The sequence below is a fragment of the Nothobranchius furzeri genome, chromosome 14 (genome assembly GCF_043380555.1).
Source record: "Nothobranchius furzeri strain GRZ-AD chromosome 14, NfurGRZ-RIMD1, whole genome shotgun sequence".
NCBI lineage: Eukaryota > Metazoa > Chordata > Actinopteri > Cyprinodontiformes > Nothobranchiidae > Nothobranchius > Nothobranchius furzeri.
The window spans coordinates 10,877,400-11,013,618 of record NC_091754.1 but is presented as its reverse complement, the minus strand read 5'-3'; the positions used below and the strand labels follow the sequence as shown (position 1 = coordinate 11,013,618).

The 136,219-nt window shown below is 43.5% G+C and overlaps 2 protein-coding genes across 2 annotated transcripts; one reads left to right on the top strand and one right to left on the bottom strand.

Annotated features, from left to right (window-relative positions):
- Positions 1-16,149: 16,149 nt before the first annotated feature.
- Positions 16,150-96,027, top strand: LOC107390235 (general transcription factor IIF subunit 2). Its single transcript, XM_015966835.3, has 8 exons — positions 16,150-16,266; positions 16,442-16,515; positions 16,765-16,783; positions 16,866-17,013; positions 91,324-91,405; positions 93,637-93,733; positions 94,425-94,568; positions 95,705-96,027. The coding sequence occupies exons 1-8, from the start codon at positions 16,201-16,203 to the stop codon at positions 95,837-95,839; spliced, it is 765 nt and encodes a 254-aa protein (XP_015822321.1). The 5' UTR covers positions 16,150-16,200; the 3' UTR covers positions 95,840-96,027.
- Positions 42,179-43,881, bottom strand: kctd4 (potassium channel tetramerization domain containing 4). Its single transcript, XM_015966834.3, has one exon. The coding sequence runs from the start codon at positions 43,527-43,529 to the stop codon at positions 42,753-42,755; it is 777 nt and encodes a 258-aa protein (XP_015822320.1). The 5' UTR covers positions 43,530-43,881; the 3' UTR covers positions 42,179-42,752.
- Positions 96,028-136,219: the final 40,192 nt, after the last annotated feature.

Here is a 136,219-nt window from a genome sequence, read left to right as displayed (position 1 = left end):
AGACAACCCACTCTACCTCCTGAGCTAGGCTGTCCTAGAAGGGGCAATTTAGGATCAGATGTTCAGGGGGCTGAGCACCCAGAGAGCTGCCCAGTGAGATGAATTTCACAGTTTTGTACATTTTAACACGATTTCATTCCCACATTTGTGAATGAAAAGCAAAATACTTTTTTTCACAAATCAAATAAAAGTTTCACTACTCACAGTCTATGTTAAACAGATGCTGCTATTGGTGTAGAATAATCTAGTCCAGGTTTGAAGATTCTAGGTGTTGTAATAATAAGAGCAGATAAAAGATTCCTGAGGAGCGAAAACATTGGTTGGAATAGGAATTTTAGGGGGGTTGGGATTGACCAAAAACCAAACTGGGCTAGAAAATTCTAAGGAGGAATACGTTTGCATCAGTGTTTCAGGCTAGCCTGAGTGTAACAAAGACCTGACTCATAACACCTGCTACATAGCTAAATGTGATCAGCTGTGGTCAGCCATCTTTAATACGGTCGGTTCCAAAAGTTGGCCTCTTGTAGACGTCCATCTGACAAAGACTCTGAATGTTTTATTAAAATCTGTCTATGAGATGGTTTGCAATCTCTCTCTCTCTCTCTCTCTCTCTCTCTCTCTCTCTCTCTCTCTCTCTCTCTCTCTCTCTCTGTCTCTGTCTCTCTCTCTCTCTCTCTCTCTCTCTCTCTCTCTCTCTGTCTCTGTCTCTCTCTCTCTCTCTCTCTCTCTCTCTCTGTCTCTCTCTGTCTCTCTCTCTCTCTCTCTCTCTCTCTCTCTCTCTCTCTCTCTCTGTCTCTGTCTCTCTCTCTCTCTCTCTCTCTCTCTCTCTCTCTCTCTCTCTCTCTCTCTCTCTCTCTCTCTCTCTCTAACATCCTCCCATTCATTTAATTTTGTTTTTATTGTTTATTCACAAGTCCATGCATGTTTTTGGGTCACTCCTCAGTTGCTGATGCTAAAACAACAACAACAACAACACCCTTAAATGTGGAAAGCCAAAGTTATGGAAGCTGTAAACATGCGGTGAACGGAGCAAAACATCATCACAACAGTGTTTGTGGAACAAAGGCAGACAGAGCGCTGCTGGATCCCTCTGCAGACACAGATGTTGCACACGCTGAAGCTTTTTTCCACACACAGGTGGTGTTTGGGGCCTCTGTGTGCCACAGAGACAGCTGTGAGACAAACACACACATTTGTTGGATGCTTGTGTCGTCACTGCAGGTCAGTGAACCCCGGTGTTCAACTGGTCAAGCATTTTGTCTGCTTTCTAGTGTTTTCTGGATATATAGGGTCCTCTAGTCACTTCAGGTCACGTTTACTCATTCATAAGTTCTTCCTAGTTAGCAAATCTAAGACACTGGTTAAAAGGTAAAAGATCTTAGTTCACAAATGGATCAACATTAATGAGCTGTATGCTTTTTCTTTGCAGCACATAAAACCAAAGCCAAAAATATTCAAACGACTTGTTTGGAGTTCAGATTGTTGTGATGTGGAAGTGTCCGTTTAAACTCAAGCTGGTGTCTGAGGATGTGACTGTGCCACAACACACACGTGGAGTAGTCGTTCATTGGTTGTGTGTTTCAGGTTAATCTCTATTAGGCAGGTGGATGTATGCAGTTTGAACATAAACAGCTCGTTGGATAATGAGACGTGACAAAAAAGCGGATTAAAGGCTTTCATGATGAAAAGCCACGTCATTAGAGAAACGGTACCGACAGAAAAGCACACAGTCAGCATGATGAATTAAACAACGAGTAACCTTAGATGTGTGCTCCAGATGAGTGAAAGGGAAACCCGAGAGCAGCAAGTGGAAATACTGTATTTAATAATGAAAGAGAGAATCTAAGATGGAACAAACTCACTGTCTATTTTAAAGGAACAATGTTTGAAATAAACAACTTCAATGCACGCGTTCCTGTCAGAGGGAAACACGTGCAAAGGATTTACTGTAGCGACTGGAAAATCACATTTTATTCAATAAAAAAGAACACGTTTATTTATTTATTTCAACATCAACACGACTGATTTCTGAGTTTTGGTGCAGCTGCAGCGATGCAGAAACATCCATTTTCTTAACCCGCTTTCCCACGCAGGGTCGGGGGGGGGGGGGGGGGGGGGGGGGGGGGGGGGGCTGGTGCCTATCTCCGGCAGCCTTTGGGCAAACAGGCGGGGTAGTCCCTGGACAGTTGCCAGTTCATTGCAGGGCAACACAAAAGACACACACACACACACACACACACACACACACACACACACACACACACACACACACACACACACACACACACACACACACACACACACACACACACACACACACACACACACACACAGGGACAATCTAGAGAGCCCAAACAACCTGACAGTCATACTTTTGGACTGTGGGAGGAAACCGGGGTACCTGGAGGGAATCCATGCGTGCGGTGCACACGGAGAACACGGATCTGAACCCAGGACCTCCTTGCTGCATGGTAACAGCGCTGCTCACTGTGCAGCCCAAGCAGAAACATAACAAGCTATTTTTTTCCGTTTCAATTAAAACTCAACAAATATTATTTTAAATTACACATGTCCACAAGGCTAATCTTACTGCAGCTTCACACTGATATAAATCATCCTTCTGATATAACACATTTGATTATAGCACCCCCACCAGGACAGTCGATGTAAGTCGATGTAATGTCGATGAATGTAAAAACCATCAAACCTCAGAAATCATGCCTCGCCCGCGCTGTTCGTCAATGGACCATGACGTCTGTACCGTATATTTATGTCGATGGTCCGTACGCAGCGGCCATCTTAGGCCAGTTGCCCCCCTCTAACTTTCTCAATTTTCAACCGATTTTCATACGGTTTGATTTTTTCTTAGAAACATTAGAGACGTGGCTATGAAATATATCAGTTTTGGCAGGAAACTCCCCTTGTTCACTCCACTTTCCAGTCCGTTTCCCCTATCCTGTCAATTAGACTTACGTTGTAATGTCAACAAGATGTGCTTCTGATGAACTCGCTGTAGTTTGTAAACTGAGCTCAACATATAAATATAAGTTTTAAAATACCTTATAACTTACCATATCAACTTATAAAGAAAAACTCCAATACCTGATTTAATTTACAGAAAATCGTAACACTAAACAGAAAAAACAAACGAACAAACAAACAAAAAAAAAACCCGCAGAAGCAGCAAACAAAATTTTAAGTAAAAACACCAAGTCCAAAAAACAAAAAAGCAAAACAACTCTAGAACCTCAATGACTGAGAAAATATTTTTTAAAAAGACAAATGAAGATATCCAGAATATATTTTATTTACTTTGACTTTAATGTTTGGAAGTAAAATGCACCTAATATATACTTGCTTTGGCAAGTTATTATAATAATTTATATTTATTTCCACTTTCAGCCTGCAACCCATTTAAAATGAAAGTTTGAGAAGAGAAAACTGGGTGTCACGATTTGGGGATGTTTGGACCCAAAATGCAGTACCCAGGATGACACGAGGCAGGAGATGAAGTTAAGTAAACAATAATTTATTTGCAGGATGAAAACAAAAGTAAATCCAAAGGCAGGGAGCCAAAAATCCAGAATAAGAAGAACAAAAGCTCACTAAGAGCACACAAACTGGGCCGAGACACGAAGCTCACACAGAGCACCAGAAAACGCAGACACACAAACAGAGACAAGACAGAGCTTAAATACACAGGGAGAACAATTAAGGAAACAGGAAACAGGTGTGTGGAGTGAGGGCTGGAGGGAAGGCAGGTGACACCAATTATCCAAATGGGGGAAACAGAACCAATGGAGGGCAGATAACCTCAAACCCAAAACTAAACCTAAAACTGAGGGAAGGACTCACATAAACACATACACACAAACACTGAGCATGGGAATGGTACAGGACCTGGGAGGAATTGACTTTACAACATGATACCTAACTGAAATGCAGACAAAGGACACATGAGGGCGCTAAGAGACACAAAAGGGAATCTAGAGGGATGGAGGACACCAGGAGGCACACGAAGAAAGGGGCAGACGCAGACCATGACACTGGGATAATTGTGAGTTAAAGTAAAGGGCTAAATAAACACTTCAAAAAATGAATGACAGACAGTTATGAAAAACTTGTTTATTACAGATTATACATTTTTTATAGCTAGACAGATGCTAAGGCACATTGTGGTTCACTGACCTTTGAAAAGGACAGCTTTGTGAGCTTCTGTCTCACGCTGTCAGACTGAAAGCTAAGAGTTGCTAATCTTGCAATGTGGTGTATCCTCAGCTTAAAGAACAGGGAGACTGTCATGTTTTGTGTCCCTTTGTTCCCCAACCCTCCAGTTCCCACGCCAGGTTCTCCTTTTGTGTTTCATGGCGCCCTCATGTGTCCTTTGTCTGCGTCTTTCCCCATGTGTCTCCTAATGTTTCTCCATCCCTCTCTGGATTCCCTTTTGTGTTCTCTTAGCGCCCTCATGTGTCCTTTGTCTGCATCTCTGTTGTGTGTCTTAAGTTATAGCCACAGCCTCTTGTTCCCCAGTTCATAGTTTGTGTGTCTCAGTATGTGTATGTGTTTGTGTGAGTTCTTCCCTTAGTCTTTAGGTTTAGTTTTGTGTTTTACATAGTGTTAGGTTTATCTGCCCTCCACTGGTTCTCTTCCCCATCCAGATAATTGTTGTCACCTGCCTTCCCTCCAGCCTCACTCCACACACCTGCTTCCTGTTTCCCTAATTGCTCCTCCCTGTCTATATAAGCTCTCCTTGTCTCATTGTTCTTGTCGGTCCATTGTTGTTTGTCAGCGTTATTTGTTCTGTCAGTCTGCTCGTCCCTCTTGTGCCTTTTGACTCCCTGGATTTTTGGATTTTGGCTCCCTGCCATTTGGATTTATTTTTGTTCTTCCTCCAAATAAAGGATTTTTACTTACATATCCACTCCTGCCTCTTGTCATCCTGGGTTCTGCATCTTGGGTCCTAACCTCCTGCTCCTAAACGTGACAGAATGGACCGACCACACCAGGACCCAGCAGAACTTTCAGCTTCACCCACATCTCAGTGGATGTATAATTTTTATGGTGACCCGGACACCTGTCGGACTTTCATCTTGGACTTTGCAAGATCTTATGGCCCGGACGATTTGGACAGGGACTTGGTTATTAATATGGTGCTCCGCCTAAGGGGAAGAGCCCTGCAATGGGCTAGCAGTTACCTCGAGCGACATCCTATAGAGGAGCTGGACTTTTGGGATTTCGCAGGCGATCTGCGAGATGCTTGTTGCAGCCCACATGCTCCCTCTTCAGCTCCTACACTCCTGTCCCGTCCTGAGTCGTCTCAGACTATCCGAACCGGTTTCATCTCCTTCTCCCCTGTTCCTGCCAACGTCATCCTCGCACCTCCGAGGAGACGCACTCACCACAGACGTCACCGCCATCATCAGCAGTCTCCCGAGGCCGCATCGCCTCCTGCTCAGCGGTGGTCCCGAAAGTCGCATCGCCTCCTGCTCCAGCGGTGGTCCCGAGGGTCGCATCGCCTCCTGCTCCAGCGGTGGTCCCGAGGGTCGCATCGCCTCCTGCTCCAGCGGTGGTCCCGAGGGTCGCATCGCCTCTGGCTCCAGCGGTGGTCCCGAGGGTCGCATCGCCTCCTGCTCCAGCGGTGGTCCCGAGGGTCGCATCGCCTTCTGCTCCAGCGGTGGTCCCGAGGGTCGCATCGCCTCCTGCTCCAGCGGTGGTCCCGAGGGTTGCATCGCCTCCTGTCCCGGCGGTGGTCCCGAGGTTCGCATCGCCTCCTGTCCCGGCGGTGGTCCCGAGGGTCGCATCGCCTCCTGTCCCGGCGGTGGTCCCGGAGGATGCATCGCATCCTGTCCCGGCGGTGGTCCCGGAGGATGCATCGCATCCTGTCCCGGCGGTGGTCCCGGAGGATGCATCGCATCCTGTCCCGGCGGTGGTCCCGGAGGATGCATCGCATCCTGTCCCGGCGGTGGTCCCGGAGGACGCATCGCATCTGGTCCAGCCCTTCCAAGAGGCTCCGGTCCAGCCCGTCCAAGAGGCTCCGGTCCAGCCCGTCCAAGAGGCTCCGCCCGTTCCGGCGCCCCCAGGCCGAGGGTTGACGCCCCTGTCTAAAGTCTCCACGTCCCCGTCTCAAGTCTCCCAAGTCTCAAGTGTTCTAGTTCCCCAAGTCACATGTGTCCCCACAGGTGTTCCAGTTCCCTCGAGTTTCCTGGTTCCCTCAAGTGTCTCCACAAGTGTTCCAGTTCCCCAAGTCACAAGTGTCCCCACAAGTGTTCCAGTTCCCTCGAGTTTCCCAGTTCCCTCAAGTGTCCCCACAAGTGTTCCAGTTCCCTCAAGTGTTCCAGTTCCCTCAAGTGTCCCACTCCCCCAAGTCTCAAGTGTCCCACTCCCCCAAGTCTCAAGTGTCCCACTTCCCCAAGTCTCAAGTGTCCCACTCCCCCAAGTCTCAAGTGTCCCACTCCCCCAAGTCTCAAGTGTCCCACTCTCCCCAAGTCTCAAGTGTCCCACTCTCCCCAAGTCTCAAGTGTCCCACTCTCCCCAAGTCTCAAGTGTCCCACTCTCCCCAAGTCTCAAGTGTCCCTGTCATAAGTCCCCCAGTCTCAAGTCTCCCTGTCACAAGTCCCCCAGTCTCAAGTCTCCCTGTCACAAGTCTACCAGTCACAAGTCTCCCAGTCACCCAAGCCTCAAGTCTCCCCACACGTCTTCCAGTCTCCCATGTCTCAAGTCTCCCCACACATCTTCCAGTCTCCCATGTCTCAAGTCTCCCCACACATCTTCCAGTCTCCCATGTCTCAGGTCTCCCCAATAGTCTTCCAGTCTCCAGAGTCTCAGGTCTCCTAGTCATGAGAGTTCCAGTCTCCCAGACGCAAGTGTTCCGGTCTCCCAAGTCTCAAGTATTCCAGTCACAATTCCCGTCTCCAGAGACCCTTCCTCGGCCCCCTAGACTTCTCTGGTCCCGCCTCCTGATCCCCCGTCACCATCCCCCTAGACTTCTCAGGTCCCGCCTCCTGGTTCCCCGTCGCCGTCCCCCTAGACTTCTCAGGTCCTGCCTCCTGGTTCCCCGTCACCGTCCCCCTAGACTTCTCAGGTCCTGACTCCTGGTTCCCCGTCGCCGGCCCCCAAGACTTGCCCGGTCCCGCCTCCTGGTTCCCCGTCGCCGGCCCCCGAGACTTCCCTGGTCCCGCCTCCTGGTCCTCCGTCGCCAGCCCCCGAGACTTCCCTGGTCCCGCCTCCTGGTTCCCCGTCACTGGCCCCCCGGAGTCCCCTGGTCCCTCCTCGCTCACCCTTGTGGGTTGTTTTTTGTCCGGGCCCTCCTCTCCCGCCCTGTGGTCTCTCGTGTCCTGTTTTGTCTTTGTCTTTTGTTTATGTTTTTGTCGTGTTCTGGTTTTGTGCGTCTGGTATCCGCCCTTGAGGGGGGGGTACTGTCATGTTTTGTGTCCCTTTGTTCCCCAACCCTCCAGTTCCCACGCCAGGTTCTCCTTTTGTGTTTCATGGCGCCCTCATGTGTCCTTTGTCTGCGTCTTTCCCCATGTGTCTCCTAATGTTTCTCCATCCCTCTCTGGATTCCCTTTTGTGTTCTCTTAGCGCCCTCATGTGTCCTTTGTCTGCATCTCTGTTGTGTGTCTTAAGTTATAGCCACAGCCTCTTGTTCCCCAGTTCATAGTTTGTGTGTCTCAGTATGTGTATGTGTTTGTGTGAGTTCTTCCCTTAGTCTTTAGGTTTAGTTTTGTGTTTTACATAGTGTTAGGTTTATCTGCCCTCCACTGGTTCTCTTCCCCATCCAGATAATTGTTGTCACCTGCCTTCCCTCCAGCCTCACTCCACACACCTGCTTCCTGTTTCCCTAATTGCTCCTCCCTGTCTATATAAGCTCTCCTTGTCTCATTGTTCTTGTCGGTCCATTGTTGTTTGTCAGCGTTATTTGTTCTGTCAGTCTGCTCGTCCCTCTTGTGCCTTTTGACTCCCTGGATTTTTGGATTTTGGCTCCCTGCCGTTTGGATTTATTTTTGTTCTTCCCCCAAATAAAGGATTTTTACTTACATATCCACTCCTGCCTCTTGTCATCCTGGGTTCTGCATCTTGGGTCCTAACCTCCTGCTCCTAAACGTGACAGAGACAATAGATGTCAACGTGGACGGGAGTGAGACTTAATTCCGTACTGTGTCTCACTGATGTGCTCCCCAAGCAAAAAGACATCCTCCAACCCGATCCTCTGGCGCACAATGTAGATGACCTCCAGTGGTTTGATGGGCTGTGATCGTCTGCCCACTGATGCCTGGCGATTGCCCACTCTGCTGCTCTGATGACCCTCACAGTACCTTCAGATGGGACCACAAGACCCCCTGTTGTTCTTCAGAGTCAGCAAATGGTCATCACAGGCAGATGCAGCATCCATCACCAGGCTGGCACGGCAGACACCACAGGACAGCTTGGTCATGGCTCGCCGCACAACAAATCCTGAGATTACAATTACCAATGTAACTGGACAGTGTGGTTGCCTTTATACTGTACATAGGCCTATAGAGCATGGTGTCAGGTGTCAGACGAGAACTATAGTTTAACTACCTAAAGGCAAACAAGTAATCATGATTAGTAAGTGTGGAATTTATTCATTGTATTTATCAGGGGGATTTGATGAGCCAGCAGTTTATCAAAAGACTCCAAAATCTTTTGTGTATTATGTGTTTTTCTTCTGACTGCATTTTCAGGTCCTTTTTGAAACACAGGGAAGGTATTTTTTTTTACCTTGCTGAAGGTTTTGATCATGTCTGCGATCTTCCTCAGAGCTGACGCCACTGAGCATTTTTTTACACTATCTGAATAATTGTTCAAAAGCAAAGCAGATGACAGAGACTTATCAGCCTAACACAGTTGAATGTTTGTTATAGTTAAATCTTACAAATGAAAGGTGGTCCCACGTTGTCGTGATTGAAGACATCGTCTATTAGAGCAGCACAAGTCAGGCATGCTTGTTGTGTTTCAAGTGTATTTCTGTAAAAACAAAGCCAGCAATTTCCGCTATTTTAATTTACTTCAGTCTAAGTTTTTATTAAGCCGCCTGGAAAACAAAGGCAATTTTACCCTCCGCTTCCACTGAGGTAAAACACTGTGGGTCAGCAGCTCAGCCACGGAAGCCTCGTCTTCTCTAAGCCAAGTTAGACAGCTAATAAACACTAAAACATCCACCAAGACAGCTGTCAGACTCGAAGACTGGGTTCGGGAGTAAGAGCTTTTATTACAGACTGCTGACTGAAAGCGGTGCTGGAAAGGCTGAAGGTTGGATGAGGTCTGAGTAGGAAAGGTGGAGGTTAAGCTGTATTAGCTTCCGAATACTCTGATCATGGATCACGGTGGAACGATGACTGAGTGAAGAGCCGGTGTGGCGTCTTCCATATATAGACATGGATTGACGCAGGTGCAACGTGGAGGGAATCCCCGCGAGGGGCATGCTGGGTAATGTGGTCCAAGACGGAAGCCGGTCAGCTGGGAGAGCCCGGCCTGGGGGCTTGGACTGTGACAACAGCCATTTAGACAACATTAGGTTTACGTACACTTCTTAGTTTCATTGAACCATACAACCCTATAACAATGTTGATTGTGGTCTCTCCCCCAACCTAACGCGCAAAATAGCTTAGCCGGGACACATTGTTCACAATTATGTCGTGTTTCAAAAGTAATGGCGGTAATTTCAACATGTGTAAGTATCCCATGTCAAGTCTATGTATCACACAGTTTGTAATAAGGCAAACCATTTGTAAATCTGTTAATATTTCATCGAGTTACAAGTATTTTTATTTGAGCTGTGCACTCACCCTCAGCTAGAGAACGGTTAGCTGTCCGGAGTAAGATGGCCGCCGTGTAAGGACGCTGTGGACTCCCAGTTAGGGGATCTAGTAAATATATATATCTATGCTTACAACAGTTCAGTGATTTTTATTATTTTCAAATCTACCACATATATTCGTGTTAAAGCAGAACGTGAGCATAAATAAGATCAGCTGTCATGATCTCAAACCTATGAAAGAACTGCTGATTATACATATTACATCAAAAAGGTTCATTAGTGACCGAGTCTTTTTCTGTCAGTATTCTAGAGGCTGAATGTCATCATTTCATTGATAATGTTATAAAATAGTCCAAATAAACTTATTTAATTTTTTTTACTAAGTAGCTTTTTTCTTTTCTGATTTGCTTCCAGTCTTTAAAGTGCACTGGCCCAGTCTAGGCTGCCATGTCAACGGCTCTTCATTTAACTGGGAGTACAAACAGCAACAGGAACGCTTCGTGTTGCATTTGTGACAAATATAATTAGTTTCCGTTGAAGTTATCAATAAAGAAAGAATCAGGGAATGAAATTAGGACCAGAATATCATCCCGAAATGTTTTCCATCAGGTAAGCCTTCGTTTGTGATCAGTCGTTCCAACATGAGGATGACCTTGACGGGAAAGCAAAACCACGAGCCGATTAGTGCCAAGTTCATTTCATTCCTGACGAAAAGAGATTCCTGAATCCTTCAAGCGGTAGATGTTTCACACAGATGTGATCACAGGAAGTCAGACTTAAGATTCATTGTCTGAAGAAGGGAATCCAGTGATGCGGAACGGAAAACTCTGATTTTGATCCCTGGGGTTTATGCGAATGTGCTGACAGCTGAAGCCTGAGAGGCTCTTTGTGTGGCTGAGGTGTTCCAGGTCACTCTGGTGGGGGGTGCGTACGGGCACAGGAAGTCACAAGTCCAGGCCAGAATTCACACTTTACCCTCGCGAGAGCTTTTGTTTTCATTTAATTTGCTTCCGTGAAGCCTTTATTGTGGCAAAGAGTTGACACTCCAGAACACATGAGTGAAATCATAAAGTAGATGCAATAAATAAGATGTCTGGTAATAAATGTGTTTCAGTCATTCATTCATTTAGTTACAGCAATTTATTATTTGTCCACAAGATGGCAACATGTACAAAAGAGCTGCTTTTTCCTGTCCATCTGCTCTTCAGCTGGCTGTAGCAGATTCTCTTTTCTTCTTTTTATCTTTAAAAATGCATTTTTAAAGTAATGAACTCTCACACGAACCTTTGTTTACTGTTGTGTAGAGTTATGGTTTAAAATGCTCGATAAGGTCTTCACTAGAGGCCGGCCTCTTGTTTAATGTGTAGCTTAATTATAAAGATGATTTTTTTGGTCAGAACGAACGACAGGAGTTTAGATTATCTATACATTTTTCGAACAAAAACCTAAAATCGCTGGAAAAATGACGGCTCATTTCCTTTATTTCTGATACAGGAGGAGAGTTTAAGAGCGCTGAACTGTAAATGGTTAGCAAACGATGTTATTTGTGAAATTCTTTTACCAATGTTCCTATTTTCGTTAGACACTCTAAAATATCGGAGGGTTAAACCACCACATGGGTCCCGACTCCCGAGCGCGGCCGTGTCTGCAGCTCACCGCTCCCCCAGGGGATGGGTCAAATGTGGAGAACAAAATTGCACACACATCAGTGTGTGTGACAACTAATGGGACTTTAACTTTAAAACTCCAGTCATCATTTCACCGAGGTGAATATGGTTGAGCAAAAACGCACAAAGTTGTAACTGTAAACTTTGTTGCTGCTTGGCCAGGACTCCCTTAAAAATGACGTTTTTAATCTCAATGGGACCTTCCTGGTTAAATAAAGAATAAATTAAAATAAAATAAAACAAAGCAGGTAACTTTATGTCTGGCCAGCCAGCCCCATGCTTCCTCATGGGAAGCATTGCTCTCTGTGTAGAATTAGAGGATGAGTGTGGCAGGCCACTGAGGCCAGCCCATGTGTGTTTATATACATATACATGGGCCAGGCCATATATAATTGTATAAACAGTGTTTATATAAATACATATAGCTTGGCCCATGTATATGTTTATAAACAGTGTTTATACCATAGACTGTACATACGTTTATACGCATATCTATAGGCCAGGCTAGGTAACTCTGTGATTTTTGGTTCTTGCGTCGGCTAACTAATGTTGCCCTCTGGTGGTCATTTTACGCCTTTACAACTACAGTTGGCAAAAGATTGATGAATCTTTGAAGATGAAGATGAATGAATGAATGAATGAATGAATGAAATAAGAAACAGTAATTGTAAATGATGAGCAGTGTAAAAAGTAATGAAACTACAATAAAGTCTTGTTATAAAGACGAAAAATAAAAATTTCGTTAATAATAATAGTAATAATAATAATACAATAATAGTAATAATAATAATAATAATAATAATAATTTTCATGATTTAATTAAATAGAAGTGTGTTATGCATTATTAAATGGTACTATTATATGCCAGAATTTTTTTTTTTATAAATTTGAATTGCTCTTTCTGGAATGTGTTTAGTTAATGTCTACTTAAAACCAATATATATATATATATATATATATATATATATATATATATATATATATATATATATATATTTAAGTTTGCTAAATATAAATAAAGAGAACATTTTTGATTTGCAAAATCAAAGGTTCAGCTCATTCATTTTACGTGACCATAAGGAAAAATATTTGATGTGGCAAAAACTCATCTTATCAATGTTGGTGGAAAAAGGCGTAAGTTGTAATTTCACAAATGATCAGTGGAGTTGGGACGGTGTTACTTTAGAAATTTTGTTAATCATTTCACCAAAGTAAAGTTTACGCCTACAAGTCACAACAAGATGGTTGGTGAAAAGTCAATAATGAGAACAAACAACAACAACAGGTTATTTTGACTTCTTGATCTTTGACTTTTGGGTTGGCTTCAACAATTATTAACGTCTGGTGGTCATTTTTCCACATGGCAACAAACACAGTTAGCAAAAGATACTACAAGCTGCTTCTGCTAATTATTGTTTGACCTTTCTAATAGATGAAAACAACAAAAAAACAACAAAATTAATAGAACATTGGGATTTGTTTACAAAAATGACATGAGTATTTTTCATAAGGGTCGGCAGTTAAAAAATTGTTGCAATGTCTCAAAATCACCATGGGGGGTCACTAAAGAGCAGACAAGACATTTAACGTCAGTGCTATTGACTTTTCAAAAAACGTCATATTTTAACCCTTTGATGCATAATGGTCACTACAGTGGACAGGTACTCAAAATTGTTATTTATTTATTTTTGCTATTAAACACAGCTGTTGAAGACTTTATTGCATTTGAGCCCCTCCATTCGTACTTCAGTAAGTAAAGCCAACATATTTCATGCTCAGAATGCACGCTGTCCACTGAGGTGGACATGAAATAAACTATTTGTAAATTAAATGTTACAAAAAATATGTAAACATGAAATTTGTTTCATTCACACCTAAAGATGAATGAAAAAAAAATGTTAAAAAAAATCATGGTTGAAGATTTCATAATTCATGCATCAAAGGGTTAAAGTACTTTTTGTGTGATAAGAATTAATTTTTTATTTTTATTGTTTTCATTCATCATATATCACACTCAACCATTAAAAAAACAGTTTAGCTAACATACCGTAAATCCTCTAATACAGGCCCGGGCCTGTATTTGACTCAAGCTCATCAAGCTCCAGGCCTTTATTTGAAGGAGGGCCAGAATTAGAGGCAGGCCTCTATTTCTATTTGAGCAAAATGAACTAATGGTTCACTGGAGTTTTTGACAATTAAAATTGCGCCCACATTTTCAAAGTTAAACACATTTCTTTTAACAACGGTAGTTTCTGCTGCAGCCCCCCCCCCCCCCCCCCCGCGCAGCGGCCGCAAACTCACTGATGCGCCTGCAGCCTCTCTGAGTTCCTGCTGCTCTAAACATTAAAATAATTATTTCATTTTCTGTTCCTCACTTCTGATTACCTTCAATGGTGTCTGTTTGTTGCAACCACCAGGTACAAAAACTAACTTGTTTTTATTTGACTATTTTTCTGTCCTGCCTGTTTATTATCTTCCTGCATCTCCTCTCAATCCTAAAGAAAAACTGCTGCCTGGGTTCATATATATTCACCTTATGAGTTACCTTTGAACTGCAGTTCTAAAAGATCTACCGACCGCAAAAACAGCGGAGTGCTCGCTGCTTGGCGGCCGCATCAGTGATCGGTGCGTCACCGGAGGACAAGGTGATGCGCCCCGCTCCACAGCAGCGAAACGCATCAGGTGCAAATAAAAGACAGAAAACATTAAAGGAAATGAATCGACATGAACGATCGCGTGTCAGTACCGACGCTCTGGCACAACGCGCAAAAATCAATACACTTGCATTTTTTGCACCTCAGATTTCTGATAAGAAACTTCAACTGCCAAAACCAAACTTTAACGGCTTTAATCCTTCTTTTGCTGTTACTGTTGAGATGTTTTAGTTAGCAACAGCAACATTTAAACAATTAAACTGCTTTAAAAACATCCACAAACCCAGCACTTTTTATTTCCTTTTTCTTGATCTTCTCTACTGTAAATCTTGATTTTTGTCATGAACAAACTGTGCACGGCTGATTTTTATGGTTGCTATAATTCATCCTTTACATGAAAGCCCACTCTGAGATTCCTGGAGGTTGTTCAGACCAGGTAATGTTCCAGCTGCACCTGGGTCACACTCAGAGCAACACCTAGACATTTCAGTGATCCCAGTTATGCAACACACTTGATATGAGATCAATACAAGATCCTTAATTTGCATGACTTCATTGTAAGGGCACTTCCATCCATCCATCCGTCCGTCCATCCGTCCATCTGTCCATCCATCCATCCGTCCATCCGTCCATCCGTCCATCCATCCATCCATCCGTCCATCCGTCCATCCATCCATCCATCCATCCATCCATCCATCCATCCATCCATCCATCCATCCATCCGTCCATCCGTCCATCTGTCCATCCATCCATCCATCCATCCGTCCATCCGTCCATCCGTCCATCCATCCATCCATCCGTCCATCCATCCGTCCATCCGTCCATCTGTCCATCCATCCATCCATCCATCCGTCCATCCGTCCATCCGTCCATCCATCCATCCATCCGTCCATCCGTCCATCCATCCATCCATCCATCCATCCATCCATCCATCCATCTGTCCATCCATCCATCCATCCATCCATCCATCCATCCAGCCGTCCGTCCATCCATCCGTCCGTTGTCTGAACCCGCTTTGTCCACGTAGGGTTGTAAGGGCACTTGTGTTGCATAAATATATAAAAAATAAACTTTATTGAATTACATCAGATATCCTCCATTGTAATCGAGGTACTTTTTAAACATTATTGCAATAAAAAAGCAGAAAATGGTAAAAAAAATCATAACAGAATAGTCAGAATAGTCATTCTCTCAAACAATTGAAGGCAGACAGCATCTTCGCTCAAACAGGTGGTTTAAATGTTAGCGATTACAGAAACTCGTGGGCTTCAAAAAGCCTCCCACAGAACAGACCGGTTATGAAATCTCCACTCGACCCTGGGCTTCAGCTGCTTGATCATCAGACTCGATCAATCATCTTCTGGCTTTGAATAAAAATCTCAGAGGGAGTTTATGATTCAGACGTCTGGTTTTAGAGGTGACAGATTACACTGAGCTCTTATCAAATCAATTAGGTTTCGAATCTTATGATAATGGTGTTTTGAACCAGCTTAATTAACTTGATCATTAGCACCACATTAATGTGATCAAAGGCTGTGAGATTAAAGGAGCAGAATCAAGCTTTTAATCTTTTGTTCATCCTCCTTTCTAGTTAACTAAAATAATAAAAATGCTGTGTGAAAGTTGGAAATCACTGTTGTTTATTAAATTTTGCATCCAGGGAGGAAAAACCTCCTCGTAGCCCATTAAAATGGTTAGAATCAACAGTTTACCAGTGCTTTAAGTTTGTGTTTAAATATTAATAGATTCTTATGCGTTCTCTGTCCAGGTATTCTACCTGAACTAGATCTCCTTAGAAGATGAAAGAAACCCTTCAGAAAGCCTGAAGATATTTTAGACACGAGCATTTTAAGAAAGCAAATTAGTAATAAATAAGAGTGGGTCCAGATTTGGAGTCGTGATGCGACAGCTGCATTTAAAATTTATTTGCACTTTAAATTGGTGTGAATCATATTTAGTAAACAAACGTCACCTACACTGCAGTAAAATTAGTATAAAGATGCATTTATTTGTGTGTTTTTGTCTCTTATTTTGAAAAACCGGAAGTGCATCAGTATTTCCCAGGTGAGCCACGCAGGTGTTAAGCGTCAGGTGAGAAGCCATGTGTGACAAGGTGGAGGTGAATTTAACCGGAGTGAGACAGAGCCAAGGCGTGTGGCTGGTTAAGGTTTGTACACCAACAAATAACCGGATTATCACGATTAACGCGCCGCGTCAAACACGTAGTTTACCGTGCAAAGTCTGCCGTTACCGAAGCGATTTTTTTCTGTGTTTAACAAACAAATTCTGATTTTTCTCTTTAAAACGTTTTTAAAAGATGAATGTGTGAAACTATCTGACAGGTTCCCAAGTATTTATCTCAGCAATGGGACAAAGCTACTGAAAAGGGGGACGTTGGGAAGATCACCATCAGGAAGTATGTTTGCTTTTTAATTTAGTCTTATTCTTCCAGCAATTGATTATTAATTAGATGACTTGCTTTTGTCCTGAACTATGAGTGATGCAATTTGCTGGGTTCCTTATATAGGACGCATTATTTCTGATTGGCTTAATGAACTGTGAATTGGAATGTTTACTGTGTGAAGTGCCGTGAGACGACTCTTGTCGTGATTTGGCGCTATATAAATAAAATTGAATTGAATTGATGAACCTTTATTCCCAACAGGAAACAAGGTAAAACAGAGGTGAGACCTCCTCACATGGACATCAAGCAGAGAGACCAGACCGGTGACCCCGGCAGCTCAGTGACAGACTTTTGTTTCTCAGGTGAGCTTCAGCCTGAAAGAGGAGCTTGCTGCTGTGGGAGCTGTGGGGGAGAAGGATGCAGGATCGCTGCAGGTCCCAAAGGAGTATCCCTTCACGATGCACACAGTGGGTGGACAGACCCTGGGTGTCTTCAGCCAGAGCGAAGCAGGTCAGACTCCCAGCTCTCACCTCCCTGCCTTCACTGTGCAGGAGAACGTTTGCAGCTCTTTGGTTCCGTCGGAGGCCCGGGGTGGAAACTGAAATAGATGAGCAGCGTTTCTGTTGCTCAACAAAAGATGCATCATGAAATATAAAATGTGAACGGTGTAAAGGAAGCTGTGAGACGTTACACAACATTCTCAGTTTTATTTCAGATATTAAACCATTGCAAAGAAGGCAACAATAGAAGGAAACATAATCAAGTGTTTCTCTGACAAACCTGCTGATATATTCTTCTTTGACTCCACTGTAAAATTCATGAGAATACTGTCCAGCTCTCTAGCCGCTGAGGACGTTCGCCGCCAGGCGTGATGTGTCACACCGCGTTCTGAGCCAGAGGGATTTGCATCAGATCAGGAGCTCTAAAATAGATGCAACTGTGTCGTTGGGTGTTACCGTGCCCGGACCATTACAAAAGCCTGAGGGGGAACTTTTCAGTGTTAAAGCACTCTTTGAAACAGAAATGCGTTTTAAGATTTTAGGACACAGAATGGAAACGTGAAATGAAATAACAGGAGGAGGAGGGTTGAGTGGGTAGCTTCATGCCAGGGCACTGGCGCTAAAAAGGAGCGGCTGTTTTTCAAACCACTTTCCTAAAGCGTGGTTTCATTTCATTCATTTATTTATTAGATCCCCATTAGCTGCTGCTTCGTACAGCAAATATTCTTCCTGGGGTCCTGTGGTTGTTGGCTTGAAAACAAAAAGCATATTTTGGGTGTTCCCCCAGGCGGGACCAAGTTAGATTCAAGCACACGTTCTGTCTGCAGGCCAACACTTAGAAAGGTACATGTGTGAAAATGGAGCAGGTTTCATCCACGGTTCGGTGAGAAAAAGAGATGAAACTGTGATTACACGCCACATCTTCTCCCAAAGCAGGGAGGCTGTCTGAAGTGCCTCTGAGCACGTGGAGGATGGGCAGAAACATGATCATACATTTCCTTCAAATGCCTACTTAACCTGCGTATTAAGTGACAGACTCACCAGGCATTCATTAACACTAGAGACCACAGCAATGTGTTGAAAACACGAGTGAACTTGGTCTTTAGGGCTCTCAGACCCACCGGGGATGGCTTGGTGGATAGGACGACGAGCTGGAAAGCTGCAGAAGATCAGACCGTTTGAGATGGACTGTGAAGGCAGGAGCACCTCTAGAGAGAGGTAGAGAAGAAAGATGAAGAGCTTTGAAAGTGAGGAAGAGGATTTCAAATTACAATTCTGAACAGGAAGCCAGTGAAGCTCCTTAGAGCACTGACGGTTAGAAACGTCCACCATGACTGAAGGATGGACCTGTGGCATTCAGATAACATTTAGAGGTTCATCCCTTCAGAGTGAAGGTATTCTCCATGTGACCCAGCCATATAAAACAGTAAAGGATGCTTCAAAGATCTGAAACATAAAAAATAAACATTCACAGTGGGGTCAACTTTACCTGTCAGTTGTCAAAAAACGTAACATTTTCCTTTAATCGAGGTTTATTCTGTCGCCGCCCTCAAACGCTTGAGCTGCGCCCACATTTGTGAGTGCGTTAATACCTCCTACATGTGATAATGGATTTGTCTCAAGGCTCTTTTCTATGAGTTCAGCCTGTTATTAGATGCTCTCCAACGTGTTTCATCCAAATGAGCTTTAAAGAACACTTTAGGGAAAAACTTAAAGCAGCTTAAAAGTGTCACCACTGATCTTTAGGTAATAATCTTGTGCTTTTGGATGTGGAACCGTGGTTCTCAGAAGGCATAAAGACCTTCAAAGGTGTCGCTGCTGCAGATGGCTGACTGGATTGTGAAAGCGTTTGTGGAAACAGGAAGTGGGATAAAGTCCTCTGAGATGCGGTGGTGTGTAATCTGTGTTTACCTGACCGATGCTCTGCTTCTCCCGCACTCGCCTACAGGAAGGTGTGCTGTATGACACCGGGCTCCCACTCACTCAGTCTTACCCTCAAACACGCACTCATGAACGCTGCTGTTTTCCTACCTACCCTTACCTGCACGCACACACACACACACACACACACACACACACACACACACACACACACACACACACACACACTTGCACTGGTTTAATCTGCAGAACAAGCAGGAAAAAAGCAAACTTTTTTACTTCTAACTAATTTTTATGAGCAATCTTTAAAGTGCATTTATTTATGTGCGGAGCTGCATGAGCTAATGCAGCAAAAGTTTAAGAAGCAAGTAACCCCAAAATCTACCTTTTTTCTGATAAACTATAGAAATGTGTCTAATCATGCAGTAGACATGTGTAGTCAATAATTTGGCACGTTAATACGTCTTAGTTAAACTTGAAATATTCTGCCTGAAACTGTCAATGTTGCGCCCTCTTCAGGTAAAAACTCTGCACTGCGATTTACCGGTAATTCAAATCTGCCATTGCTATTGGCTAAGAGGTCCCCTATGATGTTGCGTTTCCTTATGTAACGGGTCATCTGAGCTCAGCCCAGTGTTTACTTATGCTTTCGAGTGTGTTGTTTGTGCAGCTCACTGGGTTGGGGGTGGGGGGGTTTAATCGTCAATGACATTTGTGGGATATGTGGGGTCTTTTTAACTCATTCACTGCCATTGACGACTAAAGTCGTCATTTGCATTTTTTTTACTATTTGAGCATTGGAACGAGCCCCCGCGCTGAGAGAACAAACATCTCAGCCCTGAAGCCGATCTTCATCTGCATACGTCACAGATCACATGATCAGGAAGCAACACATCCATGTGTTTGGAGATCGTTTTGGGCCGTTCCTGTAAAAAAAGTGACGCGCGAACCGGAAAAGCGTCTGCCGATCTCAATTCGACAACGGATTATGAAAGAACGGATAATGCTCAAAACACGCGGCTTCTTCCTGATGTAAGAGGTGAGTCTCCTTTGTTTTGGTTGTTTTGGCATTGACATCATGCTAGCGTGCAACGTTCTGTGACTCTTAAAAAAAACAGTAAAAACGGTGAGAAACGCTGGCAGCGAAGGCCGTTAGTGATCAGGAAACAGCTGGCAGGGAGTGAGATAATCTGTAAAGCAGTTACATTTTTATATGAAAAACGTTTTATAAATAAAGTTTGATGTGATGTACCTTGATGTGACAATGCTGTTGTCAGCCTGTGTGTATTTGTTAGTGGCTCCGCCCTCTCGGTCTGCCAGGCGACAGCATTTGTTGCATTTTTCAGAGAGGAAGTGGGAGTGGAGTGGAGCGGTGACTTGCTCTTTAAACTAGGGCTGGACGATTTGGAAAAAAATTCCCGATATTAATTTACTTATCAGCTGATATTGATGCGCATCACAACATTAAACAAATTACTATTTCTGTCAATCTTTAATGCTTTCTGTATTCTTGTAAGTGAGATTTGAAGATGTCAGGATTTTTGTTTAAAAATGTATTTTCAAAAGCTGAACATGTCTTCAAATATTATATTGCAGGTTTGGATTAATAAGAATTTATTTTTTTCAAACAAATCTTTAGCATTAGCGTAGAACAGAACTCAGTAAAATTCTATTGTTAAATGGCGCCAAATTACGACGAGTCATCTCAAGGTGCTTAAACATTTCAGTACAGTTCTGGGGCCTCGTTTATAAAGCTTGCTTACGCACAAAATGGGGTCGGAAAACTGCGTAAGCAACTTTCCACGCAAACTTTGGGATTTATGAAAGAAAACGAGCCGGCTTATGTATATGCATGAGATCCACAAGGAACTTTACATTGACCATTTTTGGCAGAAAGGGGGCGTGTTGAGGGCGGGATGTGATCCAAAAACACCTGAGCACATTCCGAGGAAGTTTCTGATTTATAAAGCGGAGATTGCGCGAAGCTGTGTGTACTCCATGCTTTATAGGTCACTAACCTACTTGGCGTAAGTACATGTTTTTGCTGAGCTTACGTACAGTTTTAGTAAGGATTCTACGTCATGTTTTATAAATGAGACCCCAGTTCATTAAGCCAATCAGTAAAAAGATTCCTATATAAGAAACCCAGCAAATTGCTTCTGCATTGCAAGGAAACGGGCATAGAAAATTCTCACAATTTTTCTGATTTATGTTGAAATATAGTTTCTTTAGGAATAAGCATTAAAAAAGAAACATAAAGACACAAATTTATTATAATTTTTAACTAGGTCGATATATGGTATGGCATGATAATTAAAATGTTGACTCCAGTTGGGTTTGGAGCGTGAGAAAAACACCCACTTTAGTGGCGACGCTGCTACGCTAACCAGCACCCAATGGCATGTCTACATATTCATGTCTATGATTGGTGCAGTCTGCTCTGGTGCTGCAGAATGAGAAACTTGACATTTTGCTGTCCGAATTTCTCTGTTTATTAACGTATCTTTCACTGTTGGCTGGCTCCGTGTTCCTGTTAGAGATGAAGATGTGAACTGGGACTTAATGAAGACTGATAATTCGCCGTGGTGACGCCAGAAGAAAAATAAGCCGAAGGAGACCCGAAAGACAAATTATTTGTTTTGAAGGCAGCTTATCATGCAGCCATCTTTTCCAGCATGTTAAATGCCCATTATGCACACATTACAAGTGGCTGATACACTGCCATCGCTGTCCCGTTTAAAATACCACCAAGTACAGTTTAGCTCTTCTGTGAGGACCAATAGCTCTGCCTTAGCCTACTAACAGCTTCATGTTTTGGTGTCTGAATCCTCGTCTGCCATAAATTGAGGTAAAAGTGTTTTCTTCCAAGAAATAAAGAATACTGATATAGAACATGCTGAGATTAAAACTAAATAATTGTTATTCTGTTTGAAAATCTCAGGATAAATGTAGTCATATTTGTTGCTTTATAAATTTAAATCTGATCTTCACCGATTCCAATTTTTTATAAATCATGTGATCGGATCGGAACCTCCCTAGTTGTAATTGAATTCATGAGTTTATTTCAAAATGCAGGCTCTGACCTTGTTTGTCTCAATATGGTAACAAGTAAACTCAGGCCTGTTTATGAGCTGCATGTAGAACAAAAACATTCGATCAGGTTTCTAAAGTTTTATTTATGTTTGAATATACCTACTTATTATCAAATAAACCTTATGCAATTAAGAAACCACTGGAAGCTTGGAAAAATTAACTTTAATTAAATTTAACAAAAACAAGAGTTGGATTGAAAGTTTAGTTATAATATAAAACAAATAAAAGCTCATTTAAAAGGCATTCATGGTTCAGGACCATGGACAGTTCATAAGACAATCATTAATCTTTTTTTAATCAACTTTTCATCAACAATGTTTCTTAATTTTTAATAAAATCTTGTTTTGCATTGCCTTATCCAAATAATCAGCTAAATGTAGGATGCTGTCTTCCTTACAATGGCACATTTGAAACTTTCTTGTAATTTTTCTAGAAGTAAAAGTTCCCAGTAGTAAACTTTTAAAACCAAGTTCTCCTCAGAAACTCAAGACTTTCCAATAAAAGTTTTTTTTAATCTAACATATAAAACTCAATATAGTTTAAAAAGTATTACAACAACAAGGACTTTGTGGTCCATCAAGAAGCAGTTCTTCTAAATTTGTCCAGGAGTTGGAAAAGATTCAGCCAAAGACGCAGCGTCTTAACCACTGTATTTCAAACAGTTCACGGTCTGTATATTTCATTTCTTCCTCTCTGTTATGCAAGTTTTCAATCAGCCAACAACATCAAGCAGTTGCCAACGGAGAACGTCGGTGACTGATACGTACACGAATAATGTCTGGCATGTTCTTTGTACCGTGATGCTGCTAGATAAATATTCCTCCATTATTTCTTCTCTCGTGGCTCCGCATTGTTCCGGATGAGGACCGGGTATTGATTAAGGGGTTGCTATGCAACAGGCTTTTCTGCCACAGAAGCCTGCAGCGGAGAACAGTAAGCCAGATGTAATTTACTGCCCTGTTATAGTACGACGGCAGCTGCCAGAGGCTTCTCTATGAAACTTTAAAATCCTTGAGAGCTTTGAAAGGACTGAAAACGGAACATGTCACCAGATTATGAACTTGTGCAAGATTTGCTTTGAGAAGGGTTCGTGGTGGTTTTGTTTGAAAGAAGTGACGCTACAGATTTACTCTTGTACTTTTTTGATTTCTAAAACCATGTGATGATCTCCTGCATCAGCTTCTGATAGAAAGTAGATGGTGAAACTCTAGGATTTGAAAAAGCTGACAGATCTACGTAGGTCACATTGTCATTTAAAGTATCTTTCTAGAGTATTTCTCTTGTCCGACGCCACCATCTAGTGGCTGACAAACATATCACACAAATAGTCAAACTATTTAAGATGGTGACTTCTTGTTTCTGAGTGTGCTTCTGTAGCCAACAAACAGAGCTAAACATATTGTTTTACAAGTATTTTTCTCATGTCAGATTGTGTTTTCATTGGGGCTGGGACTTGATTAAAAATTTTAATCTAATTAATTACAGGCGTTGTAATTAATTAATCTAAATTAATGGCATTTTAATCATTAAGGAAAATGTGCTCTCAAAGCAAAACTCTGTCTAGATGAATGACTGAAATAAATTTGACTTTGCACCAGATTCTAATTTTTCCAGTTTCACTTGTTTGTATAATTGGGAGTTTTTATGAGCATTTCTACTCATAATGTAGTAAAAACACATAAATAATAATCCTTCAACATGACAGTAGAACAGGCACAAATATGATCTAGGACTTAAATGTACTAACTTTTAAAACCAGAGCAGGCATGGAATATTCTGAGAATGATCAGGAACACTAACTGGTTCCAGTTGGATGACTGGAGGTTGATGGGAAGATTAAAGATCATGGCGAGGAAATAATGATCTGACGAACAGGTGAGCGGACCTTCCTTACATGGGAAGTCCAGATGTCATGTTAAGAAGGGGATGCTGCAGACCCGCAGATTCACGCCTGCAGTAGCGAATCTGGTGTTATCTCCAGCCTGATCACAACTTCCTCGTTCCTCGCTGCCCCTGATGCACTTGAGCATCCGTCCCTTAGCTGATGACAGCTTCAATACACCTCGCTGTTTAATGATAGTAATGCATGTGATGTTTAGACAGAGACTCGTCTCAGAAACACATAATTCCCCGACAGAATTGTTTAGAAAATCATCAGAAAAGTTTGAGTGTTTCTGTTTTAACTTAAACTTCTGTTTTCAACTTTAAGACACGTTGTTTGTGATTGTTTACAGAGTAGTGAGAACACGGAGCGTTCTCCCAGCGACAGCCAGGTGCCTCTCGTTTGTCTGACTACTTTCATAAACTACTGTTAGGGCACAGAATTATTCTGTCTGGTGCTTTCAGCGCTGCACAGATGTTACGTAGATGTTAAAAATATAGCTTACCGCAACTTTTGTAAAGTTTCCGGTGCCACTGGGCAGCCGCAGCAGAGACGATCTCTGAAAAATGTCCGTGACACGGACTCCGTTGTTGTCTGGAAATTGTTTTTTCCAAGTTAAGAAAAGAGACTAACGCTTTTCCTAAATCCTGCATCAGTCCAAGCAAGGCTACTTCTTTCTGTTTTTATTCCGTTTTAGTAGCCATTAGCACTGTGTATTGTTGTGTGCGTCAGTGATATTCAGTCTACGAGGAAGTCGTGCAATGATAAGGTTCCGCCGTGCTCGAAATGCAAGCTGCGATTAAATGCGTAAATTTTTTTAACGCGTTATTTTTTCTAATTAATTAATCATAATTAACGAATTAAAGTCCCGGCCCTAGTTTTCATATATTTATATATAAACACTCGTCCGTGAAAAGTTCATCAGCTCTGCATCAGCTGAGGTACGTCCTCAAATTTGAAGCACGTAAGCGGCAGTTTAACGCTATTGGTTAGTTCTGGTTGGTGCTCAGTTTCTTATTGCTTGGAGCTCTGCGGGGCAGGGGGCGTGCTTAGCAAAAAAAAAAAAAAAAAAACAAAACAAACAAAAAAAGTATTGCTTACTTAAATCACAGTACATGATAAGATAATCACTTTAAGGGGTTTCTGAAAAATCCTACATAATTTCTGAAAGGGGAAAACGCCGGAAAGCTACTTTCATGGACTCGCCTGTCTTGACTCGCGACGGGAAGGCTGTTGTTGGTTTAATGTCCAGGAAATGGCAGAGGATGTTTGGGCTACTAGAAGCTAAACGTTAGCATTAGCAACTTCACCACGATGGCAGAACTCTTCCAGGCTTGTGTTATTTGTGGAGATAAAACTTCAGCGTTGAAACGTAAACAGAGTCAGTGGTAGAGTCATGTTGCTGTTAGCCAATCAGAGGAGCGATGTCCAAATATCAGGAAACAAGACACCAAATCCTGCCGTCTACTCTGGCTCACTTCTAGTCCCTGAAACAAGTGCACCAGAGCTTTTTTTTCCCCTACAAAGCGACTTGTAGTCAACATGTGGGAAATTTACGTCAGGCTTAAGAAAACTCAAGTAGGACTGTAGATTAGGAAAAGAGACAAACAAGAGTAAAATATTAAAACTGTGGATTTTTAAAATGTGCTCCTCCACATCGAGAGGAGCCAGTTGAGGTGGCTCGGGCATCTGGTCAGGATGCCTCCTGGACGCCTCCCTGGTGAGGTTTTCAGGGCACGTCCAACCGGGAGGAGACCTAAAGGTAGACCCAGGGCACGGTGGAGGGACTATGTCTCTCACCTGGCCAGGGAACGCCTTGGGATTCCCCCGGAGGAGCTGGCCCAGTGGCTGGGGAGAGGGAAGTCTGGGCCTCTCGCCTTAGGCTACTGCTCCACGACCCGACTCCGGATAAGCGGATGAAAATGGATGGATGGATGGATTTTTAAAATTTCACTTAGGTTTAGTCACATTTTATGTGTTTTAAAGTTAATCTTCAAGAAATGAAAAAATAATTCTAATTTCTGTTTTTTTTCTATTGTAATTTATCATCATTCCGTCTTTCATAAACAACATAATGACACAATGGAGTCAAATGATTCCTTCGTTTTTGTGTCTAAAAACACCAGTTCCTAAATTTTTAGGAGAATGAGCACCTTATTTAGCTTTGTGTTTGAAATATGAGCTTTCTTTATATTAATTTAACTGCCTCGGTTTTCACTTTAGAACAAATCAGAGGATTTGAGATATTGTTGGCTTAAATAATCACATCAAATCTTTGAATTAACCCAACAACAACAGATATCTGTGTACGCAGAGAATAAATATTCTAAACCACCTGCCGTTTTGGCTTCATGTTACCATTCAGGCTGGATTCTGGGCCCATTGTTGGAGCTGATTCAGTGAAGAACTTCAAAAACAGCAATTCATGAATAGCTAAGCATTTTGTGACTGATATCCATGATGACTCTAATATGAAGCAGACATAAAGCATAATTTCTAAGTCCAATAATTGTCCACCCTCACTCAGGTGGATTCATGTTTGGCTTCCATCTTTGGTCCCGTTTTGGTGCCAACAGGTTTTGGTGGCTGACGTCAAAGAGCGGCTCTTCTGTATTTTGTTAGAAGAGTTGAAGCTGCCTACTTTGATCCACTGAGGCTTCGGAGTTTCTGCTTTCAGAGAACTCAAACCTCTCGGGCATCTTCACAAGCTGGTTGAAGCAGTCAGCTCCCTCCTGCTGCACCTTTCACCACTCGCACAGAAATCTGCCTTTTAGGTGCAAATAGATACAATTGTTCTTCTGCTATTTTCTGATTTATTTTTAAGAATGTTTACTTAACATTTTTGCTCATGAACTGTATTTGACTGTTGAACGGTAAAAACAAGCAAAGTGGTAGAAACGGGTTTAATTTGAATCTGGTGTTTTCCAAGGAACAAGATTTAAATCAGGTGCGAGTGGGCGGCCAGTTGGTAAAGTCTGATATTTGCAACACATTTGATGAGGTGTAAAGTGGTCAGGACAAAGAAGATTTCAAAGGGCCTTGGCAAAAGGTTGCTGGTGCTTATCGAGCTGGAAATGGGTTGCAGAACCATCTGTAGGGACCGTGGATGCCAGCAGCTCTGTCAGTCGGAGCACAGCAAAGATATTCATGATCAAGAAAAGCAGGGAGAATATTCTTCACGTTACTTTTATTTCAGCATGTTGAGTAATACTAATGTTCGGTTTAAATTAGTCATTTTTTGGAGAAAGTTCCTCATTCCTGCTGCTTAATATCCCAATTAAAAATTTTCTGTGACAGAAATGTCAAAGAATTTGAGTCATGCAGCAAGATGAGCCTCATTGAGTTGTACCAACAAATGCTTAAAGAAACGTAGTTATTGTGTAGGAAAAAGAAAGTCAGTGCTGATAGAGAGCATTATCCTCCTGGTTGGCATGCATAAACAGACTTTCACGAGTAAAAATGACTCCGTCTTTATTCATCTCTCCAGTTTCTTCTCATCGTCAGGCTCTTAGTGTTGGAGACACTTCCTCAGAAGGTGTCAACTCTTAATAACGGCGCTAAAAACAAATTTTCATTTCCAGTCTTGCTTTATTTGCGGAAGTGTGGTTAGTTTTTCATCACAACTGTGTTGCAGAAAAACCTGTCATGTCTGGAAAACCACCAACATCCTAAACAGAGTAACATCAAAGTACAAGAAAACACACACTTGCGGGGATAAGCTTCCTGCAAGACGGTGTGCACTGAAAAAGAGCCGAAACATCCAAATAATGTTAAGTAGAAAAATGTCTAAAAATTCGACCTTCTTTCTTTTACTCAAACAATTTTATTTTTTGATGCATGAAGGTGAATGTGCATTGATCCTTCTTTTACTAGACATGTTATTTAAATGGATTCTGTGGAAGGAGCAAGAAATCATGCTACTATAGATCTAAAATGTGTGAAAGGCCGCCTAAAAGCCTGTCTGTGTAAACGTCTTGTTGGAATGTTTATGCTGCGGGTGAGAAACGAGCACGCTTGCTTGTACCCACAGTGCACGTGTGTCAATATTGGTATAAACCCACCGCGAGATGCTGCAAAAACACACACAGGTTCACCTGATTGCTGAAGTCTTCATTCAAGGGAACAAAATGTTTGCAGACTTCACTTTGAGCTGAATCACTGGCGTGTTATTCCCAGAGATGCTTGTTTATGGCCTGAAGTAAAAACACAGTCCAGCTAATGTTTAGTCAGAAAAACGTCGTCTGTGTTCTCGTTTCTGCCCCGGCTCTTAAAATAAAGATTTGTCCAACTTCTGCTGTGCGCTGCTGCATCAGACATGTGACAGTCAGGATAATGATAGGGGGCTGCGTCGCCAGTGGAAACCAATTGCGACCTTGTGCAAGGCTGCTGAGAGACGGAAAGGTTTTTTAGTGATGCAAGATGTAGTGGAGGAGTTTTTTTGCTTCTTTCCACTTAATGAATTTTAATTTGATCCCAAACAGCTGTTATATAGATTTTGCATGTTTTTTCATATAAATCTTTGTTCCCATTCCATCATTTCTGATCCAAATAACAGCCGGTGTTTTGTTTTCGTCTTTCTTTACTAATGAATTCAGAAACCCAGTGGTGTTTAGAGGTATATGAGTTAGGGGCTTAAAGATTTTAGGAAAAGATTCAATTCGATTCACCATTTTCTTCAAGTCAAGTATCTACAAACATGACAGGAAATGATGTCACACCATCAAAATATTAAAGGGATATTAGGCAGCTTCCTTTTAGCATCCTCTAGTGTCTGTTAAGCAAGACACACCGAGCCGGCTAATCTGCGTAATATTACCACAACTATGTGTCTTATAAACACGCCATGCCGGCGTGGCGATGTGCGAATTTTGCAGCATTCGTTCCGCCTCTCTTGGTAGAAGTAAAGCGGTAATTATCTGTCTGACCACTTATAAATGACCTAAGGCTACCTGATGCCTCTTCAGTGTTGCAGCAAATTGATGGCACGGTTTAGTAAAACCAAAAGTGAAACTAAGCTCCTCACTGTGCTTTTGACTTTTTAACACTGTAAGACATGCTATGCAATTTTTTTAATATTTTTAAATCATTTTCTTAAGCCAGTATGTGCTAAAATAACCTGCTACAGTTAATAAAAAGTCACTAATACCCTAACTTCAGAGTTGCTGGTACGGTCCCTGTTGGACTTGATAAATTGGAGCTTGCATGCCTGGTGCTGCAGTCTACTTCCTGCATGTTTTAAATCGTGAACACAGCTGATTTGTTTGATTTAGTGATGAATCGCTCCTGTAGACACTAATGAAGGCGCCGGAGACATTTCAGCTGTTAGTTTAAGGTGTTAAAAAGATGAATGCACAGCAAGGAGATAAGTTTTGCTTTGGGTTCGACTAAACAGACACTAGGGCTGCATGGGCAATAAATAGAAACTTTATCGTTATTGAAATCTCTGACTTATCTATTGTTTTTTCCATGTCAACAAATTTGATAATAAAGTAAAAAGATGTGTGTAGGTTTGAGACATTAGTATCCCTTTAAGGAGCTATACCACCACGAGTCACGTGACAGCCCCAACTTTTGTTTGAGTTTGCATGAAGTTATCATTCATTTATCATTATCAAGGTGAAGTCCTTGGATCTTTCATGGAAGTAAATTGAAAGAGTTGGAGTACCTGGCTCGGAGGGTTACTGGGGTCCCACCCTGGAGCCAGGCCTGGGGTTGGGGCACGTGAGCGAGCGCCTGTTGGCCGGGCTTTCACCCATGGGGCCCGGCCGGGCCCAGCCCGAACCGGATACATGGGCTCATCCAACTGTGGACCCACCACCCGCAGGAGGAACATGAAGGGTCCGGTGCAATGTGGATCGGGTGGCAGACCAAGGCGGGAGCCTTGGCGGTCTGATCCTCGGACAAGAAAACTGGTTTTTGGGACATGAAACGTCACCTCGCTGGCGGGGAAGGAGCAGGAGCAGGAGCTTGTGGCAGAGGTTGAGCGGTACCGGCTAGATATAGTCGGACTCACCTCGACCCATAGCATTGGCTCTGGGACCCAAGTCCTTGAGAGGGTTGGACACTCTCCTTTGCTGGAGTTGCTCCGGGTGAGAGGCGGAGGACCGGGGTTGGCTTTTTGTTAGCCCCAAGACTGCCTGTGTGTTGGGGTTTACACCGGGGGACGAGAGGGTAGCTTTCCTGCGCCCTCGGGTCGGGGAACAGGTCCTGACTGTTGTTTGTGCTTATGGGCCAAATATCAGTTCAGAGTACCCACCCTTTTTGGAGTCCCTGGGACGAGTGCTAGATAGTGCTCCATCAGGGGACTCCATTGTCCTGCTGGGGGACTTCAATGCTCACGTGGGCGATGACAGCATGACCTGGAGGGGTGTGATTGGGAGGAACGGCCCGCCTGATCTGAACTCAAGTGGTGCATCATTATTGGACTTCTGTGCAAGCCGCAGTTTGGCCATAACGAACACCATGTTCGAACAAAAGGATGCCCATCGGTACACTTGGTACCAGGGCAGCCTAGGTCGCAGGTCGATGATAGACTTTGTAGTCATATCATCTGACCTGTGGCCGTATGTTTTGGACACCCGAGTGAAGAGAGGAGCAGAGCTGTCAACTGATTACCACCTGGTTGTGAGTTGGATCAGATGGCAGGGGAAGGTGCCGCGTAGACCTGGCAGACCCAAACGCATAGTGAGGGTCTGCTGGGAACGCCTGGCAGAAGAACCTAATAAGACGGTCTTCAACTCCCACCTCCGGCAGAGCTTTGACCGTGTCCCGAGAGCAGTGGGGGGCATTGACTCCGAGTGGGCCTTGTTCCACTCTGCGATTCTTGATTGCAGCTGTTGCTAGCTGTAGTCGCAAGGTGGCCGGTGCCAGTCGTGGCGGCAACCCCGTACCCGCTGGTGGACACTAGAGGTTCGGGGAGCCGTCAGGCTGAAGGAGGCCTACAGGGCGTGGCTGGTCTGTGGGTCTCCGGAGGCAGCAGACAGTTACCAGATAGCCAAACGGGGTGCAGCAGTGGCAGTTGCCGAGGCAAAATCTCGGGCATGGGAGGAGTTTGGTGAGGCCATGGAGAAAGATTATCGATCGGTTCGAAAGAGGTTCTGGCAAACTGTCCGGCACCTCAGGAGAGGAAGGCAGCAACTCGCTCACACTGTTTACAGTGGGGATGGGGAGCTGCTGACGTCAACTGGGGCTGTAGTCGGATGGTGGATGGAATACTTTGAGGAGCTCCTCAATCCCACTTATGCGCATTCCGAGGAGGAACCAGAGCCGGGAGACCTGGGGATGGACTGTCCAATCTCAGGGGCAGAAGTTGCTGAGGTAGTCAAACAACTACACAACGGCGATGCACTGGGGGCGGATGAGATTCGTCCTGGGTATCTCAAGGCTATGGATATTTTAGGGCTGTCATGGTCGACACGTCTCTGCAACATTGCGTGGTCATCGGGGGCAGTTCCTGTGGAGTAGCAGACCGGGGTGGTGGTCCCCATCTTTAAGAAGGGTGACCTGAGGGTGTGTTCCAACTATAGGGGGATCACACTCCTCAGTCTCCCTGGAAAGGTCTACTCCAAGGTACTGGAGAGGAGGGTCCGATCGATAGTTGACTCTCAGATTTAGGAGGAGCAATGTGGTTTTCGTCCTGGCGGTGGAACTGTGGACCAGCTCTATACCTTTGCAAGGGTGATGGAGGGGGCATGGGAGTTTGCCCAACCAATCCACATGTGTTTTGTGGATTTGGAGAACGCTTATGACCGTGTTCCCAGGGGCACCCTGTGGGGGACGCTCCAGGAGTATAGGGTGGGCAGCTTTCTGTTAAGGGCCATTCAGTCCCTTTACCAGAGGAGCGCGAGTTTGGTCCGCATAGCCGGTAGTAAGTCGGACCTGTTCCCAGTGAGGGTTAGACTCTGCCAGGGCTGCCCTTTGTCACCGGTTCTGTTCATCACTTTTATGGACAGAATTTCTAGGCGCAGCCGTGGTGTGGAGTGTGTTGAGTTTGGTGGCAGGAGAATCTCATCTCTGCTTTTTGCGGATGATGTGGTCCTCCTAGCTTCATCCAGCTCTGACCTTCAACTTTTGCTGGGTAGGTTCGCGGCCGAGTGTGACGCGGCTGGGATGAGGATCAGCACCCCAAATCTGAGACCATGGTTCTCGACCAGAAAAGGGTGGCTTGCCAACTCTGGGACGGGAGAGAGGTCCTACCTCAAGTGGAGGAGTTTAAGTATCTTGGGGTCTTGTTCACGAGTGAGGGTAGGAGGGATCGGGAGATCGACAGGTGGATTGGTTCAGCATCTGCAGTGATGCGGACGCTGAGCCGATCTGTCGTGGTGAAGAAGGAGCTGAGCCAGAAAGCCAGGCTCTTGATTTACCGGTCGATCTACGTCCCAATCCTCACCTATGGTCATGAGCTTTGGGTAATGATCGAAAGAACGAGATCGCGGATACAAGCGGCCGAAATGAGTTTCCTCCGTAGGGTGGCCGGGCTCAGCCTTAGAGATAGGGTGAGGAGCTCGGACATTTGAGAGGGACTCGGAGTAGAACCGCTGCTCCTCCGGATCGAAAGGAGCCAGTTGAGGTGGTTTGGGCATCTGGTCAGGATGCCTCCTGGACGCCTCCCTGGGGAGATGTTTCGGGCATGTCCTGCCGGCAGGAGGCCCCCGGGTCGACCCAGGCCACGTTGGAGAGGTTACATTTCCAATCTGGTCCAGGAACGCCTTGGGGTCCTGCCGGAGGAGCTGGTGGAGAAGGCCGGGGAGAGGAAGGTCTTTAGCTCCCTAGTTGGGATGCTGCCCCCCACGACCCAGACCCGGATAAGCGGAGGAAGACGACGACGATGATGACAAAATCGTGATATTGATTTTAGGCCATATCGCCCAGCCCTAACGGACAAAATTTAAGCTGAAATTGCTAAGTAATCCTAGTTTAATGTAGCAGCTGAAATGTCTCCTCTGCCTTCATTAGTTTCTACAGCAACGATTCATCACTAAATCAAACAAATTAGCTCTGTTCATGATCTAAAACATGAAGGAAATGTGCTGGAAGCTGACTGCAGCACCAGGCATCTAAGCTCCACTTTACTAAGTCCCACAGGGACCAGACCAGCAACTCTGAAGTTGCAAGTGCAATATCCTTGTCATGGGGTGGAGGGGACCCAAGTGACTTTTCATTTATCCTGTAATGAGTCATTTTAGGACATGCTGACTCAAGAAAATAATGTAAAAATATGAAAAGGTTGCATTTAAAAGCTACTCTAATAATACGAGGAGGAAAACTGAAGGTAAGAGTTGATTTCGAATGTGCACATTAGTGGACTACTTAGTCTGAATTAGTCATTATTAAGCTATTATTGGGTGCTTATCAATCCTGTAATTTTAACATTAACAGGCCATAAATTAAAAATGGGCTATTCACCGAAAGTAAACTGTTTGTTGCTGATTAACGCACATACTAATTAGCTCAAAGCAATATGTGGCTTTTAAAGAAGTAATTTAAGGGGAATAGTTATTCTGCATTAATAACCAAAAATATTATGTTCTGGTATTATGTAAATAAACACCAAACTCCACTTGTTAATAGAGCCTAAGCAACAATCAAGTAACCACTTGTAATCAAGAATGTGTCTAGTTAGTATGTGCGTTAATCATCAACAAACTGTTTACTTTCAGTTAACAAACCATTATGAATGGCTTATTTTGATAAAACTCTTAATTTGTGGCCTGTTAATGTTAGAATTATTGGTAAGCATCTAATAATAGCTTAATAATGACTAATTCAGACTTAGTAGTCTACTAATATGCATATTAATTGGCAGCTAATTAATGGTTAATTTGTGTTCCCGAAACTAAAGTGTTACCAATCAAACATTCATTCAGAGATTGGCCTGGTTTGTTCTACCAAGGCTGATTCTTTTTTTTCACACAAAAACACAACTACAACCCCAAACTTGTGACACATTCGGCATGCTTATTTTGAATTTCTGTAATTCAGCAACAGTTTCAGAAAAATAGTTTTTATAATAAGAGAAGTTGTGCTTTCTGGTCCACTTAGTGTTATTACGGTAAAACCCATCCAGCTTTTGCAGGAAGCCAGAGAATCGGCCTCTCTGTCTCGCGCTCACTCCCGATGCCGAGTGAGGGACGGAGATTTAGCACCAGAGACGGGCGACCACAGGCATTATTAGAACCAACTGCAGCAGCTCTCCAAAAGAAGAAGAAAAGGGGAAAATGACTGAATGTGCAGCTCTGTCTGCTGGAGAATCGGGCTGCTGCTGTCGTTACACTTTTAAAACCTGGGAAAAACCCCGGATGTGTAAAACTATTGCCACAACAGATCCTGGTTCATTCAGGAATGTTGGGGTAAAAAAAGCCATTTTGATTAGAAAACGATAAATGGTCCTAATATTAGTCATTTATGGTGCCGCCCACATGTTAGAAATGTTCCTGTTAGAACAGAGCTCAAGTCGGCTGAATTCATTATTAAATACGTTTATGGGCTCTCAGTGATGCACAGCTCTAATGTTTGTATTATTTTTGTGTTGTGTGGGAGGTTTTTACTAAACAGCACAGAGACCTGAACGATTCTGTCCTAAAAAGCTGTTAAGTAGAGGGTTTCAGTTTTATTGTCTGCAGCCTATAATTGTGTCTGAATAACACTCTTTACACCTGAAACGAATCATTTGACGGCCTTTGAAGCATTTCTTTTTGCCTATTCAAAGTGTTCTTTCATATCCAAGCTATTCCGTTCATAAATAATTGTACAGAAATAGCAATTAAATATCCAAAGGCTTTCAGATGAGTTGGCACAGTAATTTCTAACCAGGAGTCGTCACCCCCATTTAGAAAACTCAAAGATCTCAGGGTGTGTGAAGTTTTAGCATGTGTGCAAATATTACACACAACCACCAAACATCCAGATTAATATCTTAAAGGTGTGGTTCGCCCATTTAATCAATTTATTTGCAGTGGTCTCTAGTAGGAATTAAATCGTTGTAAGTGGGTGAAAAGCCCTGGTGTGCTTGTTTCAGGAACTAGAAGTGAGCCAAGTCAGAGTAGAGCTTCAGACGGAAGGATCTGGAGTCTAATTTCCTGATATTTGGACATCTCGTCTTTGATTGGACTCCGTTTGCTCTGCAACGTTGATGTTTTATCTCAACAAATGACAGAAGACTGGAGGAGTTCTGCTGTGTGGTGGAGTTGCTAATGCTAATGGTTAGCTTCTACTAGCTGAGACGTTCTCTGCTGTTTCCTGGATGCTAAAGCAACAACAGCCTTCCTTGTTGTGAGTCGAGATAAATGAGAGTATGACTGTTAAGTGACAAACGTAGATCTGAGGGACTGATTATTATCAGAAAAAATTATTCAGTGTTCCAAACCTTTAACCCGTTAAATTATCAGAGTTGGTCATTGGAGAAAAAAAAAGAATAAACCAGTTGATCTGCTATGCACCGACTGTGATTGAATGTTTAATAAAACAGCATTTTCTATGAGACGATCAAGCGGACGTAGCCTCCTGAATCGAACATCAAGCTGGAGTAAAGATAGTGTGGTGGTTTCAGCCAAGCACCGATGAGGTGATCTAATACTGATCTTTATAAACTCTTCGGGTTTGATTTAAATTGAGAAAATTAAATGGCGGAACAATGCTGAAAAGTTTGGCCAAAGATGAAAGCATTTTCTGAGCTATTTTTTTTTTAGGTTTTTGTCAAAAGCCTGAATCCAGCTGCTGTAAAAACATCTGGATGGTTGAGGGAACCTGAACTGGGAACAAACAGTGGCACATCCTCAGCCTACACTGGCATAGTTTCTCCTACAGCAGAAACACAAAGGAGAGGTTGACGGATTTCCACGCTCTTGCTGTTCTGTATCTGTTTCTGAGCTTTAAAGCGGAGATGAAAGAGGCGTGACCTCTCTTTCCCCTCATGTTTATCATCTCATCTCCTCCTTCAAAGCCACAGCTTCTTCACTTTTTCAGTTGACAGAGAGGAATCTGAGGCATGTTGGTCATTTTTCTGGCTCAGTTGAAGCCACACGACTGGGGTCACACGATGCTTTGGAGGCTGAGGGGAGAGCAGGTCTGCAGCATGATGGAGAACCGGAGTTTACCCGGCAACAGGTGAAAAGACTGAAATAGGACTGTTTTTTTCTCCCTTTATTGTATTTATGGCTTCTTTTCACCATTCTTATCTGCACGCCTCGTCTTACTCCTGATGAGGCGTGGATCAGATTGAACTCGCTGCTAATTTGATGCAGGAGGTTAGGTGTTGTTGGGTGTTGCTGACAGCAAAAGTGCTCACTTTGCACCCAGTCGCTCTTGGTGTTCTGTGCATGTTTGTTGACTGGGCTGGAGGTTCGCCTGATGTCAGACATGAAAGTGGGCGTATGAGTCACGTAGAAGGTGGCGAAGGCTGGGCCGTCGGTTTGACGACATTGCCTGCCAGCGGGGAAAGCACAGTTAGAGGTAAAGTGAGTGATGCTGTTCATTTCAGGCCAATCTCCCCACAGAGAAAGCGCTGCAATTAAAAGTTCAAACAGGCAGCAAGAGCTGGAGCTTCTTTATGAAGACGTGTTCTTCCTAGTGAGGACATGAGATTATTGCTTGGAAAATATACATGTAAAGGTTTCCACTCCCACAAGCTTTCATAAATGGATTATGACACATCCCAGTTGCACGTTGTTTGAGAAAAAGCCAGGCTAGACTTGTTTTGCATTTGCTTTGGCACGAGCAGCATCATTTAGTGCCAGAGCTGCTTTTTAATTCAGTACAGAGAATCTTTACTTTGTTTCTTTAAAAACCTGAGATTTAGAGACTGGTTTGGTTCTCACCCTAAGTGGATGAACTGAAATTAGCAGCGTTGGTGTTAAAGTTGTGTTTCTGGTGCGTATGGAAAAGTGGAGTGCGTTTTGTATAATTGTAATTTACATGTGAGTAATTTTATACAACGAGTTAAATGCATTCCACTGATTAGTCTGTTTTAGTGCCTTTAGTGAAATGTTGATCTTTGACAGTTTTGGACAAAAGGAAGAAACTTTAGAATGAGAAAAGAGTAAAAAGGTGTTTTTGTAGAATAAAAAAAAATCTGATGTCAGGTGGACCACCAGTGGACTTAATGTTTTGTGAAAAAGTAGATATGTGGGATTAGAATATGCTTAAGAAAGAGAAGCGTGTGTTTTTTTTGTTGCACGACTCTGAGCCACGTTTTACAAAACAGGAGCTTTACAGGCACACTTTCTGCTCCTCGTGCCACAGTCATGAGCTGTGTCACCATGGTAACCCATGAAAGTGGAGGAGCAGCTTATGTAAAGGTGTGTTCTAGGTGTGTACCTAAAACTTTCAGATACTTCTGTTGAATAAAATCTTTCATGATGTGATAAAAATATGAAATATACATTAAACATTTTTAATGGATGGTTTTAATCTCAGGTGTTTTTCATAATGTTCTGTGATGTCATCAGGCGGTACCGTACAACCTTCAGATGTACATCGTAGGGATGGGTACCTTTGACATTTGAATCGATCCGGTACTAATTCCCGGTACCTACGAATCGATACCGGTACTTAACGGTACCAATTTTCGATACTTTTGAGTGTTTAATATTTTTAATTTTTTTTAAATTAAATATATATTTTTCTCAATATATAACCATATTTGATAAATATCACGATAAATAACATTCAACTGTTTGTATTTTAACATCGTCCTTGTAGTTTTATAAGCTGATAATTAAACTGAAGCAAACATCTTTACTGTGAACTAAATTTACTGTATCTTCATTCCTTTTGCCATCTTTTTTCATTTGATTTTTCCTACTGGGAAGTTAGAATTTCCGAGGAGAAAGCGAACGCACCATTAGCTGATAACAATGGTAGCAATGGAAGCTAACATACCAAGCTAACATTATCTTAAACAGTTTATTTAGCTGCTGGAGCAGATTAAAACGATGATGCCTCACACTTAGATCGTTGTCACTGGTTTCATCTTCACCCAATCACCCGTCGTATTTAGTAAAGTGAAGCCAAACTTTAGAGCGCGTTCATGTTCTTCTAGTCAGGAATTCGGAGTTCCGAGGAGAAAGCGAACGCACCATTAGCGAAACGGAAGATAACATATCAAGCTAATTATATTTACCTACCGGAGCAGATTAAGATGAGGATGTCTCACTTAGATCGTTGTCGCTGGTTTCATCATCACCCAGTTACCCATCACATTTAGTGAAGTGGACCCAAGCTGTAGCGTGCGTTCTTTCTACCATGCTGCTCAGTTTACAACTGGTTCGCAGCGAGCGACGACATAACGCTCTTGCGCATGCGCAGCTGTCTTGGCAAGTTCTCTTTATGATGGACGGGTACCGAAACGAGGCACCGTTTGAAATGACGTGAATCGGTGCTCGGTCGGTACTTTGGAATTCGGTCGGTACCTTAAAAAGTACCGAATTCTGTACCCATCCCTATACATCAGGGCATCCCCCCCTCACACAAAGTTGTCCCCCCCACAAAAGTTATTGTAAACACATAAATGCTATCAGTAAACCCGTATTGTCTTCTAAAACTACAACGTAAAAGCTAGTCTGCAAATACAAAACAGTGTGTGTGTGTGTGTGTCCCCCCCATTCCTCAACTTGGTACGGTCGGTCCACACACGCTGTTTCCAACGGGCGGGGCTGCTGGTGTCTGTACAAGATCTGCTCGGGGTCCGTCGACTGCCGATGACGTCAAAGTAGTTGATTGGCTGAACATGAACCTTACGGAATTACGTAATCACGTTACGTTGGTCCAGGCAAATCTTTCTGTTGGAAAGATGGACAACTTTTACAAAGAAATCCATCATTACCTCTTTGAAAATACACTTTTAGCATAGAGCTGCATGTACATTAGGGCTGAACGATTAACTGCATGTGTAATTAAATGTGACAAAAGGAGATTTTCTAATCGCAAAGGCTGCAATTTGGCAGGGAGTGGTTAGCACAATGCTAATATACGTGTAAAAACCCATTGGAATGCTAATGCTAATATCACCGATTACATTATTACAAATTATGAATTAGAAACGTGCCAAATGATTACATTTGGAGTCTAATAGAAAGTAAAACTACCATCAATCAAATAAGTACAGACAGGTATTTTAGTAAAGCCAGAAAACTTTTAACTCCAGAGTTTTGGCTAGCAGCTATGAGCGTAACTGAACTACACATGGACAAGACGTCAAAAACTCTAAACACAAAATACTTCAATAAACGGGACACACTTCTTTCCTGCAAATACAATTTCACAGGTGTTGCTAATACCTATGATCCTTCAAGGGATGTGCTCAAAGAGGAGTTCAACATTATGAATACAATATAGTGTTTTATTTTACAAATACCATTATAAACACAAACTTACGTCTTAAGAAACATTATTTTAATAACGAAACTGCTAAATTCTTTCCAACAGTATAGATGTGTAGTGTATTTTGTCCGAGTGGGTTTGCCGTACTTTGACGCCATCGGCAGTCGAAGGACCCCGAGCAGATCTTGCACCCGAGCAGATCTTGCACCCGAGCAGATCTTGCACCCGAGCAGATCTTGCACCCGAGCAGATCTTGTACCCGAGCAGATCTTGTACCCGAGCAGATCTTGTACCGACACCGGCTCTGCCCGCCTGCAGGCTCACAGGAGTCGGGAATCAAAAAGCCAGCAGTTTCCAGCAGTAAGTCAATAATCACACGCTTGTTCTACAAATTTAAATATGTATGTCAAATGTGGTCATAAATGTCAAACATAGACACCGATGATCTTTAGATTTTGATCACCGGTCGGAGGTCCCTTTATGACAGACCACCACCACTACAGTAAAAAAAAAAAGTGGTCACTTCATGTTCGCTGGTCATTCCAGGATTATTCCGCTATTATTCCATTCACTAAGGTGATCAAAAGTTCCTTTTTCCGGACACGTACGCTTTCATGATCGATGGAAATGTCCGTGTTTCATCCTATTTAGCAGATGAATATGGTAGAATCAAAACTAACTGGTCCGATGTATGGAATACCACAGCGTTTAACCGCTCTTATCCCGTCTTCCCCAGGCTCTGCAGCTGTTTACAATATGTCAAAGTGCAGGTGCACCGTGCAGCTTAGGGATGAACTGGTAGCAGCAAACGTGTGGTGGAGGCACGTTGCTCGAAGCTCTCAGTGTAAAACATAGAGCCAAAGATCCCGTTGGCCACACAGACCCAAAAACACTATGAAAACTGAGAAAAGTGAGAGATCAATTAAACTGAAAGATAAACTATAATGTATGTGTTTAGTGTATTTGTAAAGTAAAAGTTTTTTATTTTTATTATTAAAATGAAACAAATATTTCAAGAATATATTTTTAGATTTTGTGCATGTTTTCGTTCAGTAGGACTTAGATAAAGTTATTAAATATTACAGAGTTATTCTCTAATAGCCTACAAACATTTCTATGATTTATTAAAGAGATTTCAGTCATTTTGATACTTGACTTGTGAAAGCTGATTTGAAGTTTGTTATTTTTTCTAGCCATATTTAGAAGGAAAATTTCAAATATATTAAAATCAATATGGAACTATTTGGATTTTAGTAGCTTTCATGTTATGTGATTTAATAAAATTTTAATTTGACATGTTATGTTCTCTCTCTTTGTTGTGAAAAAGTTAGATATGTTTTAGTACCTAAAATTAATGCTTTGCATCCGTCCACACGTGTAGCTGCTGGTCAGCTAATGGCCGTGTCATTTCAGGACATGTTGCTTCAACTATTAACGATCTACGTTTAAATCTTTATTCTGAATTGCTTATTCCGTTTTAGGCCACAGTCTTGTTATTGAAATGAAAACAAAAAGAAAGGACGCTCATGGAGATGTACAAAATTGGCAAGATATTATTGTTGATCAATATTCTCCAGCTCCGTTCTAATGACAATATTGCATCTGTGTATGTGTTGCTGTCCAACTGTCAGCAGACCAGGTCAGTTGAAATGGCAGAGAAATGAAAAACGGCAGACATCAGGTCGTTTTTTTAATGCTTCAGAACGTCAAGTAAGTAGAAACTTGCATTTTGATAAAGACATCTAAAGAAATGAAATGAAATGCCTATGAAACTGTTTCTAAATGGTTTCATTAGGCAAAGTCCAGTCACTCACAGGCAGCCAGAGCCTGTCAGACACAGGCACAGAGTCACAGGTCCGTCTCTTATAAGGACATACAGTGTTGTATGTAGAGAGCATTTTTTTCATGCCCCCCCCCCCCCCCCCCCCCAAATTGAAATGGGATTTCCGCCCTTGCATAGATCCTTAGAAGGTTTTATCAGCAGAAATCCTGCAGGCTGAAGAAGTAGAGATGTTATGAATACATTAGACATTTTCTCTCGATCATCCATGCAGGTGAAAGTCAAGAGTTAGAATTTGGTGCAAAAGTTCATTTATTTCAGTAATTCAACTTAAAAGGTGATACTAATATATGAGATGGACCGGGGTGCCTGATCCTGGTCCTGGAGGGCCGGTATCCAGCATGTTTTAGTGGTTTCTCTGTTCCACTGGTTGAATCACCTGTGCAGCAGCTCATCGGGCGCTGCAGAAGCCTGCTAGTCACCGGCTGATTGAAATCAGGTGTGTTGAAGCGGGGTTAACACTAGAACTTGTTGGATTCCGGCCCTCCAGGACCAGGACTGGGCACCACTGAGATGAAAGTGAAATATTTCAAGCCTTTATTTGTTATTTGTGACGATTATGGCTGAAAACCCCACATTCACAATCTCAGATAATTAGAAAATTGTGAAAAGGCTCAGTATTCTAGACTCCATGTCAGCTGGATTACTGACATAAATGAGTCTTTGCACCATATTGTCGTTTTTCCAGTTTCACCTCTACATCCCAACCTGGAGCCAGTCATGGAATTTTCTATGTAACGTCCAACACCATGTTTGCTTTGATTTGAATCGAGTGTATGGTATTTTTCAGGTTATTTTCCAGTTGTAGGAGCAGACATACAAAGCGTTATTACAGCGTTATACACAGTATATTTATGTGCACCAAACAGTTGTGTAAAATGTTTTGATTTGAAACTATTGGTGCAGACTGGAAGGAAACCAAGAAAAGGACACCCTCTGCTGTTCAGATGAGTTTAATGTACCCTACACTCTGTGTGGCTTTCTGCTCCAAATGGGAAAGAAGAGAGTTTTTACCATCAGACTTATTAATTAGCTGTGAGTGAGTGTCTAGTTGGTTCATGGCTCTCTTTTGTAAACAAGATGAAGCTGCAGTGTTGCTCAGTTGGTAGCAGTTACAGAACTCTCTGATGTGCTAGTTATCAGATAAAAAACACACGAAAATAAGAGTTTGATTGTTTTATTTGTAAAATATTCACATTTAAAATAGTTGTGACACCATCTGCACAGAGGCTCACAGCGCTGACAAACACACGGTTTATTCAGTGCACATGCATCATGCTGGGTGCAAAGCCCTTTACAATAACCACGGCTCTCTGGTGAAGCTCGACTTTCCGAATCAACCTTCGGGCTTCAAATGGCTAACAAGCTAAACATGAGCTATTACACCAATGCAGCGCAGCAACTCACACCCGCACTCATCAGCACACTCTACCTCTGTCTCTCTCTCACACGCACGCACGCACGCACACACGCACACACACACACACACACACACACACACACACACACACACACACACACACACACAGAGCAGAGTCGCTTTTTGTCATTCTGCTGTAAACAACCACTCTGAACTTTATTTATATGTCACCACTTTGCAGTAAAGACACAAACATTGTTGCTAGTCCACCCCACCTGTTCTCCATCTCCTACCAAACACGTCACAACATCTTAGTTTTACATCTGCAAGAGAATCAGGAGTTCCCTCCTTGCTGATCTACTTTTCCTTCTTGTTCTATTTGACAAAGTGCAGGGCCTCGGCCGCCACCACGGAGCCTTTGCTGCTGTCGAGGCTGGTTACCAACTTGAAGCCGGATTTTAAAGCTAGCATCACCGTTTCTAGTTTCAGACAGTCAAGCGTGCACAAGAAGGTGCTGTCCTCCTTCAGAACGAGCCGCGAGCCAGGCTCCGACTTGATGAAGTGGCGGAACTGGATCACGTTGGACGACACTACGAACTCTTCTGGAAAGCCATCCAGGCGGCTCTTGGAGATCTGCACCAGCCGTGCCTTCACCTTCTCTATGAAGGTGGCGTCGCTGCAGTACACCTTGAGGCCCTGGGACCTGTCGTGGCTATCTGTCACCTCCAAAAACGCGGGCTCTCGCTGCGCGGCTCGTTGGCTTTCCCATTCGATGACTGCTTCAACCAGTTCACTCAACCGGTAAAAGTCAGCTTCCCGCCGCAGAAGCCCCGCCTCCCGAAAGTCATCAGGTAGCTGCAGCTCTCCGGTTCTGAGATAGTTGAGAACATGACGAAAAACTGGGCCATCTCTGTCAATGAAGGGGTTACCCATAGAGTCGGTGTGCTGAACGGGCTTTTTACCATTGGCCAGCTCCTCCAGGAAGGACCCCAGGTGCTTGGAAAGGGTGGTCCGATGGGCGGTGTAAAGGAACCCCCCTACATTTAGGGTGATGGTACCTGAAGAGGGCTTCTTGAAGCTTTTGCTGGGCTGCAGCAGGTCTGGGTTGATGTGCCTCAATTCACTTTCCATCCTTCTGAGGTTCCATTCCATTCTCCAGTCACCCCCTCCAGCCTCAACCCAGCCTCCTCCTTAAAGCTGGCGTCCCTGCTCGTTTGGAATCGGGTCCGTGTTTTGTCTTCCCGGTTGAATGTTGGTCCTGCGGCGCAGCCGGGGGAGCGGAGCGTGTTGTCAGCTGTCGCGCAGTGAGAGGAGAGGAGTTTGAGGGAGTGTGGCGGCTGATGGGTGAGCGCTGTCTGGCAGAGGAGCTCCAGTGAGGTGGGAGCTGCAAACAGACTGGCTCTGTGTGCTGCTCCGTGTCCCTCCTCTCTCCCTCTGTCTCTCTTTAAGAGTGGGTGTGCAAACGGCGTCACACACAGGGAGAAGGATGTGAGCAAATAACAGAAGAGCGTGGATTCTTTCTGCCTTCTTGTCAGCTCTTTATTGTCTTTGGGGGCTTAAAAAAGAACGGCTGAATAAATACCTCTCACGCCAGATGGAGAGGGGGCTTTTATCGTTTTTGTGCTGTGAGGTTGTCAGACTTGTGCAAAGTCTGAATGCGGGACTCCTTTTTCAGCCAAACCCACTTGTTTATCACATTACTCAGTGAACCTGAATCTGTTTGAGTTGGACGCCAGATCAATGTCTCGAGGTTTGGCATTCTTTGGTTGTGAAGGGGAGAAGTGGGCAGCTTCAGCTCTTTTTATGCAAATCTCGTCTTCTCAAACGGTTCTGTTTTTAGTGAGCGCTGCCGTGCCGTGCGTCGACCGTGTGTTTTGTGTCTGAACGTAACAGACCAACTACGGCTGATTGCTGCCCGGTCACGGAGGACAGGCTTTTAATCAGTTATTGTTTACGTACTTACTGCAAACAGGTGTGTGTGTGTGTGTGTGTGTGTGTGTGTGTGTGTGTGTGTGTGTGTGTGTGTGTGTGTGTGTGTGTGTGTGTGTGTGTGTGTGTGTGTGTGTGTGTGTGTGTGTGTGTGTGTGTGTGTGTGTGTGTGTGTGTGTGTGTGTGTGTGTGTGTGTGTGTGTGTGTGTGTGTGTGTGTGTGTGTGTGTGTGTGTGTGTGTGTGTGTGTGTGTGTGTGTGTGTGTGATTTTAGTTTCAGACTGAGACAAGCTAGGGTTAGTCATTTTTTCATAAGTAACTTCTAGCTGCGATCATGACATTAAGCACCAACGACTCGAGCTGCAAGCTACATCCTGCGTTGTGTAAAACTTTCCTTTTTTTCTGTTTTCTTTTACTTCAGAAGATGAAGAGTTGTCTTGAAATTGTCCGACGTTCCTGCCGATGGCCTGCATCTATCTTCAGATTAGTTTCTGACCCAAAAAGCTGTTCTGCTGCAGGAAATGGTTTGTAACCTACTTTAGTCCTGGTTTTTATACCAGGGAGTTGATGTGCATCAATTTATCAGCACTTAAACACAACAGTTTGCCATTGCAAGGGAACTGAGATGTTTGAATACAGACATTAAAAAAACTTTATAAAATATCTGGAAGGATGCTTATGCAAGTATAGTCACAGCATCTCTGTGCATCTACTTGATATAAATGAATCTAGAGTCAAGTTTGTGCTAGGACTGCAGGACGCTTAAAAAGAAGATAATTATGTCCATCTGAATAGTTTTGTGAACAGATGGCAGGAGAAGACTTCAGCTGTTAGTCTGTTGCCTTCCCAAGTCCTAATCCAAACTTAACTAAAGCTCAAACGTGATTTTTTTCTGCACAGATTTAACTAAAGGGATCTTTGTGCAAAATAGCAGCACACATTTTGCTCTTTGTGTATATATTCCTGTAAAGAAAGTAGCTGTATTCATGGTGTTCACTTGCAGAGCACACTAATAAAGCAGCAGGGTGAAAGATTAAACACAGATGCTGTTTTCTTTTACATCACGCATGACCATGTTTAGAGCAGAAATGTTGTGTTTTGGGGTGATGGGGTGTGTTGATCAGTTGAATCAGCTAATCTGGTCTGAAGGAGGAGGAGAGGCACAGATATTTAGTTTTTACTTCAATAATGGTTCAATAAATGTCTGCAGCACTGGCTTTTAGCGCCCCCTAGTGTCTGTTTGTGGAAACAAAAGTGAAACTTTTCTACTCTGTGAGTTCTTTAACCTGATGGGCTCGACACACGGGAGGCGACAAACGACCGCGATCAGCGAAATTTGTCGCTGTCTCTTTTATTACCGGACACATGGGAGGCGATCCGCGGCAGCGGCCAGCGGCAAAGCCGTCTACGCGTTCTGTTCCGTGGCGAAATCGAAACTTCCGTTTTGTTTGGCTGTGTCAGGTTGGAGGGAATTAAGGTTATTTAAGCGGTTCAGAGTTAATAAAGTGGTAGATATGATGTTTCACAAGGTGCTGCTAGAGCTATGTGAAATCTTACTTCTGATTTTACTTTATGAACATAATAATAATCAACTTCTCCTTCATGTTTGCTCGGAGGTGTACGGAGCATCCTGTCCGCTCATTGGTCAGTGAATGAAACCTCCGTTGATTGGTCCTCGTCCGAGCGACAGCGATGAAAAGTTGAAAATGTTTCAACTTTCTGGGATCGCGTCGCTGGGTCGCCTGTGCACGACACGTGCACGAGCGCAAAATTTCACACGCACGTTTTTCGCATTTCGCTTGATAGGAGGGAGACCCACGATTATCGCTTTGTCGCGCTTGTCTCATTGAAAATGAATGGAGGGGAGGCGATGTTGCCTCCCGTGTGTCGAGCCCATAACAGCTGAAATTTCTTCCCCTTCTTAGTTTCCACAGGAGTGATTCATCACTGTGTTCATTATCTAAAATATACAGAAAACGTCCTGGAAGCAGACTCCAGCGCCAACAGGGTCCGGACTGGCAACTCAGAAGTTGCAGGTGCGGTATTCTGGCAACAGAAAATGGTAGGGGTCTGTGAAGGGTTATTTCAGCACATGCTGGTTTGAGAAAATAATTAAAAAAATATGAATAAGTTGAGTAGTATCCCTTTAAAAGAGCACACTGGCTTGTGTTTATGGGCAAGTACAAACCACATCATTAAAATTTCATAAAAACAGCCAGAAAAAGGTGCTGCTCTCCAGCCCTGTGGAGGAACACGAGTGTGGCTTCTTGGATTCATATGAATCAAGGAGTGCCTGCATGCAAAAGGCTATAAAGTACTTCCTCAGAGCTGTTGCTTTAGATTGAGGTGATCCAGGTAAGCACACCGTTCAAACTGCTTAAATTGCTTTGATTTATTTCTTTTCTTTATGTGGGAGAAGATCCCAGTTTGGGAACTCAATGCGTCTCTGCAATGATTTTCATACATGATTAGTTGCATAAACCTGAACCACGCTCAATTGGAATTGCTAACGAGGGCAAAATGCAGCAATCGAGGATTGTGGGAGATCTGACCTGTTTTCACTCTCCTATTGAATAAAATGACCTCATTGAGGACCGTTGTCCGTTGAAGCTGTTTATTCTCCTCTTGATGGCAGCGTTCGTGTTTGGAACTAATTTTTCCAAAATGCTGCGAGTGAGGACTCCTCTCTCTGTTAGCAGTGGTGAATTATTCATAGTGTGGCTCTAAGAGCTTGTGGTTTTAACATGGAGTCACTGACTGCTGCGGAGCTGGCATGGCAACCACTTAAAAAGGGCCTTGCATGAGCACAGAGCTGTCAATCTCTAGCTTCATTTATTATGAGAACCGTGTACAGTACAGAGTCTGTTCGTGTGTCAGGGGTGAAACGTCTCTCAGTAGATCAAAATGTTCTCAATTCAGTATTTATTATTTTTTATGTTTTTACAGAATCCACCCTGGGGTAAGATTAGGCTGTAAGCACGATGAATGCTTTAGAAAGCTGTTTTTTTAGCTCTTTATTAGATTTCTAATTTAAAGAGCAAGTAGCACCTAAATTAACTTGTTTTTGCTGATAACCTGTATAGACGAGTGTCTAATGGTGCTGTACGCATGTAATCATTAGTGTGGCAGTTAAGTGCAACTTACTTTAAATTTAATATTTCAGTTCAGTGCCTCAGTGCCGCTCTCTCGGTCCACCAGGAGATGCCGCTTTCAGAAGCTTTTTCCTAACAGGAAGTGTGGAAGAAATACGTCCCCACCCAGGCCTTGACCCTCACTTTAAATAAATACAACCCCAGATGAATGTGCCCCATTAAAGTAACACACAGCTGTTTCCTGCTGCTCCCCTTACTAGTTGAAAGTAGAATTACAACCGGTATAAATAACCCTGCAGCAGCCTGCTGTAACTAGCACCAACAACTAGGGATGATCCGACCACGTTTTTCGATTCCGAGTCATTTGATGTTTAGAATCTGCCGATACTGAGTCTGGACCCGATACTTTACAAATGCGTTAAGAAAAAAGAACACAATAGAGTTGTCCTTTAAGTTTTGAATCATTATTGAATTTATTTCTTCCTGTATTTGTCATTTCTTTAGTTTTTCTGCCATAAAACATCACTCGTTTAGGAAGAAATATGTAAACATAAATTGTCCTACTGATTCTGATTTCCTGAAAATCACATGATCGGATCTGAACATCCCTACTAAAAACGAGCTTGCTCTAACATGAACCAACTAATACTAAAAACAAAAACAGTTATCCAGTAGCAACAAAGCCAGGCCACTATTAGTCCGTGATTTTGTAGCCTGCTTTAGCTCCCTCAAACTAGCGTAGGCCACGTCGATGTTCTATGGTTTTAGCTCTTTGCTTCACCTTCAAAGACTTTATTCTCTTAATTTTACTTCCAGGCTCCACCATGATGCCAACACAAAAATCAAACTTGTTCTTTTTCTTCTTCTTGCTTTGTGCTTTTTATTGATGGTTGGCACACTGAAGATGCTAACCATTAGCATTACAGCTAACAACCGTTAAACGGGTAAAGAGCTCCCCCCAGAACACCTCCACAAAACTATCTAGTGTGTAGTGTGTGTACAAAACTGAGCTTGTGAAACAGTTGTTTATTCTTCATGATTATGAGGAATTTGAAGCAATTGTTTATTATAATTTGCTTCAGTTGTTCAGTTCATTTTGAGCTTCCATCACATCATTTTAATTGGATCTGAATTTTTTCTCAACCTGGTGTAGATTTGCTGCTGCGTTGGGATTGTTTTCTTATTGCACGACCCACTTTTTGGCCGAACTTAGTTGAAAATTGAAGTGCTTTTGGCTAAATCTGTAGCTGCTAGTTACCTGCTATTTCCTTTCAAGCGTGTTTTTCCACACACCATTTCTGGATTTTGGCTTGGCCGTGTTCAATAATTGATGACACAGTGGGATATGCCATGTGTTGTTGCATTTAGTTGCTGTTGAACAGTTTTGTGTTTCTTTGCAGAAAATCTTGCTTTTCTGTGGCTGTATCATGTAAAATTATTTATTTTCTCAGCAAATATCCCATTGATATCACTTCACTGTTCCTTTCTAAAAACAAATATCCGTTTGTATTCTGAGATGCAGGGAAAACTCAAAACAGTCCACACTGAGTATTTAAACCCCACCAGCTCTTTATTAGCAGCAGATCAAAGCTTATTTGTTACATATGGATGCAGATTATCCACGTAAAATATGAGTTAGTGGGCGGAAAAGAGGTACAAAGGTCTGCAAATCATGACAGTTAACGAAGAGAATCATTACATTTCTCTAATGAAGCAGCCTCTGGGCCTGGAAGAGATGAGCTCTAATGGAAAATTATATTTGGAGATCCAATCAGTGACTTCCTCCTGCCCACGACCACTTCCCATCCTCATGGCTTCCTTGTTGTCATTTGTAGCCTTTGACACAACTGTTACTGCAAAGATGAAATATATGCAAACTCAATGGAAAATGGGCTATTTTACTGTTTTTAAGATCAGTTGCATAAAGATTTTAATGTGTGTGTTTCAACCCAAATAAATCCATCTGCATACATCCTCCTGTATGAATTTCTGGATACAAACTGGATAAATTTGCACACGGTCATATTTACGAAGCGGCCTTCCAGGTTGTGCTGCTTTGTCATGTTTCTGGAATGGAACAGTAATCATGATTTGTGCAGCGCTTGCTTTTTATAGCACCAATAAGATGAACTCATTAGAATGCATAGTAAACCGTAATCAGCTATTTGTTAATGCACGACAACGCTTCAGGAGAGATTAATTTGTTTACAGATTTCATTCTACAAAAGTATTTAGTGAGGAGCTGTAACTCAATAATATTAGCTTTTGGTGTGTTTTAACCAAGTTTTCAAAGGAGTAATTTCTGCTGTGTATGGAGGAATTTGAGCTAAAAGTCAGGCGGAAGATGTGAAGAAGTTGGTCTTTCAGTGTGGATAATGATCCGAAGAACACACAACGCCTGCTGAAAAAATATCTCACCCATCAAAGCCTTGGAACAGCCTTAAAAGACCTAAATCTCAAAGAGCATCCACGAGATGACTCAAAGAGGAAAAATGTCGATGCGCAGCCATGGAAAGACTTAAGGTTATAACTGGCTAGAGCCTGGCACAGAATTTGATAAGAAGTTCTGCAAACTAAAGGATGGAAACACAAAACTTTTATGTTGAGGTCATGTTTTCTGCCCCTAAAACATTTTATTATTGTAAGCTTGACATCATCAGACTACATTACTATGGGTAAATTAAAGACATGTAGGGCTGCAACAACGAATCGATAAATTCGATGAAAATCGATTACTAAAAGCGTTGGCAACGAATTGCGTCATCGATTTGTTGTGTCGCACAACTCTTCCAAAAGAGAATTATGAGGAGATGCAGGAAGATGAGAGACAGACAGGACAGGAAAATAGTTAAATAAAAACAAGAAAACAAAACAAAGTGTTGAAAAGTCAAATGTAGGTAGATTTATCTCCACGACACATTTTTACCAGTAAAAAACAATAAGTTATACACGTCATATTTATACATCTGATACAATTCAGATCACCTTCAAAACTCAGTCACACACCCAGGGCCGTTTCAAGACATTTTGGGGGCCAAGGCAAAATGCCCCCCACCCCCACCCCATAACTGGGCTCCCCAGAAGCCTCTGTGTAATTCCTACCCTCTCCAGGAGTGTTAGTTATACAGTGTTTATAAAAGCCCCTCAGACATTACTGACATGTTCTAATATTATCAGATGAAAAACTAAATTATCAGACATGCTGTCTCATCTGCTTCTTTTAAAAACTTGCAAAAAGTAACAAAACCATTTGAAAGCCACTATTTGTGGATTCTCTGAAAGTTTCCATGGAGTGTGTGACAACTTATTTTTTCATTGATCCTATCGTCTAATCTCACAGCTGAAACAAGCATCCTTAATAATCTGTGCACAGGAAGCTTACCGATGCTGTAGTAAAACAAAAGGTATAATAATTTATTATTAATAAAACCTTGTTGCAGCACTAAAGCAGAAAAATTAGATTTTGCATTAAATATGCAAAATATTTACATATGAATAGTTTTAGAGCCCTTTAATTGGCAGAATCTGATATTAATTTAGTTCTTACAAAAAATGGGTCCCAACATGGTTTGTGTGGCGTTGCCATAGTGTGACGTCATAGGCACAGATCCCCTGTCCTCTTGTTTGGAAATGGAAATATGGTCACCCTATATTAAACAAACTGTCCACCCGGGCTTTTGCGCTGCACAGAGACGCTTCGCTGCCTACGACTGAATGTCAGTTGAGAGTCAGTCTCATGCAGACTGACCAATGAAGAGAGGGCCTCAAGTTAAGACCCTCTCCTCATTGGTCAGTCCACACGAGGTGGGTCAAAGGTTACTCTGGGCGGGTTACGTGTTGTCAGGCATTCAAGTATTGAGTATATTTACTGCATATTACAGTAAAATATTCTGTATGTGACCACATTATGGTGATCCTTGGGTCGTGATGATGGAGCCCTTGAATATTGTTGCCCAGGGTACAACAAAGTGTTAATCTGGCCCTGGTTCCGCCGTCACATTCCCGCAGAAACTGGTTGATCACACCGGGGCCAGACTACTAGCATGTGGTTTTACAACCACAATGTCCTCAGAAGCAAAAACGCTTTTAAAAGGGAGGGAGGAGTCCTAACTGTTGCTGCAGGCGTGTTGTGTGAGAGTGCAGTTATATACTGGTTAATATATTTTTGGGTTCAGTTGCTTTCATGTGGCCTAATGTGAGTCTATTTGGGATCATTGGAATGATCAGCAGCATTTCTTGATGTGACTTTATGGCAGTTGCCCAGGGCATCATCACAAGGAGGATGGCATTCATTTACTTTTGTTTTATTTGGTATTTTTTCAGTCAGTTTTGGAAATAGTGATCAATTTTGATTAATTCACAGCCTATGTTTAATTACATTTAAAATAAATATTAACAGATGAGATCAAACAAAACAGATGAGAATTGCCCTTAAGCTGTTTAACTTGGACCAAGCATTTTAGGTCACAGATAGATGTAGCTTAGGGTCTCTGTCTATACACCTTGTAAGACAATTTAGGTGATGGCATGTTGTTTTTCTGCTATTGAACTGTTTTCTAATAATGTTGTGTTAAATAAAGTGAAGGAAGGAGAGAAATAACGTTTCCCTAGCAGTTTTTAAAAATTTCCCCATGTAATCCGATTAATCGATTAATCGTGTCGAGACCCCATCCGATTAATCGATTATCCAAATAATCGTTTGTTGCAGCCCTAAAGACATGTATGATGTGATTTTTCAGTTGACCGTTTTACAAAACAAAGCTGTCAATTGGCTGCAACGCCGTGGCGGCGTCAGGGAGACTGAGGTCGTTTAAGTGGTCAGACCGTGGCAGTAATGTGGCGCGGTCGTGTCCTTTCTACAAAAGATTTGGTGATGGTGGTATAAAAGAAATAAAGGGAGCCTAAGCCACGCCCATCTACTTCCGGACCATGGGTCCCCTGAAAGAAAAAATGAATGCAAATCAGCGGGGCTAAAAACGCTATTTTCTAATTCCACTTGTTACATTCCATGGATTTCCCATATGATATCTGTTAATTTTAAAGAAGCATTTTGAAAACGCTTATTTTTGCACGCGGGAAACGCTATTTTAGGTTTTGTATAAAAATAAGTCCAGGACTACAAATGCACTTCACGAAAGTGACGTCATCGAAACAGACACTGAGGAAACCAGAGAGAAAATGGCTGTCAGTTCAGCAAACTTCAAATCTTTTCCACAGGAGGAAAGAACTACCATAAATCTGGCCATTTGGTGAGTAGCATCTATGCTAGGGGAGAGAAGATTGTGTTTGTCACATATGCGACGTGCCGATGTCTTGTTTGTGGTCATGCTAATTACGAACTTTTACAAGCTGATAAATCTCAAAGTACGTGGCTGGCATGGTCCAAACACCCATCATTAGTTTTCATTTACATTGCAGTATAACATATGTGTGATCCAGGGTGTAAGGCAAAGCGGATTAGAAAATAGCATTTTTAGCCCCATTGACTTAAATTAGTTTTTTCGTTCTTCCGGGGATCCATGAGCCGACCGGAAAGGGAGAAGACTTACCCCTTCTTTCCACCGGAGCCGTCAGCAGCATATTACTGCAGCAGCACGTCATAGCTGCTGATAGGAACCGCTGTGGTCAACAGAACCTTTTCCACCGGAGCCGTCAGCAGCGCGAGTCGGCCGCGTCTCAGGAGCAGCATGTCGCGGCCCTTACGCGCCGGTTCTATTTTCTACGCGCGATGCCTCTGAAACGGGTCAAGTTCGACATTTTTGGGGAAGGAAAGACAGGAAATCGGACACGGAAACGGAGTGAAGCTCCCGAGATTTTCAGAATAAAGAAACTTACTGCCTTCCGGTTGCTTTACTTTTAAAAAAAGTTACTAAATGTGCGTCCCCGTGAGAAGTTATCACCTAGCTAGCGGTCTCCTTTGTTTTTCAGGTCCGTATGGGAGATTATGAAACGGACAGAACATGAAAAACAAACCTTTTGGAGCCATGTTGTAGTTTTCTCCTGCTTGTTGTTGTGTTTACTGACGAAGTCACTTGTGTGACTTCGTGCTCTGTCGGTGACAGCTGCTCCCCTGCTGCTTCGCGTCTCGTGGGAAGGGCCAAGCAGCAGCTTACGCTAGCAAGAGGGTCTGCTGCAGTAACGTGCTGCTGACGGCTCCGGTAGAAAGAAGGGGTTAGACCCCCTATGGGGTACAGTCTCTGCAATATCTTGGACAAACTTGCGGGTTTTTTTTTTTTTTTTTGCAATCAAAGCAGCGCTCATTAAAGGTGTCTGTCCTCCACCGTCCCCGTGCAGTCTCTGGTGTGTGCTCCAGCTCTAATAGAGACAAGCTCCTGGAGTGCTGCGTTGCTCCAGTTTGCTGTCTCAGCTGATTTTGTTTACAAAAGAAAAACTTAGCCCGTGTTTGCGTTCATCTTCATTATATTTGGTGGCCGGCGCTCAGTAGGAACTCGCCATGTGATCATGATACCTCCCTCAATCGACATTTATAAGAAAGACAATTACTGCAATATTAATACCAAGCAAGGCAGAACGAGTGCCACAAAATTTGCGCATCGCCATGCAGTTTTGGCTCATTTATAATACACACGGTAGTGGTAATATTATGCTGATTTGCCGGCACGGTGTGCCTTGTAAAAAGGGCTAGTTAGCGATTATCTCAAAGGCTCAGTTAAAGAGCAAGCTCACTAAGAAACAGTTCTTTTTAAAATACGATAAACATGAAATTAATCTTCTACCACTTTTTCCTGCAGTAGTGTTGGGGTTATTAGGAGCGAACAATTAGTAAGCTTCAACTTACTTTTGGATTCTTCAATAAATTCTGTAAATATGGGAATATTTACTGATTTATTAATTAATTAAGATATTCTTAGATATACGGGGCACCATTCCCCTTTTACCGGGGAAAAATTGAATCCAAAACTCTTATCAGTCTTTCTTGAAGTTCGTAGAATCCTTGGAGCAGAGACTTCTCTTCGACACAACAAAGCTACTGGAGATGAAAATCTGAATTTTATAACGTTTAATTAACAATTTGTCAAATGAATAAACAGTGGCATAAATGAATAATAACCATGTGATATAATAAAAGGATGTATATTCAAAATAATGTTCAAGGTGTTTGTGTGGTGTGTGTGAGTGAGTGTGTGTGTGTGTGTGTGTGTGTGAGAGATGAATGGGTCTTTGTTTCCCCAGAGTAGGTGGGGGAAAGTGAGCTGTGAGTGTGTGTGGGGCTCTGCCCCTCCCCTCGCATTCAACAGGAGACCTGGATGTGTAAAGTTTCCTACTTTCCCGAACACTTAGTGGCTTAGAATCACAGTAAAACTTAACTCAAACACTTCAAAAGTTAACAAACAACAAAAGGGTCACTTGTAAATTGTTTAATCTAAAAGGAGTCGGCAACCTGGCCAGAGCTGACGACTAAAGATATTAGCGATGATCAATAAGCAGTTTATTCTTTCAAAATGACCCGAAGGACGAATTGGGAGCGAAAGAGGAAAACACGAAGCTACTTTTTAAGCAATAGCGCGGTTTTATTGCTTATTCTGGACTATAGAGGAAACGGGAGAAGAAAAGGAGAGAGAAAAAAATGAGTTTTCTGATCACCAAAGCAGCAAGGCGTCCCCGCTGTTATGATTTGACGGTTCTCCGTTTTCTCCGCAGTTTTCAGCGTCATCCGTCGGTTTAATGCTTTCTCCGTTGTTTGGCTCCACGAGTGTTTCTCCACGGAGCGTCTCTGAGAGCTGAATGGAGCTCCGCTCGTTCCCAGTCAGGTCCCGATGGAGTTGAGTGTAGTTTCCAGCGGTTGCGTGGCTCAACTTGGCACTTAGAGCTTCCGCGTGCTCAAGTTGTCGGAGCGTTGACAAGCGTGTCCTTACCGCCAGGTATCCTGGGCAAAAGAACGAGGATTCTTTGTCTCTGCTGAAGATTTATGGTCTTAGTTCGCGGGAAAAGCTCCACGGCTTCCCGCACATGCGCAGAACGTGTTTCTGGTACTAGGCGGTGACATCATCCCAATGCTTCCGTGTGCAAAGCATCATGGGAAATGAAGTTTCTTGGCGCTGATGTGATTATTTGCTTTTCAGAGCAATTTAAGCACAGTCATTTTGGAGAAAATCACTGCATAGTAATTTTCTCATGAGGTCAGACCCTCAACATTCCCCCTTTTGGTTTCGGGGATCGCGCCCAAAGCTCGATCGTCGGAAGCACAGATGGGTTTGTTCCTCATGAACGTAGGTCGACTTGATTGTCGGAAGCACAGGTGGGTTTGTCCCTTAGGACGTTGGTCTCCTTGGACGCCTTTGTCTTTGGTCTTTGTCTTGGATCCTGGCGCCTTTGGTCTTTGATCCTGGTCAGGCACAAAGAGGATAGGAAACGGGATAGTCCCCAACGCGCATAACGAGAAGAAGCCACTCACGCAGGTGGTGCGCAATGATGATGTCGTCCATGCGAGAGGTAGTAGTGTAGAAGGAGGAAGGTCGGTGGGCGGTTAACTCCACGAGGGGACACAAAGGCATCTCACCGCCGGCCATACAGTTCAGTTTATGGATCACGCGGTGATGTACGAGGTCCATAGTTCGCAAACGCGCATTGACCTATGTGGTCCCAAGATTCCCCCCTTTTTGGTCCAAAGGGTGGATCAGGACAGTCTTTGGGCTAAAACAAGGACCATAAAACTAAGAGGTACTACAATGTGCTGGTGCGTCAGACAGAGTCATTGACAGACTGAGCTGGGCCGGCACATAACCACTAGTCAATATGTGACCGAGTAAGAAACAAAAATACAGAAAACCCCCCCAAAAAAAAACATGTAACATATAACATCCAAGAAAATTCATAGCAACCTTGAGGTCTCATAAAATACATTCTTAGGTCATACATTCAGTGTGTAGCTTATAAAGAATGTGACATAATGCAACACTCAGATAAAAATGTGAGGTAGACTAAAGTGAGAACTACTCTTAGGGTTACAAAATAATAAAGAAAATGTTTCTCACCCCCTTTAGACAGGTGTGGTACATTCACGCTTGGATTCTCCCCGAACGCGGTCACGAGGCACACCGTAGGTGAGCAAGTGCATCTTATCTTGGAGTTTCTTAACACGCCTGTAGGCGGAATAAGCTATCACGGCCGTGATGAGCCATCCCATCCCCAGGGCGACCAATGTGCAGATTAAGGTGGTATAATCTGTGTCAGTGTAGCGTCTTGGGTATCTATTCATGGGCGTCAAAGTAAGTTCACGCGGGGTTTGTGTGAACTTAACAAGTTTGGTTCCTTCAATCAGTAATTGTTGGTCAATTTCTAAATCGATGGTAAAGTTATAACCCTGGAAAGCGTCCATGATCTCAATCTCCGAATCATGCTGTTCGAGGTTGAGGTGATGGAGTGCCAGGTTTTCCAGGTGTACAATTGCACCTGGCGGAACTGAGAGGAAAAAGGTTTGGTTCGGCAGTTGTAACTCAGTGGCAACGTTATGCTGGTCATAAGTTACAAGGGCCGAGTCTACTGGGGTGCTGATAAGCCATCTGTCACCTGCACGTTCCACTCTGGTATCCATGTCAACATCTTTTAACGTGACCGTAGCTTGGCAATTCTGCAGGGGCGCATCGCTCCTGAGGCCGCATTGATAATTGGCAACGTCTCGGACAAATGGGTTACCAAGACACACCCAGTGAATATCTTTGGTTTTTGTGCATAAATCTAAGTTAGGAGTTAGATAGAGTTTGCTATCAGCATCTTGGTAAGCAAGGAAGCTCGGAGTTTTAAGGTGGAAATGTTTACCGTTTTTCCAAAAACCAACGTTTAGCATGGACTTAAGCCTATAGATGTGAGGTGTCTCAATTATGGGAACATTTAACAGGAAACCGAGTTCTAATTTTTCTGCATCAACGTGAATGGGAATTGCACTACTTAGGCTGTACGCTAGGTGGATTTGTGAAAGGTGCACAGTAGAGGGGTAGCAGCTGTCAAGCTATCTTTGAGCAGGTCCAGTGGTACCAAGTACGGGGAAATACGACTTTCAACCAAGCTGTCCAGCGTGGAACTTACTTCCCTGAGCAGGTCCTGCATCAAATCTCTCACCACTCATGTGTACACAATATCCTGATGTATGGTTTCAGACAAAGTCTTGATTGCACGTAGAGATTCATTAATCAGAGCAGAATGTAGGTTGACAGTTACAAGAGTACCCTGTAAGGTTTTAGTAAGTACTTCCTGTTAGCGTTCTAGGAGGAGTTTCTCTTGGTTAGTGAAAATGACGGCGGGGGGGGGCTTGGTTCTTTGTCGGTTAGTACATGTTAGTGGGTTAAACGTGCACTTCCCCCCCTTTTCCATTTCCATGCATAGAACTATGTAGCGACTACGTCTACCTCCTGCGGGGAGTCTGGTCTCTGTACCCGCGGGGATGGTTTGACGTAGGGTTTGATTTGGTTTGCATGCACCCATTTGTAGACAGGCTCCTGTCTCGCTTTGGTGATGCGTAACCTGTATGCAACTGGAGAGAGTTTTGCCACGATCTCAAATGGTCCTGACCAGCAGGGCAGGAACTTCTTAGGTTTGCGTGCCGGTTGGGCGAACCGAAAGTAGAATACTTTGTCACCCACCTCGTATTCGCGGCCGGTTGTCTTTTGGTCGTAGTAGGCTTTAGCGCCTTCCACGTTGGTCTCCAGTTTCTTCTGAGCGTGCGCGAACGTAGCTCTGAGGTGTGTTTTCAAGTCTGCCACATACTGATGAGCGGTATAGGCAGTGGCAACACTGACATCCTCTGGGTGATACAGGAGGTGCAGTGGTAGAGTCATCAGTCTGCCGGTCATCATCTCAAAGGGCGTAACCCCAGTGGATCGCTGGGGAGTGGACCGTATGGCCATCAGGACCAGAGGGAGCTTGACGTCCCAGTCCTTCCCAGTGGAGCAGACGTACTTTTTGAGCATAGAGACGACCGTGCGGTTCATCCGTTCGACCTGTCCGGATGACTGTGGGTGATAGGGGAGGTGGAATCTCACTTCCACTCCCAAAAGTTCAAACAGGGACGTCATTACACTGGATGTGAAATGAGTTCCTCGGTCAGAGTCAATGCAGAGTGGAAGTCCCCATCGACTGAAAACGTGGTTAATCAGCAGTACAGCGGTTGTGACGGCTGTATCGTTTGGCGCTGGAAGGCACTCAACCCACTTTGTGAAACTGCAAGTTACAGTTAGCATATATTTATTTCCTCTTGCCGATTTGGGAACCGGTCCAACCCAGTCGATCTGCAGGTGGGACCAAGGGAAGGTTATTCCCCTGCGTTGCAGTGGTGCTCTAGCAAGCGGCTGGGAGGGTTGAAACTGGGCACAGATGAGGCAGCCTTGGACATAGCTGTGTACATCCTTGGACATCGATGGCCAATATGCTACTTCTGTCAGTGACGCGAGGGTAGCGTTTGCTCCGCGGTGACCTCCGACCGGAGCGTCGTGGGCGTAGGCAAGCATTACTCCTCTGTGGTCGAGTGGAACAACCCAGCGCGGCGGGCTGTGATCGTCACGCATGTAAACTAACAAATCGTTTTGTAGTTTCAGGTGCGCGAGTTGACGATGCAGGGTTACCAAATCTCGGCTTGCGCCAGTAGGTGGTGATGGTTGTTTAGACATCGGGCCCTTTTGGAGAAGCTCGCGGATGAGCTTCAGGTCAGGATCTTGTTCCTGCATAGTGACTAGGTCCGCGACCTGTGGTTTTCTGCCTAGAAACACGGGTACCCCAACGGTCCGAGGTTCGTCTGCTTGTTTAGCATGGCGACGAGTAATCGCGCAGACCTCGTGAACGGCCTTGGGTGGAAGCCACTCGTCTTTGAATTCCCAGCAGGTTCCCTGGTCAGCACCGAGCTTAGCAAGGCGGTCTGCTTCGTCATTACCATCTTTCTCCGGACCTAGGGTCCTGGAGTGACCTTTGACCTTTTTCCAGTAGACCATTATGCCTTTCTCAGTGGTGAGCAGATCACACGCTAGGAATAACTCCGAGTGTTTCACGTCTCTGTTCCTGGAGTTTTTCATGTGGTTCTCCTTCCACATGGGGAAGTGAGAAATGAAGCTGTGTCTAGCGTAGTTTGAATCAGAGCAAAGGACGATTTGAGTGATGTCCAAGGCTGCCGCCTGCTGGAGGGTTATCAACACTGCAGCAATTTCGGCGTACTGACTAGACTTTTGGCCCAACCGGTAGTGATTTGGTTGCTTAGTGTCACAGTCCACCCAAACGACTCCAACCCCGGCACGGAGCTGGCCTTCGTGAAGGTAGGCGCATCCGTCAGTGTAAACTTTCGGAAGCCCTTGGCAAACATTCTCATCAAAGTAGCGATGATTGGATGCGGTTGGGTAGACTGCGGCAGGTGTGTCCAGGGGGCCCATGACGGAGTCAGAGTCACAGTGCTGGCAGCCTGCTAGCCCTTGTCCTAGCGCTAGCTTGGTGTTCTGACCATACTTGACCTCAATGTTGTATCCTTGGAGCACCATCATCCACGTCGCAATGCGGCTGTTTGACACTCTTCCTTCGCGCAGTCGCTGGCTGTTTAGGAAGGTGACAGGCTGATGACACGTTTCAATGATCACTTTCTGTCCACCGATGTAACTACGAAAGTGTTCGACGGCCCAGACTGTAGAGAGGAGAGCTCTCTCGCAGTCTGAGAACTGGAGTTCCACCTTGCTCAGAGGCTTGCTGGCGTATGCCACAACTCTCATGTCCTGATCGTGTTTCTGCTTCAAAGCAGCGCTCAGGCAGTGAGAGGAGAAAGTAGCCTCTATGTAGAACTCTTTATCCTTGTCTGGGTAAGCCAGACAGGGTGCGGACGCCAACTTCTGTTTTAGGAACTGGAAGGAGAGTTCTTGGGGTCTGTCCCACACGAAAGGTGTGTCGTTCCGAAGCAGCTCAGTGAGGGGCCTCGCTGTTTCAGCGTACTCCTCAATGAACTGCCTGGAGTAGTTGCAGACTCCGAGGAAGCTCCTGAGTTCAGTCAGATTAGCTGGGGCTTTGATGTCCTGAATGGCTCTAATGCGTCCCGCTTGGGGCTCGACTCCATTAGGGCCAACCAGCAGTCCAACATACTCCACTTTGGTTCGACACCACTGTCCCTTGAGAATCGCCAATTTAGCTCCGGCGTCAGCGAGCTGTTGCAGCACGTGACGGAGTTCGGCCAGGTGCTCCTCGAAGGTTCGACTCCTCATCAAGATGTCATCGACATATATGAGGTTCCCTCTGGAAGCAGCATCTGACATGGCTTTGTGGAGGAAGATGTTGAACTCGGCAGGTGAGTTAGAGTAGCCAAAGGGGCAGCGGTTCCAAGTATATTGGCGATTTCCAAAGGAGAAAGCCAGTTTATACTGGTCCGCCGGCTCAACCTTCATGGTCCAGAAGCCGTTGGCTATGTCAACCGTAGAGAAGAAACGAGCATCTCTGACTCTGGCTAGCTCCTGATCTAAATGGATCATAGGCCACCTGGAGAGAGGTACTTGTTTGTTCAGTGCACGATAGTCTATGGTGAGACGCCATTTCCCAGTCGGTTTCAGAACCGGCCAGATGGGAGAGTTGTAAGTGGAGTTACACTCTCTGATGATGTTTTTCTCCTTCAGCTGATCGAGGATCTCCTGGATCGACTCATAAGCAGCGAGGGGAATCTTGTACTGACGTACAAAAGTAGGAGGGGCATTCGGGTTCGTCGGAATGCGAACCGTGTGCAGGTTTGTGAGTCCACAGTCCAGGGAGTCCCTGGATAAGATGGACTGAAACTCATAGAACAGGCTTCTAAGCGCTGCTCTCTGCTCCTCTGACTCCAGCGCATCCGCTTTGTCAAGCTGCTGGCTGACTTCGGCCTCGAAGCCGTCATAAGGTTCAGAGGAGGAGGGTCTCTGGTGTTCCGGGCTTTCAACCGGTGACTCAGAGGGTTGAGTATTTATTGCAAAAACCGTTAGACACTGACCGCTGTCAGTATCTAAGGTTGCACTGCAAATGGGTTCCTTAGGAAGGGCTTCATGCCGCTTGATGGTAATCATTTGTGAAGGGAAAGTACTGAATGTGTCTGCACCAACCTGTCTGTCGTTCAAGAACAACGGAAGTTGTCCGATCACGGGGACTGAAAGTTCAAAGTCATGGAATGAGCTATCTATCAGCATGCCCAAGGGCTTTCCTGCCGGCATGTGGATAGGACTCTGGGTCGGATTTTCGACCAACAAGTACGCAGAACGATTGTTCAGCTCCAAGAGTGGCGTGCCACAGACGGCTAAGTTGAGCTCCAAGAAGTGTGGTGATGGCTGGAAGAAGGCCTGGGTGCCTGGCAGCTTCTGATGCTTCATCAGGGTCAGACGAACAGGCACTCCTTTGACCTGTGGGGGCAGAACCGTGCTGGCCTCAACCACTGCACGGCAGGCCTGTGGAATGGTTTGACCGGACAGCAAGTGTTCAGGGCCTTCTGAGCGAGGCTCAGAGGAAGGTGTGGCCCTGGCCCAAAGGACTTGATTGCAAGTGTCCAGCTGGGCACCTAGTCGAACCAGCAGATCTGCTCCAATGAGTGCAGGTGGATCAAGCTGTGGTATGATGCTGAATGTATGTGTGAGCTGTCTTGCTCCAAGTTGGATAGTCAGAGAGCAGACCTCTGGCGCTTTCAGGAGCCTCTGCGGCCAAGTAGGTGACAAGAGCCGATGGCTACGTGTCACACTGACCAGAAGGGGGTCCTTCTGACGCAGGTGTTCAAACGTCTGCTGGCTGATGGCTGACTTTTCAGACCAAAGAGCAAGGCGAGCATCTGAGATGTGGGTGCAGTTGATGGTAAGACCACCAACTATGTGTGGTGCATATGGCTGCAGGCTGACGTTCTTCAGCGAGCAGAGAAAAGATGAATGTGTGCGGAACGGAGTTCCAGGAGCGGTTTCATGCCTTTGCAGGCGGTCATCGTCTGTGGGAGCCGTAGGGAGGGGCATGACCTTGGAACAAGGGTTTTGCGGCTCACTTATGCTGACTTCAAGAATGGAGGATGGTCGGCTGCTATCTGGGTTCCAGGGCTTAGGTGTGTCCACCTGGGCCCACAGTTGACCCTTCTGGAGGTCGATGAGGGGAGCTAGACGTTCAAGCAGGTCCTGACCAATGAGAAGTGGTTCAGTGTCTAGCTGGCAGACATAAAACGGGTGAACCAGAGTCATGTCTTGGAAGGTGATATCCAGCCACGCCCGGTGAGTGATACACTCCCGGGTCTGGGTGTAGCTGGTGATTTTCAGGTCACAAGGTTCAACCTGGACTGGTTTCCCGAGCGACCGCATGGTGTCAGACACGCGATGGAACAATGTGGAGCACATCAGGGTGATTTCTGAGCCGGTATCCAGCAGAGCATCAACCTGTATGCACCCACCTACGTTGGTGCTACAGTACAAACGGCGAGCATGATCATGGTTTGTTAAGTCACCAAGGAACTTCAGAAATTTAGCATCAGGTTTCTCTGGGGGGTAGATTTCAGGAGACTCCTGTGATCTACCAGTAGTGTCCCCCTAGCTGATCAGGTAGGTCCTGGCCACGCTGGGAGGTTGAGCCACGCCTAGTCATGCGGACGTTGGCTCTGGGTCTGGCTTCTTAGAAGCAGACTTTGGTGCAGGGGTCTCATCTGCAGATCTCAGCTGTTCCTTCTGTTTAGCTAGGAACTGCTGAAACATCTCCTGGAGGTCGGCTTTGGTCAAGTACTCACCTGCGGACTTGTGTTCGGGACCTACCTGTGGGCGGCGCTCCTTAAACCTTCCACTGTTCCGACCTGCCTGCCGTTGGTTTTGGTTGGGCCACTTCCTGTCTGATTGTCCAGACCTAGGCGGCCAATCAGCACCCCCCTTCCCCTGTTGAGGAGATTGGGACTGCTCTCGCGGTTTAACAGGTCAAGGTTTAGCAGATTTTGGCTTAGTGGGTGGAGCTTCTGTGCCTTCAAGCTCCAAACGCGGCTCGTCGTCGGGAGCTAGGTGCATGACGCGGTGATGTGCGTCAGGCTTTTGGGGCTTTCCGCCGGCTTCCCAAGCCTGTTGAGCGTATCTCCTAATCTCCTGAGTTGTCAGTTTTTTCATCCGACAATACATTGAGACTTCGGATCGAACACACTCGTGCAGGTTGTGAATGAACAGGGATCTGAAGGCAGGGTCTTCCTCGAGCCCAGGGCCGTTTCGACCTTGGAAGTAAGCACTTTTGAGTCGGCGATAATACTCTCTGGGGGGTTCGTTCCTCCCGTGTTTGATGGAGAAGGCCCCCATTGTAGCTGACGCAGAGTCTGCATACGTGGCGTAGTCATCTCTCAACGCTCGGCAGAGCGAGGAGTACCGATCACGAATGTCAGGTGGTAGAGTTTCCATGAAACCGTGCACCGTTCTAGATGTGGTTTTCCAAATTAGCTTGAGCTTTTCCCTTGAAGAAGGTGCTGGAAGATCAAGCAGACAACGTTCTATCTCCCTGAGATAATCGTCAACGTTGCATTCATTGGTGTTAGGATCAAAGCGTTCTATGTCTTTAGCTAGCGATTCAATTTGACGTACACGGAGCCCTGACTCACGGTACGGCGCGTCATCCTCTGACTCTGACCCACGGTCTGTCTCAGAGGGTGCTGGATATCGCTGGTGTGCTCTGGGCTCCCAATGTTGACTCCTGGGGCCCAAATCGGGGTCCGGCATGTTGTGGCGGGCTGCTGGCACGTCACGTGGGTGTCTTGGGAGGTCCTCCTCCCGGAGCACGTCTGCGTAGTGCAGCCTGCGTCTTTCAACTGGGGCTTCTGCGTAATACACTTTGTCCGGATACGGACTGGCGTATGATGCTTTGTCCTGCAGCTGGTTACCGGCATGCCGAATACCGGAGTAGCTAGGATGGGTGGATGGTTGAGGTGCATAACCCCAATCGGCACCTTGCACCCTCCGTGGACTGGGGGAGCGGTCTAAATAGAGGTGCCGCTCAGCTGGTCGACTTCTCACTGATTGAGAAGGCCGTGAAGATGAGGGTGGTGGTCCAACCTGGGGTTCGAGGGCGAACTGCCCTCGGCCCCTAGGTGGTCCTGAATGCCCTATAGTGTGTGTAGGGAACGGGGCCGAAGGTTGGGACAGATAAGCTTCATCTCTCCCCTGCGGCGTGCGTCCGTCCAGAGAGTCATGGTGTTTCCCCCCTTCCCACTGTCTGTTGTCATCAGCAGAGGGGGGCGGGGTCTCCTCCCCATCTTCCCCAGAATCGGTGCTGTCTTCCTCCTCGTCATCCTTCTGCCTTCCATTTTGCTGCCTTTGAGCTAGCATGCTCTGGAGCTTCATGATCTCTCGATCATGTTGGAGTTCTCTCTGATAGAGGATCAAGGCTAACTTAGCTAAGTGAACCTGGATTGGTTTTGTACCATCCGGGTTTTCTATTTGATCGATTACAGCTTCTAGCTCGTCGCTACGCTGTTCTTCAGTGAAATCCCTAGAAGGGTAGTCGGGTTCTCGAGCAACCGCGACCAGTTTGGACAATATTTGTCCAGAAAGTAGGCCAGGTTCATAGTCGTGGGCCGCAGCGCCACCTGGTTGCTGGGAGTTGGTCAGTTCACTACTCTGTCCCTCCATTTTTAACAACCGAACCAAAAATAGCCTAGTAGAGCTTCTGCAGATAGCTCAAACTGCACCTTTTGGGCAGCAACTGCTAGCTTTGTAGCAGAAAAACACTAAATTAACCTTTGTGCGCACAGGTTTTAGCGTTTTAAGATTGCACGGAATGCCGTGACTGACGCTTAAAATACTATTCCTTTCAGTATTTTAGCAAAAGCTGGTGCGTTGCCGTAGCAACGTCTTACAACACTTGCAGTGTTAAATATGCTAGTTATTCCTTCAGAATATTAGCAAACAGGGTGTTATCAGTCTTTGAGTGAAGGTTTCAGTTAGTTATAATAGCCACTGTGAGTTAAAGTCGCTAAATTAGCAGTTAATTTTAGCCTAAAAGGGTTAGTCAGAATTACTTACACGCTGCACCTTTAATGAGGAACTGAATTTTAACCTAAAAGGTTAGCCAGAATTAATTACACGTTGCACCTTTAAGGAAAAACTGAATTTTAACCTAAAAGGTTAGCCAGAATTAATTACACGTTGCACCTTTAAGGAAAAGCTGAATTTTAACCTAAAAGGTTAGCCAGAATTAATTACACGTTGCACCTTTAAGGAAAACTGAATTTTTAACCTAAAAGGTCAACCAGAATTAATTTACACGTTGCACCTTTAAAGAAGCACTGAGTTACTGGTGAGAGTTCGATGCAGCTTCCTGCTCAGCGAAATCAGCACCACTCTGTTGCTGGTTCAAGGCTGAACAACTGATTATTTTTAATTCAAGCTCTTTGGATTTATTTGTTTGTTTGTGCCGGATAGAAATCTCTGTGTATCCAAGCCTCACACGGCCGCACCAATAAATGTTGGGGTTATTAGGAGCGAACAATTAGTAAGCTTCAACTTACTTTTGGATTCTTCAATAAATTCTGTAAATATGGGAATATTTACTGATTTATTAATTAATTAAGATATTCTTAGATATACGGGGCACCATTCCCCTTTTACCGGGGAAAAATTGAATCCAAAACTCTTATCAGTCTTTCTTGAAGTTCGTAGAATCCTTGGAGCAGAGACTTCTCTTCGACACAACAAAGCTACTGGAGACGAAAATCTGAATTTTATAACGTTTAATTAACAATTTGTCAAATGAATAAACAGTGGCATAAATGAATAATAACCATGTGATATAATAAAAGGATGTATATTCAAAATAATGTTCAAGGTGTTTGTGTGGTGTGTGTGAGTGAGTGTGTGTGTGTGTGAGAGATGAATGGGTCTTTGTTTCCCCAGAGTAGGTGGGGGAAAGTGAGCTGTGAGTGTGTGTGGGGCTCTGCCCCTCCCCTCGCATTCAACAGGAGACCTGGATGTGTAAAGTTTCCTACTTTCCCGAACACTTAGTGGCTTAGAATCACAGTAAAACTTAACTCAAACACTTCAAAAGTTAACAAACAACAAAAGGGTCACTTGTAAATTGTTTAATCTAAAAGGAGTCGGCAGCCTGGCCAGAGCTGACGACTAAAGATATTAGCGATGATCAATAAGCAGTTTATTCTTTCAAAATGACCCGAAGGACGAATTGGGAGCGGAAGAGGAAAACACGAAGCTACTTTTTAAGCAATAGCGCGGTTTTATTGCTTATTCTGGACTATAGAGGAAACGGGAGAAGAAAAGGAGAGAGAAAAAAATGAGTTTTCTGATCACCAAAGCAGCAAGGCGTCCCCGCTGTTATGATTTGACGGTTCTCCGTTTTCTCCGCAGTTTTCAGCGTCATCCGTCGGTTTAATGCTTTCTCCGTTGTTTGGCTCCACGAGTGTTTCTCCACGGAGCGTCTCTGAGAGCTGAATGGAGCTCCGCTCGTTCCCAGTCAGGTCCCGATGGAGTTGAGTGTAGTTTCCAGCGGTTGCGTGGCTCAACTTGGCACTTAGAGCTTCCGCGTGCTCAAGTTGTCGGAGCGTTGACAAGCGTGTCCTTACCGCCAGGTATCCTGGGCAAAAGAACGAGGATTCTTTGTCTCTGCTGAAGATTTATGGTCTTAGTTCGCGGGAAAAGCTCCACGGCTTCCCGCACATGCGCAGAACGTGTTTCTGGTACTAGGCGGTGACATCATCCCAATGCTTCCGTGTGCAAAGCATCATGGGAAATGAAGTTTCTTGGCGCTGATGTGATTATTTGCTTTTCAGAGCAATTTAAGCACAGTCATTTTGGAGAAAATCACTGCATAGTAATTTCCTCATGAGGTCAGACCCTCAACAGTAGCCACCAATAGAAGATAGGTGGGGAAACGCCCAGGTAAGCCATAGGCCACATGTATTGACGGAATCTACACTGATAAGAAATTACATCGCTGCAATCGTCTTTTATTTTGAAAAGTGTGACATTTGACACAGACACCGGGTGTGATTTCCTGTCTAGCCCCATGTTAACTGTGGAAATTGAAGTGTCCCAGAAGCACCTTAAAGAAAAAATAAAACCCAAACCTACCGGGAGTAGCACTTCTGGGACGTGCCTGAAACGTTCGGTGCCGCGGCCGGTTTGGATTATCCCTGTAGACGATAATGGATCCCATTTGAAGCCGAGATGTTTGCTGGTTTGAACATCTTAGGTGTGTTCTTGCTGTGTCTTTCTAAATCCATGCTTTCGTTCTTTTTTAAACACAGAAACAGTGTAGCTACAAACAGGTAAACAAAACTGTTTCTGTGTTTAAAAAAGAACGAAAGCATGGATGTTTGCTGGTGTTCCACGCCACTCATGCCTCCTGCGTGAATTAGGGGTCACAGCTTCTCAGAGACATGGACATCAGCAACTTACTCACATCTTTTTATTTAATTAAAATACCGAACATACATGGTCAAAATGATGTTAAGAGTCATAAATTTCACTAATGTTACATTTTTGGTTTACCGTCCACCTCTAACCTAAAGGTAATAAAATAAAATGCAGTCTTTTTAATGAGCTTGGAACTTGTTTAACATCATCAGCAGTGCTGGGTGCAGGTCTGTGTCAGATACTGGCTACGATGGCTGGACGGAACATCAACGAGGACTGACAGGTGAAGACAGTGGATGGTGGGCGGAGAGCTGTTTGCTGTTTTAACATTAGGGAGGTCAGGGCTTTGAGGAAAGGTCTCTGAAGCAGATGGAGATGTGTACAGTGTGGGCGGATGACTGCCCCGCCTCACCCTCACATTTGCCTCTGTTCTTTTACCATCTTTATTTCTGGGTGTTTTAAGAAAAGCAATTACTGTAAGAGTACTTGAGTCCTAAATAGATTTTCTATTGGCCTATTTACTCATTTTCCTTATTGTCAATTATGCAGCCATTTAATTCTGTACTTTGTGAATCAGAAATGAACTGGATTTAGTTGGAGTCTTATCATCATTAACAAAGCTCCTTTGATTTCTCTGCTGCCTTTCATCTTATTTAAAGGTATTAAAATAGAGACCCAATGTTTTCTCTATATTTAGAGTCAGTATTACAGTAGTTTTTTCTGTATATTTCATTATTTTCAATACTTAAAGTGTGTATTTTAAATAAAATCCTCCCAAGTTATTTTAAATAAAATCTATAGATGTTGGAAACATCTGCAGCAGCAGATTGTCACCTGTGTTCAGGATCTCTCCTCTCGTCTTTGTGTTTTGTTGTTCTACTTCTACTGTAGCTGTGTTCCTGTGAAAACGTGTTAAAAAAGACCTGTTTGCTACAAAAGAACAGTTCTCGCTGAGGTCAATCAGAAATGAAATGCGTGTGGGTGAAAGAATGGGTTAAAAGCAGCATCCATTTGTAAGAAACGTTGTTTAATTCAAAACTGAACGAGGAGTGAAATGAGTGAGGGTGACGAAAGGAGAGATGAAAATAAATATTTGTGTAAGAGCACTTAGAGTTCAGTAATATTTCTGATAAACAGGAAAAAAGTGAATAAATGACACAAAAGGTCTCTGAAAAGCAGTTTTTCTAGAAACTGATTACAATAGATGAAAGTGCTGTCATGTAGTAAAAACATTAGATGTGAAATTAGCTAAAAATTTGCTATATTTCTATTAAGGCTTCTTTCTGGATGTGGAGTGATTCTCAATCGAAATGTAAAATTCCCTTTATTTTGGATCGGTTCACTGACTTAAGCTTAGCTGGCCTCAGTTGGCCTCCAGGTATTAAGCATGAAATAAGTCACAGCGCTTTTTATTTTCTTAAAATATTTACAAATAATGTAGAAATGTCACTGCATGAACAAAACATTAAGAGCCTGAGTCACGCCCATCTACTTCCGGACCACAGGACTCCTGCTGCCCAAGCAAATGAATGGGAGTCTATGGGCAGATGTGATTTTTTTTAAAACTTTATTTACCGTATACACTTTTACATTAGAAACACGTTCCCCATCGTACTCAGCATTCATAATATTTTTAGTGTTAAGGTCTTCCCGAGTTCTTTCGTCTTCATAATGAGTTCTTTTCATTTTCCAGATGAGCGATTTTAAGATCCAGTTCGATTTGTGCCACGGATTTCACATATGATGCCCCTGAATTTTAAAGACACATTTTTACCCAAGAAAGTTCTAATTTTCGACTGGCGTCAAAAGTATTTTTAGGTGTTGTGTGAAAACACAAAGAACTCTCGTCTCACCAAATTTGCATCGTCGAACCCGACACGGAGAACAAGAAGACGAAGAAAAAGGGCTGTGAGTTTAGCAAGCTTCACATCTTTCTTCCAGGATGAAACAAAAAGCATTAAATGTGGAGAAAACCACTATAAATCTGGCCGTATCGTAGGGCCAGGGCGATATGGCCTAAAGTCAATATCACGGTATGTTGAGGATTAACCTTGATAACGATAAATGGACGACAACTACAGGTATGCGCAGAAACAAAAGTTGTTCACTAGATGGTGCTGTCACGTACGACGATGTGTTAGGTCATCACATGACTCGAGGTGGTACAGTTTCTTGAAGGGACATGAATGTTGCAAACCTACACACATCTTTTCATGTTTTAATTTCCATGAATCCTCTAATACACACCAGGGGCCTCATTTATCAAGCTTGCTTAAGCACAAAACGGGGTCAGAAAACTGCGTAAGCAACTTTCCACGCAAACTTTGGGATTTATGAAAGAAAACTTGGCGGAAAAATGTGCACAACTTTAAGTTGACAAAGGACCTGGCTTACGCACATTTTGGACATGGAGAGCACCTGCAGTGCTGCTGCTGAGATGCATCAAATTATGAAATCCTGCAGCATTATCACTTGTACTGATTCGTTTTCACACAGAACAAGACCACCCACATGCACACGCGCGCGCGTACACACACACATGCGCATAAAAAATGCGCGAGATAAAATAAACAAAGCTGATTCATCCACTGGCTAGCGAACGAGCGTGTTGGGCAAGATGGCAGGCAGCAGGAAGAGAGGAGACTTAAGTAAAAGTACTTTGGAAAGGACACGTTGGGACCGGATCGGGAGTTCTGGTACTAGGAAAAGACGGATGAGCAACGTGAGGTGAATCGGAGGCTGATGTCCAGATAATATCGGGCGGGGGTCTGAACATTTGTGGCTTCCTTGTGTTGAACATTGTATTATCTTCTTGTCAAGTTCCCAAAACAAACAATTAGTTGAAGGACACGCGTATACTATATGTATTCAGTGTTAATAGTGAATAAAAGCAGGTGCAATGACCTTTGTCGTCATAGTAACAATAGACAGCACAATAGACATCTTGTGATGGACCAATAACCCATCGGCTTCCCGCAAGAGTCTCTGAAGGCAACAAGCGCCTTGCTGAACACGCCACCGACCTCACTAATGTTCATCTTTGCCTTTTCTACAAATGGATGCAATTATGTGCAATTACTAGCTGGTGAGTGCCAGAACCCGGAGTTGAAACCCACCCACGCACGCGCACACACACACACAGCCTGAAGCGCAGAATACGGACAGGGGGACAGATTGAGACAGAATGTCATGCGTCTGTGACAGTGTGTGTGTGTCCTGTCACTGTGACTCCATAGATCATGCGCCCTGGCTACGTGGACTAGGGAGATCTCCATTTGGCTGACTGGTTAGCGCGCATGACTTTCACCCGGGAGTGTGGGGATTGAATCTCGATTGGACCGTTTTTTTTATTATCCGCCACAGATCTCTCTGAAGAATTCACAGCATTGACGGCTTCAGCAACGCTGTGCCACTCAGTGGATTTTCTCTTATTTGTTTTGCAAAAGCACTTCCTTTCATTTCTCCACCTCACCCACAGGTACCTCAACTTCTGCTTCTGTGAAATTGCTCTTCCTTGATCTGCCTTGATCTACGGTCGCCATCGTCATTGGCGGAGCGCTGAAACAGCCGGCTTATGTATATACATGAGATCCACAAGGCACTTTGCATTGATTATTTATGGCAGTAAGTGGGCGTGGTGAGGGCGGGATGTGACTAAAAAGCAGCTGAGAACCTTTCTAGATAGTTTGATTTATGAAGCAAAGATTGCGTGCAGCTGTGCGTACTCCATTATTGATAGATCACAAACCTACTTGGCGTAAGTAAATTTTTATCTGCTGAGCTTAAGTACGGTTTTGGTAAGGATTCTACACAATGTTTGATAAATGAGACCCCTGGGCCTTTTCAAGCACATCCTGATTCAGGCCATTATTGGAAGGAAGCCAGAATTGGAGGCAGGCCTCAATTTCTAATTGAGCAAAATAAACTATCAGTAGAATGAATAAAAACAAGATTTTGTGTCTATTTGAACCTATAAAATTAGTGTTTATTGAAAATGTACAGTTAACGTTGTACGTACGTATACGCATAGAACAACAAACACTGTTGTTTCAGGCTAAATCCCAGTTTGGTAACAAATGTAGCAAACATGCGTGTAGTACATTGTACACTTGGTGATAGGTTATTAATTCACAACAAAAGGCAACAGACACCTTACCGCTCCAGAGTTTCACCGTTCGTGTCTTGTTTGGAGGATTCTTTTTTTTTTACTTCAAACCAACTGTTTAAACTTCATCCTCATACTCCGCAGTTCCACGTTACAACACTGAGCTAACTGCTACAAACATTAGCACTTTACAAGCTATTTGCAATGAGGACACGTGAAAACAGTATCAGTATGTTTTTGTAGCAGCATTTCTAAGCTGTTCAATAAAACGCCATAAAAAACCTTCAGTAAACCCTTCCCTATGATGAAGTGATCACTGCGAACTGTGGCATTTTCCGATCCGTTTCTGCTCATCTTGCAGCAGTAAATTATGATCCACTATTCTGTCTCCGTTCATTAAGTTTCAGTAAGTCCTTTGTGGCGTACTACTTTCCGGACTAGAAAAAAAATGCTTGTTTATGTCCCAATTGCACGGAATTTGGGCACTTGAGAACAGGAAGCGGGAAGTGACTCTATTGCTCATATGTGATCGGACTTGCTGTCATGTTTTGTGAAACAAATTCATTAACAGTGGGTAAGTACGCTATTTATTAAAATATTTTAAGATCAATAGTACTTTAAAGTTATCAAAACTGCGGCTGGGTTTGTGCTGGCGGTTAAGTTAGTGCCGTAAAGCCGGCCACTATTAAGAGACCGGCCTTTATTTACCCCCGCTAACAGACAGAGTGGCTAATGTAGGAGACCCGGCCGGTAATGAAATACAGGCCAATCTTAGAGGATTTACGGCATTTAATTTATTGACATGAAAAAAAAATTGGTTGGTCAGAATTTTCAATATTGCTAAATTTTCTATTTATTGCCAGCCCTATGTGGTACTTACCAATTATTCTGGAGGAGAGATTCTGATTAGAGATATGAAATTTCTGAATTAGTTTTTTTAAATTTGTGAATTTGTACAAGCTAACAAATCTCAAAGTACATGACAGACATGGTGAAAACGCACAGTAATTTTTCATTTAAATTGAAGTACAACATATACGTGATTAAGGGCATAAGGCAAAGCGGATTAGAAAATAAATTTATTGCCCTGTTCACTTACATTTGTTATTTTTGTTCTGGGGACCCATGAGCCGACTAAAGAGGAGGAGAATGATTTATATCTGTTAGGGGTTTGACTGATTCCAGATGTGCTGCTCCTGGTTTCTGTCCAGCTCAGGCGTGGGACTCAAAGCTGCAGTGAATTCCCACCTATTCCCACTTGTCTCGTCCCACCTGTCCTTGAGAGCAGCAAACTTCTAACGGTTGCCAATGTCAGACTTAGACTGTGTTGCATCAAACGGTGAATGACGCAAGTTTGTGATGAAATCCTGAAATTATCTGCAGCAGCACTGTGGTCATCTCGCATTCCAGAGTAGACGTCCTATAAAAAGCAGAATTTAGGTGGATAACCAATAAGCAGGGGTTAAATGTTGGATTATTTTTACTTAATGGCATTTTCTTATTGGCACATTTGTGTTTTTCTTCCTTTTCTTTAATGTAAAGGAAGAGTAACCTCCTCTGGCTCTGTGGATCAGCTTTGTCTGATAATTGTGCATTTTACTGCGTGTTTGACCTTTAAGCTGTGGGTCTTGAGCCCAGTGGTAGTCGTTAGTGGTCCATCTAACTTGTAATGTATTTTGATGCCCTTTGGCTGATGCATTGTGTTACTCTGGTGTCGAGTGTCACACATAAGGCATCATTTATGGCTTAAATCGTTTTATTTTATTACTTAGGAGGGTGACAGAATATTTCTGAGCTAACTTGATGTTGTTTTATGAAACCTTTTGCATTTCATCACTTGACACGGTGGTGGCAAAAGAGCACGTGTGTCAGAGTTACACAACAACGTGGGAGAAAAGTGATTACAGCTAAAAATCAAGAGTGAAGTGCATCCAAAAGACATCAAACCACGTGCGGTACTTGATTCTTTGCTACTGGGGAGGTGTGTAATTGGTCAGAAACGCATGAGGGAATGCTGAAAATGTGTTGAAAATGACAGATATGGTTTTGTTTCTCTTGAATACGTCTTTCTGACAGAAGACCACATCGCTATCATGAGCACGTTATTTCTTGTAAGTTGGGCATCAAATTAGATGCTTAATCTTGATTAATCACATTTTATTGTTCATGATAATTTGTGCCCAAGCAATTTTCAAATCAAAAATAATTAGATCAGTTGCATGAAGCATTAACTCTTCATATTTTTTAATATAAATAAACATGAAATAGATTTTATGATATTTTTCTGGACAAAATAAATTAAAATTCATAACTGAAAAAAAAGGGAGAATTTTCTTAAATACAGCTGAAGTCTGGTCTGTCTTATTATTAGGGATGTAAGAAAATATCCATATGGCAATATATCGTGATATATCGTATCGTCTCCCCTGTATTGTGAAATGTATCATATTGCCAGAATTTCACCATCCCTACTAATTATACTGTTGTGTTCAGCTCTGGATAGAAATTACAATATATGTGCTTAAATATTCCTAACTTTTAATCATTTTTACAGAATACTTTCTGTAATTGGAAATTTTAACTGTGAATTTGAAGCTGAAAAAAAGAACAATTCTTATCTGTGTAACAAGCACATTAGACACAAAAATGGAGTAAAAAATCTGTCCTGTTCTATGAGTTTAAAGCAGCTACAAAAGAGTATTTGTTTTGAGTCCTTATTAGAGATGAGCTGAATTTCTACTGGAGAGTAACAGCGCCATGCATACCTGAATTATAACAAGCGTAGGAGAATTAGGATATTGAGTGTTTGTCAAAGGTGCTGACCACAACATTGATGTAGTACGCAGGAGTTTCATACTGAAGCCAAGCTACTGTTTGTGTCTCGAATGTTCCTCCCACACACAGAAATGAAGCCTGGAGCTACATTTGGCTGTGGTCATCCTTCCCTTGCTAGCGTTCATTTGTTCAAGTTTGGAAAGAAAATTCTCTCCTCCGTTATGTGCCCGTGTGAGACCTGGAAGGAGAACACAAGAACCCCTGAAAGGCAGCAGAGAGACCATTCCTTTGTTCCTGACCCTGTTTGTGACTTGATGCAACAAGAATTTTAGGAGCAAGATGTTCAGTGCAACTGCACAAATGTGTCGTGTGTGTGTGTGTGTGCACGTGTGTGTGTGTTTGCGCGTGCGTGCGTGCGTGTGTGTGTGTATGTGTGTGTGTGTGTGTGCGCGTGCAAGCGTGCATTTTTCGACTCCGGGTTCTGGCACTCACCAGCTAGTAATTGCACATAATTGCATCCATTTGTAGAAAAGGCGAAGATGAACATTAGTGAGATCGGTGGCGTGTTCAGCAAGGCACTTGTTGCCTTCAGAGACTCTTGCAGGAAGCCGATGGGTTATTGGTCTATCACATGATGTCTATTGGTTATTGTGCTCTCTATTGTTACTATGACGACAAAGGCCATTGCATTGCACCTGCTTTTATTCACTATTAACACTGAATACATATAGTATACGCGTGTCCTTCAACTAATTGTTTGTTTTGGGAACTTGTTGACAAGAAGATAATACAATGTTCGTCAAAGTTTCTAACACGTTTTAACTGATTTGAAAATATTATTGTGATTTGCATGAAATTTAACAGGTTTTTGCAGCCATCTCCATTAAAGGCACAGTGTGTGATATTTTTACCAGTTTACTATAAATCCTGTGTTTCCAGTTCACAAACGTGTCCTTTTCACGAATATTTCTCACCAACATCAATGCTAAATATTCCTCTCAACTTGAAATTATAAATTCTTATATACATAAACTGTGGTTGATGCTCTATGGTCATCCACCATCGTAAAATACAGTAGCTGTTTAGGGACATACGAGCTCCACATTACCCGTTTGGACTATGACTAACCTGAAAGAACCAGCAGAGGGCAGCAGTGCACCTTAGAAGCATGGAGTCTGCTAATTCAACTAAGGAATAGAAATGAATAGCTACACCGTTGCAGAACTTGTTAGTTTGAATAAAAAAACTATTAAATCAAACGACACAAATTTTGTCAGTTTGTCATCATGTCCAACACAAGGAAGCCACAAATGTTCAGACCCCCGCCCGATATTATCTGGACATCAGCCTCCGATTAGTGTCTCTGACTCCCAAACTCACCTCACGTTGCTCATCCATCTTTTCCTAGTACCAGAACTCCCGATCCAGTCCCAACATGTCCTTTCCAAAGTACTTTTACTTAAGTCTCCTCTTCCTGCAGCCTGCCATCTTGCCCAACACGCTCGTTCGCTAGCCAGTGGATAAATCAGCGTTGTTTACTTCATCTCCACAACACTCTACTAATGGCGATGCAGTTCTCGACGCGTTACTGAGACGCTCCGACTCAGAGGGCTTCTTCTCAAACGTTACCTTTAGACTTGGGTCTCATTTTGCTGGTAATCTGTGGGAGTTACGCGCAGCATACAAAGCATCTCTCCGGCTCTAGCCATGGCTAACTAGTAGCTCGGTAGCTCGTGACACCGATCTCTACCACGCCAGCCGTGAGCCACGATTAGCTGGTGGATAAGTCAGCATTGTTTACTTGATGTCCAGCGTGTCCTGGCTAGGGTTGTCACGATACTAAAATTTCAAACTCGATTCGATACTTGAAAAAATACTCGATACTCGATTTCGATACTATTTAAAGACACCCATTTATCGAACAAGTTTATTCAAAAAATAACATTCCTCAATTTATATTACAAAAATTAAATGTTAAGAATTAAGTGTATTAAGTGCTTAAACCTTTAAAGTATCAGCATTTTTTTAAACGTGCATACAAAAACTGGCGAAAGTTATCACTTTAAATCATGAATTGTCTCACTATATGTACACTATTTGCAGAGTGATGTTTTGCTGCTTAAACTCTGCTTAAGGTGCATTTTTGTCATAAGATGTAATGCCATATGTTTTGTTCTGTACTTTTGAACAACTCTGTTGGTCAGTAAAGGGAGAAAACGAATTTCTCCACAGTAGGACAAAGGTACATCTACCGGTAATCTTAATAAAAACAGACTGGCGCACGGCAGTGACGTCATTAAAAGCGCCGGTTAGATTAGCCGCGGCTAGTCTGTTCACGCCTAGAAATCCCAGACCCGCTCCAAACGAACAGGGGAATCATGTTAATGATTCCTAACAAAACCTTTCGACATGAAGATGTTTTGGTGCAGATAATGTCTTATTTCGAGGCTGCACCATGGGTGCCCTTCCGCACCCGTTATATGGATATACGCTGACGGCGATTCGGCGATGGACCTACGGTAAATACCCCGGGGAATCCAAGTAGCACCAAAGTTGTCAGCGTGAGTAAACAAACGTACTGCATGCTAGAAATTAAGTCCGGGTTGCAATAAACGGGAGTTTCCTTTAAGCACATAAGCGTGAATATACAACTACGTGTCGGACTTGGTATGCTAATTAAGTTGGGCTGTGAAGCGCCTCCCAAATTCGCTGTTTATGTTTTTGTTTATTTATTTGGCAGACAAAACTTGGATTGGAGACAACTCGCGTGGGAAATTGCAATGTAGCCATGCGGCGTCTTCTTCTGTTTGTCTGGGAGGCGGAGGCTGCTTTACGGCATCTGGCTGTCGTGCGTGTCGGTGTACTTGAAGAAGGCTGTGTATAATAGTCCATAATATCGATACCACAGGGATGGAATATCTCATTTAGATACCACTTTTAGTATCGATTTATATCTGGGTATCGATTTTTTTGACACTAGTCCCAGCTCACCAACACTCCTTCACCAGCCGTTGTTAACGAGCAGCCAGTGATCACATCACATAAGCTGGTAGCGGCAGCCATTTTGTTTACATCGAGGCTCCGTGATCCACGCGAAACGGATGTTGTGGGAAATTATGTTCCTCTGAAATATTCTGTTTCCCTTAGGCAGTCAAGAGCAAATATTTCCAAATTCACAGAACTTATTGTCCATTATGAGGACTAAACTAGCTCAAATAAAAGATGGTTAAACTGAGTGAGATTACATCCTTTTACATAACTTTAAAAAATGAAGCTTGCTGCAAAAGACTGAACAAGAATGTTTTTACTGTACCTTTTTATTGTTTTTAGGAGGAAATACAGATAGAAAATCACAAGCATAACATTATTACATTACATCCTTTTACCGTAAAGGTTTATCACAAATATTGTGAAAATAGCCAGAAGTGCGATCTCCCGACACGGGGGGGACAGAATATTTCAGGGGAACACAATTTCTCACAACACCCGACCTCCCGGCTGACGTCACCCCTCCTCCGTGTGTGAATGGTGACAGCTTCAAGAACGGAACTAGCTTGCTTCCTTCAGAACAGGTAGGTTGATAAAACAGTCATAATTATAAATGCGTTTTGATGGTTAAGCTAGGTTGGAAATTGATTATACAGTAAAACTCATGAGTGAGCCACCGTAGCTGCAATATTTTCTCTGAACTGCATGGCACTAAAGAGTCACATTTTTTATCATGATTTCAATGGATTTCACACACGAGGCCTTTAAAGCCTGATTTTTACTTTTCCGTCTGTGGGGGTACCGAAACATGAAACGCCATCATGCGTCAGAGCAAGAGCTCTCTATCGGATTAGATTTGTGCCAATAGGATCAAGAAAAACACTTTGAAGATCAAACAAATATTAAGACATTGAGAGAAAAAAATAGTTTAAAAAGAAAAACTAACGATCTGAATCAGATTCTTAAAATGATCAAGAAAAACACTTTGACGGTCAAACAAAAATTAAGAAATTGACAGAACAAAAATATTGACTAAAGAAAAAAAAAGTTTCAAAAGTGAAACTTATTACCTGAATCAACTTCTTAAAATGAGTAACAAAGTATATTTCCTTTTTCTGTTTTCCTCTATGTGTTTTTGTTATCAGTTTCCTTAGTTTTATTCTGCTGCTCACAGCTTTGCTCTCACTACCAGATTTGCACTTACACTGTCTGGCTTTCTCCTTTGCAATCCATGAGTTTTTGGTTGCAATTCTGACACAACCCTTTCGGGTGGGCGGGACTTCTGAGAAGTCCTCTCTCATAGGACTGTGGTTTCTCTTGAGTGACCGTTCAGTGACCCGGAAGTGATGTAGCCTCCAAGGCTTTTTTTTCCTCCACCTCGGTCAACAACATGAATTTTGAGCCCCAAACACGTTATTTATGCTGTCTGTGGTGTCTACTAAGGATCTAAAAGTGAGTATTGATAATATATTTGATCTTTTCTTAGTTAATTTGTAAGTTAAGCCACTTTTTAAGTTGGTTTTAACCAGACGTTAGCTCACTAGCTAGCTGCTAAGCAAGCCATTGTGCTAGCCTCAGGACAATGGTCTATTGTTCCAGAGAGACGTATTAAAAACTCATCTTAACATATTCATTTTTATTCCATGTTACTTGGATGGGCTAAACAAGTTAATAGTTCTGCCTGCTCCTTGTGCAGTGAAATGAATGGATTATATGACGTAACTCTGACTGAATAATTATCTAAGTGAGTATGTTTGATAACAAATTTCTTGCCAGTATACAGATCTGACATATGTTTGTCAGAACCAAGCCCCCACAATGCGGCTCTAAAATTGGGCCCAACCCGGAAGTACCAAAAATTGCAGTTCCACCCTCATCCACTGGGGGCTGGTGTCAGAAGCGAGCAAATCCTCATTGACTCCCATGTTAAAAATACAAATTTCACAGCAGAAATAAACATGTTTACAGCCTGGTACGAAAACATGTTTTTGGTTTAAATGATCTAGTTTACACTCATGACAACTCTGAGGGGGGTGAATTTTTTTCTCACTCTTCTGCTTAAGTGTATTAAAAGCCTAAAATTCTGTATAATTAATGAGCATCAGACCCACGTGACCACAGAGCTAGCTCCGTGGAAAGGCCTCAGTAGAGCCTCGGCCTGGCTTGGAAACTGTTCCGGGATTTTGAGTCTCTGTGTTTGTGTATTCTTGTTTGGATATTTTTTGTGCAATTGTTGGACAAAATGACTTGCTGTGGCATTAATTGCACTAATAGAGCGTCCAAGGAGTCTCCACTTCATTTTTTTCGGTAAGTAAAATTATATTTATGTATTTTTGGTCACTGCTGAGCTGAGCTTAGATGTTAACATGAACTGTTTAACCATGAAATTTAAATGTAATAGGGTAAAACCCAGTGCATTTAACATAATGCTGCACTTTAGAAAATGGGTTGAAATATAACATGTTGGTGGAGCTGGGTTCCGACTATCGGCTTGTGGAGCTCTCGGGAGACCAATGTTTTCCACCCGGTTCTCCCCTCCCCGTTGCTCGGCGCATCTCTGTCTGATCGCGGCTTCTGTCTGCTGCGCGGGCTGCCAGCTTGTGGAGCTCTGGGATGGAAACCTTTCCACCCGGTTCTCCCCAGCGGCAGCTCTGCGCATCTCAGATCGCAGCGGCGCTTGTCTGCTGTGCGGCTGCCGACTTGTGGAGCTCTCGGAGACCTCTGTGTTTCACCCGGTTTTACCCAGCGGTCAGCCCGGCGTATCTCTGACTCAGAAGCTCTGGTGTCGTGCACAGTCAACTCCAGTTGTTGCTACCTCCGTTAGCTTAGCTCCCACCTCCGCATTAGCTTTGGGTTAGCATCAGGTTAGCTTGTAGCTAGTTCGACCGGGTTCGTCAGTTGATCCCAGCCTTACAGCCCCACCCTCAGCTCCACCTGCACAAGCTTATGGACCTGCTGTTCGACTCTGTGGTGGTGGATCCTCTCCCATATCAGGAGTACTCACACAAAATTCCTGTTCCAGAACCTCTCTGTGCCCAGTTCCAAAAACCAGACAAACGGGATGCTGTGAGCAGGCACAGGTCCAGGTTGCACGTAAGGTGAGCTACACAACAAGAAATTGTAATTATTAGTTAGTATTCTACTCTGTGTGGTTTTTCCTTCTCTCCTCCTCAGCCAGGCTGCACTCCTCTAATGTGGCTATAACAGAAGGTGCATCCTCACACCTGTAACCATCATCTCATCTGGCAGGAGAACACAAACAGCTGGTGGCCAGTCACTCATCTGTATTTTGTTGTTTTTCAATAAAGAATGACAAATTGTTTAAGTTTATGTTTTTTTAGCACACAAATATCTATCTGTAAAAAATATCTATAATAATAATAATAATAATAATACATTTTATTTCAAAGCGCCTTTCAGGACACCCAAGGTCACATAAAGCTAATATTTACATAAGTATGATTGGGTTTTGCAATACGGCACTCTGTTTATTTTAGTAAGATTTTTAAACCAAGTAAAGTTAGTAAAGAACACATTTCTATTGTCTGCTAAGAAACTGTTGGACATAAAACAGGCCTGTTGTAGAAACAACTTGGCATAAATGATTCTTCCTTCCTTTTTTGTCTTAACCAAAGAAATTCCAGTAATTGAGCAAAAACATTTATTTTTTTACATCACATTTTATAAAATAACAGGACACAAAGTGTCGGGACATTTAAAAAATACTTAAAATAATAAAAGGGGCCCAGAGAGCTGCAGAGTGAGTGGAACATTGGGTTGTGAAGGAAGAACAGTTCTCAACAGTGTGATATGAGGGTGTAGAAGGTGAAGCCGGTGCAGGTCCTCCTTCATGTTCACCAGCTTCACACTGCTGACCACCCCCATGTCATTGCCGCCACAGTGGATGAGAAGGACATCAGGAGCTGCTCTTCCATGCATGGAGTTGAAAAAGAAGGGGAGAAGGTCTTTCCACCTCAGTCTGCCCCAACTGAACCAGAAGACACAGACGTCAGGGAGGCCAAAGTTGTCTCAGAGGGTCTCTGCAGCTCTCTGGGCACCGCAGCTCACGCAGCTGTCACCAATGATCCAAGTGTTAACGACTCCTGGAAACAGTGGAACCTGATCTGCCTCTCTAAACTGTCTGTAGAGGATTCTGAAGGCGTCTGGATATTCGTGGTGGTGTCAGATTTCATGCTGTTTGGCCTGAGTGGTTACCTGGCTTTTCGGAAAAGTAATGAGCTGTCGAGGAATATTGGCTCAATCCCGAAGCTCAGGGATGGATTACACCGCGCCGTGAACGCACAAACTCATATAATTCTCGAGATGAGTCGTAAGCTTGGAACTTTGGCTGAGATCCAGACTCTGGCACAGAAGGTTGATGCCATGAAGGATAGAGTTGATGGATCAGCACGGATTGGGATAGATTAATCTACGCCATTATTGGATTCAGTGAGGTTGGAAATCAACAGAACTTTAAGACAGAGAGGAAATTACTTCTGTCTGGCCCCAAAACAAGTTCTTATCTGAATCTGGTGCCCTTGAGCCTGTGAGGCTGATGAGATTACTCCCCCTCAGAAGAAATGTGGAATGCTGCCGTCGTCATGGTAACTCTGTCTCCCTATTCCAGCCTGGGCGGGACTGCGACCGGTGAAGGCCGTTGAATCGTTTCCAGGAGTCACTGTGCTCTCTAACCCAAATACCTCCTTCCCCTGTCCAAATGGAGGTGATGAGCGCTGCTTATCGCGGTTGTATGCACTGATGTGAGGATGGTCCCCAACCCTACTTCCCCACCTAGTGGACACTTATGTTTAATGTCTGAAGTCTGTTGCACATCTGTCTGAGGTGTTTTTTGCATAGCAAAGCTGCCCTCCCTGTGGAGGGTAACTCTGAAGTGCCTTTTTTTCCCTCCACCTGACCCAATCCTCATGTAACCCTCTGATCTCTATTAAGGTAGCGCGACTCGGGTTGCAAATGACCACAGTCACCAATTCTTGTCATGTGTCTATGCCTATGTATGTCTGATCTCAGAATTGTGTGTACTGAAACTCTAATTTCCCTCTGGGATTAATAAAGTATCTTTGAATTTAAATTTGAAGTATAAATATGTCCATATTTCAAAGAAAACCAACAAACTGCAACAAACTACTTCAGTCTAAAGTCAATTTTGGCTTTCACCTCATTGGTAGAAAAATAATTTTATCAGACTTTAAATGACAAAATAGTTTTATCCTTATCCTGCAATACTAAACCTTAAAGGAGAGCTCACCTCTGATTGGCTAACAGCAACGCAGCTTTACCACTGAATCTGTTCACGCTGCAATTTGATGTTTTAACTACACAAATAACTGAAGCCTGGAGGAGTTCTGCTGTCTGGTGGAGTTGCTAATGCTAACAGTTAGTTTCTACTAGTCGAGACGTTCTCTACTGTTTCCTGGACACTAAACCAACAAAAGCCTTCCCTGTCCAGAGCCAAGATGGGTGAGTCCATGGATGTTAAGTGACAGTGTGATGATGATCTGTTGGCTTTTCTGAATCGAGCATTTTTCTGTCTATTTTCTATCAGAAGCTAATGCACATTCAAGCTGCATGAAAAACTCAGAGTGACTGATCATTTTCAAAAATAAGTATAAAATGGTTTCTCAGTAAACCAGTTCTTTAATAATAAAGATTTACAGGCTTAAAGTCAACAACTTTTACACAAAAAAATAATTCATTGTTTGTTTTTCATTAAGTATAACTAATTGATTTTTGGACAGTTATGTCACAGGAGAGCAGTTTAAATGAATACAAGTATTTATCACAGAGTACAATCTCTAACACACTCATACGTTTAATTCGTTATTTCTGGTTGATAAAATTCAGACATCCAGAAAAACCTGTACAATTTCTAAAAACTGAGGTGGAGTCTTGAAAATTTCTTTTTCATAACTGCCAGACAATTTTAGAGCTGTAAGCTTCTTGTCTGTTTATTTAAAAAATATAGATTTTGAGCCTTTATCCAAAGTCTGTTATGCAGAACAGTGATTTTTACACCCTGAGATTAGGCTGGACTACAGATTTGACTTGGTTGTCTAAAAACAGCGTTTTGTTTTTAAGCAACGTTTTTTCCTGTTTGCTCAGGGAGTTTGTTTACTACATGACCTACTTTGTCCCGGTCAGGAATGCATGCATGTTTTGAAAACTTCATTCAAATCTGCTGGCAACAATTAAACAATCATGATTTGTTCCATTTAACCCTCTACAGCATAGCGTTGCCTTGAGGCAACAAACTACACTTTAATACCTCACACTGGCCCTTTTTAAAAAAAATAATTTTTTTCTTTCAAATAATGCTACCAGGGGTATTTCTGGCCAATAAAATGATGAGTTTAAGGGATTCCCCTTTCTGCAAGCTGCACCGCATGGGCAACATCTCCGTTAGAAGGTAAGATAAAAATCACTTTATTGTGTACATATGTTGAAATATATACATATAGAAATAGTTGCTGGAGTATGAATATGTAAAGAAGAATATACATTTTTTTATACATTTTTAGTTTTGTTTATACAGTAAGTGTTCATTTTCATTTGTTGCCTCAATGATGAACAAGAAACTGCTTCTAGACCTGCAGAAAAGGGACACAACAATACAACAGGAGCAAGCTATCACTGCGTCAACTTGAAGAAATGTAAAAATCAACATTGTTTTACTGAACAATCACACGATAATAAATCACAGTGCATTTAGTGCCAACCACAGCCTTAAGACATGTGTTGAATGTGCCCAAGTCCATACTAATGAGAGCACCATGTGAGCACCTGTGTGCGTACACACGCTTGCATATGTAAGGTTTCGCTATAGGAGTGACCAATAGAGAGTGTGAGGGGCCACAGATCTGACCCCCAAAGATGCATAAGAGATGGAGGGAGCTCCACGTCCCAGAGATCCAGGAGCTGCCCCAGAGCAAAGGGGCCCCAAGGAGACCGCTACCAGAAAAGTCCCTGCCACCCTCGAGAGGCGCAGAGGATCAGGATTGATCAGGCCAACGCCAAAAATATTAAACTCCCTGACTTGGGAGCCACGAACACTCAGGCAGACCAAGGCACCACACTCCACACCAGGTGTGGCAGGGGGAGGGGAGACGAAGATGTATAGCATCAAAAGAAGTCCCAGGAAAAGGGAGGAGGAGTCAAAGGCCCCACCTGACATACAGTCATACACAGACACAGTCACACACTCCCTCCCTCATGCTCACACATACACGTACAACCAAAGACTTACAAAAATGCACACCGGACACCCACTCATGCTCCCCATACACACCCTATTCACTCTGGTCCTGGTATTGCTGCACATGGGGTACAACCATCACCGGTTCCCAGAGTTCTACCCTTTCTGCAGGGGTGCTGATGTGCAGGCTTCCCCGCCCAACGCTGAGCAAAGCAACCCACCACCCCAGACCCCAACCAGACGGCAAGATCTCCCTCCTAGCCTCCAGCCCCAGCAAGCCAAGTGACAACAGAGTTCTGCTAAGACCCCTAGTCTCCCTTCGCCTGCACCAATATATTGTTAGTGCTTGTTGATGAGGTGTATTCCATGGCTGTGATGAGCGGGCAGTGCGGGCATCGTCTGGCCTACGCCAGCTGATGCCACCACACTGCCCCACTTGCACCCACAGCCCTCTGTGTCTAAGTGCAGTTTAAAATTGGAAGTGGGCACCGGCACTCGGGATGAGGCTGAAAAATCCCCCTGCCAAATGCCGTTGAATGTGCTCACTCCCAAGGCCCTAAGTGTGTGTTTGCGTGGAATGTCGTTGGCGGAAGTGTTTACGGTGCAAATAAAATTGGGGGGCAGGTTGCCACAGGAATGCGGAAATGGGGTCCATACCCGCACTCCCTGACTTGTCCACCCCCCAAGGTCCTATGTGCATGATTGTGTGATGATGTGAGGGAGCTGGAGGAGAAAAATGTGTGGGGATGGGGAGGAATGGCTGGTTGGACTAAAGCCCTCCAGGGAGCCAGCTCCCCCACTGGCCCCAATAGGCCCCTCTGTTGCCAAAATGCCACCCAGGGCATGGATACCCCAGCCCATCTTGCCAGGGTTCAAAGCAGCAGCATCACAGAGCCTCACGGAGTCCGAGGGCACCAACTCAGCCCCACCCCAGCAGAATATCTACTCCCATCCCTGCATTTGCACAACTTCCAGAATATATAGGACATCCAGGTAAGGTTGGGTCCTCCCCTTCCTGGACATCCCCCTCCCCTGTGATGGAACAGCAGAGGAGCCAAGGCCTACCTGAGGCTCCTGAGCCCGGGCCAGGCACTGCCGCATGTTCCTGCCTTCTTCCCGGCAGCATACATGTCAGTACCCGACCCCCAAGGCCCCACCCAGATCTCCACACGGGGCCGGACACCCCCACACCCCGAGCCCCCAGGCCCACACTCAGACCCGCTCAGGGGCGATGCAGCTGCCAGGCAGCGACCAATGGCCACCGCCAAGACCCCCAAGGGGCCCCACTAACAACTGCCAGCAGTCCACCCCCCGAGGCAACCCAAGCACCTTCAGAGAGGGGGGCAGGAGCCCCCCCAGTCCCAGACACCCCCAGTGAACCCACCTCCAGTGAACCCACCTCCAGAGAACGTCCGGATACTCCAAACTCAGACCCTCCACTTCATCACCCACATCATCCTGCAGGACAATATCAATGATCCCCCATCATCGCTATGTGGTGGAACCGATCAAAGGAGCCCAGAGAAATTGATTTGAAGTGGAAGTAGAGGCTGTATCAAGTGTAATATGATCTAACAAAAGATTTCTATACTGGTTAATGCAAAGAGTATCTCCCCGCACCCCCCCCCCCCACCCCCCCACCCCCATCTGCGCGGCTACCTGGTCCCCCTCTGAAGACAGAAGCTAGCTGATATTTGGTCGTTTGTCCTGACACGTGCTGTTGGTGAACTGAATGTTTGTAGCCAGTTTATGAAGACGTTCCCAAAACCAAATTTATGTAAAGATGCAAATAAGAACTTCCAGTTAACTCTATCAAAAGCCTTTTCTGCATCTAGAGATAGTATACTAGTTTCTATATTTCTGCTGTAAGAGAAATCTTTTGAGACTTTAAAGCAATCTTTCAGCTCTTCCTAGGGAGAACTTTTCATCCTTAAATGCTCATTAATTCTTGGCTTTGGATATTTAAATTAGACAATTTAACCATCAGTGAATTTATAAGTTGTTTTTAAAAGATTAACTCTAATAGGGTTAGACAAATTCGTGCAGAAGTGCGGAAAAAAACCATGCACTGGATGTGCATATTTTATATTCATCTGCCATTTTAAACATAAATCTGGAACTTTAATTGCTAAAAATACAATTAAAAAAACAAATAACATATTATGAAGCACTCTGTGCCTCGTTTACCTGTGTGTGTACAGGTGCCATGAATAGAGGTCAGCAGTGATGCTTTTATGGGCCAACATTCAACGGCAAATATTTTTTACACTGTTTTGACATGTGGGAGGACATCGGGAAAGCAATAACTGCCTAAGCATTGGTGATGTGCTGCCTTGTTATTATGTGGACAATACAGCACATCATCTCTGCAACAAAAGACGCCACAGAGCAACGGATGCAGAGTGACGGCTGATCTTGCTGCGACTTCGTTGTCGGAAGCTGACGCTGCTTCAGATGAGGCCCGGGGAGGAGAGATGCCTTTTCTCACTGGCTCTTTTCTTTTCCTCCCACGCATTTTCAAGTGGGAGAGGCTAAGACAAAAGAAGAAAGGAAAGACGTAACATTACCACAGTGGAAGAGCTGACTCTGATTCTCACACCTGAAGATTCTGATCTCTTAAAATGATTTCAATGAGAATCTTGGTAAATTTTAACAACCGTGGTGTAATTTCAACCTTTCGGGCCGTTTAATATCGCAGCCTCGTCTCGGTTTGCCCTTTGAGCATCTCTGACTTTCACTGCTGGTTTTTTATGACATGAAGGATGTGAAATGTTGGGGCTTTTTGAACCCTTTGTGTGTCCAGAAACACAAAACCATACAATACACAATAGATGAGCTGCTGCCAACGTAACGCCAACGCTCACCAACTGGACACCGTTTCCTGGACAGTTGATTCAAAAAGGAAAAGAAAACAGCTTCAATAATCATTGGAGAGAAGAGGGTTTAGATAAAAGGGCTTGTGGGTTGTACACTTGAATAATGGGCTGAAGTACCTTTCAAAACGACAGCTTGAAAAATAAAACATTTTCTATGTGATTTAGAAGACAGCAAATGTCAGGCTGTTTTGGTAAGGGCTATCTGAACTCTTCTGGAAAAATCAACTTTTGAGACAGAAAAAAATTACTAAAAATTACAGATCTTGTATTTTTTAATTAAACAAATATTTCATGCTTTCTTTTCATGCTCATTATTTTAGATGCATTTCCATTTAGAAGAATCACGTGATAGAATAGTATCTTAACTAAAACTATACGAGGACGAAATAATTGCAAAACAATGATGTTTTAAATCAAATCAATATGAAACCAAACTTCAGGGTTCATCCAACATGTGCACATATTTTTGGATTCCAGCAACTGGCAGCATCTTAGTGAGTCAATTTATTTACGTTAGCTCCATGAAATCTCTCTAACTTGTGTGTCATCAGCATATACGAGCCTATGCAATAATTTCACTAATAATTTCGAAGGAAGAGTTCCTTGGAGGTGAAGGTGGTAGAGATGTTTTCTCACAGCAACTAAGTTACAGGTTCACCACCCAGCTCTGGTCTTTCGGCATGTTTTCTCATGCCTGAGCTTTCTCAGGTTGCTTCACTGGTGACTCTTGTCACCAAGTGGGATTAAGTGTGTAAATGGTTGTCTCAGTTGTGTGTGTGATGGACCATAGACCTGTCCAGGTTGTCCCCTGGCTCTTGCCCTGATTACTGGAGCTAGACAGTTATTTTGTACAATCTCACTGGCTAGCAAAAAACAGCAGCATTTTGTAAATATCCAAATCCAGTAAACGGGAGCAAATGAGAAATTACGGCGTTAGCATCTTTTTTGTTTTACTCTAATATCTGCCACTGAAGGCTAGAAGCTAACATTGAGCAAACAACAATTTATTATCTCTAAAAATATCTCAAACTACTTTATTGATTACCAACAACTCAATATTACAGTAAAATGTATTTATGACTGCTAAATTGCCTTTATTTATATAGCACCTTCTATGGTTCTACAACTGCCCAAGGTACTTTATCAGCCATCCATACATTGACACGCTGGTGGTGATAAGCTGCTATCAAAGCATCCATACCTGCCCTGGGGTGCACTGACAAAAATCTACCAACTTACTGTGTATGACTTGCCTTTGTTTATCATCTAGAGCAGGGCTATTCAATTCCAGGCCTGGAGCACCTGTATCCGGCATGTTTTAATGGGTTCTCTGCTCCAACACACTAGATTCAGAAGTTGAATCACCCGTGGAGCAGCTCATCAGGCTCTGCAGAAGCCTGTTAATCACCTAATTGAAATCAGGTGTGTTGAAGCAGGGTTGAAACCAAAACGTGCTGGATACCGGCTGTAGAGAAGATGTTCTTACATTTAGTTAGAAACCATAGAATGTGAAATATCATAAAATATGAAATATCACCTTAATGGAGCTTTGAATAAATTTAACCAGAAGATCAGATCTTTTTATTGCAGGGATTGAGCAACACTTCGTATCAACTCCAAGAAAGAGAGAGAGAGTCAGGTTTAAAAAGTTAAAAGATTTATTTCTAAACAAATTAAACAAGACTAACTTTAAACACTATGTGATGATGAACTAAGGTGGAGTAAGACTGAGGATGGTGTGTGTGTGTGAAATATGTTCAGAACCAGCAAATCCGGAGAGACTATTAGTTCTGATGGGAGTGAAATGGTGTTTCGCTCTAAGCTTTGGTTGGAGATTATAACACACATTGAGGCGCCATCTGTCGGTCTACGTACCCCAACGGAAATCCCCGTTTAGATCCGGAATGTCGGGGGTCCAGCTTGGACCCTCTTGGAACCGACGCCTGTAGATATGCAGCGGTTGCCGACCCTTCCAGTCTTGAGTTACTCCCAGGTCACGACAGTTTATTGGCATCAGCGAGACCCTGAAGGGTCGTGATGGTTCAGCTTTTATTCTGAAGGAACCGTTGCAGCAGGTGGAACACGTAACAGATGTCGTTGGGTTATTTCGGCTTTAAGAGGAAAGTTACGGATTGGCCACTCCGATGACTTCTCTAGAACGCTTGAAACTCAAGTTAAGATGACGTGGGGCATAGTTTTATACTTTGGATGTTTTGATTTATGGTTGAATCAGGATTTGACACAAAAGGGGATTATACAAGCACCAACAAAACCACGCCTCGCATCAGATCTGGAAGGTTCTGATTGGATCAGAAAAAGGAAATGTGTCATGTGACTTAGCATTACGTTAGATCAGTCTAGTGTAAATATTTAAAGTTATGTTACTTATTAAAATACTATCATAGGATTATAATATCAAGTAATTAATATTCTTATTTCACAGATTGATTGAACATTAGCTTCACATGATTATTTGGACGAACAAAGTTATTTGATTATCATTTAAAGAGAAGAGTTCTGTCTTCTTTATTCTTTCTTGTGCTGTCCGAGGAAGCAACAGTTTAGATAAGAGCACAGAGCATGAGTGGCCTTGGCCCATATCTTGTAGATTAGGCTTGTGTCAGAAACTTGTTTCTGCTTGGGCAGAGCAAATAGAGCAGGGCCTTTAGGTCAAAGATGGACAATTCATCTTGCTACACGGTCCTCGAGGCCTGGAATTGAATAGCCCTGATCTATAGTCTTCTGGCAATGATCCATAAATGGCAACGGCTATGAAACTCGCGGAACAGAAGTGAGTCACTTGTGTGTTTAAAACACTGACTGCAGTACTCAAGTCTGTCCACAAGATCTCATTCTAACCTCATTCTTACATCATGCACCTTAAAGAGGATGAACAAATAAACAAATTTGCAAGTATTACATGTAAAACAATGCTAAAATAGATCCCTGAGGGACACCATCTTTTACAGAATTGAAACTAGATCCATGATTGGTGTTATATATTTAAGTTAAACTACGTTTGACAAATATCTTTTATGACCCAATAGCCTGTATCCAATCATACTTCATAAGTAACTATAAAAGCAATTTAATAAGGACAATTTGATACATCTGGACAAACAATCTTAGTCAAGTGAAATAAAAAACCTAATAATAATAGAAATATGTAGTGTGCAGATAAAATATGTGCTGTTGGCGAGTATCGTGTGTGTGTGTGTGTGTGTGTGTGTGTGTGTGTGTGTGTGTGTGTGTGTGTGTGTGTGTGTGTGTGTTGTACTTACTGAGGACCATTATGAGGTTTTAACCAAGAGTGAAGTCATTTTACTAAGTGAGGACATCTTTGTGGTCCCTCCCTCTTTTTTTAAAGCTTACCAGTTGGTTTTAGAGGTTTGATGTAATTTAAATTTTAGTTAAGTTTAAAGTTAGGACTAGATCAGCATTGGTTATTGTTATGGTTAGGGTATGGGTTAGGCATAGTGGAGTCCCAAAAAAGAATAAGTCAATGGAAGGTCCATATAAGGATACAGAGACAAGTTGTGTGTGTGTGTGTGTGTGTGTGTGTGTGTGTGTGTGTGTGTGTGTGTGTGTGTGTGTGTGTGTGTGTGTGTGTGTGTGTGTGTGTGTGTGTGACTGTATCATGATGCAGCAACTGAGTCACTGTCTTTGTTGCAGATGGAATCAGTCTGGAGGGGATGGTGGTGCACAGAGCTGAATGTCGACCTGTCGTCTCTGATAACTACATGAAGATTAAAAGGTGAGTCAGCCGTGGAGCTGCTGTCTCACGTGCTGCAGTTCAAAACTTTAAGAGTTTTCCAAGTAATATTCTAAACAAATTACCAAATGTTCACTTACCAAGTTACTCTGAGTGAAATCACAATAGAAACCTCTGATGTTTATACTGTTTTGGGTTTTTTACATAGACAATACAGTTCAGAACTTTTAATTCTCACTGTTCTGCCTTCCAAGAGAAGTCGGACATGTTTGATCATTAAAAAAAAAATCACACTTATGATCATTAAAAAAAAAATCACACTTATGTTCCTAAAGTACAACTTGACACCTATTTTATTAAAACAATACAGAAATAATGTTTTAGAAATTTCTGAGAAGTTAAGTTCTTCTAAAATTGATTACCAATAAACAAAGTTATGCTCTGCTTCCATAAATGTAAATAAAAATACACGAACTTAGTTTCAGTAAGAAGCGTCTGACGACTTTGAGAGAAGTTGCAAATTATTCATAAGTGAACTGAGAGATGATTTTGATGTTTTGTGGTTAAACTGCAACTTGCTGGCCTGGCTGCATGTAAAACAAACCAGCAGCAAAATAAAGCTACCAGCCAGTGTGTTTTAGCAAACGTGCAACAGTTCAGAGCAACAGCACCCAAGATTGCCAAGTTGCTATTCTGTGAATCTATTAAGTCGGCTAAATAATCGCTAATTTTGGCCAAAGAATGCAGACGACTGGTCCACTGTGCTCTTTATTTTCTACGTTATTAGATACTTCACAAGTCAACTCAATAGAGGTTTAGTTTTTAATAATGAATTGAACAGAAATGTTGTTTAAAGTGGCTTTAAAGTGTTTATTTTCCCCGGCGGTAGGGGACAGTACATACCTAAATCACTGCAAGAAAGCAGTACGCTTGTGTTCCAGTAAGACCTTACCAACGGGTGGCCATTAGGGTCAAAAATCCCTGCAGCAACATCCAGCAAGACGACGAGCACATCAGGCTCGCTTTCGTCAGTGGCAACGAGCGAGGAGGTAAATGTGTAAAACAACATTTTTGAACAGCTAAAATTTTGTAACTACTTGTTACTAATCAGTAACTGCATTTTGTCCTCACAGGCTCCCGTAGAAGGAAACGTGGTGTGTCTACTTTGGCATTTACAGAGGCTTAGACCCACTCACCTATATTATAGATTCGATGGTTATGTTGCAAAGCCACCAATATTTTTCAACCACTGGGCATCATTTATTTCATTTTCAACATAATTTTGATGAATATTTCCATTGATTAATGGTAACAACTACACATTGTCTCTTTAAAGCAACCAAGCACACCCACCCAGAGGCTGCACGGTGTCACAGTTGTTACTGTATCCTCACAGCAAGAAGGTTGCATGTTTAAATCCCAGCTGGGGCTTTTCAAGGAAAAGTTAACATTTTCTTCCCATGTATTGGTTTTTCCCAGATTCTCAGGTTTCCTCCTACAAGCCAACAACATGCACGTCAGGTGAAAACATGGGATGTGGCTGCAGCTCGGGTCCACTGTGCCCTTTATTTTCTTTTTAAACTGGTTTTTGTCTCCTCATCATTGGATTACGTTATTCCAGTCAGAGTTGGAGCATGGCATCGCTATAGCAACAGCATCTCTGTGGCAGATGCACTGCTACAATACAACCCAAGGCAAACACGCAGTCCGAATCAGTGTGTGTCTCACTGCTATGAAAGCAGTGAGGAGCAGCACACACTGAAGGAAAGGACTTGGAGGATGAAAGTGTCATTCGCTCGGATGTTACATCACTACTAGATCAGATCCATGCAGAACACAAGAAGGCTCTGTGCTGTTGGGTCCATTTTTAATGTCACTCTTCTACTGGCTGTCCTTTTCTTATGGAAGTCACAGAAAATGGAGGACATTGTGTTCCAGTAGCGGCATAAAACAGTTTCTGCAGGAATTTCACCAAATGGTTGAACTTAATTTGCATCTTAATACAATTATCAAATCTTTGTTTTGTTTTTGTTGTAGTTATTCATGTAGCATACCATAATAGTTTCATGAAGAGAAGTTCAGTCCAAATGGGTCAACCCTAAAAACAGTCTGGAAGAAAAAGGAAAATAGCAAAGCTGTCACTAGATGTTTGGTTCGTTTCTCCTCAAGGCGCTGACAGTTGCCTTTGTGCCATCGGGCTCGCGTGTCAGCTCTGGCATCGAGTTATTCAGACGCATAAACTTTCTCACTTTATTTCATTATTTTTATGCCAGGCTGCAGATCGAGTCCGTCAAGCCTCAGCGTTTTTCCCAGCAGCTGGACAAGGCTGTCACCACCACCTTCAAGCCTGTAGCGAACCACGACTTCAATGTGAGTAGAAACGGCAGCGAGGGCGCCTCCGTGCCCGATGCTGTTCGAGTGACTGAGCCATGTTTCCTCAACGTTATTGAAACTTTTTTGAGACGTCTGCTTGTTGTGCTGTTTTTGTTTCTTAAAGGTGTAGAACACTGAAAAAACATTTTTTAACTTATTTTATAAAGAGTAGAAAATAATCAATTTGGGACAAAACTTTTCAAACAAACCAAAGAAAAACACACGAATGGTTAGACATGACATAGATGTGCAACATTTTGGTATGGTTTCTGACCAAACGGCCAAATATTCAGGTAAATCTAAATCTAACCCACTTCATTGTAAACATCCGTCAGGAAAAAACAGTTTTTTTTTTACTAAAAACTGAAAATAGATGCATTAAGTTGCATCAACGTCTGTTTGTGGTTTCATGCTTTTGCATTGAAATAAAACAACCCAGGCTTGTTTTCTTTGGTGTGATTCAGCAGTGTGATGAGCTCCATGACCTTTTGGAGGAAGTGCGTTCACTCACGGCGGCTTATAACGACGCTCTTTAGTCTGCTTTAGTTCATCTGTGTGTTAAAAAGAAACGAACCAAAGGGAAAATGGACCAGATGACTGGAAACTGAATGTTGGATTGAAAACCTGCTGTTTGATTAGTCAGACACTCGCAGGGTTGCATCTGTCACTGATGGAAGTGGTTTTTAAGGTGGAGTACAAGAAAAAGAAGAAGTCCGAGGGGAAGATGGTGAGGGCTGAGCGGCAGGTGGTGTTGGACATGCTCTTCGCTGCCTTTGAGAAGCACCAGTATTACAGCTTCAAGGAGCTGGTGGACATCACCAAACAGCCCGTGGTGAGCAGTGTGCACAAATACCTAACACACAAACACACACTTAACAGTATAAGTGGAAAGACCCAAATAAACAATACACCTGCCCACTATCCACCTTTCTTTGTTAAATTTGAACAAATCGCCCACAACGTGACGTCCGTTCCTATTCACACTATCTGTTGTGGCTGATACTTGGGACCGCGTGTGCACACGTGCACAAAGGCACACACAGGAAGAATCAATACAGCGCACTGGACTCGATCCAGCTCTCGGCAAACAGCAATGTGTAGGTGCAGATGAGACCTTGAGGCCCTCTTCCCCCTCTGATTGCCGCTGATTGCATAACTATCGGCTGAGTGGGAGTCAAACGCCCCGATACACACCACACCGTCATTTCTCTCCCAAAGCACTTGGCCAACACTCAAATTAACTGAACTGAAGTAACCAAAATTCCCATTATGAGAAGTTTTGATGCCTGTTCATCAAATGGAATGACTTCAGCTTTAGAAGCACAACAGAGACACCCTGTGGCCACTGTGGGGTATAACAAGTGGTGTTGCTTCCTCAGCTTTCTCTGTATAATAAACAAGGTGGCTTTCTTTCAGATTAATGTAGTTTAAATATGAAGTGTAGATTTCATTATATTATGGCAGGAAACTGGCCCGGGGGAGATCTCACATCACCAGTCAGAAAGCAGAGAGGCTAATTAAACATCTCTTTCTAACTGGCAGTGAGCACATAATCAGAAAGCTTTCAGTCTATTAAAACTGAGGTGAGCACACTGGAGATTCGGCCACATCAGGGGGGGGATATGGGTAGAAAAGTGCATTAAACAAAAGCTTGCTGGGCTGAGTCATTCCCTTTACTTTTGTCTTTTAGTAGAATGACTCATTTTTTATTTCTCACTGATAAATGAAAAAAATAAACGTTTATCTTTACGTTTTAACAAAGTTCAACAGAATTTTCAAAAATGAAATCCTAGATTTTAAATATTGTAATACATTAAAGGAAATAAAGGAAACTGCTTTCGCCTTAAAGTGCGACCCTTATAATTTTATAGTTTTGTTGGCACCCTTTAAAACTCTGGACACATTTTGGGATGCCATGGCTGTGTTTTATGTTCAGTGTGTTAAAACTGAATGCTTCTCCTTCTGCAGACCTACCTAAAGGAAATCGTGAGGGAAATCGGGACATGCAATCGCAAGGGAGCGCACAAAAGCACCTGGGAACTGAAGCCAGAGTATCGACTCCATCATTCTGGTGAGGAAGAGGAGGAGAAGCAGAACACCTAGAGCCATTGATGGTTCTGCGAGGCTCATCAAATGTGACAGAAAATAAACTGACACTTAATCCTTTTTGTTAGAATTTGTTTTATGTTGATATTTTACTAGATTCAAGCATTATGTTTCATGATAGAGTTCAGGTATCCTGAGTTATTTGGTGTCTGTGAAAATTATTAAAAAAAGCTGGCAAATCTGAAGTCATTTTGGCTGGATCTGTTGGAAAACAGTAGTTGGAAAATGTTCTGTCTTTTTTGGGCTATTATTTTCCTGCAGTAGGCACTTCTCAGGGAACAAAAACATAAGTGGAACTAACAACAACAACAGCAGCAGCAGCAGTAGTTCTGTTCCAGAGGGTTCTCCAAAGCTGTGTTGCAATTAATCAGACAAAATAGTCACACTTCACAACTGCAGAGCTGAAGAAAACAATGATTCAAGCGCCAAGTGGCTTCAGTCATGGTTCAACTCTACCACTGTTACTATGGCAACAGCCTTAAACTACATCTTCATTAAACCACACAGGGCTGAGGTGTGTGTGTGTGTGTGTAGTCAGTGGGTGTCCAGTTGTCAAATGGCAAACGCCTGATTAGGATGAGATCAAAGTCGAGTTCAGCCTCTCTCCTGATTTACCCTCATAATTAGCCTTAATATTAGGAGACGATAAGTCCCACATGTACACAGTGATGGTTTAGTGAGACAACAGTTAAATCTCAAATGAACTAAACCACTGCTGCCTCTTGTATGAGCTGAATACCCACAAGTTCTCAACAGAAAACACATGACAGGTACTATGGTGTGATGTATTTTCACAACCCACATGTTTCTTTACCGTTTCATTAACTTATGTCGAGGCGTACAATTACACATCACCCCCCTCATCCTCTAAAACAGAGAAACACATGGAGACAAGATGGAAAAAATATTGGTGGTTCATATCGGCCCGATTTTATTTATCGGACTGATACCGATATGTAAATAAAAGACTAACACCGGCCGATACCGATATTGATGCTGATATATTGTCCATCCCTACTTGAAACAGCCCTGAGCGTGGGATGGTTTCAAGGTGATCTGAATTGTGTCAAATATATAAATATTAGATGCTTACAAATTGTTTTAAAAGGTAACGAATCTACTTGCATTTTGTTTTTCAAGAGCTTTCATTTCCTTTTTTACTTGATTATTTTCCTGTCTGTCTCTCTTCTTCCTGCATCTCCTCTCAACTTTCATCCACACCACCTCGTTTAAAAAAATACTCTGTCCACACGTACCCGGATAAATACGTTGTTAAGGACATGCCAGACCTGTAGGCGGCAGTACGTCCCCCGTTCTTAACCTCGTCCTTCGTCTGTGGTCTTCCGCAAGGAGCAGTAATTCTGCTTGCAAAAACAAACAAGCTAAAAGCGCTTGGAATATTGATAAAGCGAGCGCAGCTCTGAGGGCATCCATGATGTCGGCTAGTGTAAACACAGGTCGCACACGTGATGTCAGCATGTTTTTGTCGCGGAAAGTGACGTTGCAGACCTTAAAACTCCGGTTTTGTCTGTCCACACGCAGACACCCAAAACGGAGAAAACGCAGATCTTCACTTTGGCCGGAGTTTTTAAAAAGATCCGTTTTCGTTTGGATGACAGGCCAAAACGTAGAAAAATATCTACGTTTTGGCAGATCCCCGGCTACGTGTGGACAGGGCCTTCGTCCTCCAGAAAAACTGCTGCCTGGCTATCTACTTTTTCACCTCATGAGTTACATTTGAACTAAACTAGATCAAAGGCATCTACTGACTGATGGGTAGAAACAGGAGGAGATTTTTGGGCTCGCCCTGTGTACGTTGAGGGCTTCAGGGGAGCCTGACAACATTTCAGGAGAAATTAATATTAGGAATACTCCAAACAACTCAAATGATGAGGGGGCAACCTTGTCGATTTTCAAGAAACCCCTGAAGCCCAGCTCATCAAAGAGCATCTTCTAATGGTATTTTAGGTTTTGTTTGAAAATAAGTCCAGGACTACAAATGCTCTCACGAAAGTGACGTCATCGAACCCGACACGGAGAAAACTGAGGAAAAAGGGCTGTAAATTCAGCAAACTTCCCACAGTAGGAGAGAACCACCATAAATGTGGTCATTTGGTAAGTAGCAGCTACGCTAGGGGAGAGGAGATTATGTGGTGATGTCACAAATGCGACGTGCCAATTTCTGGTGTGTAGTCCTGCTAATTACGAACTTTGACAAGCTGATAAATCTCAAAGTACGTGACTGGCGTGGTCAAAACACCCATCATTAGTTTTCATTTAAATTGCAGTACAACATATGTGCGATCCAGGGCGTTAGGCAAAGCGGATTAGAAAATAACGTTTTTGGCCCCGTTGACTTGCTTTCATTTTTTCATTCTTCCGGGGACCCATGGTGCAGAAGTGACTTATGGGCCATTCCCATCTGTACCGGGTCGGCCCGGGCCGGGTAGCGTAGGTTGTTTACATATCTGGGTGGCCTGGTATTTTTCCGGGCCAACCAAGGCTCATTCTCAGCCCTCTTCTCGAGGGGGTCTGCTTCAGGCCGACCAGGGCCAACACACCCACTGCTGACAGCAAATTCACACCTTCCATTAGAGCAAGCCTCTGATTGGTGGGTAGAATCAGCCCACATGGGCTTAAGACAAGGATGTGTGGAATGAACCGGGCCAGGCTGGGGCCGACTGGGGCTACCTGGCCCGGGCCGACCCGGTACAGATGGGAATGGCCCATTAGGTTCCCTATAGCATGTGTCATGAAAAACCATGAAAAAGTGATGGTTACAAATAATAGAGGGCGATGGTGTCCTGCTGCCTGCAGATAAATGGAAGTGATGCCACCAACATCTGCAGTTGCTCTGACAAAGGTAGCAGCGGACACCGAAACATGCCAGCAAACGTAGCTTTATTGTGTGATGAAGAACCACAAAAAAAATAAATAAATACCGGCCAACACTTTTAGAAAGCTTTACTATACCTTGTGTCATGAAAAGGTGATAAAATATTCGTACTATAGCACGGGTCATGAAAATTAGTACAAATGCAGGTGTCATGTATTTGAGTAAAAAAAAAGTCACTAATATATTTTCATGACACGAGCTATAGTATAACCTTGTAAAACCTCTAATTTCCTCAAACTCAACGGCAATAAAACTGAACTTCTTCTTGTTGGCACTAACTCCACCCTCTCAACATCTGACAGCTTTTCTTTAACTATTGACAGCGCCACAGTCTCCCCCTCACCTCACGTCAAGAGTCTGGGTGTCATTCTCGACAGCTCACTTTCTTTTCAGGCTCATATTAATAACTTAATTCGGTCAGCATACTTCCATCTACGTTCCATTAACCGTCTCCGTCCCTCACTGACCCCTCACACTGCCGCCATTCTCGTCCACAGCCTCGTCACCTCCCGTATCGACTATTGCAATTCACTTCTTTATGGTCTTCCCAACAACTCCTTCATAAACTGCAACTGGTCCAGAATTCAGCAGCCCGTATTATCACCAGAACCCCTTCCTTTCACCACATCACGCCGGTTCTCCAGCAGCTTCACTGGCTCCCAGTGAAATTCAGGTCCATCTTCAAAATTCTCCTCCATACCTTCAAAGCAATCCACAACCTCTCTCCTCCATATATCTCAGACCTTATAAGTATTCACACCCCGTCCCGTTCACTCAGATCTTCTTCTTCCATCCATCTTGTGGTTCCTTCTGCCCGTCTCGCTACCATGGGAGCAGAGCTTTCAGCCGCTCTGCTCCCCGTCTCTGGAACTCACTTCCCCCAGACATCAGGAACATCGACATTTTTTCCCTTTTCAAAACAAAACTCAAAACACATATGTTTAAATCTGCCTACAACCTCTGATTTTATTGAAATGTTTCTCTCTGTTTTTTCTTCTTTGGGTTTTATTATTGTTTTATTGTATTTTATTACGTGTTTTGTGTAAAGTGACCTTGGGTGTCCTGAAAGGCGCTTTTAAATAAAATGTATTATTATTATTATTATAAAACAATTTCCATGGAAAAACAATTCTCATTTCAGTTTACAAATATTTTCCATGTTTGTAATAATATAACCTAATCTTATTTTAATTTACAATTCAATATGACAAGTAAACAAGTTTCTAATGACGTTTTTTTTTCCAGCTCTGATTTTTCTGTGTAAACTCGGTTTTGGATGAGATGCAATAAGATTTGTTCTATCTGTAATAAACGCCTTTGCCACTAGATGCCAGTGTTTCCTTTCTCAGAATTTTTCATTTTCTTTAGATCCATCTGCTTTGAAAGAATTTTTATATTTTTCAGTCATTAGATAAAAATTTAAATGTGCTTGAAAGTTATTCTTACTGAGAAATGAACATCGGTTGCTTTTTATTTAAATGCATGTATGGTTTTCTCAAGTTTTGGTTCAGATACTGTTTGCAGCTTTTTGAGTCTGAATTTTTCTCCTTTTGTTTGTTTCAAATAAAAATCTTGCAGCGAGTTGCTTCATTCTTCAGGGATCTGTAAATATGGTTATTTTTTACACCACAATAAAGTTCAACCTTAGTTCATGGGAAAATGTAACATCACCACTGGAAGTCCTGCATAATGCTTCCTGAGAGGAAGCATTATGCAGGACTTTAATCCTTTCATCTCCCTTACACCATGGGATAGAATCGTGATTCTGGAAAATGGTAATTTGTATCTCCGCAGGGAGTCGAGATGACAAGCCGTGGGCTCTACTGTGTTTAGTGGAAAATAAAGGTTGGATAATCTGGCTTTTGTTTCTGTGTTCTGTCTGATTTGGACACCTTTTTTCTCACTCCGCTGTGGCCAAGATCATAACTCAAACACGGTCTTTGGTAATCAGATTGTGGCCTTTTTGTTTAGCGGTCGGCCCGGCGTCAGTTTGGTTCCGTTTAGCATCGACCAGTTTGGTTGTTGTCTGATTGATGTTAAACAAACCGCATCCACAACCACAAGAAGTTGCACAAACATTATGCTGAACCACAAGGACGTGAAGCAAACACTCTTGTGATTTCAGGCTTCACTTAGATCCATTTGTATATTTTTGTTTACGGAAATTTGCCACATTTACCTTTTAAAAAATCTTGTACTTTACAATAAAAACAAAAAACTTAAAAAAAAGGCATGTTGAGTCTTGCGAAGCGCCTGTAAATAAGATGTTTCATTTTTGTCCCTTTTCAATATTTTGGCTTATATTTTCTTACCAAGAGGAAAAAAACAACTTTGTAGAAGCAGTAGCTGTAAGAATCTATAAGGAAACTTTAACATGGCATTGAGGCTCTAAACCACCAACATGAGAATTTGTGGTGTGTTCAAGGTCAGAAAAGGAACAACCCATTTATCCAGTAGAACTTCTCACCAATCTGCTGTTCCAGGGAATAGACGTGATTCCAGGGAAATCTCTGTCACTCCCAACTAAACGATCCTCGAAAGCATCTACCCCACAAGATTCCTGTCGGAGCATCTGTAGCCCAGATTTCCAGGGAATGCAGCACTGGAAAAACCACTCGAGCTGCAGGATTAACTGTGTGCAAACTAGTTCAGGTGTATGGTGAGCCCTGGAGCTGTTGAACAAGTCTTCATTGCCAGGAAGATGAGGTTCTGGAGCACTTCTTTACAAGTTGGACATCAAATATAAAGATGGTGACTTCATGCAGGAGCAACTTGGTAATCATAACTTAATGAGCACAACTGCTAGTGGACTGAGTCATGCCTTACCAGGCCAATGGATTAAATGAAGGTTAATTTTCTGTAAATATTTAGAATTTTGTCACAGCAGATGACAACTAAACCTCTACACTCTCTGGCTTCTCATGGAGAAGTCTTCTTCATCTTCCCAGGGGGTCGTCTCCAAGTGCAACACATGTAAAGGACCACAAGAGGTAAAAACCAGGATGCATCCTAACCAGATGTCACCTCAGCTAACTCTATTTTCTTTCCTCTATACTGAAGAGAAATCCTTGTCCTTCATTTTCACCATTTAGATCCAGGACCACATTCTTTCAGTCACATCAAAAACATCAAGACCAGATGAGGTTTGGAGCCTAAAAGGTTCAGTACATCTAAAGCTCTTCTAAATCACATCAGAGCAGGTCACTTATCATTCCCGAACTTCTAGATCTGACTCTGTGAAGTATGAAGAACTTCTCTGGGATTCATCGCTAAAGTTTGCTTATGACTTGTCTGCTCACAGGTCAGATTGGCCTACGAGAACCTGGTCAGAGGTCAGGCATAAGGAGAAAAGAATGATGCATTTGTTTAAAACAAACAGGCAACAGGAGGACGACATCCCTCTGCTGCAGCATCTGATCCATTTTTATAAGTTCATTCAGAGAAATCTGAAAGGTTCAGCCTTTTAGGAGCAGAACTGACTTTGGCGACAAACGAGCTGGCTCCTAGTGCATTTGGTTCAAGCCGATTTGTGTGTTGTGTTAAAACTTGGAAAGGAGCGTTACTTCAGAGCTTTATTGGCTCCATCTATTTTCCACTTCATGCCATCTCACATTATAGTCTTTATAGATGAAGTGGAAAACCGAGTCAATGGAGCCAACTTTTAAAAGCCAGAGTGGCTGGATGTGTGTTGTTGAGGTTAAGAAACAAAGCATAACAACAATAATAAAAATAAACGTGACAAACCGATCAAGCTTACAGATCCACAACCCCAAAGAGACGGCACTTTTAATAAAAGTGTTCATTACGCTAAATGAAAGGATTTCAAATCAAAACAAGATTCATGCAATAACTGGACAAAGACCAAGACTTTCAACATCCTGAGTCTCCATCAGCAGTTTGTACCCCCACCCCCTCTCCAGTCAACACACCTCCGTGCTCTGTAACAGATGGCTGCAGGGGTCACCGAGGGTCAGCTGGGGTGGGGGGTTGGCTAAGTGAGGTTGGATCAGGGCAAGTGAGGTGATTCCGATTGTTGTGACACCCTGTCAGTGTCAGCATGCAGGTGGGTGACTAACACGTGGCCTTCAGGCTCCTTAACCACCCCTCTCCAGCCCAACCCCCAAAACTCTGCTTTGGTTATGGGAAGAAGAGGGGGATTTGTTTGTCATCCTAAATGGGACAAAACCAACCAACCAGAGGGAGGAAAACCAACAAGTTAAGGACAGGCGAGCAAGGCGATGAGGGGAAAACATACAAACCCAGAACGGAACCATTCATCCATTCTCCTTTTCCAAGATCCACCGGGGGAGGTAACAGGTTCAGGAGAGAAATCCAGACCTCCGTATCTACTTCTTCCTGGAGGATCCCAAGATGATCCCAAACAGGATGGATATAATCCCTGGGTCTGCCCTGGGGTCATTCTGGCGTTGGCTAATTTGTGAGCCATCTTTAATTATCACGGTGACTTCAAATCAGTCTAAATCATTTATGAGCATTTCACAAACACCCACCCACAGGAGGTATTCCGTTATAGAAACACACACACACACACACACACACACACACACACACACACACACACACACACACACACACACATTCTTCAGATGCGATGGTTCAGGTTGTGACCGGTACCACCATGTTGTGTCTGAGCTTCACAGACAGAACATCATGTTTTCACCTTCATGCTGCAGAGGAAGAGCCTCACTATGAGCCCCCTGAGGTTCACTGATTACCGGATCGCCGCTGGCTCCCTGAGGACCTGCTGCTAAAGCAAACCAAGAAACGTCTGCAACATGGATGTTGGTTTGTGTGAACTAGCGCACATTTGCACGTCACTGATATCTCTGGGAAAGTGCTCTCCCGCTCAGGCCGGATCTTGGCTGGCAGATGGATTTTCCTGGTGGGACCGTCGGGATGTGTACGTCTGCGTGGAGGGGGCAGGATGGGATCATGGCAACTGTAAACAATCACTGGTATCAAGTTCTTCTCTCTTTCGACATCTATTTCCCAAGTTTGTTGGATGCCAGTGCACATGTCTGTCTGTGTCTGTCACCACTGGCCAGCAAAGTCCCGTTTTTACTAAAGCAACAGTTATGATGAGCAGTTTAAAGCAGCAGAAAACAGGCTTTAATCCATCTGAAAACATTTGCATGAAGCTATTTTGTTCTGAGGCAAAACAAACTTAATGCAGTTGAACATCTGGACTCAGAGAACCCAAAGGTTCTGTTGCTTCAATCGATACGACGACTTATAATAATAAAACAGCAGGAATACTAATTTGGAATTTCCCACAAGAACATTAACTGTCTCACAAAACGGAAACGCTCCATCACTGCTGTATGGGCAATAGCTCCTCATGACACCTGTTATTATTGCAGCTCGTATCTAAAGACATACGAGGAAGGAGCGTGCCTCTGATAGTGAAAGCAGGCGTCATTGTCACGTTTACACTTGTGCTGTGAGAGGAGAGACCCCAGCATGAACCCAAACCACCTGCTGGTCCAGCTTCCAGCTCCCAGTAACTTCGCATTCAAACTAGGATAACCGTCATTATTGCCAGAGTTTAATTTGAGGTTGTCTTATTTTGAAAGGACGCGTTCCAGTAACTGTCTGCTAAGATCTGTCAACTCACTTGTTTAGCTAACTTGTTAATTGTGTAGGGTTTAGGAAATTGAGTGCTTTAAGAGCTCAATAAATATATTACCTCTACTTAAGACCAATAAGCTGTGATATTCTGTTTAAATATAGAATCTCAACTCTGCGCTTGGTCTTTACTGTGTTTATCAGAAGATCTAGGATTCTTTATTTATAAGGGGATTGTACACACTTTGTCAGGTTTATAAAAGTAAGAATTTATTTTACCAACAATTAAAACATGACAAGTTAACTAAACATTTACTGTGATGGATGGAACTAGATGTGATGTATGAAACCTATGTGTGAATGCGGTGTTAGTCAGAATTTCCGTATCTAGGAGAGCTGAGTTCTGGATGTAAAAGAAATTGGTTTGCGTTAAGCTATGAAGTTGGTTGTTATCAGAAGCACATCAGTCGCTATCTGTGTGCCTACTTCACCCGTTTTCGGACACTCTCGGTGGAACCGAAGGTCAGAGAGGTCGGCTGACCTCTGGCACCGAAGGGCTGTAGAATATCGTGGCACCAACGCTTCAGTCCAGAGATGTCTCGGGTCACGGCAGATGGACGGAACCGCGCGTCTGGGACTCTGAAGGAGTCTAAATATCAGCTTGTTCTGCAGGAACTGTTTCTGTATCAGCTTCGCAGGTTCAAAAAGATTTTGACGATGCGTTAAAATCTTTGATGGTTAAAGAGGTATTGCTTCAGGTGGCCGGTCTGAAACTTTCTCTAGATTTCAGAGATCACCCGAGAGTGATCCAGTTTTGATGTTCTCATGTTATGATTTGTGTAGCCAACCAAAGGCTGACAAGTTGAGGAATGTTACCAAGAAACTCCGAAACACGCCCTCTTTGATATGGATGCTCTGACTAGGGTAAAAGACTATTTATGTGTCACGAGTTCAACTTAACCTTACTTGTTCTTGTGTGAGTGCAAATGGTGATGACCTTGCCATGTAAACAACATACCATTCATTTCAAACTTCAATCACTGAGCACAGATTAATGAAGCATTTCATTATATTATAATTATTATAAGAATCAATAAACAAATATTTATTTAATGGTTATCTAGCTTATAAATTGTAGAAGAATTTCATATTGATTTAGGAAATCATTCTTTGACTTAGCAACTGATCCGAGCTGGAATGTTCCTTATATGGAGGCATGAAGACCTGAAAGATTGGACCTTGAGGAGAAAACGTTTTTGATGACATTTCGTTATCTGTTCAGAGTAGGGATGAGCGAGTACACCACTATCTGTATCTGTTCAACCAACTAAATTATCTGTATCTGCACTCGGAATGGGCGTGGCATAACCCGGAAGTGGGCGTGGTTTAACAGGAAGTGGGTGCGGTTTACATCAATATATTGTTTTAAGTCTGAAATTGATATGGATTGATCAGAAGTTGATATGTGTATTGTTTATTTGAAAACTATTTACAGAGCAGACTCAGAATTGAGATTACCGTAAATCCTCTAATACAAGCTGGTTTTCAATTAAAGGCTGGGTCTCCAATTTTGGCTGGTGTTGGAGTCGGCGGAGGTGAATAATGGCCGGTCTCTTATTGTGGCTGGGTGGAATGTGGTAACAAGCAAGTACGGGGGGCGGTTGTGTCATCGTCTCACTTTTGATTTGCCAGTGATAGACCGCGAGGGTAACTTTACCCGTGCGGAGACGAAGAGGAGGTGAACATTTGATATCAAGTTCAAAGAGAACCTGCTGATTATGCTGCAGAACACTGGGGAGCAGTAGCAGGGGTTGTATGAACTAGTCGAATTCACTATAGTGACTTTTTATGCCTGTCGTTGACTAGTCGCTGTCACGTGATAATGACCGGCAAGATGCAGCCCTTGGAAAAGACAGCAGCCTGCTGTCAGCAGGTGACAAGCTCCTGCGCTTGGGGGGGGGGGGGGCAACACGCTGTGCCAGAGCGTCGGTACTGACACGCGATCGTTCATGTCGGTTCATTTCCTTTAATGTTTTGTCTTTTATTTGCACCTGATGTGTTTCGCTGCTGTGGAGCGGGGCGCATCACCTTGTCCTCCGACGCACAGATCACTGATGCGGCCGCCAAGCAGCGAGCGCTCCGCTGTTTTTGCGGTCGGTAGATCTGCCTCCTGAGCACGGCCACAGTAACAATCAGGTGTCGCCACCTCAAAAAATTATTTAACACGCGATTGTTCATGTCGGTTCATTTCCTTTGATGTTTTCTGTCTTTTATTTGCGCCTGATGCTTTTCGTTGTGGAGCGGGGCGCATCACCTTGTCCTCCGGTGACGCACCGATCACTGATGCGGCCACCAAGCAGCGAGCACTCTGCTGTTTTTGCGGTCGGTAGATCTTTTAGAACTGCAGTTCAAAGGTAACTCATAAGGTGAATATATTTGAACCCAGGTAGCAGTTTTTCTTTAGGATTGAGAGGAGATGCAGAAGATAATAAAAAGACAGAACAGAAAAATACTCAAATAAAAACAAGTTAGTTTTTGTACCTGTGGTTGCAACAAACACCATTGAAGGTAATCAGAAGTGAGGAACAGAAAATGAAATAATTATTTTAATGTTTAGAGCAGCAGGAACACTGAGAGGCTGCAGGCGCATCAGTGAGTTTGCGGCCGCTGCGCAGGGGAGGGGGGAGAGGGCTGAAGCAGAAACTACCGTTGTTAAAAGAAATGTGTTTAACTTTGAAAATGTGGGCGCAATTTTAATTGTCAAAAACTCCAGCGAACCATTAGTTCATTTTGCTCAAAAGGAAATAGAGGCCTGCCTCTAATACTGGCCCTCCTTCCAATAAAGGAATGGAGCTTGATGAGCTTGAGTCAAATACAAGCCCGGGCCTGTATTAGAGGATTTACGGTAAATATTTTTGATCACAATAGTAAAGAAACTATTACAGAACAAGTGTTTCAATAAAATCCGAACATTAATATTTAAGTGCATGGATTAATACATCTGAACTCATGCAGTAGGAACTAGGAAATATAAATGCTAGAACCAGACACAACTTTATGTATATATTTTAATTTTAATTTGATTAAACTGATTTTTTTCTTAACGTTCTTGGCATTTTCCCACACAGTTAAACAAAACAATGTTGATTAAGGTGTAGGTGTGTGTGTGTGTGTGTGTGTGTGTGTGTGTGAGAGAGGGAGAGAGATGGAGTTAAAAAAAATAAAAAAACAGACTGGAGCGGAGTTAGTGACTGACGCAGCACGTCAGCTCTGTCTTGTCAAATGCACTACGTACGTTATGAAAAAAGTAACTTTAAATATTCAACTGAAAAAGAGGCGAGCTGAAGAAAACCTAGGGAAAACTGAGGAAACGTGAGCAACAGTGAAGCAATCACAGCGAGATCCGTTACTGTCTGGGTGTGTGCGTGGATGAGCCGGACGGACTGCGCTCCCGGCCGGCTAGAGAGTTTTGTTTGTAGGGAGGGGCGGGCGCTCTATGTGACTGGCCAATCACAGAGCGTGAAGACAGTTAAGTTACCCAATGACGATTTTCCTTCAGCACGATTTTAGATATTTACGAGTTTTACTCGTGTCATGCTTGTATTTGTCAAAAATGCTTTATCCGCTCATCCCTAGTTCAGAGCTGCAGGCTCTGAGCTCCAGCTGGTGGGATGGAGGCAGGCCAATTTAAAGGGAACACAAGCAGTCTCGTGTCTCCTTTTTGACCAAATGTTGAATGGTCAAACAGTACCTAAAAACTTACCATTGCTGGACATTACAACCCCCCCCCCCCCCCCCCCCCTTTCCAAGGGCACGGGGTCCTGGCGGAAACCACGGGTCGTTGGAACAGTCCCAGAGGCCCTAGGGACTCAGTCGAGGAAGCACAGGTTAGTTCCCAGGTAAAGGCCTCAGGAGTGAGGAAAACAAACCCCACACCTGAGAACAGTCAATGTAGCTCCCAAACTTAAAAGGGTAAATCCACTTATCACAATCCTCAGGAAGAAAGCAGACGAGCAGGGACCGGACCAGGCCCCAGGTGAACCGTAGAGCTCCAGCAACCACGGCAGGAACCACAGGACGACCAGACCCACACGAACCGGACCCTCAGGCAGCAGGCAGCCAAATCAGGCGATGGCGTAGAGAGGTCCTCCCAGGAAGCGACGACCACAGGCGAAACCCAGGAGAGAAGAAGAGCACACATGCAGGGCACACACATACAGCAGTGTGAAAACTATTTGCCCCCTTCCTGATTTCTTATTCTTTTGCATGTTTGTCACACAAAATGTTTCTGATCATCAAACACATTTAACCATTAGTCAAAGATAACACAAGTAAACACAAAATGCAGTTTTGAAATGATGGTTTTTATTATATAGGGAGAGAACAAAATCCAAACCTACATTGCCCTGTGTGAAAAAGTAATTGCCCCCCTTGTTAAAAAATAACCCAACTGTGGTGTTTCACACCTGAGTTCAATTTCTGTAGCCACCCCCAAGCCTGATTACTGCCACACCTGTTTCAATCAAGCAATCACTTAAATATGAGCTGCCTGACAGTGAAACAGAGAACCGAGCGAGAGCGACAGAAAATTCACCCGCCTTTTGAGTCGATTCGATTTTGGTCATCATAGTTATGGGTTGTAATATCATCCAAATTAGTGGAACCCTTGAGCAATTTGATTTGGTTCCTGTGGACCCAATTATAGACGGGATCTTTGTTTCCTTTGGTGATTTTGATCTGACACACGACCGGAGAGAGTTTTTCAGTTATCAGGTATGGACATGACCACTTCGGCAAAAGTTTCTTAGCCAGTTTACCAGAGGTGACTTTTTTGTGACCGGAATTAGGAGCAAAGATGTAGAACCAGGCCTCATCACAAACGCTGAGTTCAGAATGTGAGGCTTTCTGATCATAATAAGCCTTCCCGTCCTCAGCTGATTTCTCCAGACTTGTCTGTGCAAAAGAAAACGCTGCAGGCAGATGGTTTTCCAGGTCCTGCAAATACTGCTCGCTAGTGTAAGTGGAGCGGCTCTGGACTGAACTGACTGATACAGCAGGTGAAGCAGCAGGGTCATCATCATTTCATTAGTACACTTCATTGTGGGGTCAATTTTAATACAAATCTTTAGTGTGGACAGGCGGTAGTTAGTCATCAATAGATCTGAGCGCTCTCGGAGTGTGATACCTGAAGAGGGCCCAGGTTCATGCGGTCGCGTTAGAGGAGGCTGTGGAGGAAGTTAAACTGTGTTGGACATCAGACAGACAACTAGCAAAAGATACGTTGTCAGTCCTGAAAACTGAGACAAATAACTTTTAAGACTGTAGACTGGCACAAGCGCGGCCTTGCACGGGGTTGGCACAGGTGAGCGCCCTGGAGGGCCCTCGGTCAATGCGCAGGTGCAGTCATAGAGATCAAGGTCAGCCAGTAGTGGTACAGGGCGACAGTCAACCCCCCCTTTGGTAGGTGAGTCACCAACCTCAGGGCTAGAGGCCACCAGTGCAAGCTGTAATGGAGCAGGGTCAATGATGCTGTCAGCCCCCCCCCCCCCCCCCCCCCCCCCCCCCCCGGTAGGTAATGTCCGCACCACAAGGTGCAGGGCTTCAGCCGGAGTCTCAGCACCACCATCAACTCCCCCTTCAGCAGGTTGTGTGCCCACTGCAGGGTGCGGAGTCTCAGGTGGAGTCCCACTGCAACGTCAACTGCATCTGGAGCAGGTGGTTTTCCCACCCCCGGGTGAAGTGATTCTGCTGCAGAGATGACACAGACTCTGTGAGTGTCACTGACCTTGGAGGCTGTGGACAGACTGGTCACTCTGACGGTGCCGTTGTAGTTAGGAACACCTAAAGAGGGAATGACAAGAACATGAAAGAGAGCACGGAGCTCAGGAGCGGAGTCAAGCTCGACAGAAGAAGGCAGATGAGCTGTCGGATCAGGAAGGTACAGGATCATCCTACTGATAGCAGGGTCCTGAGACTGAAGACTGACAAGGTCGTTTTCAGACAAGACAGGTTGAACAGACACAAAACCATCGGATGGTTGAGGGATGGACGCGTTAGTGGCCTGAGCTCGAGTCACTACACACACGCGGGGTGGGTCTGACCGAGAACACACATCGTCAGGGAGCCACAAGAGGTTGAAGGACCATGGGATACCAACAGCTGCACCTTGTTTGACAAGAGAGCCTGCAAGATCGTTCAGATCCTTTTCAGTTCCAGGTGCACGAGAATGACCTTTGACCTTACGCCAATAGATCTGCATGTCATGTGATGTCGCCAGGGCATCACAAGGCATGAAAAGGTCTTGATGTTGAACGGGCTTCTGGATAGAGGTTAAGAATCCGTTACTTTTCCAAGAAGGTAGATGACAAGTGAAACTGAGACGCGTGCAGCGTATTTCAATGTCGAAGCGCTGAAGAGCAAGCAGCGATGACGCAATGTGTGCGTTGGTCACTGGCTGATGTTGAGTTTCAATGATGATTATCTGTCCATCAATGTAGCTGGAAAAGTGTTTAACTGCCCACATGGTGGAAAGCAAAGCTTTTTCACAGAGTATTCTAACTCAGGACCGGACAAAAGACTAGCATAGGCTACGAAACGCCTGTCACAGTCATATACTCGATAGAGACCGGCACTCAAGCAGTTAGATGAGAACCCGACCTCAAGGTGGAACTCGTTGTCACAATCAGGAAGCACCAGGCACGGAGCTGAACATAGCGTGGCCTTCAGGTCATCCATGGCCTGTTGCTGCTGCTCAGTCCACTCAAAAGGCACATCCTTTTGCAGAAGGGCAGTCAGAGGTCTCGCCATCTCAGCGTGGTGTTCTACGAACTTCGAAGTTCAGAGACATTTGTAGGAGGTTTGATGGTGGCCACTCCTTGAATTCTGCCATGTTGAGGCTGCACTCCCTGTGGTCCCACAAGGAGGCCAACAAACTGAACCTTTGACCTGCACCACTGACCTTTGGCGAGAAAAATCTTTGCACCAGCCGCTGCGAGCTGACCCATGACGTGGTCCAGCTCGGACAGGCGGTCATCCAAGGTACGCTCACGAACAAGAATGTCGTCGACATAGATGAGGGTACCTCGCACTCGAGCATCAGAGCAGGCTTTGTCCAAGAAGATGTTCAACTCAGATGGTGAGCTGGAGTACAAGGAGCCGGCTGAAAGAGAGTATTTGTATTTTAACATAAGTTGACGTAGCTTGTCTCGTTCAACTTCATTGGAAAGAGCATCGGCTTGGTCCACGACCTGTCCAGTGTGAGAGAAAACATCAGAGGGCGGCTCTGATGGAAGCTGAGTTTGTGGTGGTGGAAGCTCTGAGCTCGGGAGGGAACATGTGGTTTCCCCATGCTCAGGGTCACCAACTGCAAGACAGTGGAGGTCAAGGTCAGGAGGCAAACAAAACAAATGGCAGGGGCTATTAGACACCCGCCCAAAGTTCCCCCTTTAACAGATTGATGAAAGCTTTAAAGCACTTCAAAAGGTCAACGTCGCGGATCAAAGGCATGGCACCGCGCTCACAGATGTACACGGGGTGCGTCAAACTCAGAGGACCAATCGTGAAGTGGAGAAGTGACCTGGATGACAAGATCATGAGACAAGGAGAGAAAACACGGACAGTTGCTGCACATGGAGTTAGTTCTGGAGGTCTGACTCCTCCTCCTGCACCAAGGCAGACGCGGTTGAACATCGACTTGCGAATGAGGGTGTAATCTGAACTTGTATCCAGGTGAGCATTGCAGCGGAGCACCTGTTCTAGTGTCACAGACACCAGAGGCTTATCAGCTCTCCCATGAGACAGGAGGTGTCCCAAGAACAGTTTGGCAGACTCGACACCAGGGGGCGCCGGACCATTGTCACAGGCGGATGAATTAATCATCCATGTGGCAGGATCAGATATTTTTTCAACTTCTTGAAAATCAGAGTCAGTCAGCTCATCTGGTTGCATTTTTTGTTCCATATCAGGAGGCAGATCAGTAGAAGAATTGGTTAAAACCTTTCCAGGGCCGGAAGCATTCTCAATAGCATCACGTCTTTTATCCAAAGATTGGATCTTTTGGTTCAAATTGGAGAGATGCGGTTGTATGTCCCCTTTCATTTCAGTTAGAAAATCCATCAAAGCATACTGGTCTGCAGCCATTTTGATGACACAGAGCGCTTAATTTTGTGATAAATTAAGTGTAAACTGGATTTAATATCTTTTGCTGAAGCTGCCGGACTAATACCTGCCACTCAGTAGCGGTTTTAGGCACGGGCAGACAGGGCAGTTGCCCGGGGCGGCATTTTTTCATGACACAAAAGGGGCGCACAAGCGCGGAGTAAAAAAAAAAGGAAATCTGCGCCGCACCGAGGTTTTCTATTATCTGTCTTATGACAGTGTCTGGATTGGAAACAGCAAGTTGGCGCCCCCTGCAGTTGCAGGCGCTCCTGCTGACTGAGAACGTTCACGTGCTCCGTGTGTCTAAAGAACAGGAAGGGGAGGGGTGCGGCGGGGGAATTCACCTCTGCGTCTTTCCCAAATGAAATGAGCGTGCAGGGGCTGAATCAACTGTATTAACATGGCTAAAGTCAATCACATCTTAACGTTCTTCCATATTTCATTCATAATATCATAAACACAGGCCTATCATTCTTTCAGGTTTCTCTGAATTGTGTGAAATGGCCGAATAAAAAAAGGAAAAACAAAACGATTTTGTGGTCACCCCCCATCAAGTTCAAATTGATTAGTCCTGACTAAAGGAAACTTACTGAGTCAGGAGCCAAACAGAAGAGATGAACATAAAAAGGCTAAAACCACCAGGTGCCCCCATTCAGGGGGGGAAAAAAAGAAAAAAGAGCAGAAAGATAAAGGTATGTAGCTCTCATGATGCATGTTTTCAATTTTTTGAACTAGTTAACTGGGATTTTAACGGTTAAATGCGGTCAACTAATTGCTAACAGAGCTAATAGGGCTGAAATATTTAAACGAATATTCAAATGGTTTGAAAAAAGTCCTCGAATCGTTTTTTACTGATTCAAACTAGGATTTGTTAAATGCTCACTGCAGCCCGTGGCCTGCCTGAACAACAACAAACACATGTTGATCATGTTCACATAATAATAAATAAAACAATTCTACAAGCAGAAGAAAACTCCCCAGTCACCTCTAACTATCCTGTTTATTTATTGCAGATGGCTGCACTGATTATTTTTACATGATTTGTTCTGTAAAAGTTGGCATTTTTGGTAGTCTACAGTTTTATTTATGTCAGTTTAAATTACAATTTCAGAGGCAATTCTAAAATATTATGGATCATGATAAAGATCTATTGGAGATCTACCCCAACTTTTGGACTGCTCTGCCAGTCACTGTGGCTCAAGCTGAGAGGAGCTTTTCAAAACTTGATCAAGTCATACCTGAGGTCAACTATGTTTCAGGGGCGGCTCACTAACCTGGCTCTGATTAGTATCAATCACTCAGTAGGGGAGCAGATTTCATGTGATGACATTATTGATGACTTTGCATCAAGGTTAGGTTTTAATTTTAGTTTGTGTTTTCTATTCTAAGTGCAATGCTGTAGTGATTATCTTTAGTTTGTTACGTGTGAAATATTTTTGCTATTTAGAATATTTATTATCTATTATGTTCATATATTCTTAATATTTAGTTATTGTTTGTTTTTGTATATTTGATTCTATATATTTTGATACAGTATATAATGAATAGTGCTTTACATTCTGACAACTTCATAGTAATTAATGTAAATATGTGCAACTTAGAAAAATGAATGTTCAATAGTCGTTCTAATAAAACATGCCTGTTTGTAGAAAACATGCGTGTGTTCATGCAGGTGGGGTGGTGTGGTGGTGGTGGTGGTGGTGGTGGTGGGGGGGGGGTTGGGGGGGGCGCTCAAAGGGGGCCTCGCCCGGGGAGTAATTCGATGTAGAACCGCCACTGCTGCCACTAGATGGCGGTACCGGTCGATGAAGGAATTTGGTCAGAGAAGAAGACATGATTGTGTCACTTCCAGTTGCCAATCTTCTTCAGTATCAAAGAAGTAGCAAATTAGATCATTCTTTTTTAATTATATTGGTTTAAATGCGACGGTTTATAAACCAAAATGTGTACCCTGAAGGGATTTGTTTGGAGGCGCATGCTCGCTGCGGCGGATTGTCGATAAAACCTGAAGGAGCTTCAGTGTTTTATCTCTGGGCTCAACAGCTAATGCTAACTATATAGCCACGTCAGGGTCAGGCCTTGATCACTTGATCAGGCGTGTAGGCATTAATTCTCTAGGGGACTTAACCTCGTCGACCACGACATTCCTTCCACAGGTTCTGTCATGGTCTGTGTCTGCGTCTCCCTCATGTGTCTCCTTATGTGCTCCATTTCCGCCTACGAATCCCCCTTATGTGTCTCTTTGTGTTCCTCATGTGTCCCCTGGTCTTCAGCCCTCCAGATATCTCTCCCAGGTCCTGTGTTCCTTTAGTCTTCCCCAGTCACCCCTCTGCAGTTTTTATAGTTTCAGCTTTTCATTTTATTAGTCTCTTTAGTATGTTTTTTCCCACCGGTGTTTGTAGTGTTCCTTCCCCTTAGAATATTTGTTATGTGGTTGCTTTTCTTGCCTTTAGGTTTTACTCTTAGGTAGTTTCCTCCCTGATTAGTTAATTGCTTTCACCTGGTTCTCTCTCCACACACCTGCAGCCCATCTGCCTCCCATCATGCCCCAGTGTATTTAAGCCCTGTCTGTATCTCAGTGTCTTGTCGGTCCATTGTTTGTGTCAGCATTGTTTTGTGCTCCATGTGAGCTTTTGCACTTTGTCTATGGGGTTTGTGCTCTAAGTGAGCTTTTGTCCTCGTTTCTTGGTTTGTGCTCTATGTTGAGCTTTCGTCGTCCTGGTATTCAGGACTTTGTTTTTTTTTTTTTGGCTTCCTGCCATTTTGGATTTTTGGTTCATCTCCTAATAAAAAGGATTTTACCTTCAACCACTCCTGCCTCGTGTCATCTGGGGTTTTCTGCATCTTGGGTCCTTACCTCCTCCTAACTCTCAACGTGACAGGTTCTCGTAATTTGATTTGTCGGGATAGCGGTAATTTAAATGGTATGGCACGTCGTTACGTCGCCCCCTCCACCCGGAGCTGAGGTAGCAGCCGGTGCTTAAGCTAAAGGGAATATTGCGCGCTTCTGAGCCAGATTACGACTGCAGCTTCGGGTCTCTGCCTGGAATAATCCGGTATACGCTTCGGAATAACCACGGTTGATCAGACCTCGGTTAAAGCTGTTTAGCTCTGGTGCTAATCAGATGGGAATCAGAGGTAGTTTCTGTGCTAAGTGGATGTAACTGTTGTTGTTGTTTATTTCTTAGTTTATTTTTCTTTGTAAGACACTGAGTTGAAAAGTAAGGTTGTTTTGTGTTTCCTGTACAAGGACTTCTATTTTGAAAGGCTACTTTTGAGCTGCTCTGCCAGCCACACCTTTAATGATGGATGCAAACCAGGTGTCTGAAGAACACACAACCTGGATGAAGTGCTGGCAAGCAGACAGCTGAGAATGGACTGAAAGCATTCAATCTATTGCTAAAGGACTAACTAATAAAAGGACTGAAGAAGTAAGATGGATTCCCTTTTGCTTTAAGCAAACAGCCAACAAGGTATTTACTTATCTTTTTTTTGTTTGCACGTCATTGTATTTGTTCTAACTGTAAAAATCTGTATACTCTGTTTCACGGTTTAATGGAGGTCTAACAAAGAAGAACAGAAGAGGTCAACAAAGGAAAGACATTCAATAAACCCGTAAAAGAAATCACTTGCGTCTGTGTTGCTTGGAGGGAGTCACAGTGAAACTCGAACTGTTGTCAGCAATGCTAGTGAAGCAACAAGGACCAGCTGATCTTCATCTCTTGGACAACAGTGCATGGACCGGCAGATAAGTGGCCTATTCACACACAATTAAAGAAACCAATAAAGACTTTCATTGGAAAACACTTTCGCAACAAGAAACTTGGTTGATGAAAAGATTGCTGATTTAAATTGATGTTACCAGTCATTTGTTGAGTAATTATTGAACTGATTTTTGCCTTTAATGTTGCATGTTATCCAAAAGTTTAAAAGAAAATGTAATTTATGTCACATATGTAATACATGAAATGTCAAGGTGTTTCCATAGAGTGTAACAATTGAGTTCCACATTAGATGTTTGAAATTCTAAGCAAGTTTAATTCATTTCTAAAATCAACATTTCCTGGTTACATAATTGTTCAGCCATGTCAGAAAGAAATGAGCCTGCAGAAGAGGAGGAAGGAGGAAGAGCAGCTGCTCAGACGTGGGGCACACCATCCTCTAACAGTGAAGGGCAAGGCACTACAAGAAGAGAAAATTAAAGCTCTTACACAAAGATTCAACTACATTTACAAAAAATGGAAAGCACATGTTAAATACTCTAACCCCTGCTTTCTACCGGAGCCGTCAGCAGCACGTTACTGCAGCAGCACGTCTTGCTCGCGTAAACTGCTGCTTGGCCCTTCCCACAAGACGCGAAGCAGCAGGGGAGCAGCTGTCACCGACCGAGCACAAAGTCACACGAGTGACTTCGTCAGTAAACACAACAACAAGCAGGAGAAAACTACAACATGGCTCCAAAAGGTTTGTGTTTTATGTTCTGTCTGTTTTATAATCGCCAATACGGACCTGAAAAACAAAGGAGACTGCTAGCTAGGTGATAACTTCTCACGGGACCACACAGTTAGTAACTTTTTTTTTAAAAGTAAAGCAACCGGAAGGCAGTACCTTTCTTTATTCTGAAAATCTCGGGAGCTTCTCTCCATTTCCGCATCTGATTTCCTGTCTTTCCTTCCCCAAAAACATCGAACTTGACCCATTTCAGAGGCGGCGCGCGTAGAAAATAGAACCGGCGCGTAAGGACCGCGACATGCTGCTCCTGAGACGCGCCCGACTCGCGCTGCTGACGGCTCCGGTGGAAAAGGTTCTGTTGACCACAGCGGTTCCTATCAGCAGCTGTGACGTACTGCTGCAGTAACGTGCTGCTGACGGCTCCGGTGGAAAGCCGGGGTAAGCGTTCGTTAACAGAGCCCTCAGAGCCTTTATCAGAGGGTCTACTTAATGATATCTTGGGGGATGTTAAAGGGCTTTCTGCAGATATCCAGCGTGTTTATGAAGATCTGCATAAACTCTCAACTCCAGATCAAGAAACAGAGAAGAGTAGATTTGTGTGTGGAGATTTCAAACTTCATCCATTCTAAAGCTTGATGTCACCTGAAAGGGCAAGCACAGGAAGAGGATCAGGTTTGGCCAGAAGCTGGCTCCCTTTGGAGCACAAGTATTTATTTATTTATTTATTTAGGACAGTGCATGTTAATGAACATAAATATAAAAGCAGCTTACATGAATGTAAACATGCCAGATTGTAGCCAAAGGCTAATTTCCATCTGTTGTCCTTAGACATAAAAAGACATAAAAATTCATCATTCATTCATAATAAAAACTCCATCACCAAACTTACACATACACACAATTCTATTCACAAATAAAACATTAAAACTATACAACTCATACATGGCCACACACTTGATTTGTCCATAACCAGTTTTTATCCTTTGCCTTAAACAAATTGAAAGTTGAGCATTCTCTAATGGGTTGAGGAAGACTGTTCCAAGTAAAATTGAAACAGAATCCATCACCTCCATCTTGAAGAGCGTCACCTCTGAGCATTCAAAAACTTCTTTAGTGAAGCGGCAAGAAGCGGCTGCGGATGCTGCAGCAAGCCAAGCTGTTCTAAAAGTGTTAAAAGAACAAGAAAGAGAACGATTGGAGTTACAGCGCCTGGATGCCGAAGCCAAGAAAAGGATAGCAGCTCAAGAGGCAGCAGCTAAACAGCAGAGCTTGGAGCAAGAGGAAGAAGAGGTGAGGAGGAGAAAAAAGAAAGAAGAGGAAGAAGCCAAAATGAAAGCTAAACTTGAAGAACACATGGCTCTACAGATGGCTCTAGAAGAAAAACGAAGAAGAATAACCCATCTAGAAACCATGAAAGAGCTCAGTGCTGCACAGGCAAGAATGCAGGTATACGATCAAGGGTCTGACATTAAGAAAAAGGTTAAGCGACCTATAAGCCATAAGATGGCAGTACATGTTAAGTCATCAAATCAAACAAGCTGTCAACCATCACCTATACCTCCTGTTCCACAACAACCTGAGTTCTTCCGTTGAAATAGTGATTGGAAGCTGTCATTCCAAACTTTGATCGATCAAAAGAATATTCAGAATAAAGAAAAGATATACTACCTTCGTAAATATGTTGGTGGACAAGTTAAAAATGCACTAGATGGTTTTTTCCTGCTCGGAACAGAGTCTGCCTATGTTTCAGCGTGGGAGATCTTGGAGGAGAGATATGGAAACCCATTTACAGTTGCAAAAGCGTACAGAGACAAACTTCAAGCGTGGGCCAAGATTGGACCTAAAGAGAGTTTGCTGATTTTCTACGGAGCTGTGAAGCCGCCATGGTTCAAATCAAGGCACTGGAGATCCTAAATGACTGTCATGAAAACAGAAAGATTCTGGCAAAGTTACCTGTTTGGTTAACTGCAAGATGGAACCGAAAAGTGATGGAAATGGAAGAGGAGAACGGCTAGTTCCCTTCTTTCAGTCAGTTTGTAAAATTTCTGACCAGGTAATCAAAAATTGCCTGTAATCCGATAACATCACTGCAATCATTTAAGCTAAGTGACAAATCCAAACAACGTCAAAGTCAAGACATTAGTCACACGTTCTAATGAAGAAACTGTCAAATGTGTTTTTTGGGAGAAGCATGGACATACTTTGCACACATGCAGAAAGTTTATGCAAGATGAAGTCTCAGACAGAGTTAAATTAGTCAACGCTGAAAAATTGTTTTGGATGCCTCAACTCAGGTAATCTCTCAACGAGCTGCAACTGTAGGAGTGTTTGTAATAAATGCAATAAGCAACACCCTACCTGTTTGCATGAAGAGAGAGACAAAGGAGAACAAAAGGCAACACAAGTTAAACAAAGTCAAGGTCAAGAAAATGTTATTCAAGAAAAGAATAAAGTAAACCCACAAACAATGTTAACAAGAGACATTGCCACAGCTTCTACCTTTACGGTCAGTCAAACTGAAGCTACTTTCCAAACAGCTGCAATAGTTCCGGTGTGGCTTTCCTCTGCTTCGCAGCCAGTTCCAGAAGTGCTTGTCTATGCACTACTGTATTCTCAAAGTGACAAAACATTTGTGCAAAGCGATGCAGCTGACTCTTTGGAGGCACCCAAGGAACAAGTGAAGTTGAAGCTTTCTACAATGACATCACAAACTACTACAGTAATTTCTCAACGAGTAAAGAATTTACGAGTTTGAGGTTTCTACTCAAATAAAAGAATCGATTTACCACCAGCTTACACACGAGATTTTATTCCTGCCAACAGAACACACATACCAACTGACAAAACTGCAAAGGCTTGGTCCCACCTAGAGCATCTGAAATATGACATAGCACCCCTACAGGACTGTGAGGTAGGCCAGCTTATCGGTTACAATTGCTCACAAGCTCTTCTACCAAGGGAAGTTGTGTTTGGTCAAGACAATGAGCCTTTTGCACAACGCACGGATCTTGGTTGGAGCATTGTTGGTCATGGCAAATGGTGATGACCTTGCCATGTAAACAACATAACAGTCACTTCAAACTTCAGTCATTGAGCACAGATTAATGAAGAATTTCATTATATTATAATTATTATAATTAGCAATAAACAAATGTTTATTTAATGATTATCTAGCTTATAAATTGTAGAAGAATTTCATAGTTGTCGTCGGCTTCTTCCTCCGCTTATCCGGGTCCGGGTCGCTGGGGGCAGCATCCCAACTACGGAGCTCCAGACCGTCCTCTCCCCGGCCTACTCCACCAGCTCCTCCGGCAGGACCCCAAGGCGTTCCCAGACCAGATTGGAGATGTAACCTCTCCAACGTGTCCTGGGTCGACCCGGGGGCCTCCTGCCGGCAGGACATGCCCGAAACACCTCCCCGGGGAAGCGTCCAGGAGGCATCCTGACCAGATGCCCAAACCACCTCAACTGGCTCCTTTCGATCCGGAGGAGCAGCGGTTCTACTTTGAGTCCCTCCCGAATGTCCGAGCTCCTCACCCTATCTCTAAGGCTGAGCCCGGCCACCCTACGGAGGAAACTCATTTCGGCTGCTTGTATCCGCGATCTCGTTCTTTCGGTCATTAACCAAAGCTCATGACCATAGGTGAGGATTGGGACGTAGATCGACCGGTAAATTGAGAGCCTGGCTTTCTGGCTCAGCTCCCTCTTCACCACGACAGATCAGCTCAGCGTCCGCATCACTGCAGATGCTGAACCAATCCGCCTGTTGATCTCCCGATCCCTCCTACCCTCACTCGTGAACAAGACCCCGAGATACTTAAACTCCTCCACTTGAGGTAGAACCTCTCCCCCGACCCGGAATTGGCAAGCCACCCTTTTCCGGTCGAGAACAATGGTCTCAGATTTGGAGGTGCTGATCCTCATCCCAGCCACTTCATACTCAGCCACAAACCTGCCCAGCAAGAGCTGAAGGTCAGAGCTGGATGAAACTAGGAGGACCACATCATCCGCAAAAACCAGAGACAAGATTCTCCTGCCACCAAACTCAAAACACTCCACACCACAGCTGCGCCTAGAAATTCTGTCCATAAAGGTAATGAACAGAACCGGTGACAAAGGGCAGCCCTGGCGGAGTCCAACCCTCACCGGGAACAGGTCCGACTTACTACCGGCTATGCGGACCAAACTCACACTCCTCTGGAAAAGGGACTGAATGGCCCTTAACAGAAAGCCGCCCACCCTATACTCCTGGAGCGCCCCCCACAGGGTGCCCCTGGGAACACGGTCAAAAGCCTTCTCCAAATCCACAAAACACATGTGGATTGGTTGGGCAAACTCCCATGCCCCCTCCATCACCCTTGCAAGGGTATAGAGCTGGTCCACAGTTCCACGGCCAGGACAAAAACCACATTGCTCCTCCTCAATCTGAGATTCAACTATCAATCGGACCCTCCTCTCCAGTACCTTGGAGTAGACCTTTCCAGGGAGGCTGAGGAGTGTGATCCCCCTATAGCTGGAACACACCCTCAGGTCACCCTTCTTAAAGCTGGGGACCACCACCCCGGTCTGCCACTCTACAGGAACTGCCCCCGATGACCACGCAATGTTGCAGAGACGTGTCGACCATGACAGTCCTACAACATCCATAGCCTTGAGATACCCAGGACGAACCTCATCTGCCCCCGGGGCTCCGTCGCTGTGTAGTTGTTTGACTACCTCAGCAACTTCTGCCCCCGAGATTGGACAGTCCATCCCCAGGTCTCCCGGCTCTGGTTCCTCCTCGGAATGCGCATAGGTGGGATTGAGGAGCTCCTCAATGTATTCCTTCCACCGTCCGACTATAGCCCCAGTTGCAATCAGCAGCTCCCCATCCCCACTGTAAACAGTGTGAGCGAGTTGCTGCCTTCCTCTCCTGAGGTGCCGGACAGTTTGCCAGAACCTCTTTGGAGCCGATCGATAGTCTTTCTCCATGGCCTCACCAAACTCCTCCCACGCCCGAGATTTTGCCTCGGCAACTGCCACTGCTGCACTCCGCTTGGATATCCGGTACCCGTCTGCTGCCTCCGGAGACCCACAGACCAGCCACGCCCTGTAAGCCTCCTTCTTCAGCCTGACGGCTCCCCGAACCTCTGGTGTCCACCAGCGGGTTCGGGGGTTGCCACCACGACTGGCGCCGACCACCTTGCGACCACAGCTAGCAACAGCCGCCTCAACAATCGCAGAGTGGAACAAGGCCCACTCGGAGTCAATGTCCCCCACTGCTCTCGGGATGCGGTCAAAGCTCTGCCGGAGGTGGGAGTTGAAGACCGTCTTAACAGGTTCTTCTGCCAGGCATTCCCATCAGACCCTCACTATGCATTTGGGTCTGCCAGGTCTACGCAGCATGTTCCCCTGCCATCTGATCCAACTCACCACCAGGTGGTGATCAGTTGACAGCTCCGCTCCTCTCTTCACTCGGGTGTCCAAAACATACGGCCGCAGGTCAGATGATACGACTACAAAGTCTGTCATCGACCTGCGACCTAGGCTTCCCTGGTACCAAGTGTACCGATGGGCATCCTTATGTTCGAACATGGTGTTCGTTTTGGCCAAACTGCGGCTTGCACAGAGTCCAATAACGAAACACCACTCGAGTTCAGATCAGGTGGTCCGTTCCTCCCAATCACACCCCTCCAGGTCAAGCTGTCATTGCCCGCGTGAGCATTGAAGTCGCCCAGCAGGACAATGGAGTCCCCTGACGGAGCACTATCTAGCACTCATCCCAGGGACTCCAAAAAGGGTGGGTACTCTGAACTGATATTTGGCCCATAAGCACAAACAACAGTCAGGGCCCGTTCCCCGACCCGAAGGCGCAGGGAAGCTACCCTCCTGTCCCCCGGGGTAAACCCCAACACACAGGCAGAGAGTCTTGGGGGTAACAAAAAGCCAACCTCAGCCCTCCACCTCTCACCCGGAGCAACTCCAGCGAAGGAGAGTGTCCAACCCCTCTCAAGGACTTGGGTTCCAGAGCCAATGCTATGTGTCGAGGTGAGTCCGACTATATCTAGCCGGTACCGCTCAACCTATGCCACAAGCTCCTGCTCCTTCCCCGCCAGTGAGGTGACGTTCCATGTCCCAAAAACCAGTTTTCTTGTCCGGGGATCGGACCGCCAAGGCTCCCGCCTTGGTCTGCCACCCGATCCACATTGCACCGGACCCTTCATGTTCCTCCTGTGGGTGGTGGGTTCACAGTTGGATGAGCCCATGTATCCGGTTCGGGCTGGGCCTGGCTGGGCCCCATGGGCGAAAGCCTGGCCACCAGGCTCTCGCTCACGGGCCCCAACCCCTGGCCTGCCTCCAGGGTGGGACCCCGGTAACCCTCCGGGCCGGGTACTCCGACTCTTTGAATTTACCTCCATGAAAGATCCTGTGAACCGTTCTTTCTCTCACTGTTAACCTAAGACCAATTTGTCATGGGAGACCCTATCAGGGGCACAAAGTGCCCCAGACAACATAGCTCCTTGGATCATTAGGGCACTCAAACTCCTCCACCACGAGAAGGTGACGGTTCAAGGAGGAGAGAATTTCATATTGATTCAGGAAATCATTCTTTGACTTAGCAACCGATTCGAGCTGGAGTGTTCCTTATATGGAGGCATGAAGACCTGAAAGATTGGACCTTGAGGAGTAAACATTATTGTTGACATTTCGTTATCCGTGTTCAGAGCTGCAGGCTCTGAGCTCCAGCTGGTGGGATGGAAGCAGGCCAATTTAAAGAGAACACATGCAGTCTCATGTCTCCTTTTGGACCAGATGTTGAATGGTCAAACAGTACCTAAAAACTGACAATTGCTGGACGTTACAATTGTTAGCTAACAAGCCTTTAGTTTAGCGCCAATGTTCGAAGTACAAAACAACAAAATCAAAGGCAGAAGTGGCCGTATGCAATGTACAACTTCCCTGGATTACCTTTTTAAAACATGTGCTGTGCTACAACGGGATTCTGAGCGGTTCTGGTTTGGTTCTGTGCAACGTCTGAATCTGAAAACGTCCCTGCTGTGCAGAAGAAACTCAGAACCTCGGTGAGTACAGCCCACTGTGTGTGTGTGTGTGTGTGTTTATTATATAGATTAGAATGCATATAATTGAATGCCTATATTGTTTAGATTAGATGTAAAATATTTATTTATTTATTTATGCTTATCACAATATTAGAGGAAAGTAAGTAACAGTGAAAGTCAAAAACAACAACTTCTAGGAGACAAGGGTACAAATTGATGCAAAGCTTAGATACGAAGCTAACGACATTTATGTTGTTTGAAAGCGGGGCTTTCTAAATGTAACCCTAGCCAGCCCTGATCAAAGTGACTTGGGCAACCGATCACACCTTTCACAATGGCACGCCCCTTTGTATAATCCATGCATGTGCACAGGAACGCAAACTAGTTTAATTTAATTCATCATTCCTCAAAGCTCATTACCAATGGATGAGGTTTGGACCACAAAAACAAGAGCTTTGCTTTCTGACTTGGTTTGAAAAGCTTGATTACAAAAACAGGAAGGAATTTAAAAACTGTAAAAAGAAATGTTTATCTAATTCATGAGATTTAAGGCTTCTTTTGTTTTCTAATTGCTCTCGTGGCATCACCAGAGTTGCAGGGTCCTTTTAAAATGACGGATAATCATTTTAATAAATGACTCCAGAAGCAGGTGGTTACGTCTCCCGTCTGAGTTACATGGGTCAGAACCAGCGGACTGCCTGGCTATCCATGTCGAGTTCCAGCAGAAAGTCCCATCTGTTCCCGCAAATTGACCCCCGCACCAAAACACACTCAGCTGTGTGTTAGCAACTGTGCTGCACGAGTGAAGCTGGTGCAGCTACACAACCCAGAGGGTTCAAGGGTCGAGGGGGAGAATGCTGCTGAGGAGATTGGACAGGATCAGAGGTGATGACCTTTGACATCTCTCCATTTCTATAGATCCAGTGTCAAAACCACAGCTGCAACAGGTGTGGTGACTCATTTTCAGCTCAGAGCTGCAATCCTAAAAGGCGTTTTAAAGTTTAAGGCATGTGGAATAAAATGCTTTCTTCCCTTAAAGAGGAGCTTTACAATTTTTTACTTATTATTTTTAAATAATTGGTCATTCTGAGGTTTTTGTGCAGGCTGAGTATGAAAATTGTGTCCTACACCTATTTCCTGCATTAGCTTTTGATAGAAAATAGATTAAATAGTCTAGGATTTGACAGATCTACGTCACAATGTCACCTCATGGAAGGCTGTTGTTGGTTTAGCATCCTGGAAACAGCAAAGAACGTCTCACATAGTAGGCCAAAACTTTAGACTGAAGAGAAACAAAAGCAAGAAAACAAGGTAGGATGAGACATAGAAGTGCAGCCTGTAACCAGCTGATCAGAATCAAAGTCAAAGACTAACTCTGATGTTTTTATTTTTTATTAAGTGAAAATAAGATGATTCTTCCTGAGGAGACTGAAAAGAGTCCAAATGGAAGTCTATGTTTGCATATTAATGCAGGAAATGGATCAGGAAGTTCCACTATAATTTTCCATATTTGGTGTGACTTTCGTCTTCATCCATTAAGACCTGCAGATCTTTCTGAGGGACGTGTATGTCCCTGCACATGTATTTGCTGCAATACTATAGTAAATCAACTTTGTTACATGAAGGTGTTATATTGATTACCTTTGGTGGCCATCTTGAGTTAGGTTTACTCCAATATTTAACTAGTTAACTAATGGTTCCACAGTAGTCAGCAAAGTAAATAAAATCATTACCTACCTTTAATGAAAATGAAGAGAAGAAAGAGATTTAAAGACAACTGCAGACTCTTAATTTAGCAAACTGACTAAGTTTACTCCTAACTTTTGTGTTTCCTACATGTGTATAATTTAGAAATTTTAGGTATAACTTTGAGTGAAACAAAGATTTTCTTTAGCTTAAACAGCCAACACTTGACTTGTGTGAGTATAAACCATCTTTTGCCACGTGGTGTTGGTTAACGAGTGGCATTTGGGCAAACTGGGTACCAAGCTCCACTGGAGGAGAGAGAGAGAGAGAGAGAGAGAGAGAGAGAGAGAGAGATAGAGAGAGAGAGAGAGAGAGAGAGAGAGAGAGAGAGAGAGAGGTGGGGGAGGTTGTTCTGTGACCAGATCTGTGGTCCTGCGCTCCAGCCTCCCAGCACAGCAGCCTGGCAGGCAGCTTTGGCTCTTGGCTGACCTCTGCATCCACCAGGCTGCCCTCACTCACTCACCTCATTAACTTGACAGGAGCAACCAAACAAACTGAGGGCATCGCAGAGCTTGCAGCTATTCCATGGGAACAGTTTTTTCAATTCCTTTTCCTCCTTGCTCTTCTGTAGACAAACACACATCCACGTGTAAACATGGATGTCTAAGTAAGGCAGTCAGAGTTTATGTAAGAAGCCATTGTTATCTGTTTCTTGCAGAATTGATGCAAAGACACCAACACTCACATGTGACAATACTACTACTACTACTACTAATACTACTACTACTACTAATAATAATAATATATAAATAAACATCCATATGACCCAAAGAATTTTGGAAACTAAAATGATTAATGGCAGAACTGAATTACTCTTTACATTTATATTTATTTATATTCTACTTTACATCATATTAGGAAAATTGTCATTTCTGTCAAAACAGTTTTAAGTCTAAATTTTATATGTTATCTTTTTGCTCCTGTGGAAGATTGTAAATCAACAAATCTGGAGGTTGGTGACCATCCAGGACCAGGACTGGATACCACTGCCTTAGATTCTTAAACTGGGTTTATCTAATGTTTAAAAAAAAAAAACAATGATTTTGGTCATGTATTGAACATAAAACACAAATCCTGCACGATCTACGTATGTGTTGTGAATGATTCTCAGCTAACGTACCAAGTTTTAACTCAATACATGTAAAAATAACTGAGTTATGGCTGTTGTGTTGATTAGCAGCCATCTTTAATCAGGTTGACTTCAGCAGCTTCAGATCTACATCCAGCGATTCTTTTCTGATGGTTTTATTGAAATCAGTCCAGCTGCTCATGAGAGTTTATTGTTAATAGGCATTGACTTTATCAGATAATGACAATGTTTTAGTAAAGATACTGAAATAATTAAGATATGGAACAACACGTAGAGCTCAGAAATGTGAATTAATCACAGCTTCTACAGTTTTCAGCTCAAAATTTAATGTTTAGCAAGTTTGAACCAATGTTGTGTTGGTAAATAATGATTTGCTGTTGGTTGCAAAGGTTAATCAGCTGTAGATGTCTTCCTAACTCTCGCTTTCTGAGAGTTTCATAAGAAATCTTTTCTATTTTTACAAAGTCAGCAAGTTACCATAAAGGTTAAAGAAATAATCATTGTCTGAACATTTATGGGATTTTTACATGAGAACTTCACAATAATGGAAACCCACCATGACTGTAATAAATCTACGATAAGTGCCGCGACTGCTGGTCGTAGAGAATGTAAGGAGTTTAAACTCTGTTGAAAACATTCATGAGTAATTGTTTCCAAGATTTACAGATGGTAGCGCTGACATTTCTCTGCTGTCCAACGTTTTGACCAAACCTAGCAGACCATCAAGCAACAAGCCCAACAGAAGTAGGGGTGGGTTGGTGAGGTATAAGTCACAGGTGGTGTTAAAGAGGTGTTAAAGAGAGAACCACTAGAAGGGCGATGGAAAAATGTATGTACTTCGATATTTTACAGACATCTGGGAGAAAAGCCAGAGGTGATGGAAGACAAGATGTCCTACTGTAAGCTATAGCAAAGTCCCACTCCATATCTCCTGTTCGTTTTTCATCAGATTCCTTGAGAATGTCACGCTTTCAGCACATTGTTTTCATTTCATGGCCTGCACTTAAGATGTACTGTTGATTCTCACTTTCGTCAGCTCCCCCAAATATCATTTAGACAGCTGTCAGCGGGTTTCCAGTGTTAATGAGCAGCTGGTGAAGCTGAACAACAATTTAAAGCAAGCTGAGATACCCTGAGAATTTATTTAGTTAAAAACGGGTCCATTTGGCACGCCTGTAGTACACAATTCACTATCAGTCGTGCTATAATGTTGATGGCTCTGATTGATTGGCAGCCATGTAACAGTGGACCAGGGTCCTCATTTATCAACCATAGTTCGTGCGTAGAAACAACTTTACGCATTGTGTGGTATTCACCATATTGTACATCTGTGTGAAAATGGTTCCTAAAAATAAGAACAGTTCTGACCTTGCATATGAACAGCATCTAGTGGTACACAAAACTGAAGGTCACAGTCATCCATGCGTGTTTCTCATTCACAAATGATTTTATTCAATAAGTAATTGCCTCCGTGGAGAAACAGCGTTGTCCTATGGCAGGTGTTAGAACTACCTGTGACCGACGGGAATTAGACATAGCATGTCTGGTCTTGTGTTATTGGAGGATTTGGCAGAGTGTGCGCTCTGGAGCGAATGTATCTTCCATGAGCACCCTGATCTGCTTGGTGAGAGTAGAGTGGTTCCTGCACACACTGCTTTCTGAAAGAGAACCGTCTGGAGCTCCTAGACTAGAGCTATGCAGCGATGGGACCCTTTTTGGAGCGACAAAAAATAAAAAAACACGAATCCGATTCCAGTCCCTATTGACATCTATCCTCAGAACCTCCTCCACACATCATGTACACACCTGGAGAAGGTAACCAAACTGACTGACAGCTCTACACTCAGACAACTACCAAGCCACCAGTCAAATAGAACAAAACTTCCTCAAACAGAACATGATCTCAATAATCAATTATTTATCCCTAACCCCAAATCCAAACAACAACAACAACAAAAATGTTCTATTACATCTAAAAGTGTTTAATCTTTGTCTTTTAAAGTAACACTAGACAGTTTCTTGCTCCTCCCCCTTACTAGTTGAAAGTGGAATTACAACTGTCACTACCAGCCTGCTGCAGCTAGCGCTAACGGTGAGCTAACATGAGCCAACTAATACTAAATGAGCCACAAAGTACTGTTGGACAAAAATACCATCACTTACAAGTCCAGGAGCAACACAGCCAGGTCACCATAAGCTCATAATTTCATAGCCTTCTGTTTCCTGTAGGCTGACGTTTACTCTGAATTTTACTTCCAGGCTCCAAACTGATGCCAACAAAAATAAAGCAAACTTCTTTTTCTTCTTCTTGTGTTTTTTATTGACAGTCAGCAAACTGAAAAAGCTAACTGCTAGCCTTTAAATTAGCTACTGGCATAGACAATAGCTAACAGCCATTAAGCAGGTAAAAAGCACCCCCTAGGGCACCTACCCGCGCCACAAAATGGTTAAGTGCTGTTTGTGTTCAGCAAAGGGCTACAGAGCTCTGCCCCATGTGAAGTTTGTAAAGTTTCTACCTACACAATTATTAAACCCCACTTTGAAAATAATTGGTTAAAGTGTTACAAACGGCTTAGCGCCGCTTTAAAACTCATGCTTTACATTAATTTTTTCTAGTTTCTTCACATATGACCATGCAAATGCACGCCCTGAGTCTGTAGGCCTACGGTGATAGTGCTGATCCATGTGATGGGCGTAACACTCCAGCCTCATAAATCTATTTTTAGCTTGTGGTCTTACTGGCTTCCCACAGCCTGAACTCCTGACTGTCTTCTTGATAAAAAGACATGAAATATGATGTGCTCCTAATGGGAAGCATACACCCAGGGTGTGCAGTTTGAAGGGTTTCTTCCAACGCCAGAAGCCTTCTGCACGCTCTGTTCTTTTAAAGAGTAAATCCAGCTTACACCTCAGGGTGAGCCAGCTCGTCTGTTGCTGCCATAAAACACCTAAAGTCAGCTTCCCAGAGTGAATCCAAGGTTAAATTGACAGGCTGCCTGAGGATTTCTGCCACATCTGGGATCTTCATTACAGGGCAGGAGGCTGAGGAAAAGGAAATGTGCTGGAGGGGTGTAAAACTTACATGAATAAACAACAGGAGCAAGAAGACATAATCATAAAGCAAGATAACTAAGATAATGTGGTGTAGACAGTGGTTAAGTCATGTAATAATCTACGCTTTCCTGGTCCAAACTGGGACCGAACCGACTAAATTTCACAGATGCTGTCAAAAGTACAAATAGTAAGTTACTTAACCAGTTTTAGCTTTAAAAATACATATCTTCACACAATTTTAGGTTAAATATCTTCAGAAACAAAGGAATAAAGACAGCATGTTGACCTGAATTCAGTAACTTAGAGGTGAAAGGTATTAAAAGCTCTCATTCACATATTGTTTCAGTATATTTGCTGTGGTCTCAAGTATAAATGAATCCCTTGTGAGTCATTCTCAGTGGAAAAATTGCTCTGGAACTCCTGTTTCAGAAGAGTGGGTGGCAGAACACGGCAGGATTTGGAGTCTTACTCATTATTATTCACAATATTCAGACATCTTATCTCTGAACTAGAAATAACTCTTCCACTGCCTCCATTTGCTGAGCAAAGTTGATGTTTTATCTCCATATGCAACACAAGTCTGAAAGAGCTCTGACATTGCTGCATTGCTAACGCTAACGGTTAGCTTCCAGCACATGCACTGCTGTCTTCAAGAGGTCAACATGTACAGAGGAGCTGGACAACCTGTGCTTTTAAGGCTCTGATTAATCCAGTGCATCAATATTGGTATGAAGCACCAACAGATTGTAAATATTCAGAGCTCAGGAATTTACACCCCTAGCATAAAAAATAAATGAAATGCCTAAAATATTGTACTGTCAATCACTCTCTGCCACTATCTTTTCCAATCTAAAGTCAATACAACTGATTGTTTTAGTTGGCTGATGTTAATTAGCTGTGATGGCCTTCTTGACTTTGTTCATAACTTTGATTTTATGATATTTACAGTTTTACAAGGGGAACTAGGCAGTTCTGGCTAGCTTTAGCACCCCCTAGTGTCTGTTTGTAGATCCGAAAGCAAAAGTTATCTCCTTGCTGTGTGTTTGTCTTCTTAACACCTTAACCGAACAGCTTACATGTCTCCCCAGCTTTCCTTAGTGTCTACTGGAGTGATTCATCACTAAATTAAACAAATCAGTTCTGTTATTGATCTAAAACATGCAGGAAACATGCTGGAACCAGACTGCAGTGCCAGGTTTGTAAGCTCAATTTTTTTAAGTCACAATAAAGCACCCCACCAGTCTGGAGTTACAAGTGGAATATTCTGGCCACAGGGGGCAATAGGGGTTGGTTTGCCTTTCATTAACCCTGGGTGTTTCTCAATGTCAAGGTGCCTGGCCTTGCGAGGCCTTACTTACGAGGACACTGTCCATCCTTGGTCAAAGAAAACGGTAAATGGAACAGACTTGCATCACGTGACCACAGCTTCCACAGTGGTCACGTAATCTCACGTGACACAGGAGATAACGTAATATTTTATATGCATAAGTTTCAATATAAATATATAACGAGTCTTTTACTTTTGAAATTGTGTATATATTTGTTAAATTACCTAAGTGAGTTACTACCCGCTAGCCACCGAAGCTGCAACTACTAAGCAACTAACCAACAAAAGTAAATTAGTTGACTTACTTTTAAACTTGAAATTTACCCCCGAAGTAGCTGCTGGCTTCTGATCCGCCATCCTTTTGAAAATACCGCAGTGTATTCTGGGTAATTTTTGACCAAGGCTAGGGTACAAGACACCTCCTGTGTGTCCTTGTTCAGCTAGCTAAACGGCTAACAAACGGCGAACAGACACCTCGGTAGAACGTGAACATTGGAACACATCTTGGCGGCTCCTGATGACGTACCTCCTAGGCAACCAGGGCGGGGCCAAGACATCAAGGCGAGGTTCCTTGACATTGAGAAACACCCCCTGTAAAGCAGGAGTGTTTCTTTCCTGGCCTGGAGGGCCGATATCCAGCATGTTTTTGTGGTTTCTCCGCTCCAACACACTTGATTTAGTGGTTGAATCACCTGTGCAGCAGCTCATCAGGCTCTGCAGAAGTCTGTTAATGACCTGCTGATTGAACTCAGTTGTGTTGAAACAGACTTAAAACTAAAATGTGCCGGATACCAGACCTCCAGGCCCGGAATTGAAAGCCACTGATTTAAAAGGGCCATTTTAGCTCATACTGGCTCAAGAAAATCATTCAAAAATATGCAAATGTTGCAAAGTATCCCTTTAAAAGGATTTTGATCTCATGACTTTATGATTTGTTTTGTTTTGTTTGTCTCTGTGATGCACTCTCTCTGCGACAAGTGCCATGTAAATAAAATTTACTTCCTTCCTTCTTGAAGTGGACTAACTCTAAATGTTTTCAGCTGTAGATGAACCTCCAGGGAATTGCCTTTGGGAGGACTGAGGGTACAACTTACTGTCCTGGTAAAGATCTCAGCCTTCTGTTAGTGGGCAATAACTACTGCTTTGGAGCATGTTACTTCAGTATTATTATTACTCTCTGGGTTATTTTTCTATGTGCAGAAATTTTCCTGTTCTTCCCAACCCTGTTGCCTGGAGTCACATGAAAGGTGAGCACAAAAAGCTGTGCTTCCTGTGCTGGGTGAGATCCAAGGCCCCACTGCGCATATGAAAGGGCTGCAGAGGAAAAGACTAAATCAGCTGCAGAGACCGAGACTCATTAATTCCTGAACAAAGCCCGTGGTTCGGGACAACCGGAAGATTCAAACGGCAGAGCCGTGCAGATGACCCAGAGATCTACAGCATAGCGGTTTGTGTTTCTGACTTTTCAAAACATGCAAGACTGATGATGGAAAAATACTTGCACGAGTCAATGTTCCACCGCCCTGCTTCTACAGTAGCGGCTCTTTCATCCAGCGCCGCGCTTTTTGTCAAGAACTGATGGATGCGGTTGGGTGCAGCTAAGTCTCGATGCCTGCTTCTTATTTGAAGTCAGTCAGGCTGTGTTGGAGTGGTGTTGGAAGTCTGTGCTGGTGGTCTCCTCAAATGCGACCGGCAATTATTCTTTACGGTGTGCTAGCTTTATGATGGAGGATAAATGAGCACACATTGTAGTCCTGTAAGTAACCTGGAAAAGAGAAGAAGAAGAAACACTTTTAAACAATGAAGTGCCTGTTGTTTCTTCACTTATTAAAAAGTGACCACAAAGGCCCGAGTCCCGGAACGTTTCCAGCAGCAGCAGAACTCAGGCCAGGATTTGATTGTGTAAATGATAGTGGCGTCTGCTTTCACCCAAACACAAACATGTCACATTCTTGTGCTGTCATGAGGAAGTGTTGTGTGTTACGCAGGCAGTGTATAAAAAGTTAGGTGGGGCTTGGTCATCGTCCAAGAGATACAATGTTTAGTGTTCATGTAGAAATCAATGGGTGATCTGAAAATAGAACAACACTCAATAATTATGAGTTTCTTACTTTCCAAACTTGCTTCATGATATCAACTATTGACATTGATGAAACAGTATAAGAAGAAATAGCACAGAACATACAGTAATTTTACTATTAACAAATCAGTAATTATATATAGAAACACCTAGCATGATGAATTTTGAGAATTTCAGTTGAGGATTAACATTAAATAGTTGAGAAACAGACCAAGTTCACTAAAAATAGTTTTTTAAATGAACATGCAGGCTGAATATGACAATGGTCTTCTGCCCCTATTTCCTGCATTAGCCGTCGATAGAAAATAGGACGGAAATACTCTGATTTGACCTGCTTTTTTAATCTATCACACTTAAAATTAGCATGCATGGACTCACCCATCTTGGCTCACGACAGCGAAGCTTGTTGTTGGTTTAGCATCCAGGAACGAGCAAAGCATGTCTCGGCTAGTAGACGCTAACTATTAGCATTAGCAACTCCACAACATGGCAGAACTCCTTAAGACTTGTGTTATTTGTAGAGATGAAACATCAATGTTGCAGAGCAAACAGAGTTAGTGGTAGAGTTACGTTGCTGTTAGCCAATCAGAGGTAAGATGTCAGAATATCAGGAAATAAGACACTATATCCTGTGTCCTGTTTCCCTCTGCTCTTGCAAACGTCTAGCTTCTGAAACAGGAGTGCCAGAGATTTTTGTCACACAGAAATGGACTTACAAGGCACTTATTTATACTAGAGTCCACTGCAGATTTATTGAAAAGAAAAAAAAAAAGAGTGAACGTTAGCCCAGAATCTAGACCGGCAGTTTGCCAAATCTAAATGATTGGTCTAGCCATGCTCAGTTAGAACCAAAGCAGCCCCGGACGTCTGGTGCCAGTCCAATCACCCCTGTTTGGTGGGTGGGATGTTGTGTCTTCTTCATCGGTTTATGGCAGACTGCTCCATGACTGACATCCTTAGCGGTCCAATCACAGCCCTCTATCAGTTTGGTGGGCCAATCACAGTGCTCCTTCAGCCAAGTGGGTGGGATGCTATTGCGCATGAGCAAAACTAAGATGGCAACAGCTCCGTAGCAGTCCAATCACAGCGCTTTATTCGTTTGGTGGGCCAATCACTGCACTCTGTTCGTGGGCGACATGTTACTGATAAATCAAAGATGGCGACGGCTCGTCTGAAACAGCTTTTCCATTAACTTTAGAGTATTTTGACAATGTGAGTATGTCACTTTATTTGTCATTGAATAGCATGACAATTTGAAATACAACCATAGAGCCCGCTCAACGACATTCGTCAACGGACCGTGACCAGACTGTATATTCACATTTAGGTGGGTTGCCAGTAGAGCTGTAGCTAAGCCTCGATGGCGTTGACGGCTCGATTCTAAAAATTCGTCGATGTCAGATCCGGTGGTCAACCCACCACGCCCACTTGTTGCATCCCCAGGAGTTTGTAAATAGAGGAGGAATCTGCCTGTTTTTCCTCTAGTTTGCCCTCTTCTCCACCTTCACTAACATCTCCGCCAAATACCGAAGATCCGGAACAATGTCCTTCCGCCACTAGATTCCTTTCTTGTTTTGCCCGCCTTTGTCTCCCGGCAACCGACAACAACTTCCGGGGTCAAAAGCGCTGTTTCGTCTCTACAGCAGGTGTAGAAAATCACCGGGAGCGTTTCTCCCTTCATAAAGGAGCTTCTTTCAGACATGAGGAGAGCTGTTTTGGTGGTAGCAGTCTCTCCTCCGTGCTGGTCTGTTTGCTGCTGGGTGTTTTTGGTTTATTTAAACTTGGTAACTTGAACTTAACGCTGGTAAAGCCACTGTTAGCATTTTCGCTAACAGCTTCTTGCGTTTGGATAAGCTGTTACGTTTTGGTTTAGAGTTCATCTTTTTGTGGTGTAGATCTCCCTTTTATTACATTTAGAGTGTCGTGGGTTTTCGGTTTAGTTTAAAATATCACCTTGAGTTTGGTTTAACCACCTAGTTTAGAGTTTGGACCTCTGGAGATCCTTATTTTGGTCCGGAAACCAGTAATCTTTGCCCAGTGGGACATCCCTAGTTATTTGTACTTTTGTTTTAAAGGAGACATAACATGCTTTTAAGTTATTCCTTTTTACATCTAAATCCTTCAGTTGGGGTCTAAATACAGTGGAACTGCAGTTCTTTGGTCTGATTTCCTCATTATTGTTGCTCTACAGACCCTCATCTACCCCTGTTCTGAGGAGAGTCTTGAGAACGAGCCGTTTTTGGGTACTGTCTCTTTAAACTGGAGGAGGAGCTGTAAACTCCGCCCCCCTCCATAGTGCAGACCTGTACTCTCCTCCCCCAGTCGGACTTTGTAGTTCTATAGAGAAATCATTATTTAGCATAGCAGATTTAGCATAGCATATTAGCATTTTTAAAACATGTGGGGAGGGTAGTTCATCAAGCTGTTTCAAGGCTGCTAACTCTCTCATGCATTTGTCTGTAGTCACACACACACACCCGTCACTGCCGACGGAGGGACCAGCTAGCAGGCACGTGCACACACACACACAAGGAATGCTGCTTGCTTATTTATTTCTATAAAAAAATGTTTTAAAAAATGATACAGCTCATTAAAACACCATTAAAAGAATACATTTTAAGATCTCTATCTATATATATACATACATATAATTATAAATAATTTTATAAGTAGTCTTATTTTATATTGGGTGTCTTAATGGCTGAAAATGGATAAAAAGCAGTTACATTTTAATTTAAAGATTTGAGATTCGAGTCAAAAATAAAGAACATTCCTCCAAATGTTCTTTAATGTGATCATTATAATTCTAATGCTTACAACTTTGTTTTTATTGTCTGCAATGCGTAGCCTATATCTTTATTAAATGTGTTTAGCTGTAAAGTGGTAATTCTCTCTAATGTGTACAGAGGTGGACATCAGTGCTGCAGTGAAATTCCCAAGATCAGTCTG

Coding starts and splice junctions, on each gene's coding strand:
- LOC107390235 (XM_015966835.3), top strand. CDS start 16,201: ATGTGTGACAAGGTGGAGGTGAATTTAACCGGAGTGAGACAGAGCCAA. Junction 91,406..93,636: donor AACTACATGAAGATTAAAAG/GTGAGTCAGCCG, acceptor TTTTTATGCCAG/GCTGCAGATCGAGTCCGTCA. Junction 93,734..94,424: donor TAGCGAACCACGACTTCAAT/GTGAGTAGAAAC, acceptor GTGGTTTTTAAG/GTGGAGTACAAGAAAAAGAA.
- kctd4 (XM_015966834.3), bottom strand. CDS start 43,529: ATGGAATGGAACCTCAGAAGGATGGAAAGTGAATTGAGGCACATCAAC.